Source organism: Muntiacus reevesi, chromosome 13 (assembly GCF_963930625.1).
Source record: "Muntiacus reevesi chromosome 13, mMunRee1.1, whole genome shotgun sequence".
NCBI lineage: Eukaryota > Metazoa > Chordata > Mammalia > Artiodactyla > Cervidae > Muntiacus > Muntiacus reevesi.
In genome coordinates, this window is record NC_089261.1 from 27755678 (window position 1) to 27898159 (window position 142482).

At 48.3% G+C, this 142482-nt stretch overlaps 2 protein-coding genes across 7 annotated transcripts; both read left to right on the top strand.

Annotated features, from left to right (window-relative positions):
• The first annotated feature begins 4267 nt into the window (after positions 1–4267).
• Positions 4268–81861, top strand: SFSWAP (splicing factor SWAP). 6 transcript variants are annotated; one of them, XM_065903939.1, is made up of 19 exons: positions 4268–4607; positions 7137–7306; positions 7890–8021; positions 12072–12157; positions 20083–20308; positions 21213–21325; positions 22217–22352; positions 39464–39704; positions 40672–40803; positions 41390–41483; positions 42224–42395; positions 49012–49242; positions 50348–50538; positions 62327–62592; positions 67189–67344; positions 68541–68666; positions 79636–79791; positions 81239–81311; positions 81589–81857. In XM_065903939.1, exons 1-19 carry the CDS (start codon positions 4390–4392, stop codon positions 81652–81654), a joined length of 2985 nt encoding a protein of 994 aa, XP_065760011.1. In that variant the 5' UTR covers positions 4268–4389; the 3' UTR covers positions 81655–81857. The 6 variants fall into 6 exon arrangements, with proteins under 6 accessions (XP_065760011.1, XP_065760013.1, XP_065760012.1 ...); XM_065903943.1 differs by having other exon boundaries at positions 4595–4607; positions 7137–7259; XM_065903942.1 differs by lacking the exon at positions 4268–4607 and adding an exon at positions 4645–6725 and having other exon boundaries at positions 7137–7259.
• Positions 81862–95611: 13750 nt separating this feature from the next.
• MMP17 (matrix metallopeptidase 17) lies at positions 95612–118593 on the top strand. Its single transcript, XM_065904395.1, has 10 exons — positions 95612–95820; positions 106167–106299; positions 106953–107082; positions 107783–108066; positions 108978–109154; positions 110690–110789; positions 113082–113164; positions 113263–113415; positions 116323–116580; positions 117627–118593. Exons 1-10 carry the CDS (start codon positions 95677–95679, stop codon positions 117938–117940), a joined length of 1776 nt encoding a protein of 591 aa, XP_065760467.1. The 5' UTR covers positions 95612–95676; the 3' UTR covers positions 117941–118593.
• The last annotated feature ends 23889 nt before the right edge of the window (positions 118594–142482 follow it).

Here is a 142482-nt window from a genome sequence, read left to right on the forward strand (position 1 = left end):
TCACCACAGGGAAGGGGGTGCTTGGAGCAGCTGTCCTGGAAAGTCCCCATTGGCCTAAGCCCTCTTTGAGGTCACCATTAACCCTATCATAGAGCCCTTAAACCCCAGGGCTGCGTCACCTCAGGCCAAACAACTACCAGGGACGGAGCACACCACCACCAATCAGCAGATAATTAGATTAAAGCTTTAGTGAGCAAAACCCAGTTTTTCCCATCACCAGTCCCTTCCATCAGAAAGGCTATACCAGCCTCTTAGCCTCCTCCATCAGAGAGCAGACAGAAGCAAGAAGGATCATAATCCCACAGTGGCTAAACATTACAGAAAGTTAATCACAAGGAAAAAGTAGAAACTTATGTCCCAGATGAAGGGACAAGATAAATCCCCAGGAAAATAAAAAGAAAACCTAAATGGAGAGAGGCAATCTTTCAGAAAAAGAATTCAGAATAACAATAGTGATGATCCAGGCTCTTGAGAAAACAATGAAGATGCAAGAAATGTTTACCAAAGACCCACAAGAACTAAAGAACAAGCTAACAGAAATAAATACACTAAAAGGAATCAATAGCATGTATGAACTTCCACTTACTGCATCAGCCCCCAAATTGTATGTAATTATTTTATATTTAGGTTAATCATGTTCCCATTATGGTTTGCAACTATAATCATCTTTATTTTTGTCTGGCTATTGATTGTGAAATTTGATAAACATCTTTTGCTACTGTGATTATGTTAACTATTACCTAATCATGTTGTATGATTGGGCAACAGAAAAATAATAGAATTCTATATCACCAACCTATCATAGTTTAACCTTTAATCACTTCTAAAAATCCAGATGCATATCAGAATTATCTTGGAATTTTTTGAAAAATACAAATGCCCAGGTATTCCTTTTTTTCCTCCAAAGCTCCAGATATGTTTCTAATGAGCAGCCATGTTTAAAAACAAATGGACTCTATGAGGATCTTTTACTTTTACCTAGTTTGTTTCACTTTTTCTACTTCATATTCAGTGCTCCCACTTCATTTAGTTTGTTTTCCAATTTCTCTATCTCTTCTATGCTCTTTCTCATTTTTATCAATTGTAGTAGAAAAGCTTTTGAATACATATATAAATAGTATGTATAATATATATATCTGAGAAAACTTTTGAATTTTTGCCTAACTAAAAAATAAAGCGAACTCTTTACATTAAAAAAAATTTTTTAATAGTACTGGTGAAGAGAGATTAAAAAAAAATAAGAGATGTTTGTTTGTAGTCCAGGTTTTTCTTGTTATTATTTTTTGCTAAGAAATACTTCTCTTCCTGAGGTTCCAAAGCTTCTGAAAATAACAAAAATGGAAGGAATGGGGAAGAAACTCACCTGTGAATGGTTAAATATATGGTATCTTTAGTCTTTAAATAAAAACAAGATTCCCTCACCAACACACACACTACTGTAGTGGCACAACACTATATTTTTTCCATCTTCAAACTAGGTTATCAAAATACCCAGTTGAATGAGACAAGCCTGGGTCATACTGCAGACAAGATGCTTTCATGTTGAGAACATAATAGCAGAGGTGGGCTGGAAGGGCATTCTGACATTCAGTGTATAGCATGAGAAAGCATCCCCGGAAGAAATATCCACTTACAAAATATTCCAACAGAACAGACTTATCTTTACACGTCTGTCTCCCCACCTTGATCATGAGCCTCTCAAAGACAGGGAACAACAACTCTCTTATTTCCAGTGCTGAACACATTCGACCCGGCAAGACAGTTGCCTTGATGGGTAGGAGCACAGGCCCTGGGGGCAGTCAGCCAGGGACTCGTGACCTTGGACAAGTTAACGAACATCTCCAGGTAAGACTGAGATCACAGGACAACTTTGATCAAAGAACAGAATTCAACTGAGCAAACCTTAAAGATCTTACTGGTTTTATTCAATGATTCATGAATCAGGTAGCATGCAAATTAACAGACAAAGAAGTACCAAGAAGTTGTACAAAACAACATTTATAGGGAACTTCCTTGGTGGTCCAGTGGTTAAGACTCCATGCTCCCAATGCAGGGGACCTGGGTTCAATCCCCTGTCAGGGAACTAGATCTCTGCATGCCGCAACTGAAGACCCAGCACAGCCAAATATATATAAAACCTTTCATAGGTAGAAGGGAGCAGTAACAAGAAGTCATACTAGCCCCAAAACAGGTTGGTTATTGCAAGGTTACTCTCCTGGAGGAAGTGGCAGGGGTCTAAAAAGCAAGTGACTAACTAGTGCTGACCAAGTGATTCCTGATTTGCCGATTTAAGATCCCATTTCTAGGAGAGCCAAAACTATAATTAAATTAGGTGTTAGTCTGATGACATGAGGCTTAGCATCATCAACCCCATTTGGGGACTGTTGTCTTATTTCTCATTGGGCCTCATGAGGACCAAATGAGTCCTTACATGTGCTCAGGAGGGCACCTATCTGCCCTCATGACCACTGACGCCCTTTTATAGTGTCACAAAAGGCTTAGCCTGCAGACTGAGCATACAGGCTTCCTTGACCACTGGCTTCACCTCCATTCAACAAATGCAGTTTGGCTGATGGAGGGCAGAAGTCAGTGTAGCTGTCTACTTCTCTGTTTTGAATGGCATCTCCTGTTTTATCTGTATCTTCTTCCTGATTCTAGGTCTCCGCACAACCCTTCCTTCACAACCAAAGAAGGTACCCCACCCCAGCTGTGAGGAAGCAACCAACTCCAGCCTCCAGGGTAGTGGGGGCGCTGGCTATCAGGGTTACCCCACCTACCCGTTTTCAGCTCTTCCTAGACCTTTATTACCAGCTCAGTGTATTAATTTCCCTCTGCAGAACATTTGTTTTCTTAACTGAACCCAGATTATTAACCACTGGACCACCAGGGTGTTCCATTTTAGCCTAATTTTGACTGAATTTTAGGATTGGAATCACAAAGGGACTATTTGCACTTTTCTGTCTTGCTTCCTTTGCTCAAAATTGTTTCCGATTCATCCAGTCTCTTGCTTGTAACTTCAGCTCATTCAGTTTCATTGTATATTCCACTGTGTATATAACTACACTAGAATGTATTTGAGCATTCTGTTGTTGATGGACACTTGGGCTGCTTCCAGTCTGGGACCATTCAAGAAGGATGCTATAAACACTCGTGTCCAGGTCTCCTGCAGCATTCCGGGTACCACATGAGGGTACCCATCGGGGTATCCACGGACAAGCGGAACTGCAGGGTGTAGGTAAATACGTTGAACTTCATCAGAGAGTGACAGTTTCCAAAAGTAGTTGTACCACAAAACTAAACAAATAAGAGACAAAACAAACCAAAGCAAAATCACCCCGCATTCAACTGGCAGGGGTCCACACACGCAGTTCCCACCACTTTCCTCCTACATGGGTCCCAGGACCACAAACTCCTTCAAGGCAAGAGGCTTCGCATCTTACTAAGAACTCTGACAACCGCTGAGGAAACCTTCTGAGGAAAGGCGAGACCAGGGTCATGACCCCCAGGACGGAGAAGAAACCAGGGCTTCAGAAAAGCCACGCGACCTGCTCCCAAGGCACACCCCTGTCAACCTCCCGGGCCCCAGAATCCCAGGCCCAAAATACTCGATGCAACGACCCACGGCCCCCCTGACTCACAAAACACCCGATCCCACGACCCCACGGCCCCCGCCTCCCATGCACTCAACTCCACGGTCCCCGAGCCCTGAGCACCCGACCCCATGGCCCCAGGACACGCACCCCCACGACCCACGCCCCCGAGTATCCGACTCCACGGTGCCTCGGTCCCAGAGCACCCGACCCCAGAACACTCAACCCCACGACCTCACGGCCCCACGGCCCCCAAGAAGCCGACCCGACGGTCCCTGGTCCCAGAGTGCACGGTCCAGGGACGGATGACAGAAAGACCTCTCCCAGGAACCAAGAGCACCCGCCCCACCAAGCCGCGTACGCAGCCCACGAAGCGCCCGCCCTCCTTCCGCCCAGGGCCCGAACGCACCCGGGTGTAGGGAACGCACGATCCGAAGCCGCGCTTTCGCCACTGCTCTGGACTGCCGCTGCAGAAAATCCACACCAAAAACGCGCTTTCCTCTGAAAACGGAAGTTCCTAACGTGGCGGCACCTCCGAATGCGAAAACCTAGAGCCAAATATTTTCTAGAGGCTCAAACGACGAGAGTGGATTAGCTAATCAGTGGAATCTGCTCGCCGGAAGTAGGGCTGCACCTCGCCGGAAGTTGCGCTCCTCCATTTTATTGCCCGCAATGGCGGCAGTGTCTAGGTTGGGGCCGGGATGCGGCGCTCTTGACTGAGCGGGTAGGCCAAGCGGAGGCTTCAGGGACATCGGCCGCGGCGCAGAAGAAAACCAGCCTGGACGCCGGGGACGCTGTCATGTACGGCGCGAGCGGAGGCCGCACCAAAACCGAGAGGAAAAGCGGCGCGAAGGAGGAGACCGGGCCCGGCGGTGCCGGCGGTGGGGGGAACCGAGTGGAGCTGCTGGTCTTCGGCTATGCCTGCAAGCTGTTCCGAGACGATGAGCGGGCCCTGGCCCAGGAACAGGGACAGCACCTCATCCCCTGGATGGGGGACCACAAGATCCTCATCGACAGGTCGGTTCCTCCCCCCACCCGCCGGTCCTCCCCTTCCCTCGCCCGCTTGATTTCGTCTGATGTTGACTTGATGGCCAGGACTGAAAGGGGTTTCTCTGGAGTCATCGGGGATCCGGGGGACACCCCTCCCCTGTCCCCACATCCCCCTGGTTTTGCGGGGGAGGGGATGGTGAAACCTGCCCTAAGGCACTGGCTGGAGCTGCGTGCCGCGTCTGTCGCCGGAGGGATCGTCTCTGCTCCCGCAGCCCCTCACGACCCCTCACTCTTGTCGCTGGGTTGCAGTTGCCACTCCGGGCAGTGGAAGCTGCCCGGGCCCAGGGCCTCTCCTGACCGGCGCTCTGGGGCCCTCCGCGCTCCCACAGCTCCGTGTGGTGGGAGGGCAACCCGAAACGCCGCAAGCTGATGTCGCGATTAGAGACCTCTTGGACCCCAAGAGTTGGCTATGAACCTCTTTTATCCCCAGCGCTCTCAGTGGAGCGCCCGTATTTTGCTGTCATGACATATGATCCACCCCCCTCCCCATTCCTCCCCTTTCCTTTGTTAATCCGATGAGTTTCACAGATTCAGGCTGAAGTTGCCAGTCAGTTGAAGGCCAGTTGACTTTTTGCAGATTCTGGCCTTGCTCTTAGAGGTACTGTTCTTAGGGCTGGTTTCACTGTCTTTTAAAACTGAAGGGTGGAGCTGAGACAGAGATATGTTCTTTTCAAATCAAACATGCTTTTAGGTAGTCACCCTGGAGCGTGTTTGGCCACTTTGGACAGAGGGGTCATGGGATTGAAATTTCTAAAGATGTTTGATTTGAAAAGGATGACCTTACATGATGTACGTTGTTTGCTCCCCTCCCCTCCCATGTTTTCAGTCCCTCTTTCTCCTTGGGATTTTTGTGGGTTTGGTTTTTGCCAGTTTGGCAACTCTGCTTCTGGGGCCCGGACTGAAAAGTAACCGTGACCAACCATTAGACTGTGGAATAGTCTCTCCGAGTGAACGAAGCCCATCGTTTGAGACAATTAAAACTGGATTCTGCAAAGCCCTGGAACCTGACTATAGGGATGACCTCTGAGCTGGCCTGAATGGACACAGTAATGACCAAACGCCTTTTCCATCCCCGACGTTTCCACTTGGAGTTAGATCTAGACAAGAAGAACTCATGAAGGGAGGGTCACCAGCTCAGGTCTGGACCTGAGGGCCCCTGCACTCTGCTCAAGCATGCTGTACCTTTAAACCATGGTTTCTATTGAATGATATCACCTGATTGTCAGGCGGCTTCCTTTTGAGAAGTGTTACTTGTGGCATTGTTAAAGTTTGATAAGCGAGGAAGTCTGAGCTTTTTATACAGTTTTCCATATCATTCTGTACATGATGTGAGTTAGGTCTTCCAAAACCAGTGGGGAGCAAACGCTACACATGTAGATGTGTAATATTTTAAGATAATGATCTACATTTGTAAGTTAAGGAGGTTTACAGCATAGTAAAAATAATTTTTAAATTTAATAATATGCAATAACTTGGCTACCCTGAAATATTTGGCCTTTTTTCCTGTAAATGTCTTTTTTTCCCCTATATTTTCTAGTCCTCATTACAAAAGTCAGCATTGAAAAATTAAGCAGACTTTTGTCTCTCTACATCTGTTTTTGCAACCCTAAATCTGAGTGTCTTAAGTAAAATTCACTAATTCACTCATTATCTGAGAGTTGCACTTTGACAGCATGTTCATTGAACTTTTTGTATTTAAAAGCATAGCAGAAAGTGCTTCCTTAGTCTTCATCTGGCTAACATACCTATGGGTCCACACAAGTGCACATGGATGTGTGTTCATGTATGTTATATCCTGGGGGCATAAAGTTTAGAAGCACATATTTTATGCTGAATCTTCTAATAGTTTTGCTCTGTTTCTAGTGAACCTCCTTAAACTGCACGTATATGTCACTGTTCCTATGTATGTGTGTCTCTCTATCACATAACCCAGCACTTATTTCCTCAGCCAAGTGGCTAGGGGGCGAGCCTAGCCAAGATTTTACCTCCAATGGACGCAAGTTTCTTTGGTGAAGATCTCTCCTGAGAGTTCGGGACTAGCAGAAAGAAGCGAGGAAATTTCGACCGTTTGGTTCTTACGGATAGGTATTTATGTATTCGGTTTGTGTGAATGTAAGCTATGATATTTGACTTTTCAGAAAAAAAAAGTTTTTTCTTTTTTTTTTTTCCTTACAAATGGCATTGAATGGTTAACCAAGCCATAAAGGGTAAGAACTGCCACTGAAGTGGATACCATTTAAGCTATTAAAGGATTGTTTACCTTTAATTATAAGTTTTATCGTATGTTAGAAAGGAATTTAGACTTTGTTAAGATAACTTGAGTTTAAACGTAGGTGAGATATGACTAGCCAAGTTAAATATAATGAGAAGCATTTTTATGTTTGCTTTCATATTTTTATTTCTTTGTTTTAATTGGTAAGTATACATAGAAAACGTCACACACGAACCAACACAAACGTTAATTTCTTCCCATTGACCAGCATGTTCATATTACAGATATGATGGGCGCGGTCACCTGCATGACCTTTCTGAGTACGATGCTGAGTATTCCACATGGAACAGAGATTACCAGCTCTCCGAAGAGGAGGCACGAATAGAGACCCTGTGTGATGAAGAGAGGTATTTAGCCTTGCATACGGACTTGCTTGAGGAGGAGGCAAGGCAAGGTACTGCTCAAGAAAAACTTACTTAAGCAACAAACTTTTTAAAAAATTTTTAAGTATTTAAAAGTTTACTCCCATTCATTTTTTTATACTCACTCTTTCTGATATTATCTTGACAGTACCCAGTGGATTGGAAAAACAGCAGTCTTTGCGTTCTGAGAGGACCTCAGGATAGTTTATATATAGAGCCACAGAGAATTTTCCCAGCTTTTGAGGGCAGACTGGGATTTGAAAAAACAAAAACCAAACTCTTTAACTGTTCTTCTTTAACAGTATCGTATAAATGAAAATTGATGTTCTTGTCTTTGCCATAACAATCTTTAATACAGTTCTTAATCCCCAAGTTTCTCAGCAGGAAGAAATTTTCCACAAAAGACGTGTAATCCGCTGTCTGTGGTAAACATGTACTGGCAAAAGTACATATTGGTAGATGTGAAGTGTGAAATTTTAAAAAACATTTTTACCTCAAAAAGAGGTTGGAAAAAGTGTGTTGTATGCTTTACTGATAGCCACAACTTTAGAAATATATAAAATGTTTCTCAGTAAATTTCTGCTTTTGTTAACATAATTCTCATTTTTGTTCAAGAGGAAGAATACAAGCGGTTGAGTGAAGCGCTGGCGGAGGACGGGAGCTATAATGCAGTGGGATTCACATATGGCAGTGATTACTATGACCCATCCGAACCCACGGAGGAAGAGGAACCTTCCAAACAGAGAGGTGAGGTGAGGGGGCTGCCCGGGTGATGCTGTTGGGCAGGCACTGCATGTAACCATAGAGTCTTCAGAGCACGATTACGGGCACTAAACGGCCACAGTGTCACCGTGAGACAGAGAGGAAACATTGATGTTAGGGTAAAACAAAGCTAAGAAGTAGGAAAGGAACTGTTGTTGGAAGTGGGAATGAATTCAGACTTCAGTTATCTTCCAAGGATCTGGTTGCCTTTTCCTTTCTTTCTTTTGGATTCATGGAGCAGGAAGTTACTCTAGAGTCTGTGTTTCCAGACAGACAGTGAATGTGTTGAAATCCACAGTAACTCATTCTCAGAGCATTGATGGGACAGGCATTAACCACCCTCCTGCTAACCTGCTTCTTCATTGCCACTCCATGAGTGAAATGACAGGTGTCCAGTGGAAGGACACCTGTGGAGCCAGTTATCATCAAACAGAAGAGAACACAGGGTGTCCTGGTTAGTCTCGATAGGCCCTAGGACATAGACTTACCACAGTATTTTACAGTAAGTAATATTTACCTAGAAATAAAGATTCTAAATTTATGCCTTTTTGGATTAACTCTGAATTTTTTAAGTAAACGATAGTGCTACTAAAAAAACTGGACCTGTGCAATTCAGGAATAAACTCCATATTCACTTTGATAAGCCCTGAGAGCACCTTTATATCAGCCCTGCATACTGATGAGTCATGAATTATCAATAATGATAACACACACTTGAAACATTAAGGGTGGATCACTTTGTTGAGGCTATTCTGTTTAAAGAGAAGAACTTCAGAAACCTATTCAAATGTTTGGAGTAATGAACTGGAATCACATCATAGAGAGATGGAATTCTGGAGCTAGCTGAACCTGTGATATGGACTTACTTAATTGTTTTCTCCTCAAGTAACACATCTTCCGGCAAGTATGAAGTAACCATGGCAGTTCATATTAAAATGCCATCTGCCCTGCAGCCCCACTAGGGTTCTCCCAGCTTCTTCACCATGGGGCATGACAGCGAGATGTGGGGCCAGCTCATGCAGACACTCGCCTCGTCGCCCTTGCTTTCGTTCTGCTCGTTACTTTATGGGCGTAAGAGTCACTGTTGCACAGCTCTGCTCTGCAAGCTTCTCAAGTCTTCCCAGATGTCATTTTAATCATATTGAGTCAAAGCTTAGTTAAAGTATTAAACACCTTCTTGCCTTGACTTTTGAATCTGAGCAGACCTCAGAAGTTAGGGTGCGGTGGATGTGTTCTTGCAGGTTTGAAAAGTATACGCTCATTCCTTAATCTAGAATAAGTCATCCATCTTAGGAATCCGGACAGTTCCAACTTTGTTGTTGTCTCTGAGCCTTGTACATTATGTGTGCTTTAACATTTTAGATTGGGGATCAGCAGACTGTGACTGAAGGCCAGTTGGCGCGTTTCTGTGAAGTTATATTGGAACGGCCATGCTCATTTGCCCCGTTCTGTCTGCGCTTTTGCACTTCATGGACAAAGGGGAGTAGTTGAGACAGAGGCCACCTGGCCAAAGAGCCAGAAATACTTACTGTCTGGCTTTTTGCAGAAAGATGTCGCAGACCCCTGTTTTAGGTGTTGGGCACCTGTCTCACTGTAATCGTTGGGCTACCTGATGTCAAATATGGTTAGATTATTGAAAACGCTCCACTATTCTTGCCTGGGAAATCCCATGGGCAGAGGAGCCTGATGGGCTACAGTCCACGGGGTTGCAAAAGATTTGGACACAGCTTAACAACTAAATAACAACAACATTGAATTTTAAGAACTTCAATGTGGCTTAGTTTCTCTTCCAAGTTTTAGTGTCTTTTCTCTTTAATGTAAATTTCTCTGTATTTAAAATCTTGTTTCTGTAACCACATCCTCCAAATTTTGCTTTGTGTGATGATTAATTTCTTTAATGGAAGTTGAGGCCCTGTAAAACTTGCAGCTCAACTTTTAATTTACACTAGTATAAATAAAATGCCACATACACAAATACCATGTAAGCATGCACACACACTCATACTTACTTGGATGTGTACCTATGCATACACACACTTTTGAAATAGAATACAGTTAGGTACCCAGTACCACTAACAACCAGATTGTACTTTACTGCTGCATTATCTTGCAGTCCAAAATTTTAATTTTTGTTTGTTTTTCTGAGTCACCAACATGTCTCAATATTCCCTGATTCCAAAAATGCCATACAGTTGACTGTTGAGCAACACAGGTGTGAACTGGGGAGGTCTGCTTATTCTCGGATTTTTTTCCTCTTTCGATAAAAAGCAGTACTGTGCTGTTGGTCAAATCCACAGAAGTGGAGCCACAGATACAGAGGACCAGCTCTGGGACTTGAGCATCCCCGGATTTTGGTGCCCCTGCAGACACTGAGGGGCGACTGCAGTGTCCTGGTGTTTGACTGCTGTAAATCCTTGTGATATTAACCAGAAGCCTTTGACAGCGCCTCTAGTTCTGTGTAACTTCTCTCTTCCCTCTCTGCAGTTTACTGTTTCCAGCCCAGTTCCATCTTTTATTTTCACAGGTTTTCATCGTTATCACCTATCCCTTTCTTTAACAAGAAAAGATTTAAATTTATTTGAATCTGAGTTAACATTACAATAGTTGGTTTTTATTTTGTGCTACTAAAACCATTTTTTTGTGAAGTATGTATAAGAACAAAGCAAATCTGTAACCAGCTGTTCCAGATAGCCCTTTTGCTCTGAGTTCCTTTATTTTTGAGAACAGCTTAGCACTAAGGAGAGTCTATTTGAACAAAGTTTATAGCACTTTGTCATTTTAGGGAGATATGGTAAAGTTATACTTTTATGTGTTCACACCTTTGACCTCATTCCCAAAGAAATTTGGGGATTTTAAGCTGTTACTTGGCATGTTGCAAACCACTGTTTCTAATACCTATCAGTTCTGCTGTGTCATTTGGTTACTGGAGCTGAACAGAGGGGTTGCTGATTACAGGGAACTTTCATGCCATAGCAAGTCTTCAGTTCTTGGGAGAGAGCCGAGGGTACGTGAGCTTGTGGGACATTGGTGAATACGCTTACTTAATCAGTCTGTGTCTCATCAGACTGCAGCCCCCAGGTCTTTGTGTACTGTGACGCCTATATAAAGTTCCTTCTCAGCTTCACAGAGAATTAAGTTTGAAATTGTTGTCTCTTCAAGAGACTCCATTATGTACAGTGGAGATATTCGTTTTGATGAAGACTTAATGTTTATTTCACGTCATCTTTTTGAAAGAAGAAATAAGTAGATGTTGAAATTCTTTATGTTGAAATTCTAAGAACATTAGCTTTTACAAGTTTTCCAGTTTGTTTTCGTACATTTCACCATATCCTTTTAAATTGTTCCTTAAATTGAGATGTGTATAGGTACCTTAGAATTCAGAAAGTTAGTGTGTAGTGTTTTGTCTGGCTTCCAATAGACAGATATTTGTTAAGTGAACGGTTAAACAAGAAATGAAAATAGACATACATCTGATTATTTGTGAAGAGAGAGGTGGTTTGCTTGGGTGGAAAGGTCTTGGCAGTTATATGCAGGGATTTTTTGGTTCAGTGATGAAAATGGTTGTCTTGTAATTGAGCACCCTCTGCTGTGCCTGGCCCTCTGGGGAACCCACCCAGATAGTTGGAGGGTGGGCTTAGCAGATCAGAGGGGCTGGGAAGGAGGAGAGCTGAAAGTGTGCCGCACGCCTGCTACGTGCAGAGCCTTGGGGTGGAAACGCTCACATGCGTTGTCTCACTGCACCCGCACCATGGCCCTGGAGTCCACGCTGCCACTGTGTCTGTACCAGGAGGAAGCAGACAAGAGCGAGGGAGGCTTGGCCCCATGCTGCACCTCCCCAGCCCCTCTGGGATCTGGTGAGGTGCTTTTGCCCACAGGTAGTACAGTGAACACAGAGTAGAGAGTAGAAGTGTTCCTGGGAGCTGTGATGTATGACAAGACCACGAGGGGCCAGGTGATGCTCGTGCCGCTCTCCCCTCCACTGTTGCCGTCTTCTCAGGTCGTGGTTCTGAAGTTCTGTGTTTTCTTTTTATACAGAAAAAAATGAAGCTGAAAATTTGGAGGAAAACGAGGAGCCTTTCATTGCCCCGTTAGGACTGAACGTGCCGCCAGATGTGGAACTGGTAGGTGTCTTTGTCGTTCACGATGCTATTCACTGTTAGCACTCACCAGGAAGTACTCATGTGAGAGCCTCACCGCAGTCACAGCCGCCTTACAGTTTGTGTGATGCTTTACTATTATTTTTGAGTTAAAGGAGGAAAAATCATCACACACCGCCTGTTTTTCTCTGAAGAAAAAGAGAAACATTACAGAAGAATCACTAGACCAGAGCATCAGGGGCTGGGGGAGCTGGCTCACTCTCAGAGACCATGTGGTTGAATCCCCAGGTTTTACCAGCGCAGAAAAACCTAGTCAGAATTTCTGGTGAGGAGACTGTTAGCCACGTTTAGGTGTAAAAACCCTCTTGCTCAAAGCAGCTTGGCTTCAGTAAAGTTGCTCTGTCCTTTCTTTCTCTAATGTGGTTTTTGTGGGCTCTTAAGATTAGTGTCTTCACCTTGACATTCCCTTGGCACACTTCCGCCTGGTTTTCCTCTCTAGTATGTCAGGACCCTGTGGTATCTCCAGGCGGCCCCTGCACTCAGGAGGAACACCGGGGTGGCGTCCTCTCCACCTTAGTGCTCTGCAGCTGGTTACTGGCGGAGTTGGATTAATCTCACCTCACCTGGCTGTTTCAGCTACACTTGGTTAAGGTTACATTGTAACAGGCCTCATCAAGTGTTTTCCACCTATTACCTCATTTAATGCTAGTGATCCTGTGAAGTAGCTTCCTGTTACTCTCTCTCTTTCACAGATGAAGAGAAGTGAAGTTGGGTCACACACAGCAGGCAGGAACTCTGGCTCACAGTCTTTTAACTGTCGGGCCATAATAAGTTGCTATGATTTGTAGGATCCTTACAAGTTTATGAGGGATGTTTAAAGCATTTTTGTTGCATGTACATACCCAGAAAAGGGCTGTTTGTGCTCACTGTAAAGTGTTTTCTTTGGTGTCTTCCTGCCTTGGATGTGGGTCTTCCAGGTCCTTCTGTGTGTCCTGCTACAGCCTCACTGAATAAACAGCGGACACTGAAAACTCACAGGAGTCTTGTGCATTCTCCTCACGTGTGCATGACACCTCCCATATTTAGTGCAGCATGGATTTGATGGTTCTTCCCCTTTAGTTTCGGTAATATAGAGTTTTGTTATTTTTCTGTTGACCAGTCATGATACAGTGGTATTAAGTGAGTAATAGTTATATAATCACAATAGGGGAAGATATTTTATCAGTTTTCATAATCAATGACCAGACAAAAAGTAAAAGATGATTACAATTGCAAGCCATAATGGGAACATGATTAACTTCACAGTATAAAAAAATTCCATGCAGTTTGGGGGATCAAGCAGAGTGATGTGGTACATATGTATGGAAGTGCATACAAGCACATGTTTTCATCTGTGTCAGTCTCTATCTTTTGGTTGGTGCATTTAATCCATTTACATTTAAGGTAATTATAGATATGTATGATCCTGTTACCATAGTCTTAATTATTTTGGGTTTATCTTCTGTAAGTCTTTTGCTTCTCTTGTGTTTCCTGCCTAAAGAAGTTCCTTTAGTATTTGTTATAAAGCTAGTTTGGTGTTGCTGAATTCTCTTAACTTTTGCTTGTCTGGAAAGCTTTTGAATTTTGGATCAAATCTGTATGAGAGTCTCGCTGGGTATGGAAATCTTGGTTGTAGGTTCTTCCTTTTTATCGCTTTAAATATATCTTGCTACTCCCTTCTGGCTTGTAGAGTTTCTGTTGAGAAATCAGCTGATAAACCTGATGGGAGTTTCCTTGTATGTTATTTGTTGTTTCTCCCTTGCTGCTTTTACTATTTTATCTTTTTTTTCATTTTTGTCAGTTTGATTACTGTGTGTCTCAGTGTGTTCCTCCTTGGATATATCCTGTCTGGGACGCTCTGCTTCCTGGACTTGGTTGATTGTTTCTTTTCCCTTGTTACAGAAGTTTTCAGCTATTTTCTCTTCAAATATTTTCTCAGGTCTTTACTCTCTCTCCTCCTTCTGGGACCCCTATAATGCAAATGTTGGTGCGTTTAATATGTCCCAGAGGTCTCTTAGGCTGTCGTCTTTTTTTTTTTTTTTTCCATTCTTTTTTTTTGTATTCTGTTCTGAGGCAGTGATTTCCACCATTCTGTCTTCCAGATCATTTATCTGTTCTTCTGCCTCAGTTACCTCAGTTATTCTGCTGTTGTTCCTTCTAATGTATTATTCATCTCTGTTAGTTTGTTCTTTAGTTCTTATAGGTCTTTGGTAAACATTTCTTGCATCTTCTCCATTGTTTTCCCAAGATCCTGGATCATCTTCACTACCATTATTCTGAATTCTTTTTCTGGCAGGTTCCTTCTTCACTTCATGTAGTTGTTTTTCTGAGACTTTATGATGTCCCTTCATCTGGGACATAAATTTCTGCTTTTTCATTTTGATTAATTTCTGTAATATGGTTTTTGTTTTAGTCGCTTTGGGACTGTGCCTCTTGCTTATTCTGTCTGCCCTCTGATGGAGGAGGCTAAGAGGCTTGTGCAAGCTTCCTGATGGGAGTGACAGGCATGGGAAAAACTGGGTCTTGGTCTGGTGGCCAGGGCCTTGCTTGTAAAGCTTTAATCCAATTATCTGCTGATGGGTGGGGTTGCACTCCCTCCCTGCTAGTTGTCTGACCTGAGGCAACTCAGCCCTGGGGTCTGCTAGCTCCATGGTGGGCTTAATGGTGACCTCCAAGAGGGCCTACTCCAACGGGGACCCTCCCGACCTGATGCTGCCAGTGCCCTGGTCCAGGCAGTGAGCCCCTGCCAACCCACACCTTCACAGGAGGCCCCCCAACACTAGCAGATAGTTTTGGTTCAGTCTCCTGTGGGGTCACTGCTCCTTTCCTCTGGGTCTTGGTGTGCACAAGATTTTGTGCCCTCCAAGACTGAAGTCTCTGTTCCCCCCAGTCCTGTGGAAGTCCTATAATCAAATCCCACCGGCCTTCAAGGTCAGATTCTCTAGGGATTCTGAGTCCTTTTGTCGGATCCCCAGCCTGGGAAGCCTGACATGGGGTTCAGAACCTTCGCAACAGTGGGAGACCTTCTTTGGTATTATTATTCTCCAGTTTGCGAGTCACCCACTCAGTGGGTGTAGGATTTTATTTTATCGTGATTGTGCCTCTCCTACAGTCTTGCTGCAGCTTCTTCTTTGTCTTTAGATGTGGGGTATCTTTTTGGGGGGTACCAGTGTCCTCCTGTCGATGGTTGTTTAACAGCTAGTTGTTATTTTGGTGCTTTCGCAGGAGATGAGCACATGTCCTTCTGCTCCACCGTCTTGAACTGGAAGTCTGCTCTCTTCTGATGTTATTATAAAATGGTCTCTTGAATAGGAAATTGCTCTCTGTAGAAACCACTTGTGAGTGCTCACTGGGTCTCCAGTGGACAGCTTGCTTTTCCTTTATGGTGACTTCAGTAGTGGATTTTTCATAATTACTGTGAATTGGAGCAGTGATCCGCTGTGAACATTATACACTGTTGTGTCCACGTTAGTGGAGTAGCTCCAGTAGGCAGATGTCTGTGTCATAGATTCCTTCTCGGTTACTAAATGTTGAAACTGCTGGTATGTGTTTATGTGGACACATGCCGCCTAAGTGGGCAGGGGCTTCTCTAGCTCCTGGCTATCGAGGCTGGGGATGGTAAAGAGAGCAGGTGCTTTAGGGGTTCTTCATTTCTAAATTAAGTTTTTGGTTTAAGAACCCAATGGCTGCAGGGGCCCTGGGGGTTTCGTGTGAAGGATTGGGAGCAGTTAAAGAGATCACGGCACCCTGGAGACGTGTGCTGGTGCAGGCTCAAGGCTGGCCACTTGTTTCAGGTCCAGCCCCTAGACTAGACTCAAGCCCCTCAGGTGGCCTCACAGCTGTATTTTAGCTTTTTATACTGACTCTGTGACTATTTGTATGTTTCTTGGGAAATGAGGACCTAGTTTTTGCCAGAATATGTAGCTCAGTGCTTGTCCTGACAGTGTTTTCAGTTACCTGCTCCTTTCCCAGGCTTTCTCACCTCCCAGATTCTGCACACGCCCAGGCCCGTTTGTGATTGTGCTGTCTCGCACTGCAGGGAAGGTAGAGAGCATGTCTCAGCCTGGTCTCTCACCCACCTGAGATGCCACGGGCCTTCTGGGCCTGTCCTGTACCTTCTTGCGTTTCCCTCAAGCCGTGGGGACCAGAAGGGCTGCTGCTCAGCACGCCCATTTGAGTGTATTTCCATGGGAGATGCGCTTTGTCGTTCAGTCACTCAGTCATGTCTGACTCTTGGCGACCCCGTGGGCTACAGCATGCCAGGCTTTCTTGTCCTTCACAGTCTTCCAGAGTTTGCTCAAGCTCGTGTCGTTGAGTCAGTGGTGCCATCCAACCATCTCGCCTTCTGTCATCCTCTTCTCCTCTTGCCTTCAGTCTTTCCCAGCATCAGGGTATTTTCCAATGAGTCGGCTCTTTGCATCAAGTGGCCAAAGTATTGGAGCTTCAGTTTCAGTATCAGTCCTTCCAATGAAATGTGCTTGTTTAACCTGCTTTATGAGCAGAGAGAAAAGGGGGAAGGATTCAGTGCACAGTTCCCATCATGGGCTGGGTTTCTGTCCAGTAGGTTAATAGCAACAGCAGATAAGGAGTGTTCGTTGAGCAGGTGCTATGAGTCAGGCACTGTGCTTGCTCGGCTCTTCAGTTCCCCTGACACCAGTATTTCTATGATGGGGACACAGGCTAGAGCTGTCAAGAGTAGCCGCCCCAGGTCAGCCTGTGGGTCAGGCCTGCACTTGCAGCCCAGAGCCATTGCAGAACTTGGGGTCACGTGGTTACGCTTCATTGAAGGTTGCTCTGATTAGAGCGTTAACTCTCACCATGTGTTCAGCCAGTGTGTGGCCATGGGATGGGGGTGCAAAAAAAATTATTTACCCATGTTCCTGGGGAGTTCGTGTGTTTTCTCAGGAGATTGTGAGGACTGTTCATATATGATGAGCGCTGACTAACCCCTGGTCCGGTATGTGTTGTGCATGTTTGTTCTTCTGGTACTTTGTCTCTTAACCGTTTGTCCCTCTTTCCAGGCAGAATTTAAGTGTATTTGTAAAAACACATATGTCACCATGTTCCTTTCTGGCTTCCAGATTTTGAATCTGGTTTTAGTAGACCTTTCCACCCCTGACAGCCCTGTAGTCCCTGCTGTTACATCCATGGCTTTGTTTTTACAATGCAGTTCATGACTCAATCTGATATTCATTTGGGGCTGTGATCACAGAGGGCTTTCCTGATAGCTCAGTTGGTAAAGAATGCACCTGCAATGCAGGAGACCCCAGTTCAATTCCGGGGTCAGGAAGATCTGCTGGAGAAGGGATAGGCTACCCACTCTAGTATTCTTGGGCTTCCCTTGTGGCTCAGCTGGTAAAGAATTTGCCTACAATGCAGGAGATGTGGGTTTGATCCCTTGGTTGGGGAGATCCCCTGGAGAAGGAAATGGCTACCCACTCCAGTATTTCGGCCTGGGGAATTTGATTATAGAACTTCCACAGGACTGGGGGGAACAGAGACTTCAGTCTTGGAGGGCACAAAATCTTGTGCACACCAAGACCCAGAGGAAAGGAGCAGTGACCCCACAGGAGACTGAACCAAAACTATCTTCTAGTGTTGGGGGGCCTCCTGTGAAGGTGTGGGTTGGCAGGGGCTCACTGCCTGGACCAGGGCACTGGCAGCATCAGGTCGGGAGGGTCCCCATTGGAGTAGGCCCTCTTGGAGGTCACCATTAAGCCCACCATGGAGCTAGCAGACCCCAGGGCTGAGTTGCCTCAGGCCACACAGCTAGCAGGGAGGGAGTGCAACCCCACCCATCAGCAGATAATTGGATTAAAGCTTTACAAGCAAGGCCCTGGCCACCAGACCAAGACCCAGTTTTTCCCATGCCTGTCACTCCCATCAGGAAGCTTACACCAACCTCTTAGCCTCCTCCATTAGAGGGCAGACAGAATAAGCAAGAGGCACAGTCCCAAAGCAACTAAAACAAAAACCATATGACAGAAAGTTAATCAAAATGAAAAAGCAGAAAGTTATGTCCCAGATGAAGGGACATCATAAAACCCCAGAAAAACAACTAAATGAAGTGGAGAGGGGCTGTGTAGTGTCTTACATACGTTTGCTTCTGTCGCAGATCCTGAAAGGATGTTCATGAATGTTCCTAAATGCTTTGTTTCTCTGTACTCATCTTCACTTTGTGAAATTACCCGTCTGTTTTTCTGTACCCACCGTAGCCATAATACTGCCCAACAGGTTGGTGGGTCATGAGAGAACATCTCTACTTGTAGGGGCAGATGGGGTTATATTTTCCCGTAAGGATCATTGTTCTGAAGTAGTCATAAATAATTATCATACATACACTGACTCCAAAATTAATCTTCCTGGTGAGCCAAAGCCACTGAAAACATGCATCAGCATCCAGACTTAAGTGCCCAGTGGGTCTTTAACACAGCCTCTGGTCTATTTTAGGATCAGTAAATAACTTTAATTGTAGACATTTATGTTGTTCAAGAGTGAAGGACGTCGTTAGTTCAGGAGTCACATTTGAGAATTAAGTCATTGGTATTTTGTGAAGGATTCAGGCCTGAAATGACAGTAAGCATCTTGACTGTGTGTTGTTAATGAGAGGTCATTTCCCACTTTATTTGCATGTAGTTTTCTAGTGTTAATCTTTTCATTGATATTAATAAAAGTATTTCAGATGTGTGGCTTCCAGCTTCTGGTCTGAGGGGCTCCATGTGTGGGTAGGAATTGCTCAGCTTGGGATGTGGTAGAGGTAACTTAGCAGCAGGTGCAGGAAAGAGGTGGGGTCTGATTGCTAGTAGTAAACTCACTCTAAGGCAACAAGATGATTCACCCAGTAAACGTGGGTGAAACCCTCCCTGTTCTGGCCAGACCACACCTTGCTGTTCAGTTGCTAAGTCGTGTCCAACTCTTTGCAACCCCGTGAACTGCAGCACTCCAGCCTTCCGTGTCCTGCTCTATCTCCCTGAGTTTGCCCAAACTCATGTCCATTGAGTCAGTGATGCCATCCAACCACCTCATCCTCTGTCGTCCCCTTCTCCTGCCTTCAATCTTTGCCAGCATCAGGGTCTTTTCCAATGAGTTGACTCTTCCCGTTATGTGGCCAGAGTATTGGAGCTTCAGCTTCAGCTTTAGTCCTTCCAGTGAATATTCAGGGTTGATTTCTTTTAGGATTGATTAGTTTTATCTCCTTGCTGTTCAAAGGACTCTCAAGAATCTTCTCTAGTACCACAGTTCAAAGGCATCAATTCTTTGGTGCTCAGCCTTCTTGATGGTCCAGCTCTCACATCCGTACATGACTACTGGAAAAACTGTAGCTTTGACTATATAAACCTTTGTTGGCAAAGTGATGTCTCTGTTTTTTAATATGCTATCTAGATTTGTCATAGCTTTTCATCCAAGGTGCAGGTTTCTTATAATTTTGTGGCTACAATCACCATCTGTAGTGATTGTAGAGCCCAAAGAGAAGTGATTCTTAGATCCTTGAAAAGCTTGTTGAAACATGCCCCCTCTCCTAGAAATATGCATGTGTATGTGCCGAACTTACATACAACTTCCCAGAAGATTCATAACCTCTGAAGCCTGTCATGGAACCATGGTTAAGGGCGCCCAATATATGGAAACATGTTGATTTTTTTTTAACAAAAATCTTCCTCCCGTCAGTTCAATACAAAGCTAGAATGTCCTGCCTCAGCATGGGAGTTTTCTCCTCACAAAATTCAGAAACTGGGTGTCATGGGACAGGGACCAGTGTCACAGTCTGTTCAAACTGGACTCTTCCCATTGAAATGTCTGTAATTTCTTATAGTTGGCAATAAAAATCAGGGTCCTTTCTGTGTTTTGAGTCACGTAGTGAGTGGACAGGAGAACAGACTGGTGACGTGAATGTGTGTGTTTTCTCATAGCCACCAACAGCCAAAATGCACGCCATCATTGAGCGCACAGCCAACTTTGTGTGCAAACAAGGTGCACAGTTCGAGATAATGCTGAAAGCCAAGCAGGCCCGAAACTCTCAATTTGACTTTCTACGCTTCGATCACTACCTCAACCCCTACTACAAATTCATCCAGAAAGCGATGAAAGAAGGACGGTATACGGTACTGGCAGAAAACAAAAGTGAAGAGAAAAAGAGTATGTGAAACTGTTTCTCTCCTGCATTGGTTGGGGTTGGGTGGGGCAGGGGTAAGGGAGGACCCTGGAGAAGTGTAGGGAGGGTCATCCTCATAGATATAAGCTTGAAGTCTGCACTGCAGAACTTCCGGAACGTTTATGAAGTCCTGCTGCCAAGGCCCAAGGATTAAACCTGCTGGTGCTCTGTAGTCTAGTGTGACACTCTTCCTGATAAGTCTGAAAATATATTAGATTCTTAATTAATATTTTTATAGATTGGTGATGTAGAATTAAATATTGATGCCATCAGAGCATAACCATGTTGGTTAGAAATAATTCCCGTTGGGCTGTTGAATGTTCACAGAGAAAGCAGCAGGTTCATGCTTCATGGATGGTTCTAGGGTACACGCCCGGTTAGGGCCTAAGGTTGAGTGTCTAAATTTGGAATTCTTATGACAGACCAATTAAGTATTTTGAATAACATCCTGAGACAGCTGTATATCTGTCTGCCATTGAATTGTTCTTTCAGCTGAAACATGATTTTCAAAATCAGTTGTGTCAGTCTTACTACAGACCTTACCTTCTCCATGTTGGTCTCCTGTAGGTTTCTAAAATACCTGTTGCTGTTATTTTACCTTCATAAATCAGTGAGATTTTTGCCTCTTTTGTAAAAAAAAAAAAGAAGTGAACACTGAGTGGCCCCCGAGCAGTAAATGCCAGAGGGGAGGTGCCCCCGGGCCATGCCTTTCTCACAGCCTGCCTTGCTGTTGAGTGACTTGGGGCAGCGAGGTGAGGAGTGTTTCCCAGAGGGATTGTTTGGACAGATAACCGAGGAATGGCCGCGCGTAGTTCCGCCTCTGTCTGTTCCTACGCTCTCACACAGTATATTTGTACCTTAAAGTCTTGAAATGTGCTTTGCTTTTAGAGTCGGGCGTCAGCTCTGACAATGAAGATGACGACGACGAGGAGGACGGCAGTTACCTGCACCCGTCCCTCTTCGCCTCGAAGAAGTGCAACCGCCTGGAGGAGCTCATGAAGGTGCTGGTCTCCCTAGAGAACACAACTGCTAATTTAACCTTGGGAAGTTGTTAAGCCAGCATGTTTTTGTGTATTAGCTCCATTTCGTTTTAGCATCGTTGAGGTATATTTCACCATTTTGTTTGACTTGGCAGCAAAGGATTTGGTCCCTTTATTTCTCATGTGTCCTGTTTTATATAATCACAAGCAGATTATTTTCATTTTATTATATTCGGGATATATTTTACTATTTGGGATATTTAGAATAAGTGAAATGTTGATTGAGACTTAGAAAATGGGTTTTTCATACAGATTTTATTATGAGAGGATTTCATAGGTTCACAGAGTATATGCTGCTTCAAACCATCTATCATAGGAAACATAATGTATTACCTAAAGACCTAAATTTTTTTTTCATCCTTATCATTAGGAGTTAATCCACACCCTTCATGCTGCCATTTGTGATGTGAGAAAACGGGTCCCTCAGACCTAAGCTTATCTTTTCAGTAGTCATGCAGTGCAGCTGATCAATTGGACTTTAAAAGCTGTTGGTGATTAAAAATGAGAAATTGCTTTGAGGAGGGACACAGTTTGAGATTTTGAGTGAATTTGGAGGCTGACACTTTTCTCAGCAGCAGTCTAGTCCTGATCTCCCGTCCTTACTTTCCCGCATGTCATTAGGAAGAGTGAAGTGATTCGTTTATTCGGTTCCTCTGGATCTGACCAGCTAGAGCGCTCAGCCACAATTACTCAGGACCTCCTTGTGTGCAGGCTTGTTTATGTACATGTGCTGAGATTTTTCTGAAGCATAGATACTATTCTAAAGTTGAGATGAACCTTCTTGCCACAGAAGGATTCTGCCTGACTTGGAATGCAGGAAACGGTGTGACCTGGCATCTTCTCTCTCTGCAGCCTTTGAAGGTGGTGGACCCTGATCACCCCCTTGCAGCGCTGGTCCGTAAAGCCCAGGCCGACAGTCCTGCCCCCACCCCACCCACTGCAGATGGTGCAGCCGTGCAGCCCTCCCAGGTGGAATACACCGCTGACTGTGAGTATTTTGTTGTGCACTTCCCGGCAGAGTGTCAAAAAAATATGAAAGCTGGCAGGCAGGTCTGGTAGAGGTGCCATGAGGAACCTTTATGTTGAACATCCTTAGCCCGTGGCCTCATCCTCTTGCTTGTTGCTTCATATTAGCAAGATGGCTGCCCTTTCACCAGCATCAGCCCTGCATTCCAGGACAGATAATGAGGAAGGGCAAAAGCAGAAAACAGTGTTATGGTCTTCTTATCCTACAGCATAGGCTGGGCAATGGACTTTCATTTGGACACATCGCTGCCCTAAACAAAATCAATTCTGTTAAGAAGAGCAGGGAGACAGACATTGGTGTAGTGTTGTCTGCCATGGTCACTTTGCTGAGACACAGGGCTTAAAACAGTATCTAATATGCACCTTGGAATTGTTTTCAGTTCCTACTTATTCTCTCTGATTGCTACTCTTCTTAATCTTAAGATTACTAACAGAATGCAAATCTTGTGACGTTTTAGTCAAGAAATTATTTGAAAGTATTTAAAGTATTTAACCTTGATCTTACTACCAGGTCTTTTTAAAATTATTTTATTCAGAGGTTAAATATTGAATGAGAGAAGAACCTTTAGCAAAGCCACAGGAATTCTGTTTAGCCTACATCTCGTATCTGATAACAGTGAATCCATCTATAAAGCTTGTCACTATCAGCGATTAGAGGGTCAGCCTGAGGTTAATTCCATTTTAAAATGTATAAAGTGCTTGTTTTGGGAGAATGAAGCTTTTGTTAAAAATGATAACTGTATCCTTTTGCACTTCCTATCTGGCACTGACATGCAATAATGTGTAATTTTGATGTGCTAAATTAACATTTTCAGACTTCAGAAATCAGTCGCTTTAGTGAACTTAATGCGTATGTCCTAATAAAACCTCTTAAAGAACTCAGGTAACATCTTTAATGCTTAAATCAAGTCAAATGAAATTTCTTTAAATATTCAAATCAAAGAGCAGATCTAACCCTGTTTCATCTCAGCTGCTGGTTAGGGTTTGGGCTTGGGGTGTGGTGGACCTGTCATAATAAGCAGAAATGCCTGCAGCATTTTGTAAATCACTCCCCAGGGGCTTTCTGTGTAGCCAGCCCACAGGGTGAATCTGCTGCTGCCTCAGCCCAAGGTGCAAGCCCACTGAGGGGGACGTCTCCAGTTTCCTTTTTCCTTGCTGTCCCTTTTCAGACCCGTCCTTGAATTTCCATAAGTTCAGTATGGTGTCCCTACACCTCCACTAGATTCCTAGAGCTATCAAACTTTCTTACATTGGGAAGGAATAGAAATTCAGGATTAAGTGGCAGTTACCTGGTTTTTCTCACTGCTTATCATTAGTGTACATGCAGTTAAATTGTGACATTGGTAATGGCTCAGTGTGTCTAGAGACCCTGTAGGACTGGGCAGGGGAGTAGCCGAGCGAGAGAAGCTGCTCAGTGACTCAGGATTTCACTGCAAGGTCCTGTGGTCTGATTGTTGACTGTGGTCTGGGCCAAGTAATGGCAGGATGAAAGGTGTGGGTGGTCCCAGGGAGCCCATGACTTCAGCCCCTTCTACCACCCACCAGGGGCCCCAGAGGCCAAGGTGATTCATAGCAGCCTCTTCCCCCTGGGATAATCTCACCCTTGCTCTTTGCAACTTCTGTGAACCAGTTCATAAGTGAGAAGTCTTGGTTCCCTGCCTGACCCATGACCCCAGATGGAGATCCAGTCAGGGGGCACCATTAGTAACTGACTCTTCCCCTCAACAAAATAGTTGTTTTGATGGTCATCATTCTCTGGTGTCTCAGCTGGTAAAGAATCCACCTCCAATGCAGGAGACCTGGGTTCGACCCCTGGGTTGGGAAGATCCCCTGGAGAAGGGAGAGGCTACCCACTTGAGTATTCTGGCCTGGAGAATTCCATGGACTGTATAGTCCATGGTGTCGCAAAGAGTCAGACACAACTGAGTGACTTTCACTTCACTTCATCTCCTTCACACCTGCAAGAGTAACAGACATGAGTAGGAGAGGGCGTTTTAGGGGGTCATGCCTGGACACACCCTGCATCAAGGGCAGCCTCACATCTGCCCAGGCCCACAGAGATGAAGGAGTTGGTACTGACAGATCATGTGGCTGATCAGACATGGCAAAGGTCAGGGACCAACTTCTAGGTATTCCAGAGAAACAAGGAATCTAGCATGTTTGGGTGGAACATCTCAACTCACAGATGTTGGCAGTGAATTCGTATTTTGTAAAAATACAAGGCAGTCCAGCAAAACATACAGCAAGCCAGATGCTACTCACGGGTGCCTGCATCAAACCTCTGTTGTGGATGCGGGAGGGATCACAGGCTGTGGGTCAGAGGGAGGTCGAAGAGCTCCTCTGTGGAGACTGTGCTCAGCAGTAGTCAGCTCTGCCTAGAGGCTGGGGAGCAGGCTCTGAAGCGTCCTTCAGATTTCACACAGATTTAAATGCATTGTTCCAGGAGCGAGACCCGTTTTATTGAAATGAGGAGGACAAAAACCACATTCCTTCCTGGTAGGAAGTGAATGGGCGGTATGCACGACCCCTTGACCACTTCCTGGAACTTGCCTGTGAAGAGGGGTGCAGGGACAGCACGTAGTGAAGGAAACGTTCCCTGAGAGCCCTCCCTCCAGGATCAGCCCCTTGGGTTGCCATGACAACAACCCATCTAGCATCCAAGAGTCTTAGGGTGGGAGAGGTGGCCTGGGTGTTCCCAGGAAGAGCCCTGGGCTAGAATTTGGCTCTGAATCAGAAAAATGCTTAGAAAAAGTAAATACAGATAGCTGTACTTGGGTTCTCAAAGAAGTTGCTTTTTATTTGTAGTTAGATTCTTAACAGCAAGCAAGAATATGAAAAATTTGAAAGAGAGGCACAATAAAGGGCCACATCTGATATGGCCCATAAGATAACCAAGTGACATGTTATAATAGAAGTCCTTGGGAGGTCTGAATAAATTCGTGATTTAAGCAAAGTGTGTGATTAAAACAGGTCTGAAAATGCTGCTTCCACATATACCTGAACGTGTGCCCCTGTTGACTCACTTTTGGCATGAGCCACACCCGTGGTGAGGCGTATTCACCACGGCCAGCCTGGGTTCTGTGAGTTGAGGTGAGGTGAGGTGCACTTCAAGAGCAGAACCCCAGGCTTGCCGTGTCTTCCTTCTGCGCTTTCACAGTTCTTTCTCCCTCCTTGGGTTCCACAGCAGTTTTTTGTTTTTGTATTTTAAGCAATTGGTGTTTTAACCCATCTTTTAAAGGATTCAGTTTCACTTTCACAGAAGCAGCCATTCTCTTTTCCCACCCAGATTTCATCTGTTTGCATAAATGTTAATTAAATACCTACATTTCAGTACATTTAACTGGAAAATGTTTAAAAGTGAAAAACTCTGCTGGTAAAAGCAGAAAGGCTCAGCAGAAAAGTTCAAACGAGGAAGGGCTGGCTCATGAAAAGCATGGTGTCAGGAAAAACTATTCAGAAAAGATCCCATTAAAACCTCGCCTTTTATCTAACAGCAGAATCACTTCCAGGTTTAAGTGCCAGATGTGAGAGTCTCAGGAAAGTAAGTATACTTCAACAGATAAAGAATCATCTATTTAAACCAACAGACATGATATTTAACTAATGGAAAAAAATAAAGCCATTAAGAAAGCAGAAAAAACTAATAATACCCAAACAGCTTTTACAGTCAAGTAGGAAAAAAAAACTTACAGTTCAGTAGAAAAAATGAACTGTAGTATGACTAATTCACAAAGGTAAAAATGACCATACAATTTTTTTTTAAGGTTTACCCTTGCTGCTCACTCCAATGGCATTGTATCTACTGACCTTAGAACCTAACCGCCACGGAAAATAAAATCCAACATTTCTTTTAAATCAGGCTACAGCAAATATATGAAGAATCTGAGACTTCATTATGATAAAAAAGTATCCATTTGCAGGCACATGAAAATACTTTGAAATTATATGTCTTAAGGTAAAATAGACGTTTCTGGGCTATGGAAAACGTTCTTTTGTGTATACCTTTTTAAATTTCTTAGTAATCACAGATTAAATAAAAGAGATGCAAATGACCCTACAATGACATACCATTTTTCAGCTGTCACATAAGCGAAGGACAAAATTGACAGCACTCACTTGTTGCTGGTGAGAGTGTAGACTTGTATCCAGCAGAGTGGAGGGCAAGTGGACAGTGTAGACCAGAACTAAAATGCACCTACCTTTGACCCAGAATTTCTCTTTTATTTCTCCTATATTTCTGCAAATACATGTGTAAAGATTGAGCTACAAGAATGTTCACTGTGGGACTTCCCTTATAGCTCAGTTGGTAAAGAGTCTGCCTGCAATTCAGGAGATCTGGGTTTGATTCCTGGGTCAGGAAGATCCCCTGGAGAAGGAAATGGCAACCCACTCCAGTATTCTTGGCCTGGAGAATCCCATGAACAGAGGCGCCTGGCAGGCTGCAGTCCATGGGGTCACATTGAACACGACTTAGCTACTAAACTGTCAACCACCACCTGGTGGTTCAGTGGCTAGGACTCTGTGCTCCCAATGTAGGGGGCCTGGGTTTGATCCCTGGTTAGGGAACTAGATCCCACATGCTGCAACTAAGATCCAGAGCAACCAAACAACTAAAAAGAAAAAAAAGAATGTTCATTGTAAAAAAGACTTATTTTAGTAGCACAAGGCTGAGCTGCCCTCTGTGTCCTTCGGGGAAGACTAATGGAATAAACATCAGGGCATGCGTGTGCGTTGTGGGCTGCTGGAGTTAGTTAGAGAGGAGCTGGAGGCCCTGCCTGGGGCGCTTGGTGTGGGTGAGGGCAGAAGGCCAGGAATAGGTTTTGGTGTGAGACCATCAGCGTTCAGTTCAGAAGTGGAAAGACAAGTTAGAAACTGGTACTCACGGTGCCCTCAGAAGAGGACGTGGAAGAAGAAAGTGCAGGGCAAGGAGAATGACTCCTTCCCTGGCTATTTGTACTCCTTTAAACCTTCTCAGAAAAAATACAGACTTGGGTGATGCTTATTTTGAAACACTGGTATCCTGAATTAATTCTTTGCAGTTCTGTGATTTAATGACAGGAATGTTTTGTCAGCTATCCCTGTATTCTGTTGAGGCTGAAGCAGTCCCTGTGACAGCTTTTATCCCAAAAAACAGAGGCTGTGGTGCCCACCTGCTGGGGCCCACCTAGGTAGCTGGAGTCTCTAAGTTTTTCTGTCTTTTCATATGACTTGGTGTTTAATAATCACCTTAGAATGTACTCAGTTGTCCCTTGTTATTTACTTTCTGCTGATCAGAGATTTTCCTAGATTTGGCAGTCTAGGAAGAAAACCATCTGTTTTTATTTTAAAAGAATTTTTTCCCAAAGTTCCTTAAATATAGATATATGAAACTTAATCTCTTTCACTTATTAGTCTGACAGTGAACTGTCATTCATGCTGTTAGCTGTTATTATTTGACTGTCTTATGCTGTTTAGCTATAAATCCTTAACAAAGAGCATAATAAATAAAATTAATTATGCAGGAAGCAATAATGCTGAAATACTACCCACTATTATAGCATGTGGTTTTTTTAAATAAAATGCCAACTCAGTTTTTTCAATGTTCTATAAATAGCTTAAGTGAAATTAAACCACATCACATGGCTGCAGTAGATATTTTCTTGTTTCTTTCCAGTTTTTAAAATGTGGTTTTGCTATTGCTTTTAGCATTTTTTTCCCTTCAAAGTCATGACCTTGAAACGCTTTACTTACCTTCCAAACTGTCCTTTAGAAATGGCTTTATTGTAATTCAAGAGAAGTAGAAGGGGAAAGGTAAAAATATTACCCAAGATGCCACCATCCAGAAATAGCCATTTTTAGCATTAGGTGAACATCATTGACAGTGGAAAAGACTGAGGTAATCGTGGGGACAAAGGGGGGAAAAAGAAAGCTCATATCTTTAGGATACAAAGATAATTTTTATGAAAAGATATTTTTAAAAATTTATGTGTAGATAGAAATATTTGTGTTAAAGTGGAAATAAGCTTTATAATTTTACTTGAATTTAGCTGAAGAACCTATAATCAAAATCAAAGTGAAGTAATTCCTGCACTTCAGATAAACGTTTCTTCTAAGAATTCAGTTTTAAAGGTTAGGAGAACATTAGAGAGGTTGGAATTATAGGGTATGTTTTTTTTTCCTTAAGCTGTTTATTTTTTGTCTTAGACATTATTAATCAACTAAGAAACTAGAGAAAATTAAGTCCTCATTAAAATACTTTCCCTTCACCCCTTCCCTAACTCCTCGTTTTTTGTTTTTATTTTTTTAAAGAAATATGTTTAGATTGTGAGAGTTAAAAGTGGTATTTATGTTCAGTTCTGTAACCATAATTCTCTGGTTGATTATTCTGAGTTCTTTGGGTTAGGTTTTTTGTCAGAGCATCTCTGTTTAAGTTCTTTATCTGATTCATTTCTTGGTCATTAGAATTTCATAAACAAGTAGGGTTTTTGCAAGGTTTCTATTTCATACGTACTTTAAAAGTGCCTGCCTTTGAGCCTAGTGTAGAAAGGAAAAATTGTCTGGGTATAAAATTCTTGGGTTGCGTATTCTTTCTCTGAGATCTTTGTAAACTGGAATTTCACATGGTCCTTCCTCTCAGAGAAACCTAGGTTGACTGACTTTTGCCACTGACTAGTTGTGTGGGTTAGTTGTTTGGTTTTCATTAGTTGCTCCTGGGTGCTGTTCTCTGAGATCTCATGTTTGAAAACGTCTGTGTTGCCCTTTGACATAAATAGCAACTTGGCTGAGAATAGTTCACTTACTCACACTTGCTTGGAACTTGGGAGAATTGCTGAGTGTTGCTGTGAAAAGGAAGAGAGTGATCAGCTCCATCTCCCCCCACCCTCACCCCTTAACAGCCTACTTTTTCTAACTGGATATATTAAGAATTCTTTCTTTGTTCTTAAACTTTAATAACTTACAATGAAGTCCTCAGTTTTCCTGGAATTTATTGCATACCCTTTTCAGTCGAAGATTCTGTTCTCATTTCAGGGAAATTATTTTGTACCTCTGAACGTCTTTTAAAAGATGTCAGCTTCCTTATTTTGGATCATCTTTTTCTTCCATGTCTGTCTTTTTCTCTTTTTTGTTTTAATCTCTGTTTCTCTTTGGCATTCAGCATGATCACGTCCACCTCCTGTCCCATCTTCTCCTTACTTTGATTTTTTTCAACTATGACTGTTCTGTTCCTTACAGTTTAAAATGTACCAGCTTGATAGCAGTGGTGTTTGTGTCCTCAGTTTGTTTTCTAAGCTCTTCAGCAAGGTTTGCAAACCTTTCCTGTAAAGGTCCAGATGTAAGTGTTTCTAGTGTGGTGACTGAGCGCTCTCTGAAGCCGCTGCTGGTGGAGTGTGAAAGCTCCACTGACTGTTGGGAACAGAGGTGTGTGACTGGGCCTGATAGAACTTGATTTAGGGACACCGAAATTTGAATTTCATAGAATATTTGCATCATGAAATGTTGTTTTATCGGGTGGTTTTTGGTTTTATTTTTGAACCATTTGAAACTGCAAAGCCATCCTGAGCTCTCCCAGGCTATGCTGAAGCAAACACACAGGCTGGTTCCTGACCCCGCTCAGCATGATCCCTTCCATCTCATTGCTTGCTTTACTTCCTTTCTTTGTGCTCGATTGAATTCCTGTCTCTCCAGATTCGTCTGTGGCCCAAAAACTCAAAAGATTGCTTGGGTTCTGTTTCCTTCCAGACTCAGTTCCTTGCTGTCTACGTTGCATGTTCCTTGCTGGATTCCTATTGCAGGGCCTCTTCCTTGTCACCTTCCCCCTCACCCCTCCCCGCTCATTCTGGCAGCTCTGTCCAGACCTCTAGTTCCAGCACCGGGCACCCCTCCTCTACACCATTCACACCTGCCCTGAGATGCTTTGTCTGCACTCCCAAGTGCAGCTCCTCTGGAGATTCCGTTCTCCGCTCTTGTGGGATCCTAACAGTGCCCTGGAGCAGATGTCCTTCCCCAAGTCACCCCCCACACCCCCACAGCCTTGCCTCACCCTGGGCTCCTGGTCACACACTTGAGCCTCCTGCCTTCTCCACCCAGACTTTCCAGAATCCATTCTTATGTAACTTGTCTCCAGAACCGAAACACAGTATAAAATATTCAGATCATTTTGCTTGAGGGTCACTGATGAAGACTTTAAGTAATGGTTGGAGACAGGGCATCCTGAGAAATAACTTGTATGTGCAAAAAATAGAGCAATTACTTTTCAACACTGGCCTTTAAGTTCCAGAGTCACATGTTCACATGTCTAAAACTGATTCCCTTGAGTGGTTTCCTGGCTTTGCAAGTGAGATATTCTCAGTGTCACTACAGAGGTCTTCAGATTTTCCTCTTCCAGTTTGATGACAGCAGAACAGGTCTTCATTTTTTTTGGGGGGGGGGTTTCCCCTTGAACACTGGGCTGGGAAATTTCCTGGCAGTCCAGTGGTTAAGACTCTATGCTTCCACTGCAGGGGCTGAGGGTTCCATCCCTGGTCAGGGAAGTAAGATCTGCAGTTGACTTTTTTAAAACAAAAATTCCATTTGTGGAGGGGAAAGTGTTTTAGCTTCAGAGTAAATAGAAAATGTTAGGTGTGTGACACTTTCCCAGATGACACACCACAGCCTGCAGACAGAATCCAGCCCACCACCTGTGTGTGCGACCATGAGCTAAGAACAGGCTTTACAGTCAGCTTGGTGATGGGGACACTAGGAACCCCGATTCAGTGGAAGTTTTACCCCATAAAAGGAACTCTATTCTTCCCACTAGTGGACCTGTGCCCCTCCCCCCCCCAAAAAAAACCCTGCACTCAAATATTTTTACCATATTTTGAATTTCAACAATTTAAAAATATGTGGGAATTTGTTTTTGCTCACTGTTAAGTGCCTGTATAGTATCCTCGGTGTTGCTGCTTAATCCATGACCCTAACATAATTACTACCTGTGTTTCTATAGGAAAAATTTACCAACCCTTGGTCTATCCCAAAATTACTTAAGAGACTTTACCTGAATATGAGTATTCTTATTTTATTTACTCTCTTCTTTATTAGTATGATAGCCCTCGTTAAGACTCTAGCATTTACAGTGTGTTGTTGTGGTAGGAAGTGTCTGTGTGTTTCCAGCCCCCACTGCACCTGCCTTCTCACCATCACCCCGTAAGTTGAGTCCATCCAGAGCAGGACTCTCGTCTTGGCCCCCCCCCCATGTCCCTGTTTGAGGGCACTTCGTCATTTAGGCTAGAACATCAGGCGTCACCTCAGTTTTCTCTTCCCGATTCCCACATCTTGCTGCACATCCTTGGGGATCACGCTCAGGGCCCCTCTCGAATCTGACATTCCTCACCACACTTGCTGCTGCCTCTGTGGCCTCGTCATCTGTTGCAGCCCCCATCAGTCTTGCTGAGCCTTCCCGTAGCCTGTGCTTCCTCTGGTCAGCGGAAGCTGCGCTGCCACCTCTCTACTCAAAACCGTCCTCTTGATTTCCCGTGCCATTTAAATTCCGGAAACTCGCCTCCGCTGTCCACCTTGCCCTGCACTGTCACACTCTTCCTGTGCTAAGGGGGTTCTGACCACAAGGCTTTTGCACTGGCTCCTCATTGACCTGAAATGCTCCTGCTCAGAGCTTTCACTGCTCAGGTCAGGTCTTCCCTGGCCTTGCACAGTGTCCTTTCCCCTAGTTCATCCTCTTCTCACATACCCTGTTCTATGTTTCCATAACCCTTGTCAGGACTGGAGCTTACTTTGTTTATTCCTTGGTTTACTTTCGTACTCTGACTTGCCATGCAGAAGTTCCCAGAGGGTAGGATATGTCAGTCGTGGGTACTGCTGGATCCCCAGCTTCAGGTGCCTCTATAATGCAAGGACCTGTGTAGTAAATATTGGCTGGATGGACCGAAGAAAGGGAAGACTAACCAGGAAGTAATACATTGAAGAGAAGAATGAATAATGTTGAACTCTGAACTCTTTGACCTGAGCTCAGACTATGGTAAATAGGATAAATTACTTATCTCTTTGATTAAAAGAATTTCTAAAAGTGTCCCAGTCAAAGTAATACATATATTTTCAAGTCAAATAATAAATGCTCTAACTGTTGCGAGTTTTTGATGATTCTTTCATATCTCTGAATAATGCGTTTATAGCACTGTTATCAGCTCTAGATTTTCTCTGACGTCTTTCTTGCTATGACAAATGATGATTCGGCTCACTTGTGTGCCCCTGTGAAGTCTGCTCTCATACCCTAAATTTTGCTCATGTTACTCGTTTAGTTTTGGTTTTGGCTACTTTGTAACTTTAATATATTTCAACCTCTGTTTCCTAATCAAAATTCAAAAGGGAACAGTACAGAAATAGCTTATTCATGAAGCCTGTGCACCAGTTCGATTCCTCTGCAGAGTTTTGGACCTGTCTCTCTGTCCTGTCTCTGCCAGAGGAGCCCCAGCTATCAGGCGCCAGGACAGTCACCCAGACCACTGCTTTTACCTCCTCGCCTCCAGTTTGCAGAGACGCTGAGTGATGCAGGCTCTTGTCAACGGTCCCGTCTTTCTAAGCGAGTCTTTATACTGCATGCTTCACGCTTGCTGCTGCGGCAACTTCTCTGCGATGCCGGTGGTTGCATTCATGGTCCGCACTGTGGTGACTGACAGCTGTGTTTCTGAGCTGTGTGCCTTGGGTACCAGTCTAGCAGGCCCTGTTCCCAGCCTGCAGCCCGCGGTGTTCCGGTGACTTCCAGGTGTTGCTTTCCTGTGTTAGGGCTGTTTTCTCCTGGTTGGTTTGTTTACTCCTGGATTTTACTGGAGCACGTCCTCCAGTAGTTTGCCAAGAAAGGGTACACAGGAAGACCGATTTTTTTTAATCTTGAATGTCTGAAAATGTCCTGATACTGCTCTCAAACATGATAGGTCATTTGGATGGACCCAGAATTGTGGGTTGAATATTGCCCCTCAGAGTTCAGAAGGTTCCAGACTTCTGTCTCCTAGAAGCCTTTGCCCTGTGTCACTCCAGTTCCTGCTTTTCCACTTGTGATTTATACAGTCATTGAACAAGCTGGCATCGCGGTCAAGTGATGTTGGGGATAGTCATAACAGCGTCTCCTCCATCACAGAGCATCACAGAATGAACAGGAGCCCTGGGGGAGTGAGTGAACAGTGCTGGCGGATGGAGCCAGGGGAGCCCTTGAGCCACGGCTTTCAGGGCCCCGAGGCCTTGACGGCAGGTGCCTCCCAGAAGGGGAGCGTGGCTGGGTGGGCGGGGAGGGCTCTGTCTAGTCGAGGAAAGGGGCCCTGGAGCTTCCGGGGCAGCAGTCAGAGGAGATCTGATTCTGGGGAGTCGGATGTGGGTCTGAGAGACCACGGAAGCCAGGCTGACTCAGTGGGAGGAGGCTTGATTCAGCTGCAGGAAGCAGGAGGTGCCCGTGCGTGGGGACAACCCTGTTCTGGACACAGTCCATCTGTGAGGTTTATGAGATGTCCCAGTGCAAGTGTTGAGTAGGCACTTAATGTACTAGTTCAGCTCAGGGCTGGAGATGGCAGTTCTGGAATCAGCAAGTATAAATAGGATTTAAAGCCATTGAACTTATTAGAAAAGCCTGGGATGTAAGCTGGGGGGCCAGGCGCTGACCTTGAGGGGGCGCAGCTGCTGCTGCCCAGGCCTGCTCAGCTGGTAACACAGTGCTGCTTCTTCACATTCTCATGTGAATAGAGTAGATCGATTTTTTAAGAATATACTCTTTTCTCCAAAGAACTTGGGAAAGCTATTTTCATTCTTAATACAAACACATGTTTATCTTCCAGAATTGACAGCAGGTATTGCTCACCAGGTCTCTAATCTCCAAGAACCCTTCCAGTGCTAACATTCTCTTCTGAGAGTTGGATTTATTTATATGAGATTTAAGATTGCATACAGATATCAGTAAATTAGCTCTCATTTTTCCAAGAAGCCAACTGAATAGAAGGGCTTTGAAGTAATTAGGCAGGTCTGTGTGACCCTGGCTTCCACAGCTGTCTAAGCACACACAGTATCAAGGAGGAAGTACTTAAGGATGTGCCTGGTGCTTTTAAGCAACTTGATTTTTTCCATGCAACTATACCTGCCCTTGCAAAGTGCAAGACCCCCACTGAAATATTTCTCTTGGGTTTATTTGGAGTAGGTGTTCGTGGTACTCAGTGATTTTTATTGAAATCATATCAACATTTAACTTGGGGTAAAACCCAATCCCCTTTTGGAAAAGTCACAGGAAATCCTGAGATCAACAGCAGACCTAGTAAGGAGCTGTCTGTCATGGAAGCTCAGGGGGAAACGGAACCACAGGGGTGCTTTGGGACCCTGCACCTTCCCTCACCCCCCACCCCAGTTCAGTCTGGGACACAGTGGTGAGTTCCCAGGAACCAGACCCCTGTCTGTCCTTTCCTCTGTCTGGTCCAGGCATTGTCAAAACTTAGAAGAATTTCTGAGTTGGGAGCTATACACAAAAACACAAGTGCTCTAGTTGGTGGTCATTTTAAAGGGTCTCAGGGACTTAAAGGGCTGTGAGGCCCCACTGGGCAAGTGCACATCCTCAGCGAGTGCTGTGGCGTGGCGTCAGGTGCCCAACTTCTCATCTTGCAGAGCGTCTCGGCCCAGGGGTCTGTCACATCTGCCCAGACCTCAGTGTCTGTGGTGAAAAGAACAGAAACAAATTTTTCCCTAAAATCTTTTCATCTGTGACATTTCCATGCACAGAGAATCTTGGTGAAACGGCCTCATAATTGACCACAGTGTTGAGTCCTCAGCTGTGGCGTTGCCCCAGCAGGCACCTTGCAGCAAGCAAGTCTGCATTCTCAGCTCACCACGCCTCAGATGTTTCATTGCCATCAGGGTTATTTTTGGATGTACAGGGATTTTCAAATTCCTGTTCACCTTTGCAAGGTATAATTAGAATTTATTGGAAGAGACTCACAGAGTTCTTGTGTAAGAAGTGAGAGGGCGTCCCGAACATGTTGTCCCTAGGCTTCTGATTCCACTGTGTCCTCTGCAAGACTCCCCAGAGTGGATCCTGGGGTGGCCCTAGGGTTTGCAGTCTGAGCCCTCTTTCCAGCATGGGAATCCGCACATGCTGAGCAAGCCCAAGGCTTAAGAGATGCCTTCGGGTTTGGAAGCTTTGATTTTCACACCTGGAGATGGATTCTTTTTTTCTTTGTGAGCTCAGCTATGCATTTTAAATTTCTCCTTTATTTTAGCACATGTTTTTAGATGTTTGTAATGGGTGAGTTCTTGAGTTCATCTGCCATTTCTCTGGCAGGCCTATTTTTAGTCTTTGTTTTAATTTAATATGATGGGTAGCTCAGGTATAGATTGATGGTTAATCTGCATATTCATATCAAAACTTTCAAAGGGATGTTACTCAGTTTTGAAAATAATTTATTCACTTCTATTACATAAAGGATGCATTAAATTATAATTGCATAATATATAGTTAAAACTTAATTACAGACTTTTTTTATTCATATTTGTTTCATTGGTTATGGCTACATTTTTTAAATGTATTTTGACTTGTTTTCAGGTAAGAGGCTAACTCTCTGGAACAGGATGTGGAGTGTCCTTTCCTTGAGGTGTGACATTTTGGACAGCACTTGCTGTCCCCTCTCTCTCCCCAGTATACGCAGGAGTGTGCTCTGTCAGGGGGTGGGGGGCAGGGCACACTCTGGTCCTGCTGATGCTGCCTCATCTCCTCTTCTGTGGTGGTGGCTCTGCCCAAGGGGTGAGAAGGAGGACCCTGGTAGCTTGATTATCTGAAGAGGGTGAAGGGAAACGTAGTTCCACTTTTTCAAGGTTATGGTTTATTTCACGAGGCTTCTCTTCATACTCAGATACCTCCTTTGGTTAGGAAAAGCTTGTATGTGAACCTCCTATCAGCTTGTCCACCCATCAAACTGTGTCCTGAGTGCTGGGCTCAGAGAGCAAACCTTCCTTTCCTCTGTCAACCCCCAGCCCTTTGTGGTCTCATCTCTGCCCACGCCTTCCTTCAGAGGTGTGGTCTGAGTGTCTCTGTGCTGAAGATCATGTAGAGAGCATGTTGAGGCCACACATCTTACTCTGAAAATGTGGAATATTATTGTGAACGTGAATGGTGGTTGGTGTGCAGCATCAAGCCAGAGAGTCACAACCTGGGAATTGAGACATGTGTAATTAACAGAGAGTAAGTCATTAGCACCAGCGGATACACCCGCAGCGCATGTGAACTACGCAGCCGTTCCAGCCGAGGACGGCAGGGCTCTGGTCCGGCTGTTAGGAGAGGGGGGGAGCTGCTGCACTGCCCGGGTCTTCCCTGCGTGGCCCGCAGTGCTGGACACCACGGGCAGTGAATAGCTCTCGCTATTTCTAAATGTTTTTGTCTTAAAGTAAGTTAATTGAAAATCAAAATAAAATTCCTTACTTAGAAAAATCTTTCACCATCCTCTAATGAAGAGGAATTAAATCTCTGTAGTCAGAACCAGTTGCTTATCTATAACAGGATTAGAAATTTAAATGCTTGATTAGATCATTGGGTCTTCTGTGGTTTTGCTGGTTTTGAATTTTTTTCGCTCACCAAAAAAAAAAAAAGAAACTTACAGGAATTTCTATTGTTTTGTTTTTTTTTTTTTTTTACTTTTTGTTTGTAAATAGGCTCTATCCTACAGATACTAGCCTGTGTGGGCAAAATATAGAAGACGTTATAGTACGTCACTGTTTATAATAATAAAGCCCCAAAGTGATCTCAGTGTCCGTTAGGACTTCTTAGGTAAAGTGCAGTGGGTCTCTGTGCTGAGGTGGGGACACGCAGTGGCTACAGAGCAGCACGGCTTTGTAGACAAGATGACTTACTTCCAAGACGAATGTGTTTGTTTATTGTTGAAGTGTAGTTAATTTACAGTGTTGTCTTAGTTTCTGCTGTACATCAAAGTGATTGCTAGTCCATGGGATTGCAAAGAGTCGTACACAACTGAACAACTAAACATACACATACGTGTATATACATGTATGTATATGAGATGTATCAGATTCATTTATTATATCTGTTATATATATGTTCTTTTTCAGATTCAGTTCTATTATAGTTTATTAAAAGATACTGGATAGTTCTCTGTGCTCTACAGTAGGACCTTATTGTTTTATCTATTTTATATATAGCAGTATGTATCTGATAATCCCAGACACCTAATTTATGTCTCCTCCTTCCCTCTTTGGTATTGTTTTCTATGACTATGAGACTGTTTCTCTATTGTAAATAAGTTCATTTGTATCATATTTTGGATTCTGCATGTGAAAGTGAAAGTCACTCAGGCATGTCCGACCCTTTGCGACCCCATGGATTGTGTCCATAGAATTCGCCAGGCCAGAATACTAGAGTGGGTAGCCTTTCCCTTCTCCAGGGGATCTTCCCAACCCAGGGATTAAAGCCAGGTCTCCCACATTGCAGGTGGATTCTTTACCAGCTGAGCCACAAGGGAAGTCCAAGAATACTGGAATGGGTAGCCTATCCCCTCTCCAGAGGGTCTTCCTGACCCAGGAATAGAACTGGGGTCTCCTGCATTGCAGGCAGATTCTTTACCAACTGAGCTATGAGGGAAGCCCATTTACACTCTGCATGTAAATGATATCAAATATATCTGTCTCTCTTTCTGATTTAGTTCACTAAGTAATAATCTCAGATCTGTTCATGTTGCTACAAATGGCGTTATTTCATTTTTGTGTGTGGATGAGTAATATTCTGTTGGGTTTTAAGAATCCACCCACAGTGCAGGAGACACAGATTTGATCCCTGGGTCAGAAAGATCCCCTGGAGGAGTAAATGGCAACCACTCCAGTATTCTTGCCTGGGAAATCTCATGGACAGAGGAGTCTTGGGCAGGCTATAGTCCATGGGGGTCACAGAAGAGTCAGGCACAACTTAACAAACAGTAGTATTCCATTGTACATACGTATCTCATCTTTACCCATCTTCTGTCGATGGACGTTTAGGCTGTTTCCATATCTTGGCTATTGTAAGTAATGCTGCTTTGAACACTGGGGTTCGTGTCTTTTAGAATTAGGGTTTTCTCTGGATGTAAGCCCAGGAGTGAAATTGCTGGATCATAGGGTGGCTCTAGTTTTTTAAGGAATAAGGAATCTCCATGCTGTTCTCCATAGTGGCAGCACCAATTTACACTCCCACCAACAGTGTAGGAGGATTCCCTGTTCTCATACACTCTGCATCATTTGTTATTTGTAGACTTTTTCATCATGGCCATTCTGACTAGTAAGAGCTGATACCTTGTATTTTTAATGCATTGCCCTAATAATTAGCAGTGTTGACCATCTTTTTTGTGTGCTTATTGGCCATTGTGTGTCTTCCTTAGAGAAATGTCTATTTGGGTCTTTTCCCCATTTTTTGATTGGTGGGTTGTTTTCTTGTTATTGAGGTATATGAACTGTTTGTATATTTTGGAAATTAAGCCCTTGTTGGTCACATCATCTGCAAATACTTTCTCTCATCCTGTGAGTTGTCTTTTCATTTCATTTATAGTTTCCCTTGTTGTGTAAAAGCTTATTAAGTTTTATTGGGTCGCATTTGTTTGTTTTTGCTTTTGTGTCTATTGCCTTGGGAGACCTAAGAAAACGATTTATGCCAAGACAAATTTTTAAAAGAGGAAAGTAAAGAGTGTAAAGAGTGGAGAGTTGGTGTCAAACAGGGAAGCCAGTGGAAAGGTTTAGTCTTCAAGACGGTCACTTCAGAAGACACACCGGGAGGGGAGCCAGTGTACTGGACGGGGGAGTTTGTCCTAATCTGCCGTTCTGCAGTTTGTGTAGGCAGTGGGCTTCTCTGAATGTCCCTGTGCATGTTCAGATTCCATCGTTCCTGGGTGTGTATCTGGACGTTGTCCAGTTTTTCCAACTTGTGTTGTCCCCTGGGCACCCTTTCTTATATCAGAAAAATAAAGAAAATACATGGTTGACATTGGACAGAAGGGACACTGCATTTGAGCAAGTGTCCCTTTCCCCCTGCATTGTGTATTGCAGCCAACTGGCCCATCATTTGCCACTCTCATGCCGTCAAAATGTGTCTCTTTACAGCAACGGTGGCAGCCATGTACTACAGCTACTACATGCTGCCAGATGGCACCTACTGCCTGGCACCTCCCCCTCCAGGGGTTGACGTTGCCACTTACTACAGCACCCTGCCTGCCGGGGTGGCCGTGTCCAGCTCCACCGGAGTGACTGCCACTGCCCCACCCCCTCCAGGGACCACGCCACCTCCCCCACCAACGACGGCGGAGACGAGCAGTGGGGTGACCTCCACCACCATCACCACAAGGTATGCTGTCCTGCTGACCACCTGGAGCATGTGTGTTCTTGGTTTAGGCTTCTTTACAATGTGGGTCACACAGAGGGTCTCTGCTATCTGAGTATTTATTATCCAAGTCCCCACGTTGCAGGGTTGATCATGACATAGGCACTTACAGCAGTGAGATTTAACCAACTGAGAAAATTCCTTCCCTGTTAGCATCCCACACCCCTCCCCTGAGCCCCGGCATCTGTTCTTTCCCGTGTGTCACCATCTCAGGTGGACAGTACCGGGCATAGTCAGTATGGAGTCCAGTTATTTGCCAAAAACCCGGATTTCATAAAGTTGATGCACGAGAATCTCTCCCACACTGTTGGGACCTGGCCATCAGCCCAGCAAACCGTTGACTCACAGAGCTAGCACAGGAGGGACTAAACCCCCAGCCCTTGTCAGGGGTTGTGTGGAGGGGACTCTTGAGTATCTCAGTTGAGCAGGCACTTTGTAAGAGACTCTGGAACGTGCTAAAAAGATGCACAGGAAACCTGACAGAACATCTGGGTATTTTTGTAGAAATGACCCACTTTCTGAACGTGCTAAGAAAGTCAAAGATGAAACTATGGGTGATGAATTATGCTAGCCAGCATTTTTAAGATAAAAAAATCCACACTTGGTTTATTCTTGGTTACTTCTGGGAATTAGCAATTGGAAGGAAATGGGAGGAGATGATTCTGTTTTCATGACCTTAAGTGTCACTTTGAGTAAAACCCCTATTTTCACAATCAGCAATGATATTTCTGTTCCTATTTCAAGTGGATTGACTTTGATTAGTTTTCTGGAGTCCCAGTCATCTCAGATAAGAGCTTCCCTGTCTCTGTGTAACTTACCTGTTGGTGGGAACTGAGACAGTGCAAGTCCTCCAGCCACTGTGCTGGCTGGCCCGACCAGTGATCTGGGGGAGGGCCTAGTGCTGTGGGTGTGACCCTGTTCTCCTTTGCAGTGCACTTGCTCCCGTGGCCACCATCATCCCCCCGCCCCCCGACATCCAGCCTGTGATTGACAAGTTGGCAGAGTACGTGGCCAGGAACGGCCTTAAGTTTGAGACCAGCGTCAGGGCCAAGAATGATCAACGGTGAGTGAAGGAGTTTGGGTAGGTGGATGGTATTTGAGGTTTAGTTTAGCTTCTTTTTTTAACCTAGCTACATAATTCTTTATATATATTATATATATATATATATATATATTTAATCCTGTGTTTAGATAAGTACATCTTGTTCAGTTACTTTGAGTTGGGGTGGTGGTCTTTTTTATTGTTGCAATTTTTTATTTATTCAGTTTGTTTTGCTTCTTTTTTAAAAAATATTGGACCTGCCTAAAATAAAAGGCTGGAATTCATGCTTTTCAAGAATCTGCTATGGAAGTTAGACCCACACTTCACCTTGTGTTTTTAATCAAATAATGTTCCATGCTCAGATTGTAACGTAAAAACAGGAGGCTGTGGTTGCAGCATGATCTGTGTGACCTTGGGTGAGCGCTCTGACCTCCTCTGCCCCAGTCTCCTGGGTCTAAAGTGTGTGGGGGGTGTTGTGGCTGCCACAAGGGGTTGTTGAGATCCTGGGGGTCAGTCACTGTGAAGTCAGAACAGGTGTGGTTGGTCAGAGCTGTGGTGTTGCAGTGAGCATGTCTTATTGAATGCCTCATCTCTTCTCTGTTCCTAGGTTTGAGTTCCTGCAGCCGTGGCACCAGTATAATGCCTATTACGAGTTTAAGAAGCAGTTCTTCCTCCAGAAAGAAGGGGGCGAGAATGCACAGGTATGTGTGGGAAGAACAGTCTGATTCTCAAGATGTGTGCTAATAAGGCTTGTACATTTTACACTTGCTTTTAGGTGTAATGGATGTCTTGCATTTACTGACTTACCTTTCTTCCCTCTCTCTGTTTTATACCTGTTAAAACCTTTGATCACATTCACAATTCACTGATGATCATTTGTCCAGTCAGGGTTGCTGCCCACCATTGTCTTAGAGGGCTGCCTGCTAGCAGCTCCCCTCACAACTTCCCTCCCTGCAAACGGCCCCACACTTGATTCCTAGGTACCTGTTGGAAGCATTTCTTACTGTCCTTATAATCCTTTCTTCTGCCTCTCCTCTCCTTATTTACATGGACACCCTGATGTTTTTTAAAACCTGTTTTGGTAGAGAACATGTCACTGGATTCCCTCAGGTTTTTATCTCTGACTGCTCAAACTGAAGAAAATGGACTTAGGTGCCAGGCATAATTTGGTGTTCTAAATGTGTTCTCAGTGATCCATTTCCACAGAAGTAGTGGGCATTTGTTCCCAAAACGGTGTTAGAGGGGAAATAGCTTCCACTCCTTTCAGTCTGTTCTGTCAGAAAATAGTAAATCTGAGTTAGAAAGTATGCTCCTTAGTGTTACTTGGGCAGTAACATAGCAGTGCTGTCCTCCCATGAAATATACATACACTGTATCTGTTTCCTAACAAATCCAGTGTCATTTCCCGTGAGGAATTCAGAGTCATGTTTAACCTCTGCAGGCTGTGTCAGCACCAGAAGAGACTCCTGCAGAGTCTGCTCCTGAAAAGCCGAGTGACGTTGGGGAAGATAGTGTGTCTGAAGATGCAGCCGACGCGGGGGGAAAAGGTGTCTCCTCAGGGAAGAAAGAGGCATCGTCCAGCAGAGCCGTCCCAGACGGGAAGCTTGTGAAAGGTATGCTGCCCTCGCTACTGAGAGTTCCATTCTTGATCTTGTACCTTGTAGGTGTCACTTTAAATTAGCAAGGAAGCGCTAGACCACTTATGGTCAGCTGCCTTCAACCATAGGACAGGAGGGAATGGCTGCCCCTTTTAAGTTGCTATAATGAAACTTGCTTATATGGGTTAGCCAACAAGTTTGTTCAGGTTTTTCTGTACTATCTTACAGAAAAACCTGAACAAGGTTTTTGGCCAATCCAATACTTTCTTGATTTTGAATTTGGGGTCATTTAGATACAAACTCATCTTAGGTATACATTTGTTTTAACAGACTATTCTCATGTTAGGGTTAATGGAAGTGTTTAGAATTTTTCAAATAATGTTTTGTACCCCCTTGGACTTGTGAAACTACATGCAGACTATTGTGCCAATGGAATTAGTTTTCTTTATATGTTAAGGCAGGTCCCTTGAGGGTCTCTACCAGGCAATATTCCTTTTACTCCATTCCAGTTTCCCTTTATGTTGTTGGGAGGAGTTTTTCATCTACCGGGACAGACATACAGAAAGAAGAAAAGTTGACACAGGCACATTAGCAGAGAACCCTTTGTGATAGAACATGTGAAGAAGCAGTGAATTCCACCAAGTGGGAACAAGAAAGGGCATGCAGAGGGAAAGGGACTCCCAGAAATAGAGGCTCACCCCTAGGCATGGGTGGTGCCATCTGAGATGCGTGGCAGGTTCAGAGATGGGAAGCGGTCCAAGTGACTCGGGTGTCAAGTGGGGCATACCCACCAAGGTAGCCTCAGCCACTTCATGGGGGTCTGCCCTCCTGGTGGGCCCTGGGGCTCCCATCAGGGGCAGAACACCTTACATCTTAGATCGGAGGAGTCTCTTTGCCCCGTGTGGTGAGCGTGTGAAGCAGAGAAGCCACATGGGTGGTTTAGAGGAGCTGATGGCCTCAAGTGCAGGAGGGGTGCTGCAGCGAGTGCTCGGGTGAGAGGAAGGCAGAGGGGGTGCAGGGTGGGACAGGATGGGCCAGGATCACAGCAGGGCCTTTTCTGTGCACAGAGATGCCTTTTCTGATAGATGGTGATCAGGACTAACCAAAATGACCCAAGTGAATAACTAGGAAACCCGTGATTTAGGAGAGCAGGAAAGCGTCTGTAAGCCTCTCAATACAGGAAGTTCCCTGAGCATACCTGTTTCTTCTCTCACCCCTCCCAGCTGTCTTCAGACTCTCTTTGGAATAGCCAGAGGAATGTAGCAAGTAGAGAGTAAAAACCGTTACTAGTAAAGCAGTTATCCTTGGATTAAAAATTTAAAAGGGAGGGTGGGATTGGTTACTGCTCCAAAAGCTGGGGGAACATGCTTAAGAAAGGCAAGCCAGCCCACCTGGACTTTAGTTCATAGGGACAAGCCAGACATTTTGGAGTCAGTGGCAGTGACCCCCAGGAGAACCCACTGTCAACCAAAGAAGGGAGCAGGCCACAAAGATCAGAACACCAGGATCATCTGAGCACAGCCGGGCCCTGTCAGGGTTTGATCCGGTGCAGTTGGTCAGCCCCTCAGCCAAGGTTACTGCCCACCATGGGGCACCCTCCCCTCTCCTGTGAGTGCCCGGTAATTCAGCAGGTGAAACCATGCTTATCTCCTCGCACTCTCTGAGCCTGAGACGCCTGAGAGCTGCGGGTGTCTGACAGAACCCGCCCTGCCCGAGGCAGGCCACTGCACCGGCACAGAGGCAAGGGCTCAGAAGGGCGTGCTTCTGAGCCCTCGGAAGCAGTTACTAAGTTATGGGAGAATTCGTTTACTCTCTGATTTCTATTCTCACGGAATTAAAAGGTGCTGTAAAGCTAGTGTAACTGATAATCCAACACCTGGAAAAGATTGCCAGTTTTTAAAATATAATAAAGCACTCAGAATCAGATTGGATGAGAAAACAAGTTCAGAATTTTCCTCAGATTTCCACGGAAAAGAATAAAAATGGAAGAAAAGCCATCTAGATAGGAAAATAGGTTGTCCTCCACAAGGGGGAAAAAGCAGGCTGGCACATTAGACATGTATCTATAGCATTAAATGCCAGGGAATTCAGGTGTATCAGATTCTGAATGCAAAGTATTCTAAATGCTGGAGCAGAGTTTACAGATGTGGCAATGCCCTGAAATAGTCAAAGAAAGTGAAAACAGGACTATTACCAAAAAATTATCAAATGCAGTGAAAACTTAAAAACCTATAACTTCTTATGCTTGTGTTGATAAAGAAAAAATAAAAACAAACCAAGCATTCAACTCAGGAACCTAGGAAGAAACTAAAAAATGCATGTAAGGAAAGCAGAAAAGGAAAATCACTAAAGAAGGCAGAAATCAGTGAGGAAATAATAAAAGACCAGTAAAACTTTTCATCATTGTGCAAGTTTAATACAGTGTAGAGAAGAAAGCAAATGCACAACATAATGAAAAAAAAAAAAAGGAAAAAACTTGTTTTTAAGTACACAGAAACAATATGTATAACTAAATTTGAAAATTTTGAAAATAAATGGTAAAATTGTCTAAAAAAAGTATGAAGTGGTAAAATGATCTCCACAGAGGCAGTCAAATAGATCTGTAGGCCTAAAAGAATTTAGAAAACATTGGTCAATGAAATACCTCTAAAAGCAGGCAGGCCAGGACAAAGTCATGGTCAAGGTAATTTGTGATTTAAGCTCCTCCAGAGCCCAAAGATCAAAAGCTCTCGAGCCCCAGTACCTTAGCGCCACAAAGCCTAGCAATGTGCAGGCCAGGAGCCCTGGGTAGCCCAGGTTTTAGCTTCTCAGATGGAAGCAGATTCAGAAGGGCAATAAGAGCAAGTGTGGGCAGGTGGGGTTCCTTGCAGAAGTCCCAGTGTGGTACCCCACCAGAAAACCTCCCAGTACAGCCAGTCTTACCACCAGACAGGTGCTGGAACAACACCCACATTTCCCAAGATGCTTATGAGACAGCTTCCCTAGTATGACAATAATTGATGTTGGAAAAACAGGCTTTCCATTTGAAAAAAAATTGGACTGTTACACCCCACCTGACAATAATAATAATGATTCCAAAGTGTTTAAATGCAGAAACTAAAACCATAAAGGGAGAAGAAAATTAGATAGTTCTTTCCTAGTCTTAGAGTTGGAAAGGACTGCCTAAGAATTAAAGCCATAAATGATAAAGATTAATAGGTCTGACGGGAGCTGGGCCCGCATAGAGTTGAAAGACAAATGTCAGGACAGCAGTGATTGCTAATAATAACAGAAGATAAAAGGTCAAGATCCTTGCTATAGGAAGAGCTCTTGTGAATCAATAAGAAAAGTCACTGCAGTAGAGAAACAAAGGGCATGAAAAGATAGTTCACAAAAGAAAAACAGGTGGTATGTGAACAGATTTTTAAAATATATCTTCACTGACAAGAGACTGTTCTTTGCTTCGACTTTGGTAAGTTAGAAAGTAATAGAGAGGGTGTGGGCGGCTGGGCCCTCTCACACCGTCCGTGGAGTGTTGTTGGTAAGGCCTCTCTAAAGGAGGGAGCCTGACGGTGGAGACCCACCTCTAAACACAGACGCCCTCCCGCTCCTGGAAACGGCTGGTTCCCCAGGCTGTCTCGGCCAGGTGTTCATCACAAGGCTCGTGAGCTTTCAAAAATAAAAAATTGGGAACAGCTGTGGGAGACTGAAATAAACTGGCATGTCCATACCGAGAATATGACTGCCATTTATTAAAATGATGTATGTTGACATGGAAAGATGTCTACACTTCTTATATGGAAAGGCATCTCTTGTTAAGTGTAACTAATAAGTGGGCTAAAAACTGTAAAGCGTGGTCCCATTTTCCTGTATTTGTGCACATGCACATGTTTGTGCCTCGGAACCATCCACTGATAATATTCAGATCATTTCTTTCCCATATCCGAATTGCAGTTGGTCTTTCATTTTGTTCACCTGTGTTTTTACAATTTCCCACTGTGAATTTATTTTACCATAGAAGTTAAAAGTTATTAATGACCTTAAGAAAGGAAGCATATCTGATGTGGAAGGCAGAGGGCCGGACACCGTGGGTTCACTCTCAAGTTTCCTGAGAGTTGGTGCAGACCTGGGCCACATTAGTGCTGCAGTCCTTGCCTGTTCCAGGCTCCAGGTGAACAGACCACACACACAGTACAAACTGTGAAGAGGGGCCTGAAGGAGAAGAGGCCAGCAGGCCCTATCTGAGGAGAGGCTTCATTTGAGAAGAACCGAGGAAGAAAGCCAGGCGTGGAAAAGAGGGCGACAGCTCCAGGCAGAGGAGAGGGCTGGCCCAGAGCATGGTGGGAGAGGTGGCCAGGAGCCTGGGCTTCATCCTAACACAACAGGAAACTGAAGGCTGTAAGAAGTGCTCTTCACATGTTGTGATGTGACTGGCAAATAAGCTTCCATGTAGAAGCAGTAGTTGTATAATTGAATAATTCTGCAAAGGAAGTAGTTCCTAATCGCCTGCTTTCAGGCTGAGCTACATTGGGAAAGTTACTTCACCTTTTTAACCTCAGTTTCCTTATGATGGGGAGGCCTGATCATTTCTGTCTCTTCATGGGGTCGCACATGTGAAGTAAGGTGAGGCGTGTAGACTGCCTTTAGTCAGTTCTCTTATTTTAAGTCACTTTATATGCATGTTGTTGGCATGCATTAACCTGTGTTCCAGAAGTTTTCCTTTTAATGTATTTGTCGGTTGAATTTATTTTAGTTTGGAGGCCTGAAGATAGGGAGTAATTGTTTTAAAGTTGTTTTGTGATATAGTACTTTAGCCCCAAGTTAACATGAGTAATTTTAACATTTAACTGAGCTTTTCTTTTATATTGACATGTTTCTTTGACTCTGATTTATTAAAGAGACCTAGAGGTAATACAGGGTTAATGTTATGATACTTTTCTCTTATGAAAAAATTTCAAACAAGTACAAAAACAGAGCCTGGTGAAATAGTCACCACACACACATGCAGCCCTGAGCGTCCAGCTCCCATGACCAGCACTGACTGATTTTATCTATAGACTCAGTCCAGCCCACCCCCAGGATATTCTGCAGCAGATCCCAACATCATGGCATTTTATCCATCGGCGTGAGTGCATGTATCTCCAAAAGATAAGGGCTAGTCTTAACATAACCGCAGTAAAATGATTAATATTGACTCTCCCAACAAAGTGTATTTTTCCTCCCGTGTTCTTTGTCTGGGGGGTTATTAGGAAGGTGCATCACCCTGCACAGTTCAAGTGCATAGCGTTGCATAATCAACACAGACTGATTTTGCCCCCTTTGACTCTGACTTAGCACTTTGTGTGTGCGTTAGTCGCTCAGTCGTGTCTGACTCTTTGCCATCCCATGGACTGTAGCCCTCCAGGCTCCTCTGTCCATGGGATTCTCCAGGCAAGAATACTGGAGTGGGTAGCCATTCCCTTCTCCAGAGGATCTTCCTGACCTGGGGGTCAAACCCAGGTCTCCTGCGTTGCAGGCAGATTCTTTACCATCTGAGCCATCAGGGAAGCCCACTTTACCAACATTGAACATCTTGGGGTGTGCTTTGTAGCTTGAGGTGATGATTGACGAGAGATGATTATATTTCAGTGATCGGGTTATTTGCCTGCTTCAAGTCACACACGGATTTGGAACCATAAAATGCTGAAAGTGGGGATGCCTTGGGGGTCAGCTGAGTGAGCTCACCCTCACAACCCCAGCCACTTCAGACAGAACCTGCCTTTGTTAACCCAGATCCACTTCCTCCTTAGAGTTAGCTCCTTTGTGCTGCACTTAAAATAGCCCTTCATTGTGGTTTACTTGAATAGCTTTCACCAGTAATAACACATGGTTTTTAAAATAAAGTATCTTATTACAACCAATTAGGTGTTGTTAGGAGCCATTTACCATAGTGTCTGAGGAAGAAGGGACCCAGTGAGTGAGTATTAAGTGGATGGGGGGAAGGGGAAGAAGATTGTTTCCTTTTGGGCCTTTGTATTTCTCTTAAATTAAAAATTCCAAATATTCTAGGAGAGAAAAAATTGAACCACCTAAATTTTTGTTACCCTAGGTTTAAAATTGTCTTACAGGTTCAGAGAATAGTTTGACATAATGCCTGGCACAAAGTAGGCACCCAGTCATATGTTTGCTGAATAAAGGAATAGATTATCTTGCTTTTGTAAAAAAAAAAAAAAGAAAAAGAAAAAGTTTATTTTATATAGTTATGATTTTTTTTAGAAGTAACTTTTAATAGTGGAGTCGCATCATATGCTTACTTACGGAAACTCAGCTATGTGCTGAGCCCAGAAAAAGAAGGAAAACATCCCCCAAAATTGACCATTTGGCCCTGCGATGACCCCAGCTGGCACGCAGTCTGTGCGTCCTGACGTGGCCCAAGTTGGAGCCAGTGCTTTAGTGCCCTGCATCTGGCCTGGGGTGTGTGACATCCTTCTAAAGGCCCTCTGACATCATGGGCACTAGCTACTGCCCCGGACCCTCCCTCTGCGTAAGATGTGGCTCCACTCGAGACGTTGCTCCCACCAACTGATGCTCATGTGAATGGTGGGGCCGAGATTTTTGCTCTGTGCTTTCAGTTACTTTAAAATGTATTACCATTTTCACCTTTTCTCAATAGCTTCATTTGCTCCAATAAGCTTTGCAATCAAGGCCAAAGAAAATGATCTACTTCCCCTGGAAAAAAATCGTGTTAAGCTAGATGATGACAGTGATGATGATGAAGAAAGCAAAGAAGGCCAAGAAAGTTCTAGTAGTGCTACAAACACTAACCCGGCAGTTGCCCCACCCTGTGTAGTTGTTGAGGAGAAGCGGCCTCAACTTACCCAGGAGGAGCTAGAAGCAAAGCAAGGTTTGTCAAATGTTTTAAACTTCTTAAAAGAAAAGTATGTACATACAAGATTAACCTACTAAGCCAAAAATACGGGACTGCCGACTTTAGAGTCTCCAGCCTTTGGAATCGGAACCACTGGGGAGCTGTGTGTTGTTTTTGTTCAGCTGAGAAGCTCTCAGTCAAGTGAGGAGCACTGCTGTTCATTAAGTTCAGATGCAGTGCCCTCGGCGATTTGTTTTCCGAGGAGGAGCTGAGAGTGGCCGAAAGTGCTTTAATGGCAGCCCTGGGGCAAATGCTCAGCCCGTGTTCCCAGCTCGGGTTAATGTTCTGAGCCAGCAGGTGCCCTTCTGTGAGGCCTCTCCCTACAGAACCATCGAACCCTTGAAGGGGCCGGGGCCCCTGCTGGTTTTCAGACTGCGGCTCATCTTCATGGGTCACAGTGTGGCCGCCACTCGCCTCTGACGCATGACCAGCAGTGTTGTGGGGAATGTCTTGTCGGGTTCTACCCTTCTTTCAAAATTAGTGCTGTTCTTCTCTAACTAAAGTCGTTAACAGTCCTTAACTGGTTTCGTGAATTGCTTTTTCTGTGTATACACAGACAGATCACACAGCATTGGTAAAACGTAACTCTTTAACCACAGGAGGCCCTGGAACTTGCGATGTGCTGTAGTTCCTCTCCCCGGCACACATGTGTTCATGCCTGTGTCTCTAAATCTGCATTTACTGCGGGTGAACTCAACAGTGTGTCAGTTCATTTGGCATAAAACACTTTTCACAGAGTGTTCATTGCCTGGTATGACTGTTTGGGCACTTGCATCTGAGAACCATTCCAAGAGTCTCATCATTCCAGGTTTCACTGCTATGGAACTCCATCAGCTTTCTGACTTTGAGTTTGAAAGTAAATTTATGGAAAGTACTAATAATAGGCATTATAAACTAATTCTCTCAGAAATCTGTTTGCCTGGTTTGTTGACCTTTCCTGAAATCAGTATCATGTTCATGTTTTAGAGTAACTGCATTGTATGTATCTCATGACTGTGCTACTGCCTATGTAAATTAAGACAGCAAGGTATTTATAAAATACCGCTTGCTCTAAACATCTTTTTTCTGTTTATTCCTTAAGCAAAGCAAAAATTGGAGGATCGACTGGCAGCTGCTGCCAGGGAAAAGCTGGCCCAAGCGTCTAAGGAATCGAAGGAGAAACAGCTCCAAGCAGAACGTAAAAGAAAAGCTGCTTTATTTTTACAGACCTTAAAAAATCCTCTGCCAGAAGCAGAAGTCGGGAAAGTTGAAGAGAGTCCTTTCAGCGTAGAGGTGAGTTTAAAAGGGGTCCACATCAGTGCTCTGAGCCAAACACCATTGCCAGAAGTACCTGTGTGTGAACCCAGCCTCTCAGCTCTCGAGCTGCACGAAGGCTGTGGGCCGCCCCTGTGCCTCTCCCCGGTGGGATGGAGCGCTTGTCCAGACAGACCGTGGGGGGGCCATGGAGTTCAGTTCCAGATCTGGCAGCAAAGTGAGTCATGCGCATTTCTTGGTTTCCCCGTGTGTGTAACAGTTACGTTACACTATACCGTAGTCTCTAAAGTGAGCAAGCACATATGCCTGAAAGGTAAATACATACCTTAATTTAAAAATCCTTTGATGCCCAAAAATGCCAGCCATCATCTGAGCCTTTAGCAAGTCGTAACCTTTTTGCAGTATTAACATCGCTGATCACAGATCAAATAATGAAAAAGGTTTGAAATAATGCGAGAATTACCAGACTGTGACACAGATGTGAAGTAAGCAGATGCTGTTGGGAAGATGGCCCAATAGACTTGCTCGACACAGAGGTGCCACAAACCTGCAGTTTGTAAAAAGAAAAAAAAACTCAGTATCTGTGAATTCCAACAATTTGGGAAAAAACAAACCATAGTATCTGTGAAAATGAAGTCTGCCTGTACTGTATAGCTGGGGTCAGCAAGAGTCTGATGAAAACTCCCAGAATGCACGCGCGCGCACACACGCGCACACACACACACACACACACACACACACACACACACACCACGTTCCAGGTGCAGTGTCAGAGTTCAGGCCTCTGGGCCCAGGTTGGGAGCCTGGGCTTTGTGGCGACCTCGCAGGAGCAACAGAAGAGCTTCGCCTCTGAGGCACCCACCTCAGGCCTGGACAGACCCGCCAGAGCACTGATACTCCTGCCATCACAGCAGCCCTTGAGCTCACACTTAGGGTTAGAGTCTTACTCAGGGATCTAGGTTACTATCAGCACTTCAATTAAAAGAAAAGTGACTAAAAAATAATAAAAGAAAAAAAAGAAAAAAAAAAAGAAAAGTGAGATAAGATATGGTCACTGTCATCTTCTCTTAAGATGAGTTGTGAGATCAGAGCCTCACAACTCTTTCCTAAGCTGTAGGACCAGAACTTAGCCCCTGGCCCATTTCCTCCCTTCAGAAGGCTGTGGAGGGGGGCTTGGACTGCTCAGAGCAGGGTTTGTGCAACCCTGCCAGGTGTCTCCGAAATGTCTTTTGCAGCTGTCTTTCCCCTGTAATGTAGAATGGGTCCTGTGCGCCTTTTACTTTAATTATGTTGACATTTCTAAGAGTCTAGGGCCATTATTCACAACTGATTTTTGCTGCATGTAGCTGCAGGTTTATTTGGTTCTCCATGGAAAGCAGCATTTTTCAGCATTGTATTGAAGGTCAAATCAGCTTTGTCACCTCAGGAATCAGTCTGAAATTCAAATCTGGCAGGAGGCCTCAAAAATAATAGCTGGATCAGACTGAGGAGCAGCGAGGGCCAGCTTACATGGCAGCTTCAGATTCGTCCATTCCCCCCTTGGGGAGGGCCTTGCTGCTGCCAGCCGGGCCAAAAACAGGCATGCTCAGGAAGGCACCCTCGGTCATGGCACAGCTTTGGGAGGACCTCTGGACCAGTGCAGGGGTGAAACCGGCAGCGACTGAGACTGCTTTAGATGTAAAAGGAGGAAGAGGCGGGATATGGAGCAGCTCCACTTTTATGGTTGCTGCTGTAAAATTTTTTCATATAACACCAGGGCAGGGAACTTAGGAAGCCAGGGAACTGCCTCCACGGGAGGGGTGTGAGTGGCTATTTTCATTTTCCTTATTGTTTGGAAGTCACTTGGGCAGTGAATAAAGGACTTAATTAAAAGTTATCCACATACATAGATACTTTCACCAATTATTCTACATGAGTACATCTGTATTTTCTAATAAAATTGTGTCTAAATGCAAAGTCAATCACAGCCAGAGTCATTCATCGTTAATTCAGTTTTTCTGTCTGCTGTGCTGCCGGTATTGTCACAGGTACCAGAATCGCTTCCTTATAAACACAGAATAGCCTGAGACTTAGGTTTTTATCCTCTTTGTCTTTTTTGTGGTTTCTCCCCACTGTGTTCTTTTCAAGCCTGTGTTTTAAATCTGTAATACCTTGGAAATGAGTGCTTACGCTTCATGTTTAAATCATTGGGTCGATCTTCCTGGACATCTAGTGGGAAAGACTACTGCTACTAAACTATTTCAACAAAAATGTTAACAGTACTTGCAGGTGGTGATAGATATCTCTAATGACTTTGAAACAAAATACCTGAATTAAATTGGCAGCTATCATAAATGAGATTCACATTTGAAAATATTTTCAGTCTAAAGCAGCTTCTGGAGACAGATGGCCCTGACTCTGTTGTCCGTTTCCTGTGCACTTGACACGCATGCTGACGTGTCCGACCCCACTACTCAGGTGTATCATCTTAGTGTCCAGGGGACTTGGAGCTCGGGGGTGTCAGCCCAGTGGGAATAGACGCACCCCAGCTCCGTTCTGAGCAGACTCACATAGGGCCGAATGGGGTCGCTCAAAACCTGGCACCTTGCAGCTTATCTGCCTGAGGCACTTTCTGTTTTTACTTTGCTTTGTATAAAAGCAGTACATACATGTGGTTTATAAGTTCAAATGCTCAAGAGAGGTGTAAAATGAAGAGTAAGTCTTTTACTGTTTTAACCCTTTTTAAGGATACAGTTCAGTGGTACCAAGTACATTTATGTTGTTATGCAACCATCGCCACCATCTCTCTTGAAAACATTTTCATCTCCCCAAACCAAAAGTGTCCCCATTAAACACCAACTCCCCACTCCCCTTCCCCAGCCTTTGGCACCCACCATCCTACTTATCTACATATAGATTTTTTTAAATATTATTATTTGGTTGCATCAGGTATTAGCTACAGCATTCAGGATCTTCAGTCTTAGTTTTGACCCACAGGATCTTTAGTTGTGGCATGCAAACTCTTAGTTGTGGCATGTGGGATCTAGTTCCCCAACCAGGGATCGAACCCAGGTCCCCTGCATTGGGAGCATGGAGTCTTAGCCACTGGACCACCAGGGAAGTAAGTCCTGTATGTATAGACTATTACAAGGACTGTGCCCTATGCATTCTTCTGGTGTCTTGATTTTTTTCACTGACTCCAGAGACCCTACTATACCAATGTCAGAGTGATGCTTGGTGTGTGATAAACACTTGGTCGCTGTTCCCTGGGTGCGTGACCATCAGGCCTTTGGCACATGAGCCCTTACCTCAAGCTCATCTGCGTGCGCTGTGCACTGTTCACCCCTCCTGCCCTCAGAAGCGTGAACCCTGCTCAGGGTTTTAGTGACTGACGGCTCCTGTGACTTGTGCACTCACTGAGGTTGAGTGTGCCCACAGAGTACATCCCTGACCGTGGAATTGTTTATTACATTTCCGATTTTTAATTTACCATTGAATTAGGCCCTACAACGATTATGGCAGTTCTGGGTGGGGCGGGGGATGTTTTTGTTTTGTTTGTCTCCCTTGTGTATGAATATAACTTTGTTGCCTCCCTGCCAGCATCGGTTATCATCCACCTTAATTCTTGGTCTGATAGGTGGGAAAATACGTTATCTGTTTGGTTTAACTACATATTTTAATTATAGGCGACATTGAGTAACTTTTTTCACAGGTTTCACGGCCTTTCTGTCCTGCTGAGAACACCCTCCATGGCCTCTGCTTTTCTCCTGGCTGGCTGGCTGGCTGTCTGCTGTTTCTGTGTTAGCTCTGTGTCATCAGCATTACCAACAGTTTCTTTTTGTCTTTTAATCTGCCCCACTGGGAATTTATTTCACTTTGAGGAGCATATAGCTAGGCACAACACAAGCCACTAAGTCACACGTCTTTTCCCACTAGTGTAAAGGGCTCCCTTTATTGTATACTAAATTCCCACTTGGATTTGCTCTATTTTTACATTCTTATCTGTTCAGTTCCATTGGTCTGTTTGTTAGGAGAGGTGATTTTATGTTTAGGTATAACTTTTAAGGATGTCTTGAAATGTATTTATTGATGTGGACAGATACTAGTATGTTAAATTTTTAAACATTATATAAAATATATAAAAACCTGTTCATAAGTAGTACTTAGAAATCTGTGTATATACCATCCCATTGTGTGTGTGTGTACATGCACACGTGCACTGTTAATTCAAAATGAAGAGAAATCAGAAGTTTTGAATCAAGTCCCTGTTGAATCATCGCATCATTTACATGGTGACAACAGACTTCGGTACATTGTTTAGATGCAGTAACTTTTTTCAGGTTAATGATCCTGCCAGGTTTAAGGTCCAGCAAGAGTTTGAAAAGAAAAGGGGAACAAAAATGAACCCATGTTTGCTGAACCTCTGTGATAATTCAGGGAGCTTTGGGGTATGAATTAGAAACCTGTTTCTCATGACCAGTAGCTTTTATGTGGTTGGCATCTACATGTAAACATTTCTACCACGTCGGCCCTGTAAGGTGCAGAGTAGCTCTGAGTGTGTGGATGAGGGACCCGGGCCCCCAGGACAGCAGAGGTGGCACCAGGACTGTGAGGAACCTGGATCATTTGGAGAGGTGACAGAGCAGTGAGGAGGCCCACAGACTCCCCTGTGGGGAGGCCGGTAAAGCCCGTGCAGGCAGTGATAATGCCTGCAGCCCTGCATCGAAGGGTCTGTGGAGGAGGCGCAGAACAAGTCAGTGACACAGGCAGGTCTGGGAGAGGCTGGACCGCTGGCTGCAGCACGCGTGGGACACGGACGGGCTAGAGCAGTGTTTCCACGGGCAGAATATGTATGAAGCAGCATTGGTAAGGCTGGCTGCAGCACTCCCAAGCAAACACAGCTGATGAGAGGGGAGGAGAGGGTGCCAACAGAGTGGAAAACGCAGAGTCATCTGGAAAGAGGCCTCAGCAGTCAGACCTGGGCCATTGCCCTGCCTGGGAGGGTTGCAGGGGCATGCCGAGCATGGGTAGAAATTTGCAAATACAGTTCTGGAGGATGCATTTCAAAGTCTGATTTCAAACGTTACCTTGAGTCTTTTGTATAATTATCCCATTTCCTAGTTAGTGTAGTGTTATCCTTCAGAAATAAGATTTTATTTTAAAATGTGTGTTAGTCTGCTTTTGAGGGATTTGTTTTCCCACAGCAGGAAATAGTAGTTGCTAGTTTGTATGCTAACTTGTTGGCAAATACTTTGTTGTGATCAAAGACAGATTAATATTTTTCAGTGTTACCAACAAAAGGGATGTCAGTTTTTAAATACTCATATGAGTAACTGATCTTTCTAAAGTTCCTTTTGATTTTGCATGCTCACGGCTCAGATTACCCTATGCTCTCCGCCCATGATGATTTGTGGCTTGGTCATTCTTGCTGGAATATTAACATTTCATCCCTGAGAGGTCGCTTTGCTTGTTTGGCACTGGTTGCCATGTGGTTCTGTTGCTGTGTCACCTGTGGGCATCGCAGGCAGCTTCTCACAGGTCACTGTGTGCAGGGCCTTAGCCAGACACCTTCAGAAACTAGATACAGGACATGCGGGGCTGCAAGGAAGGTCTTGACTCAGCAGTGGCTTAGTTTCTCAGGTTATTCATATAATTTATAGTATAAATTAATGGGTCATTTGACTCCTCAGGATATACACTATACAGTATGGTAGCTGCTAACCACATGTGGCAATTTCAGTTTTGTTTCTGTTAAAGTTATTAGTTTTTTTTTAATGTAGACCATTTTTAAAGTCTTTATTGAATTTGTTACAATATTGCTTCTGTTTAATGTTTTGATTGTTTTGGCCAGGAGGCATGTGGGAGAGACCAGGGATCAAGCCTGCACCCCCTGCGTTGGAAGGCAAAGTCTTAACCACTGGACCACCAGGGGAGTCCCTGGCAATTTCAGTTAAACTTAATTTGAGTTGTGAGGGTAGCACAGCTCACAGGATGTCACAAGGCATCTCAAGGATGCATCCTCAGGCCCAGCATCCCCTGGCTGGCCACACTGTCCCCTGGCTGGTCACACGTGCCAACTCTGTATTGTGAGCTGTCATGTCAGTGTGCATTAAAAATAATAATAATCAAAACTGATAAATTTCTGTGTAGCCATTTTAATACTGAATATGGAAGAAAAACATTTTCGGCATATTATTCTTTATTATTTCAAGAAAGACAAAAAATACAACTGAAATGCCAAAAAAAATAAATGTGTACGGTGTATAGAGAAGGTGCTGCAGCAGATCAGATGTGTTACAAGTGGTTTTTGAAGTTCAGTGCTAGAGATTTCTCACTAGACAAGGCTCCATAGTTGGGTAGACCAGCTGATAGCATTCAAATCGAGACATTAATTAAGAGCAATCAGTGTTATACCACCTGGGAGATAGCTGACATACTCAAAATATTCAAATCAGACACTGAGGATTATTTGCACCAGCTTGGCTGGGTTAATCACTGTGATGTCTGGGCTCCATGTAAGTTAAGCAAGAAAACCTTCTTGACCATACATCCACATGCAATTCTTTACTGAAATGTAATGAAATGGTCCATTTTTAAAACAAATTGTGACAGGCGATGAAAGTAGGTACGATAATGTGGAACAGAAGAGATCATGAGGCAGGCCAAATGCACCAAAGGCCAGTCTTCAAAGAAAGTGATATTGTGTATATGATAGTATTGAAAGGGAGTCTTTCATTATGAGCTCCTTCCGGAAAACCAGACGGATTAATTCCAACAAGTACTGCTTCAAAATAGACAAACTAAAAGCACTCAACAAGAAACGTCTGGAAATAGTCAACAGAAAGCAAATAATCTTCCATTGGGGTAACACAAGATCGCACATTTCTTTAATGATCAGGCAAAAACTGCCTGGTTGAGGAGGCAGCTGTTTCCTTGGCTGGGAAGTTCTGATCCATCTGCTGTGTTCACCAGACATTGCACCTTCAGATGTCCATGTATTTCAGTCTTTACAAAGTTCTCTTAGTGGAAAAAATTTCAGTTTCCTGAAAGACTGTAAAAGGCACCTGGCTCAAAAAGATTAAAAGTGTTGGACAGATGGAGTGATTGGGAAGATTCAATTCAAAGATTCAAAAGTTGGAAAGATTACAAAAGTGAGAGAAGTCACTGAGTCATGTCTGACTCTTTGCGACCCTATGGGCTGTAGCCCACCAGGCTCGTCCTCCATCCATGGGATTTTCCAGGCAAGAATACTGGAGTGGGTTGCCATTTTTCTCTCCAGGAGTCATCCTGACCCAGGGATCAAAATCAGGCCTCCCATATTGCAGGCAGACTCTTTACCCTCTGAGTCACCAGGGAATCCCTGGAATTACAAAACTGCCTGGAAAACAGCAGAAGGTAGTAGAACAGAATGATGAGTATGTTGTTCAATGCAGTTCTTGGGGATAATGAAAAATGTGTCTTTTGTTTTTACTTAAAAACCAAAGGAGCTTTTTGGTCAACCCAGTAGTTCCATGGCTTGTGTCATAAATATCCATGAACTACTTGCTCTGTGTTGCTGGAGTGTGTGCCCACCCCCAGCTGTGCACACAGGTGCAGTTGGAGAAGCCAGAACACACCCCTGTCCTGTCGTGTGCCACGTGCTAGGATGCTCCCCAACACAAGGCGACGGAAGCCCACCTCCCGAGCAGCCATGGGGGCCCTGGGAGACCAGGTCCTCCTGCTTATGTTTGGGTAGAGCACCTGCATCTCTGCAAGTCTCTTAAACTCTGCATTTTTACTTACATTCTGGGCATAGGTACCACTGCGGGCTAAACTGGGCTCCTCCCTTGGCTTCTGGTAACCCTGCATGAGAGGTGTGACCTGAGTCTCTTTCCTCCAGGTGTGATCACAAGAGCCACTGCCCTGGGCTGTAGGATGTGTCATGAAGTTTCTGGGTTTCAGAAGCACTAGCATGTTGCAGAGAGCGTACATCTCCAGACGGCTGAGACATGCTGGCGCACACAGCCTGCCCCTGGAGTCACAATTGTGGGGGCTACCACTGGGCGTGTAGGATTGGTTATCCTTTTTTGTTATTATTCTCAAGTCTAACTGCTGGGTTTTTAACGTCCTCTGTATATTTTTAAGCTGAAAAAACAGTGAGGTCGTCATAATGCATCATCTTAATTCTGCCCAGCCAAGCGTTACCCCCACCCCCACACTCAAGTTGCTGATTTTTACTTTAATGGTGAAGGGTAATCGATCATTTTATTAGAATAAATATATCTTATGACTTAATTGCGAGTTATATTTTTAATATATTGATTTACTTATTCCCTCACCTCAAAATGAAATAAACTATAACCACAGTGGTAAAATAAGTGTTACTAATGATGGGCATCAGGACAAAGGCACCAGAAGCAGTAATGAAGTTCAGAGATACAAATCATCAGGCTGGCAGTACCGTATAAATAGGAATTCATCTAATGAGCTGCACTCACCCTTCCTGCTGGCCTGGCATGGCTGCCTGCAGCGCCTCGTCCCCCTGGTTCCTGTCCTTTGCAGACATCCTTGGGGGGACATATTTTCCCCTTCTCCCCCTCTTAGTGCAGCACTCATTATCACTCATCAGTGCCGTTCTGTTCCCCGTGCAGGAGAGGGAGAAAGCCATCCTGTGTTTCTCTTCATTCAGCCATCCACTTAGATAAGACACAGAGTCTCAGTTCTCCTAAAACTGGCTCTCTGGTTCCCAGGGAAATTGCCCACAGTAGCCCTGACTGCCCTGTGGTCCCTGGGCCCTGACCTTCAGCATTCCTAGAGACCTCGCGTGTGCTCGCCTGGAAATTCTTAGTGGTGACTTTTACACCCAATTCCGTCTCACTTTTTCATGTGTGTGTGTGTGCACGCGCATGTGCGCGCTCAGTCGTGTCTGACTGTGGTCCCATCGACTGTAGCCCACCAGGCTCCTCTGCCCATGGGATTCTCCAGGCAAGAATCCTGGAGTAGGTTTCCATTTCCTCCTCCAGGGTATCTTCCCAACCCAGAGATCCAACTTGCATCTCTTGCATCTGCTGCATTGTAGTTGGATGCTTTATCACTAGTGCCACTTGAGAAGCCCTACATATATTCCTAATTTAGAGTCCATAGTTATTGGGGTTTTTTTAATGCACTAAAAGCTGGTTTTCCAGCCTGGCAACACCCATCTACAAGCCAGTGGATGCAGGGGTGAGGGGAGCAGCATTTCCCTTCCTCCAACCTCTAAAGTTAGAAAACTCACTACATTTTATTAGTCTTAATTTATTGTGTCATTTTGTATGTGTGTTTAGAGAGTGCCAGAGTGGGAATTAGGTGTTCTTAGATATAAAGTTTTGTATCTACATGTTAGAATTGTTTAACAACAACCAATTATTTTAAAATTTAACCTGAAAAAATAGTATTGCAGGACTTCATGGCGGTCCAGTGGTTAAGAATCCTGGATTCCACTGCAGGGGGCACAGGTTTGATCCCCGGTTGAGGAACTAAGATCCTTGAAGACATGCCAAGTGACACACACACAAAAAAAATAAGGAAGAAAAATATTGCTGCACTAAAATAATTTGAAGTGAGAAAGACATTTTTGATAAGAACTGTCTCATGATGAAATGGGTTCCCTGGAGACAGTTTAAGCAGAACCTTAAAAATGCCCTGGGCAGCATTGCCATGATGGAGAAGAGTGAAGGCCCAACAGGAACACCAGGTGGCCGTGTGCCCTTCCACAGGGGCCTGGTTACTATGGGTATTTCGGTGGGAATATACTGCTTTGGGAGCTGGGCATATTGTTCTTGAGCGATTCTCAGCCCCGCTGCCTCTCAGCTCACAGTAAATGAAAGATGTAAAGACAGTGTGTTGTGAGTGTAAATGACAGGAGGCTGACAGGAAGGCAGAGCCCTGTTCTCTGGGCATACCCCTAACAGAGGGGCAACATCTTTGTCTGGTAGCTGCCCCACAAGACCACCATCACGGTTCCTCTCAAATCAGGGGAAGAAGCATAACTTCAGAAGAATCATTTGCACAAAGTGTTGTTTTGCCTCGTCCAGTTGGCCTTGTCCAAATGGACCCAAGGAGAGGGGAGGCCAGGCCTGCTGGAGCCCAACACCCGCCAACAGCCAGCACCCATTCAGGGCTGCAGCCCCTGCCTGGGATTTTTTTTTTCATGAGCCTTAACAGCTTGAAAGTTCTGAGGCACAGAATGATAAATTCCAGGTTTTTCGGTATATCTCTGTGTATGGTGTTTATTGGCTGTAGTTAAAATTCACGTAAACTGGATCAAGGAAATGACCTTTCTCAGGATGAGGGGAAGGGACTGAGGGTGGGTGGCTGCAACTGCAAATATAAAATGTGGTGGTTTGGGGGTGTTTTTTGTGGTTTTCTTGTGTGTGGCTTTTTTGGTTTTGTATTTTTGTAAATTCATTTTTTTTATCTTACAGTGTGACATGGACAATGTTAATGTCAATAAAATAGGACTACCACATCATTTTTAAAGTTGAGTAGTAATTCCCTACCTGGTTGGACCATAGTAAACAAGTCCTAGAAATGGGACTGCTCTGGATGCATACTGCTGGTGTCTTGACATGAAAGTTCAGTAGGCAGCAGCCCTAAGTTCTGTGCACTCTCTGTGTATCTGTCTTACTTGGATAAAGAGGTCTGAAGAATGATGACCCACTAAGTGAAACTCCTTGCTGTGTTGACACATGTGGAGTAAGGCTGGCTTGCGTTGATGGGATTGTCTTGTCTGTGGTTCCCATTAGTGGCTTTATTTTTTTTCTTTCAGTTTTACTGAGGTATAATTGTGTCAGCTGAAAAAAGGTGCACATCAAGTTTTATTTGGGACAAAACTGAGGATAACAGCTCGGGAGACAGCTTCTCAGACCTCTGAGGAACTGCTCCTGAGAGGTGGGGGGCAGGGTCTGTATATACATGAGTTTGGTTAAGGCAGTATGTGCAGTGAAGCACACATTTTGGCAGAAATGGCTGCTTGTCATGAGGAGATGTCTCCGTTAGCACTGTTGGTGCTTTTCTAGGCATGAGGAGATACAAGAATAGCTCTTAGAATCTTCTCCTGTAAAGGTCTAGCTATCTGAAGGTACGTTCTGCCAGTTCTTCTCAGAGCACAGAGGGCCTTTTTCCTGATCTCTGCCCTGAACTTCTTTCAGGGTGTGTCAAAGGTCAGCAACTGCAGTGACCAGCGACTTCATCCTTGTAGCACCAGATGGTGAGGGACCGTTTTCCAGTTAACAGCTGACATGTAGCACCGTGTGTTCAAGGTGCATGGCATGATCTGACTTACATATATAATACACAGTAATCGTCACAGTAAGTTAACATCCACAACCTCATACAAAGAAAGACATGAGTATTCCTAGTGACGAATAATTTTTTTTTTTTTTAATAAAAGAGGAACCTCTTTTGACTCACGCAGAGCAGAGATCCAAACCTGGTGCTAGCAGTTTGAAGAACCTCCTTTTTTAAAGTGGAAAGTGACAATTGTTTAGGAAAGAGCAGGCGGGGCTCTTTTCCTAACACAGCCCTCCATGTGCCGCGTTTCTTTTCTCAGATCCAGCCTCCAGAGCCTGGCAGGCTGGGGACGGGACCCTGCACAGGAAGGCTCGGCCATGAGAGGTAGGCATTCGTGCTCTTGGCCTCTGAGGAGCCATCATTCTCCCAGAGATGCCGGGGGTAGATTTAGAGCCACAGACGGAGGCATGGGCTGCTCTAACAGATGAGAGAGCGCCAAAGTCGGAATCTTATAAACACACATTTTGAAGCAGCATATCTTCCTTGCTGAAATCCGGACGTGTGCTTCTGTTTCCAGGAGGCTGGTTCCGTGCCCTGTCCTCTACTGGCTGGAGGCAGACCTCTGCCAACTTTAGACGTGAAGCCTCCAGAAGGGCGCTCGAGCCGAAGCAAAGACCCGCCGAGAGAAGAAGAGAGAGAGAGGAAAAAGAAAAAGCACAAAAAACGGTCTCGAACAAGATCGCGGTCTCCCAAGTACCATTCTTCGTCCAAGTCCAGGTCTAGGTCCCACTCAAAAGCAAAGCATTGTCTTCCCAGTGCCTACCGGACGGCGCGGCGCTCGAGGTGAGTGTGCAGGGCGGCCGCGCGGCCGGGCGTGGGGTGCGGGGCGGATCCCGCTGCTCCTGCTCACCAGCAGGGGGCGCGGAGCTCCCCTCCCCCGGCTCGCTGCAAGCGCAGACCCACACACCTGCGTGCCTTTACGCAGAGATGCGTCCTGCAATCTCATATCTTTTCAAATATTTTTTAACCTGACTTTCCAAAATTCATCAACTACTGCCAGGTTTTTCTCAAAAGAGATGTATTTAAATTTTTAACAGGTCTTGGAAGCAAGCCTAGCGTATTTGCTGAAAATGTGTGGAAAATTCACAGGGTTGGGGGTGTTTTGTTTGGTGAATGAGTCGACTTTCCCAGGCTAATTCCTTTAGAATGTGTATCTGCCAAAACAAGAGACATGTGCACTGTGGCTGTGTTCAGCTTCACTGGCACAGCACCTGCAAGTGCCCGTGAAGGAGGAAACACAGCGGCACAGATCTGTTTTCTCAATTAATCTTCTCCAACCTCCCACTAACAGTCACTGTTCAACCAAAAGCCACCTTCTAGGAGCCAGCTTTTGAGGAAGCAGCTTAAGGTTTTATGCAACAGAAATAATAAACACGAAAACCTGTAAGGATCACAAAATTTAGTGCTCAGTGAAGCAGGTACTTCTCTGATTTTTAAAGCATCTGACTTGCAGGAGGTTCAGAAAAGCAAGTTTCTAGTTTAAAAACTTACCTCATGCCTTCTGATTTCTTATTGAATGTCAGTTGGACTTAGTTTCTCTAGTACAGCACTTGTACTAATCTACTTCTTCTACAATTGATGTTTTCTTTCCTTTCCATGGGAAAAATGCAGATGGCCCTATACTTTTTATTTTTTATGTTTTAAAAAACAGTACTTGTATGCACATTAGCTTTTCTTGAATATACCCTAAAACAACATGCTTCCCAATTTTTACCTAGACCAGATCTTCAAGGCTTGATAAGTATTTGCTCTTGTCTGCAATGAAATTAGGTTTACCTCCATAATAAATAAATTTGATCTTCGGCTCTGCATTTTTGCTAGTTCTTTAGAAGGTCTGTCCCTTGTCTCTCCCTCTCTCTCACACACACACACATTGTTGTTCAATTAAATGAACAACTTTGCTGACATATTTCCAATTTTTGAAAGTCCCGAGGAACTTGTATGTATATATCAAAACTACGATTTCTTATTTGAGAAAATTTCTTATGTTATAGTGGGAGTAAATAAATAGGCCTGTACAAGCCCCATGAATAATAACCATACCCAGTAAAATCCTTCCTAGATTTCATTTATTTCAGAGCTCAAAGAGAAGAAAGTATAATCTACTCCTAAATCCGGTTCTGAGGGCCTGATAATGCTCAGGGCTCCTTAGATCACTTCTTATGTAAGAAATAAGTTGGTTTTCATGGTTCATGCTTGGTACAAACAGTAGGTGCAGGTGTCTAATTCTTATGTGAACCCATCTGGTCAGACATAATGGCCACAGACTTTTCCCCAGGTTGGTCTGTTCAGAACTAGAAGTGTTCATGAAACACTTGGAATTTCACCTTTCTAGGATTTCTGTGGTTTTTATTGACTATCAATAGTAGAGTAAGTCATTATGTATATCATGTTAGTATTTTTTTTTTAAATAGCTTTTATTTTAGAATAGACTTACATATTTTATGTACAAGTGTATTTTATATTGTTTTCATATATTCAGTGCTGACAAGTGCAAGAAGCAAAATCCTAATCCTTAGTGTATATTTTCAGTTAAAGAAGAATTAAGATTAAAAAATTGTTAATATGAGTTCTGTGATGGCAGGCTGACAATTTTACCTTAATTTAAACAACAGAGTATTTTATGTGTAAAGAGAGCTGAGTATTTTCATAATTCTCAAACTTTTAAAAAATTCTCAGTAATATCTATGGAGAAGGAAATGGCAACCCAGTCTAGTATTCTTGCCTGGAGAATTCCATTGACAAAAGAGCCTGACAGGCTATAGTCCATGGGGTCCCAAAGAGTCCGACATAACTAAGCAACTAAGACACACACACACACAGTAGTAGCTATGTGATACTTTTAGTTAATTTTAGTTAAATCAGATGACTTAAGTTCACTAAATAAGTCAGATCTTGAGTGTTTGATTTTACAGCTTAAAGTATCAAGGCAAAGTGCAACTTTATTATAAATTGTTTTTTTAAGACAAAACCTTCAAAGTATTTGTCCAGGAAGTTTTGCCTTGAAAGCTTGTATGTGACAGCGATGCTCCTTGAAATCAGACCACCTCTGAGCTCAGGGCGCTGAAGTGGGTTGCAGGTCTGGCTGGATGTATGGAGGAGACCAGCTGTCCTGTGGTTGGTCTCTGGGTCCCAGGGACATAAGTCAGGAAGTTACCTTCACCAGGTAGGATCCTGCCTCAGCTCTTATGTCTGAGAAGAGTGAGTTTTATTTGATAAAACTATCTTTTTCTAAGCTGGTTATAGACCTGCTTTCTTAATCCAAGCTCACATTAATAATTTCTAGGGACCCAACTGAATTTTGAATGCAGCACTTATGAAATGAGAGAGGTTGGTGTTCTTGGTAATATGAATTGTTTGAAATGTAAAAGAAAAAAATTAAATTTTAACCAAAATATTGAAGTTGCTAATGATAATGATAAATAATCTTAATTATTTCTTTAACTGTCTTTTCAGATAGAATAACCCATTACAGACATAATGTCTACATAGGATATATCAGACTTGTTTCTTGGGCCTGACACAATTTAATCGATTGTTTTAAAAAGACTACTGCCAGCTTCAAGTAAAATGACTTTTGTTAATATTTCTTCTTGGGGTAGGATGCTACAGTTGAAATATATTTTCTTTTGTATATTAAATTACTAAAATCCTATGTAAAATGTAGAAATTTAAGATTAAAAAGCTTTACTATCATAAGTAATTTTTATGTTAATATATTAATGCTTGTGTGGTTGAAGTCCCATTTATCAAATATGTCAAAATTATTGGTGACTCTGGCTCTCCAAAGGTTGAATTAGTCATAGAAAAATCTTTAGTTTTGGAAATCAGTCTGTTGCTTCTCAGAAAGCACAATGATTACCGCAAGGCAGTATTTAGTGTCTTTTAAATCAACATTGATTAAAGTATAAGACTTCTTTCTCTGTTGTTTTCTGCTTTTATATCGCATTAGGTTTTATATCTTAATGGGATAAAGATGTACTCATGCAATTTACTGCCTAAAATTAAAATCCAGTTTTAACAGTTTAGGTATTTTAAAACTAAACTCAATGAGACTGAAGCTTGAAATTCAGTTTATTTGTAAAGCTTTTAATAAGATCGCCTGTGGTGTCATTTCATTGGTTAGTTTGTGTCTAAGGGGGTTTCTAGGTAGAACTCTGCACCCCCACGTTTTGGGGTGCTCTCTGTGGAGGATAATGGGCCCTTGTGTCACTTCCTGAAGTAAAGTTCCCTCGGGGCTTTTCACTCAAGGAGAGGCTGGAGGTTAATGTGGCTTTTATAACAGTTATATTTAATGTTCAAAAAGAACTCAGGTGGGCAAAATTGGGGTCATATTTCAGTTTGAAATTTGTAATTCCTTACTTCTTCCCGCTGATAAACTACATACCTAGTCAGTGAGTGAGAGGTTTATCTCCTGATCCTGATCTTTAAAGGAACGTGGGGCACTGATGTTCCCACGAGGAGACAGCTCACGTGCTGGTTTCCCAGACAGAGCCACAGCCATTGATAATAGTGTTGGGGAGAAAAGCTGTGGGAGACACTGGCCCCTCGGGAGAGGAGGAGGGATTTGTGAGTGAGGTTGGATCCACAGTTCAAAAGTGAAAAGGACTAAAACCTGGGATCTTCTTGGTTGTTCAAGCCAGTTGGTACCAGATCCTTGCTGCCAGGGTACCAGTGACACTTGTTCGGTTCCACGAGGACCTGTGAGTAGTCAAGTAACAGGAGTGAAGAAGTGGGTCACAGAAGTGGTTAAACGCTGGTAGAAGAAGCTATTTATAAATATCTCATCATTCAGACAAAAGATTTCCTTATGCTTTTATTCGACAGCAAACCATTATGATTATTTAAGAAAAAAATATCCAAGTTGCATCATGCTTGAAGTTTTTTGAATTCAAACTATTTCGTCTCCATAAGGCCTCTGGTCACGTTATACAGATGATTTACGTAAAGAATGGAATTCCTGTTTCTTGCACTGTGTCGTGGTAACAATATTAAGAGCCTACTTAATAGAATAAAAGCATTAGAGCTTCTTTAATCATAATAAAACCCAAGTATTATCTGGCATAGCTCACGGCCCTTAATTCTGAGTTGGGCTTTTTTCCCAGATGACTTGAAATCTACTGGTAACAGCCACTTCACTTTAAAGAAATCTAATACTCATAGCCACTGCTAAATGGTATTGTATTTCAAAGTTACAAATTTGCAGACATTAAAAACTAATCCATTGTCCTGATTATTGAGTTTATTGTAGAATTCTGCGTCTGAGCGTTCCATAGGTGCTATAGTTTTGATTAAGCAGAGCCCTTTTTTCAGGGTTCTAGTACTGCCCAGCTCAGCACATTTTATTCTGAATGTGAAGTATGTACCTCCATATCACAGACCCACAGCCTCCCCAGGGACGCTGAGCGCGGAGACTTGTCAGAGCAGCTCGGCAGTGGCAGCAGCAGCAGAGCGGGACAGTTATCAGGCAGCTTCGACCACGAGCAGATTTGACTCCTGGAGCTCTTTTGAGGGGAAACCTGGTAAAATGTCAAGGTGTCTGACTGACCTCACCTTTGTAATCTCTTACTTAAATCTTAGGAAAGGTCTGGAAAATCAAAACCGTTGTATAAGCTGAGAAGCAGTTGTGTGGGAGGAGCCCCAGAGTCCAGGGGAGTTGATCCCAGAGCAGGTTCATTCTGTGGTTGTGGTGTTTTTTCAGGAATGACTCAGGGTTTTCTCCATGACACAGAGGGTGGAATGTGATTACAGGCTGATCTTTGCAACAACCATGTGTGTTGTTTGGGAGGTTTGGTTGTAACTGGAATGATTCAGTGTAGAATTTTTTTAGATGACAAAAATCAAAACATCTCCTCTTTACATTGGTTTTGACTGTGTTGTCATAGAAACAGAACAGAAATAAATTGTTTTGGGGTTGTTGTTTTTTTCTCTTTTTTTTCGCTCAGATATCTGGTTATTTCAGATTTCCCAAAAGAGTCCTAAACCCATTATTAAAGGTCTCTTCTTAAGGACCTGACCCCACAGGTGAGGGTCTGGAGTTGGAATTCTGTGTGCTGGTGTCTGTGGGACACTGCATGAATAGAATAGTCCTTTTTCAGGCACAGGAAAGGGAAGAGTAAAACATTAGAAATCTCAGAAACTAATGATTTAGCTGAAATTTTCACAGGAATGGCATGGTCTGAATTGGATTGAAGGTTTAGGCTTCCTGCCAGCGGGCTTACAGCCCGTTCTTCATGCTAAGCGCCCATAAGATGAATGCATACAAGAGAAATTTCCAAGTCACCTTCTAACTTTATTCTGTTTAGTTTCTTCCTCTTGCCAGTATTCAGAGCAAGTAGAAAAACTCACTAGCATCTCAGTGTCTTTCCTTCCCTAATTTTGATAGAAATATCAGTGAGCTGAACATTTTTAGGGCAAAGGCAAGAGGGAGGAAAAGCAGCAGCAGGCCCCGTCCACCAAGACACGCAGGGAGACGCCCGCTCAGGGAGCTGGCCGCTGCTGGCCAACAGCGCGTGGCTGCAGCCTCAGCTTGAGTTGTGCCCGGTTAGAAGCTTAACACTGGCATGACAGGCGCTCTGCCTCTGAGCCTGGATCCCGTTCTGGGTCAGCAGAGTAGGGAGGCTGGGGGCGGGCCTCAGAGGACAGGTCAGGGCTGGCCGCCACCTCAGTGGTGGAGGTGCTCCCCTGCTGCCACACACAGAGGACTGAAACGCCTGCCTTCCTCTGCCCAGGTCCCGGTCCCGGTCCCCTCGGAGACGAGCGCACTCCCCCGAGAGACGGCGGGAGGACAGGAGCGTCCCCACCGCCTACCGGATGAGCAACAGCCCTGGAGTCAGCAGGAAGCGGACCCGGTCCAGGTAGGTGACCAAGCTTTCGCGGACATGGGACCTGCCCTGGGAGGTGGGGCTTCCGCATCCCCAGCACAGAGCTGTCGGGAACCAGGGGAGCAGCTACTTTGGCTGATCCTGAGCCGTCCTGGCAGCGTTTCCACTGCTCTGGAGCTCTCACAGGCAGAGGGGAACTTGCTGTGCTAGAGCCAGGGACCGTCTGTCTTTGCAGTGGGTCGTGGGGCCTCCATTTTCCCCATGTCTAGCTGCCCCTCTGGACCCCCCACACACAGCACCTCATCCTCTACCTGTAGAGAAGGGAAAGGATGGTAGGGATGAGTGACAAGGAAAATCAGAAGTTGAAGTCTCAAGTGGGTCCCTGCTGCTCAGGTGGCCAGGCCCCAGCTTCGGCTCCCAGGAGTGAGCCTGAGAGCAGGGATAGGGTCCGTCCTCTGACCCCTTGACCACTAGGACACACCTGTCTGTTGAGGAGGGTGAGGGCGCCAGGTTCCCACATCACGGCCACCCCTGGCCTGGGCCTCTAACACTCAGCAAGCCAGGGCCTCCACTCACACTCCCAGGGAGAGAGCTCCAGGGCTGACCTCTGCCACCAGAGGCCCCGGCACCGCCACTGACTTGAGAAGACCCAGAACCCAAGCCAGGAGCAGGGCCGGTGGCTGGTGGACCAGTGGGCATTTCCCTCAGCTGAGCGTTGCCATCTGGAGGCCATCCCGTCCAGTGTGGGTGATGCCACCTGAGTCACTTGGCTTCTGTATTTCCATTTGCCCCAGAAGTGAGGCTTGTTGTTTGTGCCCTGGCTCTGGAGTTAAGCAGGTCCCAGCTATTGTAGGTGGACAGGAGTGTTGCTGTCCTGGTGACTGAGGCATCCAGAAACAGGCAGGATGCCATTGTTGCCCATCATAGTCTCAGATTTCATGAGGCTGTGCTGCTCAGTGTGTGTGTGTGCAGGACGTCCAGAGTTCCAGAACCTTCTGGAGCCTTCCAGAGGACAGATCTGAATTTCAGATGTCTGCCGTTCTTGGGCAAATGAATCCAGTCATCACCCAAACCTGCCTCAGAGAGGCCCCTCCATCAGCACTGCCCTTAACAGGAAGAGTTCTAAAAGGCATTGCCAGCCAAATAATGTTCCTGCAGTCTGACTAGTTATGTGATTGTTTCATTAAATGATAAAATGTCATCTCATTTTCTTAAAACAGAAAAATCAGAAAGGAGCTGTGAAGCTAATATATTTCAGCAAAGGCTTCATGTACAGACTTATACTGTCTGTTTATAAATTTCATTTTGTGCCTTAGAAATCCGTCACTAAGCATACGTGACTGTTCCAGGATAACATGATGAAAAGTGAAGTCCATTTTAAAAATTATTCCTTATGCAAGTAATTGACATTTGAAATTTATCATCACCCTTGGTATATGTAAAGGGCATGGTCTAAAATTAATTCCTTGTAGCCGAAAATCTCTCCTAACAGAAGAGTTCTTGCTTTACCCTCAAATTAGCCCTTGCATTAAAAGAGCTATCACTTGAGACTATGGTAATTATATTAGGATTCATCAGAGCTTGTGTTATCATTTTAACTTTAAGTCAGACAAAAGAAGTTAAGATTCAACCCACTGCAGGGCCCAGCTGCCCTGCCCTGGTGGATGGGATTAAGCCTGTGACTGACTCTGAGGGGTTGTGGGCAGTGGTGGATTCAGGGGGAACCCAGAAGAGTTGAACATGTGCATGATTACTGGTCGATTTCATGGTGGTGATTATAAACTCAGTTATCTCTCAGTTCACTTCAGTCACTCAGTCATGTCTGACTCGTTGCAACCCCATGAACTGTAGCACATAGGGCTTCCCTGTCCATCACCAACTCCTGGACCTTGCTAAAATTCATGTCCATGGAGTCAGTGATGCGATCCAACCATCTCATCCTCTGTCGTCCCCTTCTTCTGTCTTCAGTCTTTCCCAGCATCAGGGTCTTTTCCAATGAGTCAGTTCTTTGCATCAGGTGGCCAAAGTATTGGAGCTTCAGCATCAATCTTTCCAGTGAATATTCAGGACTGATCTCCTTTAGGATGGACTGGTTGGATCTCCTTGCAGTCCAAGGGACTCTCAAGAGTCTTCTCCAACACCACAGTTCAAAAGCATCAATTTTTCAGCACTCCGCTTTCTTTATAGTCCAACTCTCACACCCATACATGACCACTGGAAAAACCATAGCTTTGACTAGACAGACCTTTGTCAGCAAAGTAATGTCTCTGCTTTTTAATGCGCTGTCTATGTTGGTCAGCACCTCATGGCAAATAGATGGGGAAACAAAGGAAACAGTGGCAGACTCTTTTCTTGGGCTCCAGAATCACTGCAGATGGTGACTGCAGCCATGAAATTAAAAGACACTTGCTCCTTAGAAGAAAAGCTATGACAAGCCTAGAGTTGTCTCTAGGTCCAGAATATGTTTTTTTAGCGGACAAGTTGTATCAACCCAACAGTCAGGCTGTTCCCTCTGTCCTACTCAGACTAGCTGCTGGGGCGGCGATGGAGATCTCTGCTTCAGCACAACAGCAGGTAACTGATTGTGCACCAAGTCAGGGTGACTAATCCCATCAGGTCCCCCAACTGAGGGGAAAGTGTCTCCTCAGAGACACTTGAAGGATCATTCCTACAAGCTGATCATTGAATGCTTCTTTCGCTGACTTCTTTTTTTGGAAAAATTTTAACTTACTAGAAAGTTTTGAATTTACTTAGAAATAGTACAGTGAACATCCATCTGCATGTAGCTTGTAGCTCGATTCACTGTTAACATTTTTCCCACATTTGCTTTCCTCTCTCTTCCTCTCCCTCCTTCCCACCTTTCTGTGTGTGTATTTCATGACTTACACAAGTCCAGGCCAGTCCAGGGCATTGAAGACTCCACACTCTGGGCTTGTCTTACTTTGTCTTCTTGGCTGTGGTGCTGTTAAGTATCTGAGGCAAGAATACTGTGCACTATATAAATGATGCCGTGTAACTTCCCATGGTGTCACACAGATGCTCAAGTGCCCCTTTGTCCCGTTACCAGTGGCTCTGAGTTTGATCACTTGGTTAAGGTTGCACTTGCTTTGTATCTTTTTCTCTTTGAACTGGCAGGTAATCTGTGGGTGGCACTGTACAGTGTGAATGTCTGTTGCCAGCAGCTTTCTCCTCATTTCTTCTCTAGACACCCCACCTTTGTTTATTATCACTGTGGATTTTGGGTTTGGGGAATTTGTTTTATATTGGTTGTATGATAATCCCTTGTCGTTATATTCCATTTGATGGTGACATTGTCTCACATTTGGCCCCACTGTTCCTTGAGCACTTTGTCACTTTTGGCCCAAGATACTCTAGATTTAGCTGGTGCTTCCCCTATCTCGGACCTGGGGTCAGTCATTTCTCCTAGGAATCATGGTTCCTTTTAGTGAGTGTTTAGAAATCTAAATCTGGACAGAGTGAGTATTTTTTATGAAGTAAAATTCATGAAAATGTTTAGCCAAATCATATTACCATATACTCCAACAGGAAGTCCCAGTTACTTTATGACAGTAAATAGTTAGTGATTGACTGGGGAAGGGGTGGTTAGCATTGAATTCCTACAGCTCAGCACTGCACTGAGCATATCAGTGAATGTTTATCAAGTGAGTGAACAGGAATATACTGCTATTCTATGGTTCTTACATCATACTTGAAGTGTTATTAATTCATTGTAGACTATGACTGTCAAAGGTTGCATATTCCCTAGAGCAACCAATTAAGAAAGGCTAAAAATCTAATAGAGACTGTTAAAGAGAACATTAAAAATGCTTTATTAATGCAAAAGAAAGCAGAAAAGTGGGGAGGGGAAGGGAAAAGAACAAATAGACAACTAGAAGGCAAAAGGGATTGTTAACACCATCTGTACAAATGATTACATTAAATATAAGTAGACTAAAAGCTCTAGTTAAAAGGCAGAAATTTAGACTACATTTAAGTGCAAAACCTAATACTAAGCTGCTTATAAGAGACACTTTAAATGCACAAATACTTTGATATCTAAAAGACTGAAAAAAGATACACCATACAGGGCTAATAAGAAAGGTGATATGGCTGTTTTAATAGGAGAACACATAGACTTGAAGCAATGGTGCTAGAAATAAAGAAGGCCTTTTCAAAATGATGAAGGGATCAGTTCTTCATGAGCACATAATGTTTTAAATGTGAGCATTGAATAAAAGCTTTAAAATACTTGAAACAGAAACTGAAAGAGTTAAGGGGAAAAAAGGCAGGCAGTATAACAGTACAGATGCAGCAAATGTAAACAGCACCATTAACCAGCTAAATACTATGCCCTGCACTGAAGCGTGTGCGCTCTCATGACGTGTGTGTGGGTCAGTCACCAAGCTAGACCGTTCTCTGTACCACTGAATTAGTGCCAGCACATTCAGATAACAAGAGGTTCAGATAACACAGTGTGTGTCTTCCTACCACATGACTAAGTGTGCGTGCATGCTAAGGTGCTCAGTCATGTCCGACTCTGTGCAACCCCACGGACTACAGCCCGCCAGGCTCCTCTGTCTGTGGGATTCTCCAGCCAAGAATACTGGATTGGGTTTCCATGTCCTCCTTCAGGGGATCTTCCCAGCCCAGGGATCGAACCTGAGTCTCTTTATGTCCCTGCGTTGGCAGGCAGGTTCCTTACTACTAGCACCACCTAGGAGGGCCAACTCTTAAGTATAAAAATCTGTTAAAGGATATCGGGAAAGATCCCAAATATTTGAAAATTAACATATTTGAAAATTACCCATAGGTCAAAAAGAAATCACAAGAGAAAGCAGAAAATAGTTTGAAATGAATAATAATGAAAATGTAACACTCAAGTCTGTGGGGTGCAATTGTGCTCAGAAAGAAGTTACTAGCTTTAAGTGTTTATATTAAAAAAAAGAGCAAAGTCTAAAAACTGTGATCTAATCTTCTATCTTAAGCTAGAAAAAAGAAGATCAAATTAAACCAAAAGGAAGTAGAAGCAAGGAAATAGTAAAAGTAAGATCAGAAATCAACAAAACAGAACAGAAAACAGACTCACACAGGAAAATAGTAAAACCAAATGATGGTTCTTTGAAAATGGTTTTTTTGATTGGTTAATGTGTTTTTAGATTGATCAAGAATGAAAGACCCAATAGATATTAAAAGAATAAGGAAATAAATACCTTGCCAATAAACTTAACAATTTCGGTGAAATGGACAAATTTCCTTGAAAGAAACAAACTGCAAACAGACAACAGAAGAAGTGGAAAGTCTGAATAGCCTCATGTCTGCTAAAGGAATTTAATTTATAATTTAAAACTTTCCACAAAGCTCAGGCCCAGATGACTTTTATCAGTAGAGTCTAACAAACACTCAAGAAAGAGGAGAACACCAGTTTTGTAGACACTTCAAAGGAAATAGAAGAGAGAACACTTCATGAGACCACCCTGAAGCAGATGGGCAGATGTGTGCACATCTGTGTGGTATGGAATGTGTTTTGTCAGGGGGTGTAGATGTAGTCATGAACTAATATTCTCAGGAAAGTTAAGTGCAAAAATTCTTAACAAAATGTTAGCTGATTTTAGTGTAGCAGTTTACTAGAAGGATAACACTAATACATCAGGACAAATGGAATTTGCCTCAGAAGTGCAGAGTTCTTTAACATTCAAAAACCAGTCGTCGTAATTCACATTGTTGACAAAATAAATGAAGAAAATCATATAATATCTCAATAGATGCAGAAAAAAGTATTTGACACAATTGATCACCCATTCATTAAAAAGAAAAATGGGGGGGGGGGGATATTTTTGGCAAAAGCAGGAATAGAAAGAAATCTTTTCCATCCAATTTTATTTTTTGCTGCACCCAGCAGCTTTCGGGAACCTTGTTCCCTTACCAGGGATTGAACCCTGGCCCTCGGCAGTGAAAAGGTGGTGTCCTAACCACTGGGCCACCAGGGAATTCCTGAAGGGCATCTTTGAGAAACCTGCAGCTAACATCACACGTCCTAGTGCCTTCCCCTGAGATTAGAGACAAGGCCAGGGTGTCTGCTGTGTGATAGAAGCCACGACAGTGAGGCAAGAAAAAGAAACAGAAGGCACACAGATTGCAGAGGAAAACGTAAAGCTGTGTCTTCTTACATAGCTATGTAAAATCTTAAGGAACCTCTTATTTCTGTATGCTAGCATGAAACAATTTAAAAATGAAGTTAAAAGCAATACCATCCATAACAGTATCAGAAAAGCAAACTACTTATGGATTAATGTAAGGAAATGTGTAAAATCTCTTTACAATGAAAACCATAAACCATCTCAGAGAAAATGTTTAGGAAACTTAAAGAAATGGAGAGAAAGTCCATATTCATGGATTGGAAGGCTCGGTATCAGTCAGACGCTCTTCTCCACAAATTGATCTGTAGATCCAATACAGTCCCGATCAAAACTCTCATGGGCTTCTTGTAGGTGTTGGCAAACTGACTAGCAGTCTGAAAAACCTTGAGGACTTCCCTGGTGGTCCAGTGGTTGAGAATCCTGCTGCCATTGCCAGAGTCACGGGTTCAATCCCTGGTCCAGGAAGATCCCACGTGCCACAGAGCCACTAACCGCACGAGCCACAACTGCTGAAGCTCACGCCCTGGAGCCCGTGCTCCGCAACAAGAGAAGCCACAGCCTGCTCCTCAACTAGAGAGCAGCCCCTTCGCCGCATGTAGGGAAAAGCCGCATGTAGCAACAAAGACCCAGCGCAGCCAAAAACAAAAAGGAAATTAAAAAAAAAAAGAAAAAAACTTTGAAAGCTAAATTGGAAGAGTTTTACTACTAATTCAAGACTTACTAGAAAGCTTCATCAATCAGACAGTATGTACTGTACACCTTTAAGAGGTAAAGAGCCAAAACATTACAATGAGGAAAGTCTTTTCAACAAAATTTGCTTGAATAACTGGATATCAAAATGGAAGAACAGTGACCTGTACCCCATATACCAAGTTTAACTGAAGATGTATCACAGACCTAAATGTGAAAACTGAAACCATTCTTTTTTTTTTTTTTAAGAAAAAAAGAATACGTTTAATGAAGTGACAGAGAATCTTGAGGATATAGAAAATTCCACCATAAGAGGAAAAGGTTATAAATTTGACTTCATTGAAATTAAAAATTTCATTCAAAAGGCACAGTTAAGAAACTGCATTGACAGGCCCCAGATGGGGAGAAATATTTGCAGTGTGTATCTTTGACAAAGGCCTGTGTCAATACCAAAAAGACAACCCCATAGAAAAGGGGCAGACTGCTGGAAAAGATGTTTCATGACAGAACATACTTAAGGTCCTCGTCTCCATCAGTCTGGAAGGACATTGTTGTTGAGCTGTCAAGGAGAAAAACTACCATGGCTTCCAGTTCTCTGATGAGCGCTTGGATGCACAGCCTTCTGGTCAAGCATCTGCGACTTCATATTGCTGGAGCATTTACTGTGTGCCTGGGAGTTGAGTTTTTCTCTTAAGTGTGCTGTGGGTGAATTAGGAAAGAAGGCATACGCAGTTTCCTACACAAATTGTGATTCCGTAAAAGATCTGGAGGAGATGAGGAAGGCTGGTGTCTTTCAGAGTGCAAAGTGGTTTTGGAATGTAAAAGAATTTCTTTGGGTTGAGTTCTGTGGTAGTTTGTCACTTAACCTGTGTTCCTAAAGTATGAACTATGAATATCTGGGCTAAAGAATAGTTTTTCTTGATAAATAAACAACTAATAAATACTGTGCATGAGAAAAAGAATATATTTAAATAGCCAGTGAAGATAGCATATGAAAAGATGCTTAGCTTCATTAGTCATCTGTTAGGGAAATGCAGATTAAAACCACAATGCGGTACTCTTTACACTGACAGGAATAGCCGGAAATAAGCAAACCCGGTATTACGTAATAAGTGTCGATAAGCGTGTGAGCAGCCGTAATCCTGGGATTCAACCAACTCTTGGAAAGCAGTTTCTGCCTCCTGCGGGTTGCAGAAGCATTTTCCCTGCAAAAAGTTGTTGAGATGCTTGAAGAAGTGATAAATATTTGGCAAGAGGTCAGGTGAATACGGCGAATGAGTCAAAACTTCGTAGCCTAATTTGTTCAACTTTTGAAGCGTTGGTTACACAATGTGTGGTTGGGTGTAGTGCGGATGAATTGGGCCCATTCTGTTGACCAATGCAGGTGTTGCAATTTTCAGTGCGTCTCATTAATTTGCTGAGCATCCTTCTCAGATGTAATGATTTTCACCAGGATTCAAAAAGCTGTAGTGGATCAGACGAGCAGCAGACCACTAAACAGTGACTATGACCTTTTTTTGGTGCAGGTTTGGCTTTGAAAAGTGCTTTGGAGATTCTTCTTGGTCCAGCCACTGAGCTGGTTGTCGCCACTTGTATAAAATCCACTTTTTGTGGCATGTCACAATCTGATCGAGAAATGGTTCATTGTTGTGTACAATAAGGGAAGATGACACTTCAAAAGGACAATGCTTTTGACTTGCAGTCAGCTCATGAGGCACCCACTTATCAAGCTTTTTCACCTTTCCAATTTGTTTCAAATGCCAGAAAACTGTAGAATGGTCGACGCTGAATCCGTTGGCAACTTCTTGGGTAGTTGTAAGAGGGTCAGCTTCAGTGATCCTCTCAGTTGGTCGTTGCCAGCTTCCGATGGCCGCCCACTACACTCCTTATCTTCAAGGCTCCCATCTCCTTTGCAAAACTTCTTGAACCACCACTGCACTGTCCTTTTGTTAGCAGTTCCTGGGCTAAATGCATTGTTAATGTTGTGAGTTTTCTCTGATGCTTTATGACCCATTTGAACTCTAATAAGAAAATCACTTGAATTTGCTGTTTATCTCACATCATTTCTAAAATAAATATAAACAGCAAGTAATAAATCATTAGCAAAAAAAAAAACCATAAAGCAAGAAATGTGTGTTAAAATGATGTATATAACAAAACTGCATTTATTTAAAATGTATTCCAGTGTCAAACAGCAAAGTTCAGCATTGCGAAACCGCCATTACTTTTGCACCAACCTAATATGTGCTAGAAATCAGAGCAGTGGGTCCTGTGAGGGAGGGGAAGGGGGTGCAGATGGCAGATCATCAGTGGAAGAACCTTCTGGATGATGGAATGCCCCTGATCGTGAGAGGTTTCTGGGTTTCACCATGTGTGCAACTTGCCAGAATCAACAAACAGCACTTCAGACCTTTGCATTTTGCTGGATGCAAAGCACACCTCAATTTAAAATAATACTATTAATAATTAGATTACTTAATTCCTTAAGCAAACACTTGGAAAGTTTTGTTATGAGATCAAGTTGTAGTGATTTACAGGTCAGGATTGCTAACCTACCTTTATTTCATATCGGCAGCCACAGGAGCTTAGTTAGATTTGGGGTTGAAGTCACTTCTTTTTTTTTCCCCTGCTTCCTTTGAAATCCTAGGCATGTGTTTACAGACAAAAATTCACAAAACCTCTGCAGTATAGGAAGTAGGCCTGTGGTATTATGCACTTTCCACCTCTGTGCGTCCACCCCAGGAACAGCCTCTTCTTTCTCGACCACTTCTCTTCATCCAGGCCTGCACAGAGGCCACCTGCCCACAGCCTAGCTCGCTGGGAGACACTTCCCGCAGCTGACGTCGCCAGGCTGTCACCACCCGGGGCCAGGCCCTGGTGCTGTGGTTGAGGCAGAGCCAGAAAGCTGTGCCCTCCGAGACGGGAGATCAGCTTGCCTCTCTGGCTCAGCCATCTGCTGTGCCAGGGGCCCCCCGGAGCCTAACCGGGGCCTGGACCCGAGCACGAGCCCCCTCAAGTGCCCGGGGTGGCCCTGCCCGGACCCCGCACTCTGCCACCAAGGCAGATGGGGCACCAGGGAAATGCCCTGCTGAGTGACAGGTCGGGTGGCAGGTGAAATGGTGAGAGGACGTGAGGACAGACCCTGGGATGGCTGCAGGTTGGGGAGAGGCTGCAGGCTGCCTGAGTCCTGAGAAGCCGAAAGGAGTCTGAGCTATGCAGGCGGTGACCGGGGGTGTCCGTATTTAGAGCAATAAATATTTGCACGGGTCACTACAGCACTGGGAGCCTGTCATCCACCCTCCAGCTGGCACCTTGCACAGTTTGAGCATCAGGCTCATGAAATTCACGGTGACCTATGTCTGCAAAGAATCTCCTAGAAATGCTCAGTCACAGCAAGAGGGCAGGCTGCGGAGGCCCTGTGCTGTGTGCGGGGTGGGCTTCTCAAGGCCTGGCAACAGGTGGTCTTTCAGGAGAAGCCCAGAGGAGGGGCTCAGCGCCCGTCTGCACTTCCACGCTTTCACCATCGACACATGTTCCCTCTTTCTTGAGGTGTTTTAGGGGCATGGGAAGGAGGGTCACAGGGCAGGATGTAGCACAAGACCTTCGGGAAGCTCAGGGATCGTCTCCTCTGGGCAGGGGAAGGGTCTGGAAAGGGGAGACGGAGCTGGGGGCGCATTTCTGACGTGGAATTGCAGGCCTTGGTGACTCGGAGCATGTGGGCCACGGTCAGCGAGACTGGCTGTAGGGACCAGCGGAGCGCAGGCCGCCCCGGGGGGCTGTCCGCCTCCGGCCAGAAGGACACACTGAGCTTTCGTGCTCGCAGTGCTTGCTTTTAATGATTTTCCATTTCTGGCTGGAGATTCCCATTAAGTCAGCATAAATGAACCGGAGGCATAAGCAGCACTCAGTTGCTTATCTTGGGTGTTTAAACGCAGATAAAGTGCTGAGCATGTTGTAAACCCACAGGCATCTGACTTGAGGACTTGTGTCTCAAAGGTGGTCTACATTTCACTTCTTACATGGCTTTTATATTGTTACACCCATCCCTGTTTCAAGTTAAAGGTACATAGAGTTAATGTGTATAGAAGGGGGAAGTTGCTGAATTCTCCTGGAATACACCTAGCACTCCTTCAGAGCCATCGCTGTGCCTTTGTCTAACACCACTTTCCTTCCAGGAGCCCCCACGAGAAGAAGAAGAAGAGACGCTCACGGTCACGGACCAAGTCCAAGGCCGGATCTCAGCCAGCCTCCCCGAGCAAGCAGCCCACGCGCCGCCACTCGGCCAGCATCTCTCCTGTGGAGAGCCGGGGCTCCAGCCAGGAGCGCTCCAGGTAGCTCCTCCCTGACCCCCCCTGACCTCTGGGCCACGCAGGGGAGCTGAGAGGGGCGGGCGCGCTGGCAAACCCCCAGACCCCTGCTCCCACACCCTCGTGTGTCACTCAGGCTCAGAGTGAGCTGAAGGTGGACACAGAGGTCAGAGAACCTAGGCCGCCTCCTGCACCCCGCACCCTGGGCTGCCCCCCACCCCCGCCGTGAGGCGGAGGGAACCTGGGAGCAGGTGTGGGGCCGCTGCCTCCCCTCCCAGACCTGGGCGCCAAGTCCTGGGGAAGCACCTGCCTCAGGTGTAATGTGGCAGCAGCTGTTCCCTGATGATGGTGCCTTTGTCCTCACACAGGCCGTGTGGGGTGGGAGTCGCCCCCTCTTCGGAGCCCCATGTGACCACGGGAAGGGAGCAGGCACAGGAGTGCACGGTTGATGAGCCCCAGAACCCCTGTCAACCCACTGCTCACTCTAAGCCGGAGCAGACGGGGTGAAGCTTCCTGAGCACAAGGGCTGCAGGGCCATGGGCGTCCACACTGACCATCACGGTCTCCCCATGCCCACGAGGTGGCTCCCCAAGGACTAGCTGCCCTGGTTGTTTGGAGGTATCTGCCAGACAGTACCATTTCATAAAGCCGCCCCCACCCATCCACCCAGAGGGGTGCTGGGGTCATGTTCCCTCCGGCTTGTAGACCCACTGTTTCCATGAGTGTGAATTTTGGCCCATCTCCCCCAAAACTGGCGGGTGAGTGGCAGAAACCATAGCTCACTTGGGGTGAATCAAAAACTAAACTGTGGCTTCTTCAAAGGTGAAACTGAGTACAGACTCCATCATCACTCGTGTGTCACATCCATGCCCCCAAAAGTCCAGAACATGGCCCGGGGGCGCCCACTCAAGTTATGGTCAGGTTCTGGGAATGCATGCCAGCTCTCTGTGCTGTCCCCTTCTCTTCATCTTTTTTTAAATGTGTCTTACATGATGTTTACATGAAAATATCTTTTGAGTTAGATTCAGTTCAGTCCAATCACTCAGTCGTGTCTGCCTCTTTGCAACCCTATGAATCACAGCATGCCAGGCCTCCCTGTCCATCACCGACTCCCGGAGTTTACTCAAACTCATGTCCATTGAGTCGGTGATGCCATCCAGCCATCTCATCCTCTGTCGTCCCCTTCTCCTCCTGCCCCCAATCCCTCCCAGGATCAGGGTCTTTTCCAATGAGTCAACTCTTCGCATGAGGTGGCCAAAGCATTGGAGTTTCAGCTTCAGCATCAGTCCTTCCAGTGAACACCCCAGACTGATCTCCTAGATTACATTTTATGAAATATTTCAAATTTCTGTTACATAAAATAGACAAGTAAAATACATCCATTTATAAGGTTGCTTTATTTTTTAAAAATACTGGAAACAAATTGGCTTCAAGTATTTTTAAGCCCCTGATTTCTCTCTCTTTGCATTAGGGGAGTTTCTCAGGAAAAGGACGGTCAGATCTCCTCAGCCATCGTTTCTTCTGTGCAGAGCAAAATCACTCAGGTAAGGTGGGAGCTGGTCTCTCTTCGCTCCCATCTTTTTGTGAAGGGACTAGCCTTCACTTCCTTCTCCTCTCGTGGGTGCTGACGGGGTCCTGGGCTTCTTGTCGGGAAGTCGCGGGGTGGCTGAGCCCTGAGCTTCCCTCTCTGGGCAGCCCTGTCTCCTCCTTCCCAGGGTGGGCCTGTGTGGTCGACTCCTGGGCCCTGAGCGCATTCATGACCCCTAGCACGTCGCCCCCAGCCTCCTCTGTCTTCACCTCACCTCATCTCTCCTCACACAGGACCTCATGGCCAAAGTAAGAGCGATGCTAGCAGCTTCCAAAAACATGCAGACCAGCGCCTCCTGAGACACGGGCCTTGGGCAAGCAGAGAGCCCCGACCTGCACAGACCTTCCCCCCCCACCCCCCCGGGGCTCCTGGACAGTTGGCGGGTTTTGTAAATTAATTTTTGATGACATTTTCAGTTTAAGATTTTTGACCAGCAGTCTCTTACCTGTATATTTGTAAATAATATCATGTTTCTGTGAAAATGTATTATCAAATAAAATGGGAGGAAAACACCTTTTTTAGCTAGTAACTGTGGGCAGTTTCTTCCTTGTCTGGCTTGTGAGTTTGTTTTTTACTGTTTGTCGTCTGTCACTGGCCTCTAACACTTGTCATGTGGGCGTCAGGGGACGTGGGGATGGCTGTTGGTTTTGCCAGTCTGACAGCAACACCCCTCCCCAGGCGTACAACCACCACACCTCCCACCCCTGGCTCCTGCGCCCCCACCTGTGGTCAGAGGTCAGCACGCCCCTCACCGGGCGCCGGGCCACTGCCGTCTCCGCTCCCCACAGAGCAGGGGAGGCGAGCCGCCTGGAGGCCCCTCCACCAGGCGGGGCATCGCTGTATGGGGTGGGTTCCTGTCTTTAGCACCTGTGTCCTCCATGTTCACTCAGATGGATGGTGCTGAAGCTGTCCTTTCACTGAACCCTGCTCGCTTGGCCCCCTGGCGACCCCCAGCATTAGAACAGCCGCCCATTTTCGCCCCGCTGCAGGCTTCGGCCACAACCATGAGAGGGCAGCTTGCTTGTGTCACGTGGGCCTTTCTCTGCGGAGGACCCGAGCCCCCGGGCAGTGCGCAGACGCCTGTGTCTCATTTAAAGCACCAGCAGTGAGGGCCTGCCGTCTCTTGTCCATGGTTTGAAGTTCTTCCTCCCAGTAAGAAGGTTCTGCACTGTGCCAAAGTCAGAATTCATCCTGGTTCTGCCAATTTTCCAGAACCAGAAAATGGATCCTTTAGATGTTCCTTCTCAGAAAGCAGACACCTTCCCAGGGGTCTTGCTGAGGACGGTCAGGAAGATAACGACACACCCCTGGGAACCAACTGTCCAAGGTCGGGCTGGAGGAGGACGGGGCTGGGCCGCCGAGCCCGGGGTGCGTGCAGAGCTGAGGGCGAGGACCCACTCCCCGTCCGGCTGTGGTCCTGCTGCCGGGTGGACGCGTATGACGTCAGGGCCTCGCACACCTGTCCCTGCACACGGCGGTGGCCACTGCATGCGGAGTTCTGTACTTTGTCCTACGGGCTTGCCTATGAGACAGTGCCCTGTCAGCAGTTAAGGCCCCAGCCCGGTCACCACCATCCAACAAGACACAAGCCTGGTGCACGGACCCAGTGCTTGCATGTCGGGGGCATCCTCTTTTTTTCCTGCTGTCTGAACAGTCCCCGGGTGACAGCCACACTGGACATCCTGGAACAGACGTCACCTGCGCACACAGATACCACGGACTCTGCAGTGGAAGTCCCAGGGTACGTATCCTTTTGATTTTGATACGAATAACTGTCCTCCAGAAAGTGCTGTTTGCCAGCCAAACATGAGTATCTTTTCAGCATCCTCATCAAAGCAGTGTGACTCACACGTTATCTTGGCTGAATCAGAGAGATGAAAAGTTCTCACATTTTCATTTCGTTTCTTTAATTATGAGCAAGATTGAGCAACTTCCCCTGTATTTATAAATCCCTTTGTATTTTCTCCTCTGCAAACCAGCCCTGTGCTTTGGCTCTTTATTACTATTGAGTTGCTTATTGCACAGTAAGCACCCCTTTCTGTATTATTTACTTTGCAAGTAATTTTCTCCCAATTTGTCACGTCTCTTTTAACTTAAAGGTTTTTTTGAGCCTGCAAAAATTGCTTTTTTTTTAAACATAGTCCTTCATTTTCCTCATGACGTCTTGGGTTCTGTGTCCTTAGACCTGTGGGCACCAACCGTGACTTCCATTCTCTCTGCTATCTGTACGCCTCTGTTGCTTGGTGCAGGGTCACTGTTTAGCTGTTCCACTGTTAAGGAACTGGGAGCATGAGCCAGACAAAGATTCTTGGCAGGAAAAGGATGACTTGGACCAGTGCCAGCAGGACACCCACCGACCGAGCACCTTGGGGTGGGGAGTCCGCCATGGGCCCGCATCCTCCTCTGATGTCCAGAGTCGTCCATGACGGCGGCAGCGGGAAAGCACTTGGCAGAGGATGCTGCGGCTGGGGCTGGGGCTTCGTCCAGGCGTCTGTCAGGCCCTGTCTAACACGCTGGACCCTTCTGTTTGCAACCAAGTGCTCTGGGGTGATGGCACGCAGCCTCGTTTAGAGGCCCCGGGAACATGGCAGGTGACATCGAGCTGTCAGGAGAGTGGCGTGGTACAGTGAGGAAATACGGTCTTTACACAGACGTCCCCCAGACGACACCTGTCGTGGACTCTGTGTCTGGGGTCCGCGAGACTGGCAACCACCATCACCGAAGTGGGAATGGGAGGAGAGGCCCCCGGTCCAGTGCGGGTCTGGGCAGCAGCCTCCCCATCCCCTTGGTGAACAGCACGCTCTCGCATTCTACAACTGAAAATGCCAGGGTGTCAAGCCAAGAAAACTTTTCTCTCCTTATCATGCATGTGCAGTAATGGATCCGGATCATCTCTAAGGATCTTAACATGCAGTAACATTGCTCAAAACACATTCCCACCTGTTGTCAGTAACGCTTTGTCTTAACATCCCTACAGCCCCGAGGTGGGTGTGGCTCAGCCCGCCACCCCCAGCCAGACCATTCCACTCCCCTGACCTAGTGAGAGCTCAGGGCCCAGCCGCTCTGCCACATTCCCAGAAAGAGACAAGCCTGCTGGGGAAGGCGCTTCATCCAGGACAAGACTGCAATGGCAGAAAGCATGGAGGTGGGGGTGGGGGAGGGGGCCAAGGGGAAGCAGGGTGGGGGGGGGGCGGCAGGGAGGCCAGGCTGCTGCCAAGAAGAGGCTGGAAACTCAACCCAACAGCCAAACATCCCAATCCAGCAGGCGGTTTTCAGCAGAGTTTGCGGTTTCATTTGTGTTGAATTAAGTGATCATTCATATGGTTAAATGTGAATGATCCTCGTGCTTCCTTCCAAATTGCTCTTTACAACCACAGGGAAATAGGAAACTCTGGTCTCCTTGGGCTTCCCTGGGGGCTCAGCTGTAAAGAATCCGACCGCAATGTGGAGACCCGGGTTGGATCCCTGGTCGGGAAGATCCCCTGGAGAAGGTAATAACTACCCACTCCGGTACTCTTGCCTGGAGAGTCCCATGGACAGAGGAGCCTGGTGGGCTCCAGTCCATGGGGTCGCAGAGTCAGACGACCTAGTGATATCTTTCTTTCTTGGTTCAGTGATGGTGACAGGGCAGCACAGCACAGGCGGTGTTAACAACAGAGGGAAGTTAGTACGCGGGCCATCGGCACTTCTGTATGATCTTCAGTTTTTCTATCCATGTAAACTGTTCCACATTTTAAAGTTTTATTTGTTTGGGTTTTTTGTTTGTTTGAGCTGCACCGCACAGCATGAAGCATCTTAGTTCCCCAACCAGGGATCAAACCCATGCCGCCTGCAATGAAGCAGAGAATCCGAACCACTGGACCAGCAGGGAATACCCAAGGTTTATTTAAAAGAAAAGAAGAAAAAAAGAAACTCAAACCCCAAAACTCTGCCTTCTAAAGCTGGGACTAGGAATGCCTGCGTTTTGAAAGCATGTGAGCTTGAAGGATGAGTGCACATGAGTTGAACCTACTCACGGGGACTCATTGGGAACCCTGGGCCCTGAAGTCCAGCAGGGAGAAGACAGGGCATCACTCAGGAGGAGTGGCCTCAGTCACAGTGACACTGTCTGCAGAATGCCTGGAGGGCATCACCTCCCACTGCCAAGGCTGCCACTGTCTCCCACTGCTGAGGCTGCCACCGAACACAGGCGCCCCGGAACAGGGCTCCAGAGCTAATCTTCCACAACATCGTGTAAACTGACAGGAGATTATTCCTTCCACCACAGAGCACTGGAACCAGGGGACTGAACACCAACAAAGAAATATTTGTTGACTTCAATAAAGTCAAGGCTCAGAGATGCATTGCCTGTTCTCATTATTTGTCAGACTTGTTCAGAATGAGCGTGCGTGCGTGTGCTAAGTCCATTCATCCGGGGTGAGGACAAGGAAGCCCCTGATGGTGACAGGCAGCATCAACCCTTCCCGAGTGGGGAAGGTGGCCCTGGCTCCAACTTAGGGAACAGCAGGAAGGCAGGGGAGGCACAGAGGACCGCTAGCAGCTGTGTCAGGGTCCTGGGTCTACTCAAACCACCATTTTGCTGTTGTTGTTGTTTAGTCACGAAGTCGTGTCTGACTCTCTGCGACCCCATCTATGGACTGTAGTCCACCAAGCTCCTCTGTCCATGGGATTCTTCAGGCAAGAATACTGCAGTGGGTTGCCATTCCCTTCTTCAGGGGATCTTCCCAACCCAGGAACTGAACCCACACCTCCTCCTTGGCCGGCAGATTCTTTAGCACTGAGCCACCATTAACAAGGGCCTGCAAACACAGGAGTTTGTCCTCTTGGATCTGGAGGCCAGAAGTCTGAGTCCTGAGTGTTTCAGGGTTGGTTCCTCCAGGGGCTCTGATGGTGAGCCAGCCACTGCTCCTCTCGCTCCCGGTGTTGCCGGCATCCTCGAGTCCTTGGCTTGTGGCCACATCATCACTCCTATCTCTGCCTCCTCCTCTCCGTGCGTTGCCCCCCTTCTCACCTCCTCTGAGGATTCCCATCACTGCCTCCTCCTCTCCATGCGTTGCCCCCCTTCTCACCTCCTCTGAGGATCCCCATCACTGCCTCCTCCTCTCCGTGCGTTGCCGCCCTTCTCACCTCCTCTGAGGATCCCCATCACTGCCTCCTCCTCTCCATGCGTTGCCGTCCTTCTCACCTCCTCTGAGGATCTCCATCACTGGGTTCGGGCACCAGATAGCTCAGTGTACTGGAAGGACTAATGCTGAAGCTGAAACTCCAATACTTTGGCCACCTGATGCGAAGAGCTGTCTCATTTGAAAAGACCCTGATGCTGGGAAAGATTGAGGGCAGGAGGAGAAGGGGACAACAGAGATGAGATGGTTGGATGGCATCACCGACTCAATGGACATGGGTTTGGGTGGACTCCGGGAGTTGGTGATGGACAGGGAGGCCTGGTGTGCTGTGGTTCATGGGATCACAAAGAGTCGGATACGACTGAGCGACTGAACTGAACTGAACTGAGCTCAGTGGTAAAGAATCTGCCTGCCAACGCAGGAGACACAGGAGACATGAATTCAATCTTTGGGTCAGGAAAATCCTCTGGAGAAGCGAATGGCAATCCACTCCAGTATTCTTGCCTGGAGAATCCCATGGACAGAGGAGCCTGGCGGGCTACAGTCCACAGGGTCACTAAGAGTCAGACATGACTAAGCGCGCACACACGCTGCATGCTGGATAATCCAGGATGGTCATCTCCAGAGCCTTAACTTTGATTCCATCTGTAACAACCACTCTTCAAATAAGCTTACATTCTCAGGTTCTGGGTGGATATGGATTTGGGGGGACACCACTTACCCTGACGCGCAGCCTTGGAAGGAAACGCCAAACACTATGGAAGAGCAGGCTTTAGCTCTGAGGAACTCAGGGCTGAGTCAAGAGCAGACCCTCCCCCTTTCAGCTGCACTCCCAGAGGGCTAGGCTTCTCCGTAAACTATTTAAGAAGAAGCATCCTTTTTTCTGTTTTGCATATAGGGTCATCGTTACCATCTTTCTAAATTCCGTATATATAAACACAGAAGTACAGAACAGACTTTTGAACTCTGTGGGAGAAGGTGAGGGTGGGATGTTTCAAAAGAACAGCATGTATATTATCTATGGTGAATCAGATCACTAGCCCAGGTGGGATGCATGAGACGAGTGCTCGGGCCTGGTGCACTGGGAGGACCCAGAGGAGTCCGGTGGAGAGGGAGGTGGGAGGGGGGATCGGGATGGGGAATACGTGTAACTCAATGGCTGATTCATGTCAATGTATGACAAAACCCACTGAAATGTTGTGAAGTAATTGGCCTCCAACTAATAAAATAAAATTAAAAAAAAAATAAAAAAAAAAAAACAAAAACAAAAAAAAAAAAAAAAAAAAAAAAAGAAGAAGCATCCTTCCTCCCTCTTCCTTCCCCTTCCCCTCCCTGGAAAAGGTCAAAGCCCCCCAGACAGAGCACAGACCTGACAGTACCTCCAACGCCTCACCAACCTGCTTTACTTATGTTGTTCCTTTTTTAAAAAAAAAAAAAAAAATTTTTTTTTTTTCTGGCTGTGCCACGCAGGATCTTAGTTTCCCATCCAGGGATCAAACCCACACCCCCTGCAGTGGAAGGGCAGAGTCTTAACCACAGGACCACCAGGGAGGTCCTTATCTCTTTAATGCCTGTTTAATAGAGATGCACGGTGAAGAGCTGGATTTTGCTAAGTCTACAAAGCTCATCCAATAAGTCGGAAATCTACGGCACGTGACAGAGCAGTCTGTCATCGCGTGCTTGGCGGCAGTTTCCCTTCTGAGCGCTCTCTGGAATCATGGCACCACTCAGATTCAGTGATGCAGAGTAACTTGGCTTTTTGTCAGCTTTACAAAGTGCCGGCTGCTTTGATCAGCCATTCACTGCGCGGCCGCGGCCGGGGGCAAGAAGAGCGGCGGCCACACAGCACAGATGGGGAGGGCGGGTCAAACCTGCCAGCCCTCCACTTGGGGGGCCTGGAGCAGAGCCCCTAACCCTTCGTCCCCGCATTTCCTTCTCTTCTTTTAAGTGGTGACTCACACCACAGCATTTACCGCTTTAAAGCTGAGTGACTTTTAAGTACATCCGAAGCGCTATGCAACCATCAACCACCATCTGATTCCAGAATGTCCCCATCACCCCAAAATAAACCACCTACTCATTACCAGCCGCCCCCTTCCCTTCCCCCAGCCCTGGTTATCTCTGGTTCCTGCCTCTCTAGACTTCATGGTTCTGGACATTTCCTATAATCATACACTCTGTGGCCTTTTCTTTCTGTTTTCCCTGCTTACATAGTGTTTTCCTGGCTCCTCCATGCTGCGGCCTGCATCACAACTTCATAGCTTTTGGGGGGGTTGAATAATATCCCATTGGGTGGAACCACCACATTTGTTTATCCGTCCATCATCATTCGATGGATATTTAGGCAGCTTCCACTTTTGGGCCATTATGAATAATGCTGGGATGGACACTCGTGTGCAAGTTTTTGTGTGGACACTGGTTTTCAGCTTAGGTTCTTTTTAAATTGGGCGTAGCTATGGCACCCCTGGGAAGGGTGGCCGGAAGAATTCATTGAGTTGGGTCTGTATGCTCTTAAATTAGCGCCAGGAGCATAGTGACCGGATGACAAGCCTGGAAGGGGTGCAGGAACATGTATTGTCTGGCCTGTTTCCTTCCAACACTTAGTTCTGGCACCTGCACTCCACTGGACCCACGTGGTTGGGGTGGGGCTGCCAGGCCAACCCTCCGCCCAAGACCCAGGCCAGCCAATCAGCACTCGCCTCTACTTGGCCCAGTGATGGGCTCAGAGGAGGTGACAAGTCCCAAGTGAGACAATCCAGGAGCTTCCCTGAAACGTTAGGAAAGGCCTCCTCTTCTGGGCAAGGGTGGGGGGGCATGAGAGGTCAGCCTTGTGAGAGTCTGTGTCCAGAGCCACTGGAACCAGCCATGCCTGAAACCAGCTCTCTGATTGTCCCTGGGCTTCAGCTCAGCTTCTCTGAGGAGCCTGAAACTGCTCCTCTCTCACACAGGCCAACGGGGCCGAGGGGCTAGACTTGGCTCTGACGGAAGAGGAGGGGGAGCTGAGGCTCAGCCTGAGGGCCTCCAAGCACGTCCAACAGACAATCCCAGCAGCCAGAATGTCTTCTCTTCAAATACCAAGAGGTGAACACAAGTCTTCTGAACCAGAACTGATCTCTCTTATAATTCCTTCCCTGCAGACTGTGGTCCTCTCGGGCGAGAGAGGGGCTGGGGTGCTCCTGGGGGCACAACCTGGACAGGCTGGGCAGAGGGTCCAGCTCTAGGTCCAAGAGTTGCCCTTGGGAGGTCGATCGGGGTGGGGCCCAGGGACCCCAGCAGCCCTGCACCCCGACCCCCACAGCCACGCTGCCTGCCCAACACCCTGCACGCTCGGTCCCCGCCCCGACGACCTCTCGCCTTTGACTATTGTCTGCTCACCCTCCATCTGGGACCAGCTGCAGGCAGAATTGTGTTCCTCCAAAATGCAGACACTGTGGTCCTAACCCCAGCACCTCAATATGTGACTATTGAGAGTCAGGGTCTTAGAGGTAATTAAGCTAACGTGAGGCCATTGACTGGGGCTCATCCCATAGGACTGGTATCCTTACGGGAAGAGATGAGGACTCAGACACACACAGGGAGGACCATGTGGGGACACGGCCAGCTACACACCAAGGAGCGAGGCCTCAGACAGAACCAGCCCTGCAGCACCTCCATCTTGAACTTCCAGCCTCCATGAGAAAATAAATGTCTGTGATGCTTGTTACAGCGTCTCTAACGAGCTAATACAGCATCTACATGCCAGCAAAACACCCCAAATGCGGCAGCACTAAACACCTCTCACCCATCCTGTCTCCCAGGGGTGCTCCTCAGAGTCTTCCCACAGCCACCCCCAGACTATGCAAAAGCTTCTCCACCCACAAGCTGGCTCCTGAGCCGGGAAGACAAAGACCCAGCTGCAACATCTGGGGCTTCCCATTTATCTCTCTATCCTCACCTTCTCCCTCTCCCTCTCTCCACCCCATCGAGATTGTGACTTGGAGTGAGTGTGTGGGGGTCTAAGGAAGCCCATGGCCTTTTTTAAGGCAGCCGCGGAAATCTCCACATGAGTCCTTCAGGCTCACCTATTGATGGAGGAGGACATGAGGCTCACCCAGGTTCGAGGGGGAGGGGTGTGGTCCCCTTGGGAAGTTTTAAACCACCCCTCCTCTCTCGGCCCTTCAGCCCCACGCCTGGACCTCTGATGCACAGCGGCTGCCCCAGGGCCTTTGCACGGGCTGGCCTCCCACCAGACTGCTCTTCCCTCAGGCCTCTGAGAAGTTGACACCCCATTTAATGTTGCCTTCCCTCCTGACTCCGCCAACCCCACCCATCTCACCACCTGATAAAGATGCACAGAGGTTTCCTGTGGCTGAGTATCTGTGACCACAAACCTAGTGTTGCAAAGCAAGATACATTTATTCTCTCTCACAGTCTGGAGGCTGGAGGGTCTGGAGACAGTTTTGTCGAGATGAAAGCAAGGTGTGAGCAGGCTGGCTCCTTCCATCTCACAGAGAGGCTCTGCCCTCACCGTGTCCAGCCTCTAAAGGCACCTGCGTCCCCTTGGCTCCAGGCTGCATCATTCCAACCACTGCTTCCATCACCACATGGACTTGTCCCCTGACTCTGAGCCTCCCACCTCCCTCTTTTTCATTTTGAATATTTATTTATTTGGCTGCACCAGAGCTTAGATGCAGCACATAGGATCCAGTTCCCTGACTAGGGATGGAACCCAGGCCCCCTGCATTGGGAGACTGGAGTCTTAGCCACCGGACCACCAGGGAAATCCCCAGCCTCCTTCTAATAAGGACCCACTGTGAGCACCCCCATCTCAAGTTCTGTAACCTAATCACATCTACGAGGCCCCCTTTGTCACATAAGGGAACATCCATGGGTTCCAGGGATGAGGCCTGGGTGTCTCTGGGAGCCACTGTTCCACTCTGCACCCTTGTTTCATTCACACCACACCCCCGCCCTGGCCCCTTGGGTGTCAGCCCCACAGGCAGGGAGTCAGGCATGTGGGCCGGGCCCCATCGCTCTGCTAGAGTGAAGGTCTCAGGCCTGGTCTAAGGGCCCCCACCTCCCCTTGGGGCCCAGCTCAGAGAAGGGATGTCCTTGAGCAAGTCGACACTTCATATCCAACATACACATTTACCCAGCTCTTCCCGCTGACCTTCAGTTACACAAGCAATCTAGGAACAGCTGCTCCTGGTAAGAATGTAAAACTGTGCCGAGACGCTGAAGGGACCAGGACACCCCCTCTGTGTCCTGGTACCCAATGGTCCATGCCCCGTCCCCTGAGCAGACCCAGTAACTTGGAGGAAGATCCCCCCCAAGAACCTGGCCGGGCAGCTGGATTAGGAAGGGCAGGAGGCATGAGGACCAGTGTCTGTGGACAGTGTAGGTCATATCCAAGGGCCAGAAGCATCTCCCCACAATTAGTCATGAGCTCAGAGTTACCGGGGATGGACATCCTGAAGCCTGAAGCCCTTAGGACCAAGAGCCGCAGTGCAGGCGGCAGGAGGGAGCGTCACACCTGGACGCTGGGCTCCCAGGGATGCAGGTGGAGCTTGGGTCGTCCCCTTGCCTGAGGTCATCACCCTTTACTTTCACACACTTCCTCCAGATTTTTTCCTCTGCTTTTACACATGTGCACACACACAGCCCAGGAAAACTGTAGCCCACATCCTTCCAGCTTAGCCAGCCCGGCCTGCAGAGAGAAACTAATAGCTAAAACCACAGCCCCAATGCTGTCTCAGTGGAGGATGTGGGTCGTGTGTCCATCCATGAAACAAGCAGATGGCCAGGGGGATGGAATTCAGCAACTGACCCAACCTGGGCTGGAGTGGGGTCAACATCACTAAACCCCCTGGGCTGACAGATTCAGAGGGGGATTTTTCTAAGGGAGGTGCTGAAGTCAGAGAAAAGAAGAATGGACAGCCGCCAAGGATGGATCAAGGAGCTTGGAAGATATAATGTGTGTTTGCATAAGGTACAACTGGTAAACGTAAATATACAGTTGTTTTGGGAAGGTTTACCACTCCCTGCTTTTTTAAAAATCATTGCTGTTGTTATTCAGTAGCTAAGTCAGGTATGACAATTTGTGACCTGTGGACTGCAGCACACCAGGCTTTCCTGTCCTTCACTATCTCCAGGAGCTTGCTCAAACTCATGTCCATTGAGTCAGTGATGCAATCCAACATCTCATCCTCTGTCGTCCCCTTCTCCTCCTGTCCTCAATCTTTCCCAGCCATCAGGGTGTTTTACAATGAGTCAGCTCTTTGCATCAGGCGGCCAAAGTATTGAAGCTTCAGCTTCAGCAGCAGTCCTTCCAATGAATATTCAGGGTTGATTTCCTTTAGGATTGACTAGTTGATCTCCTTGCAGTCCAAGAGACTCACAAGAGTCTTCTCCAACACCACAGTTCAAAGGCAGCAATTCTTCAGTGCTCAGCCTTCTTTATGGTCCCACTCTCACATCCATACATGACTACCGGAAAAACCATTATCATAATTTGTTTTTTTTACTCAACAACATATCAAGTTGGTACACCTGGATCTAGTCCATTCTTCCTCATTCAGTGCAATGCTCCATCTCTGGGGTATGTTCCAGTGTGGTCAGCCCAGGGAAGCCACCACCTTACACAGCACCTGTGGGGCTTACAAAAGGCGCCCATTTCTGCAGTGAGACATAGCCCCACTCCTGCCCTCACCTGCATCCTTGACCACAGCCAGCCAGCATCACCACACACATTTAGGTGATTTCTGATTTTTTTCTTTTTTTATAATACATCCTGCATCAGCCTTCTTGTACAAAGATGGGAGTGTTTTTCTAGGGCAGAAACCAAGAATGCTGGGCCATAGAAAATGTACTTTTTAAATTTTAATAGCTGCTCCCTGATGGCCTCCCAGCGAGGCTGCACCAGCTGGCACCCCTTCCAGGAGCACCGAAGTCCCACCTTCCCTCCTTGGCACATGAGGATAGAAGACTTTCTTAACATTTCCCATCTGATGGGTGAAAGTGGCCTCTCACCACTGCTTGGATTCAGGCCACATTCAAATGCCAGAATTCACTGGCAGGCTTGAAGAGAAAGCAGCAGCCGTGGTGAGCCACGCAGCCCCACTATGAAGTGACACGCCCCCCCGACGTGTCCTGCACCATTCCCCAGCCACCAGCTGGACCTATCTGGGGAGAACCATGTCTGCCTGCAGGCTCTGCTTATGCTTGTGACCCTAAGCCACTGCCGCAAGCCCTCGCTCTTCGCCATTCTCAGTGTCTCCTAGAGCCCTTCAGTTAGTGTTCCTCTCAAAGTTCTCAAATGCAGGAAGGACTCTGTTAAATCATGGGGTTGACTGCTCTAGCATCTCTTTGGCGCCCCTTGATCCAGCCCTTCCTGATACCCACCCTCCTCTACTCTGATATCAGCATCTCAAGCTTCCTTTTAGATGGCAATTTCCCCTTCCTCTCCACCACCAGGGCAGGCGGTTCTGCCCACTTCCATCCCCTGACCACACGGTTGGTTCAGGGATGGGCACATGGCCCACAGCATCCAATGAGAGATGGCCCCGGAACTGTGGCTTGAGAGTCAGTCTGCTGGGTTTGCTAAACTGCCTTTGCTGCCGTTTGGAGAAATGTTGCCTGAGGACGAAGCCAACACAGAGATGGGGAAAGAAACCATATTCTGATCACGTCTTTGTGCAACTTGATCCAGCCCTGCCTGACATCAATGTGCTCCAAAATGCCCCAGTTTATTGAGCCTATAAATTTCCTTTCCCTGACTAGAGCCAGTCTGAGCTAGGTTTTTGCCACTAGCACTTGAGCAAAATTGGGGGGTATGCCTGTGAATGGTCAGGGAAGGGTCCTTGCTGAACCCTATCTCACCAGATGAATATAATGGTCTTCTGAGCAGGTGCAGAGTCTCCATGCTCCAGAACAGGTCACTGAGGCTCTGAGAGTAAGGGTGGGGGTTGGGGGGGGGGGAGTAGGATAAGCAAGACCTCCCCAGAGGGGAGCTCTGCCCTGAAACCCAGACCACACTTGAGTGGAGGGCCACCGCTCCCCTCAGACTGGGGGACGTGGGTTCCGAAGTGCCTGGGCCTCTAGAATGGGACCACAATCGACAGCAGGAGCTGAGTGGGGCTGGTGTGTGGGAGGGGAGAGGTTGTAGGAACTGTAACTGAGGTGTAGGAATATTTGCATTGGAACCTCAGTCCCTGCATGCCCTGGGGATCCTTTGATCCTTCAGCTCTGTGACCTCCCACAAGTTAGTTTATTCCTCTGAGACCTCAGTTTCCTCATTTGAAAAATGGAATAATGGTTTCTGTCTCGAAAGATGTGAGAAGTAAACGGGTATATACGGTAGGCGCTTAACTAGCGCAGGGCACACACTAACCTCCCAACGGACGCCAGCTATTAACATTGCCCTCCCCACATCCACAATAAGCACAGACCCCTGGTCCTCGCTGACCCCCAGTAGCGCCCAGACCCCACCGGAGTCGTTCCCACCGCCCCAGCGTCTCTTATTCTCTTATCCCAGCCCCTCCCAAGCTCCCCCCGCCCCAGCCTCACCGCAGCCCGGCTCCGCCCCCTCGCCCATCCCCGGACCCCCTCCCGGCGCCCACCCCTAAGCCGACCCCTCCCACTCTTGCACCTCGCCCCTCACCCGACCCCCACCGCTCACGCCCACCCAGCCCCCACCTCCTTTCTACCACGGTGCAAAGGCTCCCCCAAGCGTCCGCCGGGTGCGCTGCGGCTGCCGCTCCGGGTCCCCACCAGTGACCGCGAATCCGTGCTCAGCTCGAGGTCTGCGTTCGCGCGGTCTGAAGGGAGAGGAGGGGTCCGTCCCCCGGGGGGCGGCCCCGAGCTCCGAACTCTGTGCTCCCGCCCGCAGGCCTCCGCCTCCCCCGGGGCCGTCCGGGGACACTCGAGAAGTGCCTTCCTTCAGGCCGCCGCAGCCAAGGTCCCCGTGTGGATTCGCCGGGCGGGGGCGTGTTGGAATCTGAGCATCCTCTGGGGGGCGCGGGACTCTGGCGGGAGCGGGAAGCGGCTCCTTTAAGGAGGGGCGGGGCGAGCGCCGCCGGCGGTCATTAGCATATATTAGCATGTCCCGCCCCGCCGCTGGGAGGTGGCGCTGGGCTCAGTCGGGCCGGGAGCCGGGCGCGGGCGCGGGGCGCACGGGTGCAGGGAGACTGCCACCTCTGCGCCGCCCGCCCTTTGAGCGCGATGCGGCGCCGCGCCGCCCGGGGACCCGGCCCGCCGTTCCCCCGGGCCGGGGTCCCGCCGCTGCCGCTGCTGCTGCTCGCGCTGACCGCCCGTGGGGGCTGCGCCGCGCCCGCGCCCCGCGCGGAGGACCTCAGCCTGGGAGTGGTGAGTGTGCGGCCGGGAGGCGGGCTCCCGCGGGCCGGGGAGACACCATCGGGGCGCCTCGACGCCTGCGGGAACCCGGACGCCCTGGACCCATTTACTGGGCGGGAAAGCTGAGGCCGGGTCGTAGGCTGAGTGTCTGACGCGCGCCCACCCGGATCTGGGAGAGGCGCGCTGGGTCCCTCCTTGGCTGCGTGCGCTGGGAGCCCGCCGCAGTCACAGGAACCCGCGGAGGTTGGCGGCTTACCTGGCCGGAGCCCTGTCCCCGACTACGTGCAGCCCCAAAGAGGCCCCTGAGGCGGATGGGACAGCAGTCGCAGCCGCCCAGAGCTGGGCGTCCCGCGAGCGTTCCCAGTGGGAGTGGCGGGGGTGGGAGGTGCGCACCCACAACAGAGAAAAGGACGGAGCTGCGGAGTGTGGGCGCCCCGGAAAGCTGGTGGTTTCGAGTTTGCTCAGTTGAGGATGTTGAGGAACAAGGGAACCGACCCCCCAACCCTCCACTAGGCATGGATCTTGGCCCAATTAACTGTTCCCTTCCACCCCCAGGACGGCCAGCCTTGCCTTGCCACCCTTGTCCCCGTCCTGAACCTGATGAGGTGCCCCCCCCAACTCCATTCGCAGGCTCGGATGTAGCCCCACCACCTTATCTTGCGCTTCCCCTCGCCCGGTATCAGCTGTGTCCCCCTGGCTTGGAAACCGTACAGAGGGGCTGCGCGGTGGCCCCTTCCCGCGTCCCCTCCCCCGTTCAGACCGCCAGGCTTGGAGCCTCCTCCTTGGGACTTGGAAGATTTAGATCACACTTTATAGGTCTCCACCCCCGGGCCCGGGGAGGCTGGGCGTGGGCACATGGGGGCCGATGGATTAAGCAGATTCCTTCTGAGGCTTCCGCCCTGCAGTTGCCCTCACTTGGGCTCCCTGCCTCCGCACCTGGCCCTCGGCAGTCTCCTAGAAGGGTGCTGGCAGGGCTCCTCTCCCAGGCTATTAGCATTCTCGAGCTTCAGGTGGATTTCAGGCCAGTGCAAGCATTTAGGGGGCATCCACAGCCCCGAGGTTGGCAGGACTTGGCCACAGGCTCTGGGTGAGGAACAGTATCTGGCCACCCCTGCCCAACTGCCCCAGCCCCTCTGCAGCCATCTGGGGGGGAGGGTACAGCCACAGTCCGTGCTGTTGCACTCGAGGGACCCCCAGAGCCGCTTCCTCCCAGCCGAACTGCTCTGAAATTCGGGTGCCTTTACCTGCCTCTGGGGCTTGGGGTGTCCTGAATCCCCTCTTGGGGTGCAGGCTCTGAGGGCATCAAATCTCTAGGTCTGGGCTGGGTGGCAGTAGAACCAGGCTCTCACCTTCCAGCTTTGAGGGTTACTGGGGATCAGGCCCCCACCATCAGGACATGGAGCTCCTGGCCCAGTCAAGTTCATTTATCAGACGCAGTGCTATTGTGAAGTTTCTCGATGCCCACCCAGAGGGAGTGGGTCAGGTACATTCCTCCTGGTTTGCACCTCCATGCCTCCTCCTCTCTCTGCTCCTCTGGCTTCCCAGGCACCAGGGGTTCCCCCGGCCCCACACCCTGTGGGAGGCACTAGGCCGGGGATGTGGCCCCTCAGTCTGGAGCCCCAGAGACTGCAGGGCCTTGGCATCCAACCCAGCTGGTAAAAAGCAGAGGTTGCTGCCCCTGCCGGGAGAGACCCCCACCAGGAGAAGACCAGGTCTCTTCCAGGCTGGTGTGGGAGAAACCTTCCCCCAATTTGCGGGCAGAGGGCGGTCTCTGGTGGTCTTCCGGGGAATGACACCTCAGTGCATCAGACCCAGAGGTGCAGGAAGACCAGCAGGGATTTGCAAGGAGGAGGGGGGAACTCCTTTCTATCCACCCTCTGCAGACCGCCCCCGGGGGCCCACTGACTCTGGATATTCAGGTCTAGGGCTGCCAGTGAGGAGAAGGGCCCCTTTGTAAGTGTGACCCAGCTTCTGCCAGACAGAGCCGTGCCCAGCGGGTCTCTCAAGCGCTGGCTGCCCCCGGGAGGGGCTCCCTGGCCCAGCCGCCGCCGGAGCATCAGAGGAAAACAAAGCACCGGATTGAGGCCCGCTGCGCCGGCCCAACAGCAGGCTTTCAGGCCGCGGTGGAGCGGGACAAAAGAGCCCCATGCCCTCCTGGGGTTGTCGGCTGAGCCTGAGCCGCAAGTCCTTCTGGGCCCGTTTTCATTATTTTATTTCTGAGTAAGTAACATCCACGGCAAAATATTCAGGCCATACAGAAGGGTCTGCAGGGGCGATCGTCTCCCTCATTTCCTAAGGATTCTTCCCCAGAGGTTGTCTGGGCACATAAAAGGGCATGGGGCCTCGGCCCCTTATTTCTATGGATGACAACCTGCTGTCCACTACTGCGTGTCCTGCTGTTTTCACTTCCCAGTCTGTCTTGGGGAACGGTCGGTGTTGGAACGTCTTTATCTGCCTGGTTCTTTCTGTCCACCCATCGCATTTCACTGCATGGATGTGACTGACATCCGCTAGCCAGACCCCGGCCCGGACGTACAGGCTGTTCCTAATATTTCACCGTAGTCAGGAGCGGCCGGAACGCCCAGTTACTGCGGTGTGAGTATGTGAGGGGCTCAGTCCTGCAGGAGCCTGGAGACAGGCATGCATGGGACATGTCACGAGTTGACAGATTTGCCAACCAGTCCTCTAAAGTTTGGACTTACCTGATGGGTCAGTGGTAAAGAATCTGGCTGCCAATGCAGGAGACGCAGTTTTGATCCCTGGATTGTGAAGATCCCCCAAAGAAGGAAATGACAACCCACTCCAGTATCCTTGCCTGGGAAATCTCATGGACAGAGGAGGAGCCTGGCGGGCTACAGTCCATGGGATTGCAGAGTCAGACATGCCTTAGCAACTGAGCACACACCTCTAAAGTTTGTTCTCAGGTTTCTATCACAGCAACAAAATCTGTGAGCTCTTGTGCCTCATACCACGCATGTCAGCAATTCTTTTGGTTCTCTGACTATGGTCTGTGGCTGAGAACGTGTGAGGGTAGCCGGGAATCAGCAGGGCCCTCCCTAAGTGGCCCAGGGGGCTGGGCAGGGGCTGGGACACCTGTGAGCACCTGTCCCCCTGCAGGGGTGGGGAGGGGGTGACGGGGGCAGCCATCACCCTGGCCTCAGCCAGTGGCCTCTGGGTCCCTGTTTCTCAGTGCCAGCACCCAGGCAAGCCTGTGGGCGCTTGATGTGCTCAGAATCTGCATCAGACCTGGTCTGGAGCCAGGAATATTCCTCTCGGTGCAGTCAGGGAATCCAACCAAGGTGACAGGGGCAGTCTCCCTGAGCTGTACGGGGAAGAGCCTCAGCTCCCAGGTCTCCTGCCCACCCCTCCAGAGCTTGAATTTAAATGTGAAGGTCTTAGGACCCAGCTGGTAGCTGGTCCCCTCCCCGGCCCACCCCCCCCCCCATTCCCACCCTGCAGGCATGTTGTCAACAAGTGAGTTCATTTCCCGGACACTCATTGCCCTGGGTATCTGGATGACTGAGAAGTCTTTGTGGCACTTTCGTAGGGGCCCATGTGGTATGGGCACGACCACGCTGGACGCCTGTGGTCTGAGCCCTGGGAGTGTGGACTCTGACTAAGCAGGCCGGTGACCAGCCTGGCCGCTGAGGAAATGTCATTGCTCTTTCAAGAGCTCTGGAACCAGCCTCTGGGCGAGGGTCCCAGGCTGCTGCCTACCATTCTCAGGGAGTGGGGTTTGTGCTGGGCCTCCGTCTCCTTATCTGTAAAATGGGGCCATGGGAACAGAACAGTTGGGATATTAGCTGACTGATGCCCCTGAATCACTCACAACAGCGTCTTGTGGGAAGTAAGCTGCCTTCACACGCTGCGGGGGGAGTGTGGAAACAGGGGGACAGCTGGCGAGCAGTTAGGGGCTCACCAGGGTGCTCGCTGATGCAGTGCCTTCCTGAGGGTTTCCGAGGGTGCTCCGAGCACACCACGTGGTTTTTGCCTCTTGGTTAACGGTGGCTCAGAGCTTCCAGTGAGACACTCCGGGTGCAGTCTGTGCCGTGCACATGAAGGGTGACAGATGCATCTGTCACACGCTAGCTCACAGCCCTCTGGGTCCCTTCCAGACACCATCCTGCTCTCAGGAGGGAAGGACAGTGGTCTGGGCAGGATACCAATGCCACTTCCCCTCCTCACCTGGCCCACTCGTCAATTCCTCCACCCTCTCTTCTCTCTGTACCTAGTCCCACCAGTGCTTTCTGTTCCCTGAACTTCTCACACTGGTTCCAGGCATGGGGCCTTTGCACTGCCTGTTCCCACTGCCATGAATTTTCATCTTGGCTCATCACCTAGCCAGCTCCTCCTCATTTTTCAGGACTCTGCCCAATGCAACCCCGCCAATCACCCATTTAAGGAGTCCCTCCACACTGTCTCACTTCTATTAGCACAGGGTTCCTGGGAATAGGCCCTGAAGCTAGAGAGCCTGGGCTTCCATCCCACCTCTGTCCTGTGCTGTGTGACTGTGAGCAAGTGTCCTGACCTCTCTGCCCCTCAGTTTCCTCATCTGTAAAATGGGCATAATAGCCCCTACCTATATGATCATTGCATCAGTTCTTTATTGAGCACCTGCTGTGTGCCAAATGTGAATTGAACCGCATGGACCGCACACCCCTGTCCTCACGGTTTTCCCCTAGTGCTGCTGTGAACATAACTCAATAATCATTGGTCATTAGGATCACTTACCATAGTTACCACCCATGACACTTGTTTTTCACATGTTTAGTATTGGTCTTTCCTACAAGACTGTCCCTCCTGGGTGGACGGCAGGGTGGGGTCTCCCCAGGTCTTTGCTGTCCCGCCAGCACCTGGCACAGGGAGCCCTCGATGAGGGTGTCCAATGGATGGATGGACTGTCCGAGGGGGGTCTGGGAGCACCCCTCTGGGGAAGATGGTGGGATGAGGAATCATACCAACCACAAGCAGCCTCCGGAGGAATTCCCACCCTGCTGGGGGGCCCCCAGGTCCTTTCTCTCTGGATCTTTATTGGCTGGACATCCAAGGGGGTCACACACAGACTCAAGCCAGGGCCACACTGTGTGACCACGGGCCATTTCTGCAGCTGCTCCTGGGGGTGGGAGGTGACACCACCCTTGTCGGCGCTGGCAGATGAGTGAAGGTCAGAGGTGGCAGCACTCTGCGGGTGCTGAAGGGTCTGTTATTATTTGGGTCTGGGGGCGGGTGCTCTAAAGCTGCTGCCCGCCCACCTCCATTGTCCTGATGCTGTGGCGGTGTCTGCACTGCCCTGGCCTCCGTTTCCTCATCAGTGCCCTGGGACCAACGACACCCCCTCTGCATACCCCCATGAGGCCGGCGGAGTCCAGTTAGTGACGGAGCACGAAGTGGGGGGCGGACAGTTCAGCCGTGTGTCCCCACGTTCCCCACTGGCCCCAGGCCCCTCACACCCCATCAGATAAGTGTCCTGGGGTCAGCTCGCTTCACTCCCGCCCTGGTCCCTCTGCCGGCACGCAGGGTGAACCTTCTGTGCCTCCATTTCCCAGCCTGAAAATGGGGCAACAGTGGCCAGGCCAGGGCTGGGGGGAGGACCTACGGAGGCACTGCACACAGTAAGCGCCTCTTGTTTTCTGGCACCGTCCACACGCATTACAGCAAGGCCTTCCTCATCCTGCAGTCCAGCCATCCGTGGCGGGTTGGTTTACCAAGTCCCCTGGGAGCCAACGCTAGGGCCGTGGGTTGAAGGCTGACCCGCAGGGTGGAGGGACTGCTCAGGACATAAACACGAGGCCTCTTTGTGGGGGCGATGGCCCACTTGCCTGTGACTCTGATGAGGTCAGGAGGGAGTCTTGTGGTGTGTGCGTTAAACATCGTTAGCGCTGTGAACAGACGCATGTTGTGTCAACCAGTGATAAACAATACAGAGAAAAATAAAACCAAGCAGGCGGGGGCTGGGCGGGTGGGAAAGCCATGGGAAGGATGGTAGGTGGCTTCATCTGGTTTGCGGGAGGAGCCAACACCCCACCCCTCATCTGGTTTGCGGGAGGAGCCAACACCCCACCCCCTGCCAGTGCCTTGGGTAGAGCACCCACATCTCTGGGCCTCAGTTTCCCCATCTGCAGTAATGGCTCAGCTCACGGGGGTCTTGGCAGGGAGGAGGAAGAGAGCACATCCTTGGCTGTTAGGGATCACCCATGAGGAGGCAGCCCCTGCAAGTTTGGGGCTCCCCCTCCCCCCCTCCTCTAGGCCTTCTGGAAAGTTCACCCTCCGCCCACACACTCTGGTTGCCCTGGAGACACGGTCGCCGTGGTGACGGGAGGAGGACCAGTGGGTGAGCACAGGAAGGGGCCGGCCCCAGGCGACCCACGGGCTCTGTAGGTACTAGGGGGCGAGGGGCGGGACTGGAGACAGCTGGGTGGACAGGGGGTCTGGGCCCCCACCCCAGGGGCTGACGTTCCATGGGTACTACTGTGGAAGCGGGCAGGAAGAGGGGCTGCAGTGGCTCCGAGGGGAGCCCTAGGCAGGGCACTTGGCAGCCTTTGCCCTGTGCAGGGACCTCAGCTCTGAGGTTGAGTTCTCAGCCTGGTTCCCCTCTGATGTTCCAGCCTGTACCAACTACCAGGGGAAAAAAAATTAAACCCCAGCCATTCGGGAATTTTTGTCTCCCCTGAATCGGGATGAGCTGGCAAGTCAAGAGGGAGAGAGACAAAGAAAGGAGTTTTTAGACACCCCTCCCTCCCTGGGCTCCAGGGCTGTTCCTTTCCAGCAGCGATGGGGGCTTCTTGGGTGGACACGTGTTTCCACTGAACAGGGGAGAACAGGATGGCTCAGGGCTGAGCTGGGGTCCCCATGGGCTCTTCAGGACCAGCAGCCCCTCCCAAACCCACCAGAGATTTGTCCTGTTGTCACACATCTCCTGAGAATGTCGCCCCCAATGCCCCCCACCCCCTCCAATGGCCCTCACCGCCCACCAACCCCCTTGAGCTGAGGGTTGTTCCCAGCCCCCATTCCTAGCCTAGGAATCAGTGCAGAAGCCCACCAGCTCTGTGGGGGGCCAAGGAGAGGAGGTGAGATGAGGGTGTGAAGGGAGGGGACTGGCTTTGTGATGGGGGAGTGGCTGCACTGGGGGCAGGTGAGACAGCTGAGCCCAAGCCTGTGGGGAGGGGGAGGGGAGGGTGGGGGCCCTCCCTCCCGCCAGCCCCCCAGATCCCATCAGCATGCTCTGATGCTCTTGCAGCCAGCAGGAACTGCAAGCGGCAGTGCTCCAGAGCCTGGGCAGGTACCAGCAGCTGTTGACTATGGCCAGAGCAGTGCCTGGCCCAGGGCAGCACATGCCCCAGTCCTGCCCTCGGTCTGCAAGTGGACACAGAGCCTGGCCACTCGGACCTGCAGCTAAAATCTCCTGCTTTGCAATGTTCGCAAACATTTCCAAGCCACCTGAAGTACTCTTGAGGCCTGAAGTCCAAAAATGTGCGTGGCCTCCCAGCAAGGCTCACAGGACCAGAAGAAGCCACTCCTTTGTAACCCCCGTGGAGCCCTGGGAGGGCTGGGAGCAGCAGGGGGCTGCTTGGGTCAGACACCCAGCTGTTATCCCAACCTATTGCGTGACAGCTAGGAGGTGTGTGGTCCTCCAAGGGTGTCTCAGCCCCAGCCCGCCCAAAGCAACTGGCCGGGGTGGGGAAAGGCTCTCACCTGAGTAGATCATTACCTGGTAGGAGAAATGGGGACAGCATCCTCACCTAGCATCATGTACCATCAGAGGAAACTCTGGAGGACTTCCTGGAGGAGACAGCATCACGGTGCTGAACAGCCCCCAGCTCTTTAGCTCAGGCCTGCAGTGTTAACAAAGAGCTGCAAAATGTGTGTGTGTTTTCTGACTTTCAAAAGGAAAATGGCAGAATCAAGATTTTTAAATCTTTAAAATTGTCCCCCAAAATGTGTAGCGACAAATACACATCTGTCTTTTTAAATAATTTTTATTGGAGTATACTTGATTTGGGCTTCCCAGGTGGTACTAGTGGTAAAGAACCTGCCTGCCAATACAGGAGATGTAAGAGAGGCATGTTCGATCCCTGGGTCGGGAAGATCTCCTCAAGGAGGGCATGGCAACCCACTCCAGTATTCTTGCCTAGAGAACCCATAGACGGAGGAGCCTGGCGGGCTAGAGCCCATAGGGTCGCAGAGTTGGACACAGCTGAAATGACTTAGCTTGCACACATGCCCATAGTTGATTTACACTGTTGTGTTAGTTGCTGCTATATAGATAGCTCTGTGAATAAAGATACACATCTGTAACATGAAATGCTCTCTTGGGCGTTTCCGGGACCCAGTGATTAGCCATGAGACTCGCTCGGTAAATCTTGTTGATAACTGACAGGATGCATTTTTAAACAATTTTATTTATTTATTTATTTTTGGCTGTGCTAGGTCTTCATTGCTGTGTGAGCTTTCCTCTAGGAGCGTTGAGTGGGGGCTCCTCTCTGGTTGCTGTGTGTGGGCTTCTCATTGCGGTGCCATCGCTTTAGAGCTGGGGCTCTGGGGTGCCCGGGCTTCGGTAGTTGTCCCATGTGAGCTCAGTAGTTGTGGCGCACAGGCTTTGTTGCTCCACAGCATGTGGGATCCTCCCAGATCAGGGATCAAACCCGAGTCCCCTGCATTGGCAGACGGACTCTTTACCACTGAGCTACCAGGAAAAGCCCCCAGGTTGCATTTTAGTGTGTTTGAAGTGATATGAAGGGAGGTCCTCCTAAAAGAAGGATGCTCAGGGATGCGGAGGTGCTAGCACCGCAGAGGGCAGAGCCCTGAGTGGAGATTGAGCCTTTCCACCTATTTATCTGAGCATAGGATGACACTCGGGTGTGTCCACTGGCTGCTGTTCCCTGTCCTGCCTGACAGCCTAATAGGGGCTCCCAGACCTGAGAGGGGCCTCCCATGTCCCGCAGTTGGGCACATTCTGGGAGGCCTCCTTTCAGAAGTTGGGGAGGAGGTCAAGGAACAGAGAGAACCCCAGCAAGGACTCAGTGTTTCCTGGAAAGCAGGGGTGGGGAGTTGGGGGGTGGGATCTGGCTGGTTCTCTGCAGGTGTATGCAAATTATATGCAAATCATTGAGGACTCTCCTGGTCAGTTGAGGCTCTTGGGCATCCCTGGAGGTGGGGGCCATAAATCCCCAGGGCGAGGAGTCCATAGGCAGGAGCTATTATACTCACCAGCCTCCTGGGGGCCCTGTAGGTGGTGTAAATGAATAGAGCAGAAAAATAAAAAGTAGACCTGCAAGTCAGTACCTCTCTTGAAACCTGGTCTGGAAGGGAGTGGAGCTCAGAGAATTGCCACAATCCTGCCTTCCAGCCACCCACGGGTCTTCCCCAGACTGGCTGGTGAGCCTGCCCCCTGGCGCTGCGTCCACGTGGCTGAGTGCTTTTCATGGGATTGTCACCCAGCTCGGGAAGTGGGCGCCTGGACCATTTGCCTTTGAAGAAACAGCAGCCCCCCAGGGGGTCCCCATGGATGGCATCGGTGCCTCCCTGTCCCCCCAGATGGTAAAGGTGACTGGGCCAGGGAAGGGGGCTCTGTGTGTGCCCGTGGCATAAAGGGTCGTCCTCATTCCTGCTTCCTGCCTGGCTCAGGGGTTCCCCCCGGGGCACTTTGCAGAGACCTGTCCCCTGACAACCAGCGCCACACGTGCTTTACATGGAGGGTGCCTGTGTCAGGGGCTGACCTGAGGGTTTCCATGTTCTAACTCATTACATCCTCACTTCCACAGGTGAAGAAACGGCCTAGAGAGAGCACTGACTTGCCTCAGTTGCACAGTGAGGACAGGGCTTGCTGGATTTGAACCCAGGCAGCCTGGTTTCAGAGTCTGGGCTCTTAACTCCTGGGCATGTGCAGCACATGACCAGATTCTTAAAACCGGTTTCTGAGCCCATTGCCCTTCTCAGCGTGGGTTTCAGAGCTTGGGTCCTGGACTGCTGCTTCACTGCCAGCTCAAGGCCTGAATTTGGCACTCATGATGTTAAATAACCTTTTAAAAATTTCAATTTTGTAAGTGTCCCTTGGGCATTTTGCTGTCGCAGGAGGAGGGAGGTGGGGCAGGCTGCCATGAACAGTTGTACAGGTTGTACACTGCTGAAACCCATCCCATCTAAGGGACATCAAGTTTATCAAGACACTTCTGCAGCCTCCTGTAAAGAAATTTAAGGAAGGAGCGAGAGACACCCTGTGGGCTAGTGGGCAAGGGCTGGAGTGTGGAGCTGAGCTGGGAAAGGCCTGCCCCTTACAGCAGTGGGAGCCCCAGGCCATGGCTCTTCTGTGGGGCTGAATCCCCACCTCCAACACCCCTCACTCTGCTCTCTGCCTGCAGGAATGGCTGAGCAGGTTCGGCTACCTGCCCCCAGCGGACCCCGAAACGGGACAGCTGCAGACCCCAGAGGAGCTGTCCAAGGCCATCGTGGCCATGCAGCGGTTCGGAGGCCTGGAGGCCACTGGCGTCCTAGGTCAGTCCTTGAGGTGCAGTGGGAGATGGGTGCCAACCTGGTTTCTCCCAAGTACCCCTGCAGCCTGCCTTGCTGTTCTGGGACAGGGGGGAGGATTCTTGCTGCCTGGGGGCCCTCCATCATCGCTCTCCCCTCCCCATCGCCGTCTCTAGTGTGGGCACGGCAGTGGGTGAGTGTGCCAGCTATTCCCAGACCCCATTTCCATACTTAGAGCAGGGATCTCAAACTCCATGCCATGGGCCAGGCCAGGCAGACCAGGTGTGGGAGTGAGTTCTGGCCACCCAGGCCCCTGTTAAGTCTTGCCCCATCAGGGGTGGGGGGCAGTCCTGTGCTGTTGAAACTCCCTGCTTTCCAAGGGAAACCAGAAATCTGGGGTGTTTATGCAATGCCCCACTCTTTACATTTTGACAACATATTCCAATTTTGTAAAGATTCTCGGCAGGGCTGGCCGATCGAAACATGTCTGTCCCCTGACAGTGGGGCCTGACAGAGCTGCAGACCCAGGCCTCGTCCCCCCAGACCTGGTGCGGGGAGCCAAGGGGACCAGACGGGGGCTTGGAGCCTGCTCTCAGGGAGCTGCTGGGAATGCCCAGTTGGGGGTGAGTGTGCACAGGACCGAACTCCTGACCTCTGCCTGCCCGCCCGCCCCGCAGATGAGGCCACCCTGGCGCTGATGAAAACCCCTCGATGTTCCCTCCCTGACCTCCCGGCTGCGGCCCCGGCTCGAAGGAGACGCCAGGCTCCAGCCCTGACCAAGTGGAACAAGAGGAACCTGTCGTGGAGGTGGGCAGGGCTTTCCTGGGGTCTGGGTGTCACGAGGGCAACCAAAATGAAGACCCACAAACCAAGGCTGAAGAGACAGGATTTTGTCTTCTTGCTTCTAGAAGTCAGACGCCCAAGATCCAGGGGTCGCAGGGTGGTCCCTTGGAGGCTGTGAGGGAGAGTCCAGCCTGGCCTCTATCCAGATGCTGCAGGCAGCTCTGGGTCCATGGCTCCGATCCCTGCTTCCGTCTCCACACGGCCTCCTTTCATGTCTGTGTCCCCTTCTGTCCCTTATAAGGACCCTCACTAGATACAGAAAGTGACAGTGTTAGTCACTCAATCATGTCCAACTCTTTGCAACCCCACGGACTGTAGCCCACCAGGCCCCTCTGTCCATGAAATTCTCCAGGCAAGAATACTGGAGAGGGTTGCCATGCCCTTCTCCAGGAGTTCTTCCTAATCCAGGGATTGAACCCGGATCTCGCATATTGCAGGCAGATTCTTTACCGTCTGAGCCACCGGGCCGCCCTAATCTGGGATGACCTCATCTCCATCCTTGCCCAGTGACATCTGCAAATCCCATTTCCAAATCAGGTGCCCGGTGCCCCACACGAGGCAGAATGTTCCCGGGAGTGCACTGTAGCCTGGTCGGGGGTGCTGGGCCTGTCCACACGGCCTAATCCTGGGTTCTGACCCCGGGCTCTGACCCCGCCCACCCCAGGGTCCGCACGTTCCCACGGGACTCGCCTTTGGGCCGCGACACAGTGCGGGCGCTCATGCACTACGCGCTCAAAGTCTGGAGCGACATCACGCCCCTGAACTTCCACGAGGTGGCCGGCAGCGCCGCCGACATCCAGATCGACTTCTCCACGGCCGACCACAACGACCGCTACCCTTTCGACGGCCCGGGCGGCACGGTGGCCCACGCCTTCTTCCCGGGCGACCACCACACCGCAGGGGACACACACTTCGACGACGACGAGGCTTGGACGTTCCGCTCCTCAGGTGTGTCCGGGGCAGCCCTGCGTCACACACCCTGACCCCCGATTGACCCATGATGGTGTAGGGAGTCACACCAGCGCCCCGGTACTAGAAACCGCCATGGCCTCCCCCTGAGCCAGCCCCCCGCCCTGAGCCCAAAGCTGTGGGCACCTGTCCAACTCAGGAGGACAACGCTGCAGTCCTTGTCCAGGCTGATCTCACCAGCCATCTCTGGCACGAGCAGCCCGCCTGGCCAGCCCTGGCTGGGATGTGACTCTGTGAGTTCAGCTTGTCCTCATCCTGGTCTCCACTTCCAAGAGAGAGTGGGAACTTGCAAGGTCTCTGCAGGCCTGGGCACATCACCACTTCTGCTAAGTCCCACTGGCCAAAGAAGTTGCAGGCCCCCAGGTTTGAGGCTGGAGGAGGATCAGAGCCTAGGAGCACAAGGCATGACTATAGACAGGGGAGTGGTCTATATTGAGAGGGTGGTCTCTATATCAGACTGAGCCCATCCCAGCTGGAGGAACCAGCAGGGGTCCCATAGAACCTGTAGGTTCTGTGCCATGGTGGGACCTGGGGAATCTGTTCAACTCTGCGGGGCTCAGGGAGCTTATAGTGACCCCTATAACTTGGCTCCTGGTGGCCTACAAAGCCTGAAGTATTTACCATGTAGCATTTACAGTTTGCCAGCCTTACTGTGAGTGGCACACATGGGGTGGAGAGACCGAGAGACCCCAGGGCCTGAGATGCCCCTGAAGATCCTGTCGGGCCTCCTAAGAGCCTGAGTGACTCCACAGAACCCCTCTGTCCAGGACTGGGGCCTCCTCCACAACCATCCTGGCGGGCCCATCACATCCCACCCCACAGGTCCAGTCCTGGTGGCCCAGCAGGAGCTGGCAGCCCCTCCCCCAACTCACCGGCTCCTGTGTCCCCAGATGCCCACGGCATGGACCTGTTCGCGGTGGCTGTCCACGAGTTTGGCCATGCCATCGGGCTGAGCCACGTGGCAGCCACACGCTCCATCATGCAGCCGTACTACCAGGGCCCGGTGGGTGACCCGCTGCGCTATGGGCTCCCCTACGAGGACAGGGTGCGCGTCTGGCAACTGTACGGTGAGTCCACCCCCCGAGAGCCAGCACGGGTCACTGGGGGATGGGGACAGCATGCTGGGGACCCCCAGAGCCCTGAACCCCACGGAGGAGAACTGGTTGTATTTTGTTCGCTGTGTGCCCAGGACCTGCACACGCTGGCTGCCCCTCAGTGTGTGTGGAATGAATACACAGGTGATTTCTGTCACCAGGGGCTTTTCACAGAGCTTGTCTCAGACAAGCAAGATCCCATGTTCAACCCCCAGGAGGTTTCAGGTTGTGACAGCTGACATTGATGGTGACCCAGGGCCCGTGCAAAGCGCTTACGTGTACTAAGTCATCCAGTCTTTACAAGCTGTGAAGTCCATACTGCACCCCTACTTAGAGATGGGAGGGCTAAGCCAGGACCAGCCCAGAGCCAGGGGTCACATCAGGAAATGTGGCAGAAGGAAGCCTGTCCTGGGAGCTGACAGGAGCCTGGGGGTGGGGCAGTGATGGACCCTCCCCCATATACCTCCCCATCTCCACACTGGTCTCCCTCACCCCCACCCTGGTCTGTCCCCCACCCACAGCAGCCAAAGCAATTCCCTTAAAGCCTGGGACGGAGCCTCTCATTTGGGTTGGGGGGAGGTCATCCTCGCTTTATGCCCCATTGCAGCCCCTCCCCTCCACGCAGGCCCCTCCCCTGCTTCACTGTTGCCTTTGACATCTGTGGACTTTTTTCCTTGAATTTATTTATTTTTTAATTGCAGGATAATTGCTTTACAATACTGGTTTCATTTCTGCCGCACATCAACATGAATTAGCCACAGGTGTACCTGTCCCTCTCTCTTGAACCTCCCTCCCTAAATGTAGTAAAATTTACCATTTTTACCACTTCAGAGCAAACTATTTAGTGACATTTGGCACATTAACAGTGTCGTTCAAGCATCATTTCTATCTGCTTCTAGAACTTCTTCATCCCCCCACCCCGCCTCTCACTCCTGCCTCCCCCATTAGCAGTCACTGCCCAGCCCCTGGCAAACACTCATCTCCTTTCTGTCTCCATGGATTTGCCTCTCTGGACAGTTCAGATAAATGGAATCCTGCAGTGTGTGGCCTTTTGTGTCTGGCTGCTTTCACTTAGCATGTGTTTTCAAGGGTCATCCCCGTCATAGCATGCATCAGTAATTCCCTCCTTTTTACGGCTGAATAACTTTATTTATCCATTCTTCCGGTGATGGACATTTGGGTTGTTCCCACCTTTTGGCCGTGATGAATCATGTTGCTATGCACATTCATGTGCAGCTTTTTGTTTGAATACTTGTTTTCTGAAACACTTGTTTAAGTCATCAAGGCACCCATGCCTTCTGCTCATGCATCTCGATGCTCAGGCTTGGGTGGGGGTATGGGCGTCTCCCCTGTCCTGCTCACCACCACAGTCCAGCTCCTGACTCAGTGCAGGCACAGTGCCTGCCCACCCGGTGGCCTCGATTCCATCCTGGCAGCTCCAGAAAGGGTGGTGGGGTCTACAGGGAGGCGGGCATGCCAGGTTCAATGCAGCCTCCTGGTCTCCACAGGTGTGCGGGAGTCGGTGTCCCCCACGGCCCAGCCGGACACCCCAGAGCCTGAGGAGCCACCCCTCCTGCCGGAGCCCCCTGACAATCAGTCCAGCACCCCGTAAGCTGTGGGCCCCTGTCTCCACTCTGCAGCCAGCACCACTCCCAGCAGTGGCTTAGAGTCCTGAGCTCCAGGTCATCTGGGCCTCCTGAGCCCTGAAAAATGGTTTCTTTTCTTATGGACAGAAGTGGAGGTGTTGCAGAAAGGGGGACCCCTTCCAGGGCCCAAAAGTGGGCTTGTGTCTAAGAACTGGAAATGAACTGTCTGTGGAGACACACGTGCTGACAGAGCAACAGACTTTATTGGGAAGGGACGCCCAGGCAAAAAGCAGAAGGGTCAGGGAAACCAGGAGGACTGCTCTGCCATGTAGCTCCCAGTCTTGGATTTTATGGTCACGGGGTTAGTTTCCAGGTTGTCTTTGGCCAATCATTCTGACTCAGAGTCCTTTCTGGTGGTGCACGCATTGCTCAGCTGTGATGGAGGCCAGTGAGAAGGATCTTGGGAGGTGTTAGGACACATGCTGTCACCTTCTGACCTTTCCCAAACTCTTCTGGTTGGTGGTGGCTCATTAGTTCCGTGTTCCTTACCAGGACGTCCTGTCATAAACTAACTCACACAAATGGTTACTGTGGTGCCTGGCCAGGGTGGCTGATTTCAGGCAGTGTGCTTCCCCTAACAGAAGGGACAACTAACCACCCAGCCCAGAACTGTACAGAGGCATTCCTTTCAAACCTACAATTTCCTCTCCCCCTTTGTCACAGTCATCTATGGCTGTGTAACAAACAGCCCTGCCTTGTGACATCAGACCACCACCGTGTCGGTAGGCTCATGGATTCTGTGGGTCAGGAATTTGGACAGGGCACAGGGGGATGGTCAGCTCCACAGTGTTGGGAACATCTACTGGGGACTAGAATCCTCTGGGGGCATCGTGACTCAGGTCTGGTGCCTGGGCTGGGCTGACTCAGCTGGGCACTCCTCTGCGGCCTGTGCTGGAGCCTGGACTCCTAGAGTCAGTGTCCCAAGGGAACGTCTGGAGGGTTGGCAGTGCCAGAGGCCAGGCGACAGCTGCCTGTCTTTTAAGGCTCAGTCTTGGATTCGTCTGTAGTAAAAGCAGCAGCCGGGGCCCACCTATGCTCACCACCCCAACCCCCCTACCCCTGGTGGAACATGTGCCACAGAATCTGCAGGAGGCCATCCTCGTCCACCCCCCACCTCTGCCCTCCCAGCTTCCCTGCCCCTTTCACGCTCACACAAAACAAACACAAACAGAAATCTATGTATTTAGGCTTCCGTGGTTCAGTTTGGTTTTGAGGTTTGGCTTTCCAAGAGTGGAATGTTTTTATGCTTTTCCACTCAGCTGTTCGTGGTGAATTTCCACTGAAGTCAACAGCTGTTGCTTTATCTTGTGTTGTTATTGTTCTTTATTGCACTTACTTATTGAATAAGTAACACTTGTCAATGTACACGGCTCCAGAGGCACAGAAAAAGCACCTGCGGTGAAAAGTTAGTCCTCACCGCTGATGGACCAGCCCACTCCCCAGGGCACGTAATTGTTGATGTTTGTGTCCTCCCAGAGAGATTCTACACGAGTATAAGAAAGTTAAGCATGTAGACATACATGTGTGAGCCCAGTGGGACGCTTGTGCGCTAGTATGCACCACACCTCTGGCCCCAGGATCCGTGGAGGCCTCTGTGTCTGTGAAAACACCTGGTTCTCTGAGCTTGAGCTGCACGATGGTGCGCATGTGCCTCTTTTATTTTTTATTTTATTTATTTATTTTCTTGGCCACACCACATGGTGTGTGGGATCTTAGTTCCCCAACCGTGGATTGAACCCGGAGCCCCTGCAGTTAGGAAACTCGGATTCCTAACCACTGGGCCGCCAGGGAAGTCCCCTATACTGCCCTGTTTTTTAAGTTCTGGATCGGAGGGCATTTAAGTTCCTAATCTTTGGTCCTCACAAATGATGCTGCTGTGAATGCTGTCGGTGGGTAGAGCTGCAGACTCAGAATTGGGGGACCCAACAAGTAAGCTCAGCATTTCCGTAGAAAGCGCCCAGCTGGCTTCTCGATGCTTCACTGGCAGCATTGAAGGCGCCTGCTCGTGCTCCCTGACACTTGCTTGCTCAGTGATCCATCTTCGCCAACCTGAAGGGCCAGAATAAGACTCGTTTCCACCCACTTTTCTGTCTTGACTAAACTGCTGCGGTCAGTGAGCCTGCAGGCGGTGATGCAGGATGAGGGGGTCCTTGGAGGAGGCTTATCCTGGTGGCCTTGGGCCACCTAGCTCCCCAGGGCGGCTCAGCTCAGAGTGGGGCTGCCTCCCTGTCCTGCCCTCTCTCTCTGCCCCCAGGCCCAGGAAGGATATGCCCCACAGATGCAGCGCCCACTTCGATGCGGTGGCCCAGATCCGCGGCGAGGCCTTCTTCTTCAAAGGTAACCCCCGCGGGGTCCAGCGGCCGGCAGACAGAAAAGCGGGTCCCACCCTGGGCCCCAGACTGGCCACCTGCAGCCCCACCCCCTGTGTCCCCCAGGCAAGTACTTCTGGCGGCTGACGCGGGACCGCCACCTGGTATCGCTGCAGCCGGCACAGGTGCACCGTTTCTGGCGGGGCCTGCCGCTGCACCTGGACAGCGTGGACGCCGTGTACGAGCGCACCAGTGACCACAAGATCGTCTTCTTCAAAGGTGGGCGGGCCCCTACCCGGGTGCCTGCCAGGCATCGCTGACCGGGGGACCACAGCCCTCACTCCCCAGGACCCCCAAGCTTGCCTCCACCCAGGAACACTGGTCCTGTGCTTTGCTCTGTGGATCTAGAGCTCCGGGCAGAGAGCAGCTCATTCATTTGTGCACTCAGCCAATTTGTATTTATTGAGCACCTGCTGTGTGCCCCGCACTGAGGTGGGCACTGCAGGCACGCGGTGGGCAAAACACGGATATATCCCTGCCGTTGTTCTGGGGAGGGGGGGACACAGTAAGCTCCCACAAGTAATGAGGAAGTTAATTGCAGATAGACCCGAGGGAACAGCATTCCAGGTAGAGGGAACTGCCAGTGCAAAAGCCCTGAGGCAGGAACAGTCTTGCTGATTGAAAGACCTTAGAAGAGAGTGGTGAGGCTGGAGCAGAGTGAAGGATGAAGATTCAGGGGAGGCGATGCAGGTCAGGTTGACACCCGGGGGGCTGTGGGTGTCAGGCTGGATTTATTCTAAGCGCAGAGAGGAAGCTGAGGACCTCCCTGGCCCAGGCCCAGCTCCCCAGTCTCAGTCCAGGGTGACAGGTCCACTGGAGGAGGGGCGGCACTTCACCCTCCAACAGCCCCTCTCCTGGGCTGGGCTGGGGAGGCACAGTTTCTGTTCCTGGGGAGCATGCTGTCTTTGGGGGGAGAAGGCAGGGTGTCCGCCTGCAGCAGGAGACTAAGCCCTGCCGATTCTGTGGGCATTTGGGGCTCTGAGCCTTCCTCCATCTCATATGCATGGCTGTGCGCACATACAGAAGTGTGTTGGGAAATCTGTAGCTCCCCAGAGTGAAGCTATACTGCTGCCCTGATCAAGCCTCTTCAGCCTGGCCTCCCTTGAATGGGGCCCGAGTTCACCTGCTTCACACCCACCCTGGCACCACCACCACCACCAACAGTAGAATCACTGTCTCCCAACCTGGATGCCTAAGGCGAGCTACAGTCATGGTGGTGGGACCTGCCTGGCATCTTCTAAATAATTTGGATTATTTCTCAGCGTTTATGACTCAGGAGATCCCCATGAGAAACCATAGCTCTGCCCTGAAATGTAAGGCAGTGTGGGCACTTGGGGCCTGTGCCTTTGCCTGGCAGACTCAGCTGCAGCAGGTCAAGCTGCCCTGTCCATGTCACCCACTTGGAGGAAAATCTCACAGCCCTTTTCGTTGTTTGTATGGGGCCCTTTCTGCAGCTGTGCCATCCTTTCCTTCAGTGGTTTTCAGTCTCTGACAGAGGATTTTTTAAAAATTATTATGGTTTTTAAAAAAACACACAATGCAAAATTTACTATCTTAATCACTTTTAAATGTACAGTTCAGGAGCATTAAATATATTCACCCTGTATTCAGCCATCACCACCATCCATCTCTACAGCTTCTTCATCTTGCAAAGCTAGCTGAAACTCTGTCCCCTGTAAACACTACCTCCCCATCCCCCTCTCCCAGCCCCTGGCACCCACCACCTCACTTTCTGTTTCCATGGATTTGATCACTCTAGGGACCTCACACAGTGGAACCCTACAGGATTTGTCCTTCTGTGATCAGCTCATTTCACTGAGTATAAGGTCCTCCAAGGTTCATCCATGTTGTAGCATGTGTCAGAAACACCCTTCTTTTTTTTTAAGGCTGAGTAAAATTACATTACCCTGGAGGAGGAAATGGCAACTCACTCCAGTATTCTTGCCTGGGAAGTCCCATGGACAGAGGAGCCTGGTGGGCTCCAGTCCATGGGGTCGCAGAGTCAGACAGGACTGAGAATGTACACAACACAATGAATGTTCCATTGTATGGATGGACCACATTTTGTTCATCATCTGTTGATGGACACTTGGGTTGCTCTCTTAGCTATTGTGAATAACCATGAGTGTACAGACAGCTCTTGGAGAACCTGCTTTCAGTTCTTTTGTGTATATTCCCAGGGGTGAGGTTACTGGATCCTATACTAATTCCATGTTTAATTCTTTGAGGAACTGCCAGACTTTTCCACAGCAGCTGCACCATTTTACATTCCCACCAGCAGTGCCCGATTTCCCCACATCCTCAGCTACACTTGTTATTTTCTGGGTGTGGGGGGAGGTTGATAATGGCCATGCTAGTGAGTGTAAGGCGGTATCTCGTCATGTTTTGACATGCATGTCCCTGGTGATTAGTGATGTCAGAAACACATCTTCTCCTGTGCTTACTGACCATTTGATTATCTTTAGAGAACTGTCTATTCCAGGCCTTTATCCAGCCAAGGATTTTTTTTTTATGTTTTGCTTTATTTTTCCCAATTGTTTTCTAAATAACTGGGCTAATTTTTGCTAAACCTGAGTGCGGGTAGGGGGACATGACAACACCTGCTCAAAAAACTTATTTCTCACATTCCCACCCTTCTGTGGCAGAATAGCTAGGGATGTTTCTAGAGCTCAAAGCTCAGGATATACTCAATAAGCATCTTAATCACACCATTTTTGGAAAGTTGTACAAACAGATTTGAAGTTCTTGGTGATTTCTCTGCTTCTGTGTAGTCTGACAAGGCTGCACCCAACCAGGTCCAGTTGGGCCTTGACCCAGCGCCATTCCTGCCCGTGAGCATATTCACCCACCTCACCGCAGAACTGACTGAACAGGCCCCGCAGACCAAAATGACTTCTCCGGGTGGGGTGGGGGTCTTGCCCCCACCTGTGATGTGGCCGCCTTATCAGACCCCACGTCCTCTGGCTGCTGCAGGTGTGGGACCCAGCCCGGCTCACAGCGGTGCTCAGTGAATCTCAGGGGCGCGCGCACATCGGGGTGACAGCCCGCGGGAGAAGCAAGGGCTGGGGCCCCCGCCTGGCGGGCTGGGCGAGCCCCGGCCCACGGCTCTTTCTCTCGCCCCCCCAGGAGACAGATACTGGGTGTTTAAGGACAATAACGTAGAGGAAGGATACCCGCGGCCTGTGTCGGACTTCGGCCTCCCGTCGGGCGGCGTCGATGCCGCCTTCTCCTGGGCCCACAATGACAAGACTTATTTCTTTAAGGACCAGCTGTACTGGCGCTACGATGAACACACACGGCGCATGGACCCTGGCCACCCCGCCCAGAGCCCCCCGTGGAGGGGCGTCCCCAGCACGCTCGACGACGCCATGCGCTGGTCCGACGGTGAGCCGGGCAAGGGCGAATCCCTGGCGGCCTCAGCCTCCCCACTTGGGGAGTGGGGATCCGGGGGCACAGGGGGCGCCTGCCCCGCCTCTTTGACCACAGACCTCCCCAGGACCCCCTTGGCCTACTCCTCTGGCGCTTGTTCACCTCTCCCCTCATCCCTTCCTTGCCCCCGTCACCCTTCCAGCTGTAGCATCTTTACCTCTTGTTGCCACACAGGCGCGCGCAAGCGCGCAGGCACACACCCCAAGGCCTTTGCACCTTCGGTGCTTCCTCCTGGAACCCTATGCCCAGCATACCCACGCGGCTCCTCCCGCACCCGCTTCAGTCCTTCTCGCAAACGTCCTTTCAGCGCCCCCTGCCTGCAGTGAGAAGTACACCACCTTCCTACTAGGGCAATTCAGTCGCTCAGTCGTGTCCGACTCTTTGCGACCCCCATGGACTGCAGAACGCCAGACCTCCCTGTCCATCGCCAACTCTCGGAGTTTACTCAAATTCATGTCCATTGAGTCGGTGATGCCATCCAACCACCTCATCCTCTGTCGTCCCTTCTCCTCCGGCCTTCAATCTTTTCCCAGCATCAGGGTCTTTTCAATGAGGTCTTTTCTTCGCGTCTGGTGGCCAAAGTATTGGAGTTTCAGCTTCAGCATCAGTCCTACAAGGGCATCTTGTGTTCTAGTTTCAAAGCAATGTCCCCAGCATCTAGAAGAGTCTGGCACATACTAGGCTCTCAGTAAATATCCAGTGGAGGCGGGGGGGGTGGGGGGTGGGGGGGGAGGGAGGGGACGACCAACAAACCAGAGTTATTTCATACATGCTCCTGCCTCCAGGCGGCTCCGCTAGCTTTCCCAGGCCCCTTAAAGCTCTGAATGCCCACAGATGAGCTAGCCGGGGCCTGAGAACAAGACTCTGACTCAACTAAGACATTTTGCATCTTCTCTGCTGGCCCCGCCGCTCTCCCCTTCCCGGTCCTCCTGCTGTCTAGCCTGAATCCCGCGCGCTGCAGCTGCCGGCGGAGCTCAAGTGCCCGCTCTCTTCTCCCCTAGGTGCCGCCTACTTCTTCCGCGGCAAGGAGTACTGGAAGGTGATGGACGGCGAGCTGGAGGTGGCGCCCGGGTACCCGCAGTCCACCGCCCGGGACTGGCTGGTCTGCAGAGACCTACCCGCCGACCCCGAGGGCACGGACGGAGAGGCCGGGGCCCACGCGCGGCCGGGACAGCGCGACCATAGCCGCTCGGAGGACGCCTACGAGGTCTGCTCCTGCACTTCCCTCGCCGCCCCTGCCCCGCGGGCCGCGGGCCCACTGCTGGCCGCGCTGCTGAGCTTCCTGTGGACAGCGGCCCAGGCCCTGAGGCTGTGACATTCGGTGCTGGCCTTCTGGCCAGGGCCCGGAGCTGCGAAGTGCAAGGACTGGTGCTCGCCCCTCCAGCGCCCTAGGCAAGCGTGGAAGCAGAGCGGACCCCGCCTCGCGGGTGGGGACGGGCGCCCCCTATTCCCGGGCCGAGGCCACCGGGTGCAGCCTCCCTAGCTCTTGCAGAGGCCAGCAGAGGGCGCTGCTCCTCGGGCGGCGGATGCGGAGTAGCGCTCTCCTGGCCTTGACTGCGGGCTGTGAGCTGGGAAGACTTCGTCACCGCCCTGATGGGGGCCAGAGCCGTCTTTTCAGCCTGTGAGTGAGGGCATCTCACGGAGATTAACAGAAGATTAACATCTCATGGAGACTGACAGGAATGGGCAGGGGTGGGAGCGTTACATCAGGCCTCAGGGCCCTCAGTTCCGCAGGCCCTGGAAAGGGCAGCTCGGGGGTCCCACGGGCACCCCCTCCCCATCACCGGACCGCACTGCTGCCCCTGGTGCTTCCGCCCACCCGTGGGGCTTCCGCCCACCCGTGGGGCTTCCTCTCCTGGTCCCTGTGGGCCTGCTGGTTGCCTTGATGAGGGCAGCCTCCCCACACACAGGCGCGCCCCCAAGCTGGGGCCGTGGTGGTCTTGTGACGCATTTCAAACAAACATGACCTCTTCCTGCTTCGTAACGGCTCAGACTTGGCTCCCTGATGCGCCTAGGCGGGTGGAGAGCGGGCAGCCTCTGGGCCTGGAAGGACTCTTGCAGCACTGACCCCAGACCACCAGCACTCTGGAGTGGGGGGGGGGGGGAGGGGCCTCCAGGAATGCCTATGTAGTGGTCACCAACACCTTCCTGCCCAGCACCTCCTTGACTCCTCCAGGACCATCCCAGGTGGTTACACCCATTTCACAGATGGACAAGTTGAGGCCCGGTTCAGGGAAACGCACCTCCTGCCAGCAGGCTGGGTCAGGTCTCAGAACCTGAGGTTCTGGCACGTTGGCCCAGCCCTCCCTGATGGATTTAGTGCCTACTTGCATGTGCAAGTAAGTACTGCTCTCAGTATGAGACGTGCAGAACGAGACAGGTTCTTGGGCGAGGCACCTGGGATGCCATATGCCACCCCGTGTACCCCAGGGCATGGCCCAACAGGAAGTGTGGGTAGGTGGCTTGGCTGGCCAGTCCAGGGACTCTGCTCCATCCCATTGCTCCTCTGCCGCCTGGCTCCATATCCAGGATGGCAGCCATGAGTCCCACCCAGAGAGGCCGAGAGTGCGAGCTGTACCCTTCGCCCTGCAGAGGACCTTTCCCTGAAGCCCTGGCTGCCTGCCTGCTCTCACTGGCAGGGAGTGGCTTTTCCTGGGGGTGCATAGCTGTGGGAACAGGATGTTCTTTGCCCATCCCTGCAGCAGCCATAGATGCCCCAGGGTAGGGCACTTGGCCTGAGAACCTCTGGTCTAGAAGAATCACTAACATCTCTTGCCTGGGACTGGGGAGAGGCAAGCACCTTTGGCAAAAATGGGGTTGGTCAGTAAGAGGATAAGTAGGTGGGGGTGAGCATCAGGCCGAAAGATGGCATGAAGAGACCCTGCAGGGACTGCTTTAGAGCAGGGATCTCCAGGCCGGGTGCCCAGTTGGAAGCATCAGCATCACCTGGAACCAGCAGAAATGCAGATTCTCTGGCCCGCCTTTCCCTGCTGATCAGAAAGCTGGGGGCAGGACTGGCCGTGTGTTACCCTCCCCCCATTCTCTAAGTGTGAGGCACAGGCAAGTTTATGAACTGCTGCTTTCCAGCGGGCTCCAGAAAGGCCTCCCAGAGCAGGGGGATGAGCAGAAACCAAGGAAGGAGGGAGGAGGGGGAGTTGGTTGTGCTGAGATGAGAGAGCAGAGCCCAGAGTCCTGCCAGCGTGTGGGGGAAGGGTAGGTGCACACATCTGGGGGTGAGATAGGCATGCTCCAACAGAAGACACTCCATCCTTTGGCCAGATATTTTCCAGAGGAGTGGGAGCCCAGGAGGGCAGGGGCAGTCTTTGTTGGGGGCTTGCAGGCTGCTGTAAGGCGTTGGGATCCACTCCCCATGTCACGGGGAGTTGCCAACCTCAGCTCTAGGGAGAGGCAGAAATGTTCCAATTTTCAGAAGGGAGCACAGACTCTTGCAGCTACTCGGCTCCTCCCCTACCTGCTGCCCAGGTAGCAGAGGTAGGCTCAGGGCCATCCCAGGACACCTGGGCAGGCATGATGCCACAGGCAGGCAGGCAGGCAGTCTCCAGGCCTGGCCCTATGTTCACTGAGCCAAGCCAGGCCACATCCCACATCCATCTGTCAACCATCTGGTCTCTGGACCCGGAAGGGCTCTTTGCCTGTCAGACCAGACCAGATGAACTAAAGATCCCTTGCGGGTGGAACAGGCTGTCTTTGCTCAGCAAGGGCACCTCTCCCCAAATGGTCCCACTCCATTACATTCTCCAGCAGCCTGTTAGGGGAGCCAGTCCTAGGCTATTGTGCAGTTGGGGAAACGGCCCAAATAGGGTCCCCAGGTCCCCTGGGCACACAGTCCATGGGTCAGAGCCAGCTGTGGACCAGGTCTGCAAGAAACCAGATTCTTTCTTGGTGGGTGATGGTTTTACTCTCGTGTTAAAGCCAAAGATCATTTTATAAAACTTACCCTGTAACTCTGTCTCACATGAAGTATATAGCAGACACATGAGTTGTGCATCTCTGTTTCAGTCCTAAGGGACAAATTCATAGGAGAAGTAGGAGCAGCAGGAGCTGCTTCCACCAGGAGCTGAAAACCAGGAGCCCAGGCATCAAACAAACCCACGGAAATACTTGGCTTGATCCTATCTTTTTATAAACATCCATATTTTAAAAATTTTGAAATTGTCTCATGTTTACAAAGAAGATGCAGGTAGAGTACCAGACTTTTTCCTTTTTCTTTTTTTTTTTTTAACTTAAATTATTTGGGAGCATACCAACAACCTCAGACACTTTTCTGTGTATTTCCTGCCAGCCAGGACTTTCAAGTCTCTGTAAAATCAGGAAATAACAGGACACATCTGACCCTACTCGGTCTCTGCATTCGTTTCCACAACATCCTTTACTGACAGGACCCAACCCAGCATCACACTCAGCTGTCCTGAGGTTTTATTCTCTCTGAGGCTTGGTTTTCCTTTGAACTCCATGACCTTGGCCCCTGTGAAGGTCACAGGTTGGTTGTCCTGTAGACTGCCCCCAATGCCAGCAGCCTCAAGTGTCCCCATGGTTCAATTCCAACTCTGCATCTCTGGTGGGAATGTCACAGAATGATATTATAAGTGCTGAGTCGCTTCAGTTGTGTCCAACTCTTGGTGACCCCATGGACTATAGCCCGCCAGGTTCCTCTGTCCATGGGCTTCTCCAGGCAAGAACACTGGAGTGAGCTGCCATTTCCTTCTCCAGGGGATCTTCCCAACCCAGGGATCGAACCCATGTTTCTTATGTCTCCTGCATTGGCAGGTCTGTTCTTTTGCCACCAATGCCACCTGAGAAGCCCCGAATGATACTATGCTCACAGAAAATTTTCAGTTTTAGGTAAGTCACTATTTAAACACCTGGTGCTTTCAAGTAAAATTCTGAATTTTCAGTCAAGTATTGACTTTGACCCCACACTGTGCTGGCTTTACTTAAAGGAGCTGTGGACCCCCCTGGGGGAGTCTGCTGCTATGGTGACAGATCCAAAGAAATCCCTCAGAGGGAAGTCAATGAGGGCATTGACCTTAGGAGAGCTCAGCCGTGGAGCCCCAGGTGCTGGCTGACCTCAGCATGACTGGGTCTTGTGAGCAAACACTCATATCCCCATGTGCGTGAGTGTCAAGTTGACAACACACATCTACACAGGTGACCCTGGGGGCCAGAACATCTCCACTCTAGCTCCCGCTTCACAAGTGGGGAAGCAGCGCTGGTCTCAGCTCGGGCTGTCATCACAAAAGCCACAGTGGGGGCTCAAACAACAGCTTCTTATTTCTCACAGTCCTGGAGAATGGACGTCCAAGATCTGGGTGATGGCTAACTTGCTTCCTGGTGAGAGCCTGCTTTCCGGCTTGCAGGTGGCGCCTTCTCACTGTGTGTTCACATGGCAGAGAGCGAGTCTGGTCTCTTCTTCTTTTAAAATGTATTTTTATTTATTTTATATCTTGGCTGCGCTGGGTCTTCATTGTCACACTCAGGTTTTCTCTAGTTGCAGTGAGCGGGCGCTCCTCTTTGATGTGGTGCGCGGGGGCTTCTCATTGCGGTGGCATCTTTTGTTGTGGAGAACAGGCTCTAAGGCACAGGCTCAGTAGTTGTGGCACATGGGTTTTGTTGCTCCGCAGCATGAGGGATCTTCCCAGACCAGGGATCAAACCCACGTCCCCTTGCATTGGGAGATAGAGTCTTAGCCACTGGACCACTAAGGAAGTCCCTTCTCATCTTCGTATGGGGAGACTAATTCCATCCTGAGGGCCCCACCCTCATGACCTCATCTCAATTTATCACCTCCCATAATTCTCATTCTGTCACGTCAGGGACTAGAGCTTCCACATACGATCTTTGGGGGGACACCAACACTCAATCCGTAACCCACAGGTAGAGGAAGCCACAGCACTGTGGCTGTCCACCAGATAGGACCGAGGCCAGACCCAGATTCCAGCCACACCTTATCCCCATAGGAGCAAATTGTGAGGGATGAGGGGGTTCCAGGTGACTCCCTCCAAAGGATAATCATGATGATACAGTTACTGGTACTGTTCTGCACTTCACAAACACATGGGAGGGAATGTGCTCAAGTCCATTTTCCAGATGAGGAAACTGAGGCTCAGAGAAACACAGTGACTTGCTGAAGCTCAGCCACTTAGTGGGTAGATGGTCTTGCTTTGGGGGTCCTGCTCCCAAAGTGTGGCTCTCCTTGTGTGGGGACGGGGTGTGATTATGGGATGGCAGCATGGATGCTCCTTGCTGGAATCCCGTGAGCAACTTTTCCTCCAGGGCTCTGGGGACTAACCAGCTCCCAGCTGGAGTCGTCCCAGCTCCCAGGCGTCCCCGGGGCCTGCCACCCCAGCTGGACATTGGGGCCCTGCTGGTTCTGCAGCCGCAGCCCTCTCTGAGTCAGCAAAGGGCGACAGGACCCCAGGGGGTCCAAAGAAATGAGAGGACCCCGAAGCAAGTGGACCCCAGCACAGCCGCCCGCTCCCCTGCCTCCCCAAGGAGCTGCAGCAGCCACACCCATCTGCTCTCTCCTGTTTCTGGGTTCTCACCTGGACTTGCAGCCGGGTGGTGGCCAGGGCCGCGTCCTCCTCCCCCGTGAGGCTGGTTGGCTGTCGCTGGAGAACCCGTGTGGCCTGGGTTTCTTTGCTCTGTGGCTGGTGCCAAGGGCGAGAGTCCCCAGATGGGCAAAAGTCACAGGTCACTTCTTCCGTCTCAAGCCTGCTGGCCGCAAGGGAAGGGAACAGACCCCTCCTCTCAATGGGTAATGAGAGTGGGTCCATAGTCCGAGGAACTATGTGAGGTTGAAGGACTTCTTTTGCCCATCTTAGAAAGCCCAACTGGCCACCCTACTCCACATGGGAAAACCAGGGGTCCAAGCACCCCAAAACTGTTCCTCCATGGGTGGACAGCAGGCCACTCCCACTGCTCAGGAAGAGATCCTGCTCTTACCTCCCGCCCAGCTCGCCAGCTCTTCTGACCCCCTTGCAAGCCACCATCCCCGGTGCCTCCTGACTGCTCCCTCTTCTCCCCACCAGACAGCCACATGACCCATGAAAAGCTTCATCATTCCAGGTCCCTCTGGTCTCAAAGCCCTCATGTGGGCCCCATGGCTTTGTGGGTGGGGTAAAAACCCAGTCCTTACTATGGCCTAGAACTGCCCCCCCCCCCCACCCTACCCCTCTTCCTCTGTCCTTTGTCTCCCATCCCCTGTTCCCTTCACTCCAGCCACGCTGACCCAGACCCTCCCAGACCATAGCTCCTGTCCCAGGACAGACTCGGGTCCCCAGGCCTGTCTACAGTGTCACCTTCAAAGTGGTGCCTCTCTGACCACCCCCCTGAAATTGCAAACAGCCCTCCTTCCCCACAAACACACCCAGACCCTTTCCCACCTTCATTTTCTCCTTACTACCACCTGACCTATTATTTAGTCAATTTCTAGACTCAGCTTGCATTTTGTTAACTGTCTTGCCTCTCCACTAGAGTATAAAGATTTGGCCTATTTTGTTCAATGCCCTGGTCCGGGGTTACTAAATGTTTGTTGAGCGAATACACAGACAGGGGACATGCCACAGGTGGATTTGGGCCCCTCGCTGGTGTCTTGTCTGGGCCTTCTTTTTCCTGCAGAGTCTTGTCTAGAGTCTGGAAGGGACTCTGGAGTTCCCTCTTCCTCCTGGTCCAGGAAGCGGCCTTTGGGAGAGCAGTTGCTCAGGTTGGATGAAAACCAGGACTGTCCTGTACAGACCTGGCCCCTAGTTCTAGGCCAGACCAAGGGTGCAGCGCCTAAACTCCCTGGAACTTAAACAAGCTCCATGCCCAGGTCTCCCTCAATCAGGTCTTCATCCTGGGGTCCATGGTGTTGGTCTCTTTTTTTTTGGCCTTGCTGCAAGGCTTGTGACATTCTAGTTCCCGGACCAGGGATCAAACCTGCACCCCCTGCCCTGGCAGGGAAAGCTTGGAGTTCCAACCCCTGGAGTGCCAGGGAATTCCCAGTCCATGGTGTTTGAATCTCTCCCCATCCAGTGTTAGTTTCAGAGGGGAGAGGTAAGCATCTTACGATCAACTATTGGGAGACCCAGAGGTGGCGCAGCAGAGACCGCCGAGCTGACTGCAGAGAGCAACACACGGACCTCGAATGAGCCCAGGGTGAAGACAGTACATGCTCAGCAGACAGAGGCCGCCCAGAGGCCTCAAGATCTCCTGTCCGTTTGTTTAGTGATGATCCAAGAGACACGAACAAGCGATTCCTGAACAGTACAGCTTGTCGTGGAGACACAGGGGCACTGAGCTAGAAGTATTGACTGAACCCACACAGGGCACGGGTGGCCCCTGAGAGGATGGCACCATGGCCTTTACTCTCAGACCTATTTCACAATCGGGTCCAGGAGTCAACAGGTTAGGGTTGTATAAGACGTGTGCTCTGCGTGGGGCAGGAGTCCAGGGGGAAAAGTGAGTAAATAGAAGGAAAATGGGTGGTGACCGAGTGTGGCGAACCAGGGGTGGGAGTTCCAGAAAGAGCAAAGCCTCCAGGGGTCTCTGCGGAGCAGCCAGGGCTGAGAGCTATCTGGGGACTGTCCAGGGGGTCGTGGAATGTGAGCTCCAGGAGCCCACCCTGCTCACAATCATGGCCAGGGGAGGTGGCCGCTGGCCAGGGTTGCATCACCCCAGCGATGCCCCGGGAGCCTTGTGCCACAGCTGCCTGGAGCCTAATGCAATCCTCTGCCATTGGGCAGCCTGCCTGCCCTGCCAGCCTGGACTCTGCCCTTCGCGGGGCCCAGCCCCCACTGCAGTCTCCAACTGCCCCCTTCTTCCAGTATCCATCTAGAAGCCCTTGGGGTTATGGCCCTGTGGCACCAAGCAAGTCACTTCTGGTCTCTGAACCTTTCTTTCCCACCTCCCGAGCAGCCCTGGGTTTTGAGGAGCCATGTGGGGGCTGCTGGGGACGTGAGTTCCCTAGCCAGGCCTCTGTTTAGATTTGCTCTTCTCCTCCTTGATGGTGGGACTCCTACTAGCTACTCAACTGCTTCATCTGTGAATTGGGGATAAATGTACCGGCCTGGTGGGCTGGTACCACACCTGGAGGGGATGAACCAGCCGGGCCACAGGTGCAGTACCAGAGTATGCTAGTGTGATGACTGAAATTCACTGAGTCGTCAGTGAACAGTTTTTCACGTGAAATTAGGGATGTGTCTTAAAATTGATGAGGGGTCAAAGTATAGCCCACTGCATTTTGCTTTTCCTTGTTGTTCAGTCACTCTGTCCTGTCTGACTCTTTGTGACCCCACAGACTGCAGCATACCAGGCTTCCCTGTCCTTCACCATCTCCCGGAGTCTGCTCAGATGCACGTCCATTGAGTCGATGATACCATCCAACCATCTCGTCCGCTGTCTCCCCTTTCTCCTCCTGCCCTCAATCTTTCCCAGCATCAGGGTCTTTTCCAATGAGTCAGCTCTTTGCATCAGGTGGCCAAAGTATTGGAGCTTCAATAGAAAGAGTAACAGCTGCTCTTTCTAGCAGCTTATAAATAAACCAGGGTCTTTTCCACCAATGACATTTAGATGTGATGAAACACAGAAGTGTTACTAAGCACAGCTGCGCAGGGCGTGACAAAATCCACAGAGGGGAAGTTGGGGAAGGGCTCTGTGAACCAGGAGTGATGTTAACAGTGCCTGGGCTCGGGGTCCCCAGAGAAGATCTGGGCACCACAGCCCCTAGACCCTTGATCCCTTTCCGGGAGTCTAAGAGACTCCAAGACGCCCACAGACTATCTTGATCTCTCAATCCAGAGGCAGAAGAGATGGGTGAACAGGTCAGTGCCACTGTCAATAAAAGGAGGGTCATGAGCAGTAATGATTACAGTGGCTGGGGTCAAGGTGGGGATGGGGCACTTTTAGACCAGGTGGTCCCGGAGGGCCTCTCGGAGTAGGTGACATTTGAATGAAACCTGCATGACAGGAGGGCATGGGGGAGCGTTCCCGGCAGAGTGAACAGCCTCAGGTCTCAGGCTGGAGCCTGGAGGAAACAGAAAGGGACCGATAGTGGGGCTGCCCTCATCACGTTATCGGTGGCAGGACAAAAAGGAGACGAGAGGGCGGCTCTGGGCATTTGGGAGGCGGGGTGGCAGGTGCCTGGGAGGGGTCAGAGGGTGGCCAGCAGAGATGTACCTTATATTTGATCCAGTGCACCCCTTACCATCACCATGGGAGGGACTGTGCAGACCAAAAGTGTCCCCAGACCAGGCGGCCCTCCAGCTAGAAACAGGCAGCTGGGCATTGGGGACAGTGCTGGAGGGAACCCGAGGGTCTTCTTTCCGAGCCCAAGCCCCTCCCCTCAGGAGGAGATGCTGAGACAGCAGCCACACCCCAGCTCACACCTCGGGTTACGGCTCCCTCCCCACGGAAACTGACATGTAGATTTGACTTCCCTTTTCATGTATTCATGCTTTGTTTCAGCTCATACCTTTTTCAACAATTGTGTGATTAAATACACATGACACAAAATTGATCATTGGTGATACTGAGTACACTCCCAGAGCTGTGTGGCAAACCCCCAACCGGTTCCCAAATATTTTTCTCATCTAAAGGGAAGCCCCATGCCCACAAGCAGTCACCCCCCGGCCCCGTGCCACCCCCCAGCGAACACAAATCTACTTTAAGTCTCTGTGCATTTGCTTATTTGGGGAAACTCTTCTGGAAGGAAATCATACAATAGTTGCTATTTTCTTTAAAATATATATATATTTGTTTATCTATGTATCTGGCCTGTGGGATCTTTAATTGTGGCCTGTGGAATCTAGTTCCCTGACCAGGGTTTGAACCTCAGCCCCTTGCATAGGGAGTGTGGAGTCTTAGCCCCTGGGCCACCAGGGAAGTCTCGAGTCTGGCTTCTTTAACATAACGTGGTTTCAAGGTTCATTCGCATTGTAGCGTGAATCAGAGCTTCATTCATTTTTACGGTTGAATCATATTCTCTTGTACGGCTGGGCCACACTGATTTATTCATTCCTCTGTGGACACTGGGGCTGGTGATTGTGGGTTACACTGCTGTGAACGTGGGTGTATGTTTCTGCTGAGCTCTGGTTTTAGTTCTCCAGGGGATAGACGCAGGAGTAGAAGCACCGGCTTTACAGGGGAACCCAAGTGGGCTTCTGTGAGCATGACAGGGGTGCATGTGGTGGCTACGCTGACTCACCCAGCCCAAGCCAGGCTTGGAAGAGCAAAGCTCCTCAGCCTCCCACACACCCCTCCACCCAGCCGTGACCCAGCAGCTGTGCCCGGGGAGCCGGTGCTGACTGGGCCTAGCATCAGGGCTGGAGCCGAGGAGTTCCCACCCACCGGCCCACTGGACAGTCCGCAGCTCAAAACTGATAGGGACAAAGTAGATGATTAAATAGTTAATCCCACCAGGGGATTATAAGTGGAAAAACATGGGAGACCCCTGTACGTTAATGATTGCTGAAGAGAGCAGGTTTGCTTAAATGCAAAACCAAGCAGGCTTGCTTAGCAACAAAGCCTTGCCACAGAAGCACGAGACGTGTCCCCAAACAGTAAAACAATGGTGGCATGAGCCCCACATCCTGCCCAGTGAACTCTGCAGGTTAATGATCCCTAGGACATGTTGTCTGCACACATGAGAAACAATTTGTGCGCCTAACTTGAAATGTAGGGACAAGAAAACTCCCCTGCCCAACCTGGAGGAGAAACTGATGATGAAAGCCTGATGTCTTCTCAAGAAAGACAAAGGTGGTCTTCTCCCCCTCCCCGTTTTTCCTTTGATTATAGCCCAGTAAATTCTCACCCGCCCACTTGTAAGCCCCACAAGCATCCTATTCTAGTGCCTATATCCTTAGGCACTCAGTCCTGTCCGACTCTTTGCAACCCCATGGACTGTTGCCCACCAGGCTCCTCTGTCCATGGGGATTCTCCAGGCAAGAACACTGGAATGGGTTGTCATGCCCTCCTCCAGGGGATCTTCCCATCCCAGGAATTGAACCAGGGTCTCCTGCACTGCAAGCAGATTTTTTTACCAGCTGAGCTACCAGGGAAGCCCCATCCTATTTTAGTAAATCACTTCGCCTCTTGCTGAATTCTCTCTGTGCTGAGATATACAGGATTGTGGTACTGGGGCATTTCCCTCACCCGGAAATGCCACCCAAATGATTTCAAAAGCATAAGTGCTTGTAACACCTTTACTCGGGTTTGTGCAATACTGGGCAGCCTCCACGTCCTGCAGAGGCTCTGCTGCACCCCTGAGGGCATCTGGGTTTGAGACCTAGGAACCTGCCTTGATCCAGGGAGGGGTAGGGTCTCCTGAAAAGGCCCTCCAGGAAGGTCCCTTTCCAGGTGAGACCAGGGATGCCCAGGTGTGGGCTCTGCAGGGATGCCCAGGTGTGGGCTAAGCTGGATCTATTGCTGCTAAAACCTTGGCTCTCTGTGCACCTTACTTTGCCAGGCAAAGGGGGGACACAGTAGGCAAGCGCTTCAAGAACCAAGCCCGTCTCCATACTGAGTAGGGAGAGCTTATATAGTTAGGCAGGGGTATGTGATAAGGATCAAGGCAGTAACAGTCTTAGTTCCTTCTTCTGCAAAGTTTCAAAAGGAGAGTATGCTGTGTGCTCAGCTGTTTCCATCGTGTCCATCTCTTTGCAACCCCATGGAGCCCACCAGGCTCCTCTGTCCATGGGATTCTCCAGGCAAGAATATTGGAATGGGCTGCCATTTCCTTCTCCAGGGGATCTTCCCAGTCCTCATTCCCTGCGACTCCTGCATTGCAGGCTGATTGTTTATCTACTGAGCCATCTGGGAAGCTCAAAAGGGTGGGTTGCTGACATGATTAGGGTGTGTGTGTGTGTGTTGGGGGGGGGGGGGAGGTGGGCGAGGAGTGTGGTGTCTTAGCTGATCTCTATCCTAATCTTGATGAGCCTCTCTGGTCGCTTCGATCTGGCCTCAGGTGGTTTCATTGCTGCTTCTCCCTTTGATTAGTCTTTGTCCTGCCCTTTGAAACTGACAGGAAGTATTGAGGCTGGAGTCTTATCCCCCATACCTACAAGGAATGAGGGATAAAAAGGCTTCCATACCCAGGAACCCTGCAAGGCCCTGCTGGGCATCACTATCTCCTTGGCGGGGGTCACCTACTGTGGCTAGGGTGTGAGGGGTGTGAGAGCACAGAACAGAGGGGACCCCTGTAGGGACACTGAGGTAATTACCCCACAAAAGCCGTGTATTAGGCAAATTGATCTGGAACCAGTACCAAAGTTTGGCCACCTGATGCAAAGAGCATCTTTTTCACTGGAAAAGACCCTGATACTGGGAAAGATTGAGGGCAAGAGGAGAAGGAGGCGACAAAGGATAAGATGGTTGGATAGCATCACCAGCTCAATGGACATGAGTTTGAGGACAGGGAAGCCTGGGGTGCTGCAGTTCATGGGGTCACAGAGAGTCAGACATGACTTAGTGACTGAAGAACAGCCAGAATTTATCACTTACCAGCATGGGAAGTAGCAGGAGATAAGAGAGTGCCCTTCTTGAAGGGTTTGGAGAATGTGGTTTAAGTATGTGGGAAAAAGGAGAACAGATGTCTGTTTTGTTTCAGGTGATCCCAAAACATTTTGCCCCCATCAGTTTGTAGACAAAGAATGTCACCTGCCTTTTCAGTAAACAAAGGATACTGTGGCCATAAAGCCATGAGCCACTGCAGCTGACCCTGTGGTACACCCTGAGGGGAATTCAAGATGCGGAAAAACAGGATACTGGCCCTAAGTAGTTAAAATGTATATTCAAGAATGAGTGAGAGAGAAGAGGGGGAAAAAAGACATAACACAGGAATGATTTCAATCAGCGGGGACTCTTGTATCTTACCATGCAAAGAAAGGCACTAAACTCATTAATCTGAGGACTTTGCTGGTGGAGTAGTTGATAAGAATCCTCCTGCCAATGCAGAGGACAGGGGTTCGATCCCTGGTCTGGCAAGATTCCACATGTCTCAGAGCTACTAAGTCTGCGTGTGACAACTACTGAGCCTGCACTCTAGGGCCTGTGTGATGCAACTCCTGAAGCCTGCATATGCTAGAGCCTGTGCAACGCAACAAGAGAAGCCTCCACAGTGAGAAGCGTGTGCTCCACAATGAAGCCAAGATAGATCTCAAAGTAAATGCATATGGACAAAGCAAGGCTCGTTATCACCTGGCTTTGTCCTCTGACTTTTGACCCCAAGGAGCCTTTATGTTCATGTGCAGCATCTCCCTTGCCCCAGAATGGGAAACATATGACCTCTTGATGCTTTACTCACACAAGGTTTAGCCCCTGTCTGTTCCTGCCCCGACTATTATCTTAAGGGGTCCACATGAGACAAAACCTGGCTAGTTACCATTTCTGTTTACTTCCATTTCAGAGAGCAAACAGGAGGCTGGTTGTAAATGTCTAACCAGGAGCCCATCTATCTACTGCCTGAAGAAATGTAAACAGGAGGCCTGTTGTAAATGCCTGGCCTGGGGCCCATCCATCTCCTGCCTCAGTCTCAGAAAATGTTGGCTGCCTGCCTGCATTCAGCTGACACTCATCCCCGACTTCGTTCACCGCAGAGCTATTTGTGGAGCACTATGGGCTTCCCTGGTGGCTCAGACCGTAAAGCGTCTGCCCGAAATGCGGGAGACCTGGGTTCGATCCCTGGGTCAGGAAGATCCCTGGAAAAGGAAATGGCAACCCACTCCAGTATCCTTGCCTGGAGAATCCCATGGACGGAGGAGCCTGGTAGGCTACAGTCCACAGGGTCACAAAGAGTCGGACACGACTGAGCGACTTCACCTCACTTCACCCTTACTCCCTTCCATGAGCTGTTCCAGGCACAAGGGATGGCAGATAACCTGAGCCCCAAGGGCGGATCCTCCTCCACCCTGGCCCAGCCTGCTGGTGCATGAACAGTCACTTCAAAAAAGAGGCTGGAAGGAGTTGCAATTTGAGGCAGCAAAGAGCTATTCTTTGATTAATTTTTTATTTTATTTATTTTTGGCTGCCCTGGGTTTAGTTGCTTTGCGAGGGCTTTCCCTAGTTGCAGTGAGTGGGGGCTACTCTTTCTTGCCATGCATAGACTTATTGCCGTGGCTTCTCTTGTTGCAGAGCACAGGCTCTAGAGCGTGCAGACTCAGTGGTTGTGGCTCCCAGGCTCTGCCCTGGCTCAGTAGTTGTGGGAGCTCGTGGCATGTGGGATCTTCCTGGACCAGGAATCGAACCTATGTCCCCTGCCCTGGAAAGTGGATTCTTATCCACTGTGTCACTAGGGAAGTCCAAGAAATGCTCTTTGAAATGGACACTGTCTGGTACCAAGTGCTGTCGTGGGCCAGTGTTGAGGGACGGAGGATGCGCGGTCAGGGGGCTCTGGTGGGTGTGTGGTAGTGGTTTAGTCGCTGAGTCGTTTCCGACTCTTGCGATCATGAGCCCATGAACTGTAGCCTACCAGGCGCTTCTGTTCAGGGGATTTTCCAGGCGAGAATACTGGAATGGGTTGCCATTTCCTTCTCCAAACCCTTTCCTTCTCTGCAACCATTTCGGAACATAAATTGGCATGATTTTGTAAAGTGGAACCTTAGCATACTTAGTTGCTCTGCAATTCCACCCCTCGATATGGCCCCAGAGAAACTCGGGCAGTGGACATGAAGGAGAATGTTTGTGGCACCGGTTCCAAATAACAAAAATCTGGAAACAACCCACATGTCCATCATCAGGAAGAATCCTGGTTCTGGGCTAGATCTTACAGGGAGGTGTTAGGCAGCAGTGAGGACAATGAGATGCTACTGCTGCTGCTGAGTCGCTTCAGTCGTGTCCGACTCTGTGCGACCCCATTGACGGCAGCCCACCAGGCTCCTCCCTCCCTGGAATTTCCCAGGCAAGAACACTGGAGTGGGTTGCCATTTCCTTCTCCAATGCATGAAAGTGAAAAGTGAAAGTGAAGTTGCTAATGAGATGCTGCTGTAGGATAATTCGGAATGGATCTCAGCAACACAATGAGAAGAGCAAGGTGCAAAAGACTACAAGTGCTACTGTTAAAGATGATTAAGAAAGGAAAAACTAGGATTCAGAGCTATAAAAGTGAAGAGGTGTTAAAGAGTTTGCTTAAGGAGGGCCCCAGGCAGACATTAGAAATTTCAAAAGAAAAGAGAGACTTCCCTGGTGGTCCAGTGATTAGGACTATGCTTCTGCTACAAGGTCGCAGGTTCGATCCCTGATTAGGGAACTAATAGCCTGCATGCCTGACTGTAAGGTCAAAAAAAAGGAGAAAAAGATAACTTTATACATAAGGAATATTGAAAATACATATGTAAAAGGAGGAAAATCTGTGTTTTTCCCTGGGGTGGAAGGAAGATAAGCTCTGTGGATATGAAAGAATTTGCATGTCTCTCAGTTACTGACAACTTGCAAAGTGTTGTAAAACAGCTCAGAAACAAATGGAAGCCCTGAAGCAGCACTGTGTGTCCCTGATCCTTGGAATATTTTTCCATTCCTACACTTTCAGCCTGCATTTGTCCTTAAATCTAAACAGAGCAGCTTATAGAAGGCAGCACATAGTTGAGTCTGGGTTTTTTAATCCATTCAACCATTCAATGACTTTCCTTTTAGGGAGTTTAATCCATTTGCATTTATGAATTTACATTTACATTTATGTAATTATAATCCAATTACACAAAGTAATTACTAATAGGGAAGGATTTGCCCTTGCCATTTTGTTCATGCTCTTGCCATTTCCCTTCATCTTTCTTTTCTTTTAAATTTATTTATTCTTTGGCTATGGTGTGTCTTCCTTCCTGCATGTAGGTTTTCTCTAGTTGCAGCAAGTGACTAGAGTTGGGCTACTCCCTAGTTCCGATGCACAGGCTTCTCATTGCGATGGCTTCTTTTGCTCCCGAGCACCGGCTCTGGGGCGTGGGCTCCAGTAGCCATGGCTCCCAAGGTCTAGCGCACAGATTCAGTATTTGTGATGCACGGGCCTAGTTGCTCCCCAGCATGTGGGATCTTCCCGGACTGTTCCAGGAAAGGGAAACCTCTTCCAGGGCCTGAGAATGAGCTTTTATCTAACACTCTGAAATGAATTAACCAAAGAGACACCCGAGCTGACAAAGCAAGAGAGTTTATTGGGAAGTGGCACCCAGGTGGAGAGCAGCAGGTTAAGCGAACCCAGGAGGACCGCTCTGCCACGTGGCTCTCAGTTTTGGGTTTTATGGTGATGGGATTAGTTTTTGGGTTGTCTTTGGCTGATCTCTGTGACTCAGGGTCCTTCCTGGTGGCGCACACATTACTCATGATAGATGCCAGTGAGAAGGATTCTGGGAGGTGGTTGGACGTGTGGCGTTTCCTTTTGACCTTTCCCAAACCCTTCTGGTTGGTGGTCGCTTATTAGTTCCGTGTTACTTACGAGGACCTTCTGTTTTAAAACAGCTCACGCCAGTGGTTACTCTGGTGCCTGGCCAGGGTAGGCGGTTTCCGTCAGTGCTTCCCTAAGAGGACCAGGAGTGGGACCAGTGTCCCCTGCATCGTAAGGCGGATTCTTAACCTCTGGACCACCAGGGAAGCACCATCTTATGATCTTTTTCCTTTTGCCGGCTTCCTTGGGTTTGCTGATTTTTTTTTAATATTGATATGCTTTGGTCGCTTTCTCCTCTTTTGTGTAACTCCATAGGTAATTTTTTGTGTGTGGTTACTTTGGGATATACATACACTATCTTAGTTATAAAACCCAGCTTTAAGCTGATAACTGATGTTCAGTTGCATACAAAAGCCCTAAGTTACCTTCCCGCCCTACACACATACTTTTTTTTTAACTGAAGTATAGTTGATTGAATTAGACTGTATTATATTGTATTAGATTCAGGTGTACAACAACAATTCAATGTCTTTATAGATTGTACTCTATTTAAAGTTATTAGAAAGCATTATTTTCCTTGTGCTTTATAATAGATGCCTGTAGCATCTTCATTTTATTTATAGCAGTTTGTACTTCTCAATCCCCTATCCCAATCTTGCCCCTCCGCCTCTCTCTCCTTACTGGTAACCACTAGTTTATTCTCTGTATCTGTGAGTCTATATCTGTTTTGTTATGTTCATAGGCGTGCTTTACTTTTTAAGATTCCAGATATAAATTACAACATAGAGTATCTGTCTTTATTTCACTAAGCATAATACCCTCCAGGTCCATTCATGTGTTGCAAATAGCAAAATTTCATTCTTTTTTATGGCTGAGTAATATTGCATTGTATATATGTACACTACATCTTCTTTATCCACTTATCTATTGATTAGCATTTAGGTTTCTTCTATATCTTGGCTATTGTAAATAATGATGCTATGAACATTGGGGTGAATGTATCTTTTCAATTTTGTATTTATGATTTCTTTGGCTCTACACCCAGGAGTAAAACTGCTGGACTATATGGTAGTTTTATTTTTAGGTGGGTTTTTTTTGGATTTTTTTGTTTTTGGTTTTTAAGGAACCACCATAATGTTTTTGTTAGTGACTGCACCAATTTACATTCCCACCACACATAAACACACACATCTTATGGTATTACTGTCACAATTTACGTCTATTCATATTGTGTATTTTAGCATGCTTATTAGTTATAGTTACTGTTTAATACTTTTGTCTTAAAGCTGTTATACTAGAATTAAAAGTGATTTACCACCACCATTGCAGTGATATGCTACATTTGTCTATATATTTACCTTCACCAACAAATTTCATACTTTCTTATGGTACTGTGTTGTGTTTTTATAAACACAGTCAGTTTTATAAAACTTGAGAACAAACAAAACTGAAAAAAAGAACCCACCAACCAATGTAGGAGACAGCAGAAATGTGGGTTCAATCCCCGGGTCGGGAAGATCTCCTAGAGAAGGGCATGGCAACCCACTCCAGTATTTTAGCCTGGAGAATCCCATGGACAGAGGAGCCTGGCGGGCTCACATGGGGTCACAAAGAGTCAGACACGACTGAGGTGACTTAACACGGTACATGCTAAGAAGAATACTGAAGTGGGTTGCCATGCCCTCCTCCAGGGGATCTTTCCGACCCAGGGATCGAACCCATGTCCCTTATGTCTCCTGCATTGGCAGGCAGGTTCTTTACCACTAGCGCTGGGAAGCACGTACAGATACATGAATATATATATACAGGTACATACATATGTACATTATATATATAACACACACATATATAATATGTGTTAAGATTATTTTGTAAAAACAAGGGAAGGATGAAATTTCATGGGTGAATCTTATGGACATAACTCTCCCTGAAAGAAGCCAGACACAGAGACTGAGGTCTGCATCATCCATTTTTATCAAATTCAAAAACAGGCAGCATTGCTCTGTGGTGAAAGAGCCCAAGACAGTGGTTCACTGTCAGAGGTGATGGAGGCCACCTGAGAATTTTCTGGGGCTGGGAAAGCACCGCATCTTGAGCTGGGCAGTGGTCACATAAGTGAAAACAATTGTAAAAATTAATCACCGTATCCTCCAGATTAATGCACTGACTGTGTTGGTCAAACCCGAGTATCCTGCATTGCAGGCAGATTCTTTACTGATTGAGCCACCAGGGAAGCCATTGTTAAGTTACGTCTCAATTAAAATTAAAGCAAAAAGAGGATCACAGTGGATAAGAGTCTGACTGCCAGTGCAAGAGACATGCATTCGATACCTGGTCTGGGAAGATTCCACAGGCCAAGGAGCAAGGAAGCCCATGCACCACAACTTCTGAGCCCACACTGTAGGGTCATCAAGCCGCGACTATCAAGCCCGTGCCCGGCAACTACTGAAGCTTCTAGAGCTTCTAGAGTCTGTGCTCCACAACACGAGGAGCCACAACAATGATAAATCTGTGCAACACAACAAAGAATAGCCCCCGCTCACCACAACTAGAGAAACATGTGCACAGCAACAAAGACCCAGAGCAACCAAAAATAAAGAAAAATAAAATTATTTTTAAAATTTTAAGCAAAGGAATAATAAACCCAGGTACTGATAACTTCCGGCTGAGGGATGGAGCAGACAGGATGGGAAGGAACACAGACAGAAATGGAAATTATTGGAAATGTCACCCCTCTTAGCTTAGTGGGGGGTTCAGGGTTGTTTGTTGTCTGATTATGTCGTCCATGTGTGCTACACATGTTATTTTCTATGTTGCTGTTTTTCAGTTGCTAAGTCTTGTTTCACTCTTTGCAAACCCCTGGGCTGTATCATGACAGGTTCCTCTGTCCTCCACTATCTCCTGGGGTTTGCTCAAATCCATGTTGAGTCAGTGATGCTGTGTAACCATCTCACCTTCTGCTGCCCCCTTCTCCTTTTGCCATCAATCTTTCCCAGCATCAGGGTCTTTTCCAGTGAGTCGGCTCTTCGCATCAGGTGACCAAAATACTGGAGCCTCAGCTTCGGCATCAGTCCTTTCAATGAATATTCAGGGTTTATTTCCTTGAGGATTGACTGGTTTGATCTCCTTGCTGCCCAAGGAACTCTCAAGTCTTCTCCAGCACCACAATTTGAAAACATCAGTTCTTCAGCACTCAGCCTTCTTTTATGCATACATGACTACAGGAAAAACCATACGTTTGACGATACGGACCTTTGCTGGCAAAGTGATATCTCTGCTTTTTAATATGCTGCTTAGGTTTGTCATGGCTTTCCTTCCAAGGAGTTAAGTGTCTTTTAATTTCATGGCTGTAATCACCATCTGCAGTGATTTTGGAGGCCCAAGAGAATAAAATTTGTCACTGCTTCCACTTTCCCCCTATTTGCAATGAAGTGATGGGACCAGATGCCATGATCTTAGTTTTTTTTAATATTGTTTCAAGCCAGCTTTTCCACTCTCCTCTTTCACCCTCCTCAAGAGACTCTTTAGTTCCTCTTTACCCTGTGCCATTAGACTGGTATCATCTGCATATCTGAGGTTGTTGATATTTCTCCCAACAACCTTGATTCCACCTTGTGATTCATCCAGCCCAGTATTTTGCATAATGTACTCTGCATATAAGTTAAATAAGCAGAGTGACAATATACAGCCTTGTTGTACTCTTTTGAACAATTTTGAACTACTCAATTATTGTATGTCCAGCTCCAACTGCTGTTTCTTGACCTGCATACAGCAATCTCAGGAAACAGGTAAGGTGGTCTAGTATTCCCATCTCTTAAAGAATTTTCCACAGTTTGTTGTGGACGTTTTTCTGGAGTTCCCCTACTTTCTCCATAATCCACTGAGTGTCGACGATTTGATCTCTGGTTTCTCTGCCTCTTTGAAACCCAGTTTATACATCTGGAAGTTCTTAGTTCACATACTGCTAAAGCCTAGCTTGAAGGATTTTGAGCATAACCTTGCTCGCATGTGAAATGAGCTCAATGGTAGTTTGAACATTCTTTGGCATTGCCCTTCTTTGGGATTGGAATGAAAACTGACCTTTCTCAGTTCTGTGGCCACTGCTGACTTTTCCAACTTTGTTGGCATATTGACTGCAGAGCTTTAACAGCATCATCTTTTAGGATTTGAAATAGCTCAGCTGGAATTCCATCACATCCACTAGTTTTGTTTGTAGTAACGCTTCCTAAGGCTGACTTGACTCCACACTCCAGGATGTCGGCTCTAGGTGAGTGACCACACCATCGTGGTTATCTGGGACTTTAAGACCTCTCTTGTATAGTTCTTCTGTGTATTCTTGCCACCTCTTCTCAATCTTTTCTGCTTCAGTTAAGTCCTTACCATGTCTCTCCTTTAACGTGCCCATGGTTGCATGAAATATTCCCTTGATATCTCAGATTTTCTTGAGGGGATCTCTAGTCTTTTCCCATTTTGTTATTTTCCTCTATTTCTTTGCATTGTTCACCACCAGACACATTCACAACTAAGCATCATTTCTGCTTTCCCCCAGCCACTTCTTCTTTCTGGAACTATAGTAATTGCCCTCTGCTCTTCCCTAGTAGAATATTGGACACCTTCTGATCGGGATGGAGGGTGGGGAGGGGCTCATCTTCTGGCACCATATCTTTTTGCTTTTTTATACTGTCCATGGGGTTCTCTAGACAAGAATACTGAAGTGGGTTCCCATTTCCTTCTCCAGTGGACCACATTTTGTCAGAACTCTTTGCTATGATCCATCCATCTTGGATGGCCTTGCACGGCAGGGCTCATATCTTCATTGAGCTACACAAGCCCCTTCTCCAGGACAAGACTATGTTCCATGGACGGGATTTTGTGTGTAATTGAATGTCAATAAACATTTTCAAAATAGATAGGAATGAATGTCCAATAAGTACTTTTTTATATCTCTTACGCAGAATTTATTTTCTGTTTGTCATGAAAAATGTCAAGCTTAGAAAATAGTTCATTGAGCAGTCACACAGCACCTAAATTTAATCATTGTTAGCGTTTTGCCATATTGCTTTGCTTATTTTTGTCCTTGCTGAAGTAATTTTACGTAAAATAGACCTTGTTTCATTTCTACTGCATTTTGCAAAAATGTAGACTTGCGTTTTTTTTTGGACCAATTAAGGTGGTAAGTGAATTACATTACTTGGAAAACATAATTTGCTTTATCAGGAGACTTCATTGTCTTAATGCAAAAAAGTTTCAAGTGCGATGATTTCAGGCAAGACCGGAAGTAGTGAAGGAGATAAGTTTTTGACATTTGTTCAATAAATATTTCCTGAGTACCTGGTAAAAGCAAGATACTGTGTATTAGGTGCTGTGAAAGAAATCCAACTGCATGAGACCTGATCCTTGCTTTCACAATTTGGAAAGTGAAATGAAATATTTATGCAGGTATCCCCCAATTTTTAAAAATAAAGTAACATCATGACACATTATCCTAACTGCTTTGTATACCTCTCTTTCAGAATCAAGATATTTTTATATGTAATTACATGTCAATTAAAAAAAAAAAGGTCATTTTCCTACAAGACAGCAATAGCAGTGTCATACTTTCCAAAACTGACAATAACGCCCTAATGTCATTTCACATGTGACCGTATTCAAAGTTGTTCCCTTGGCCCCCCAAATGTCTTTACAGTGGATTCGTTCAATCACGCCTAGTCCAGAGCCATGGTTACATTTGTAAATCTCCTTTAATCTACAGCACACATTTATTTTCCCATGCTCTTTAACTTGATGAACAGCTAGGATTGATTGTCCCAAGACAAGTTTATTTATTTTTTTAAGTTTAATTTTATTTAGCATTGGAGTATAGTTGATTTACAATGTCGTGTTAATTCCAGGTGTAACCTATATGGTTACTATAGAATCCTGAGTAAAGTTCCCTGTGCTGTATAATAGGTCCTTGTTGGTTATCTATTTTACACATTGTACTGTATATATGTTAATCTCAAACTCCTAACTTATCCTCACCCCCCACTTTTCCCCTTTGGTAACCATAAAGGTGTTTTTGAAGTCTGTGAATCTGTTTCTGTTTTATAAATAAGTTCGTTTGTGTCATTTTTTAGATTCCACATATGTGAGGTCATAGGATATTTGTCCAAGACAAGAATTTTACTTTTTTTTTAACTTAAAAAAAAAGTATTTATTTATTTGGCAGGCTGGGTCTTAGTCGCAGCATCCAGGATCTTTAGTTGTGGGATGCCGTCTCCCTGACCAGGGACTGAACCCAGGTCCCTTGCATTGGTCTCCCTGACCAGGGACTGAACCCAGGTCCCTTGCATTGGTCTCCCTGACCAGGGACTGAACCCAGGTCCCTTGCACTGGTCTCCCTGACCAGGGACTGAACCCAGGTCCCTTGCATTGCGAGCATGGAGTCTTAGCCACTGGACCACCCCAGAAGTCCCCTAAGACCAGTACTTTAGGCAAAGTAGACCAGAGAGAAGTGATGGAGGTGGGGTGAGGGGGTGTGGCTTTGCTTTAAGTGGCCAGGGATGCCCTTAGAGGAGGAGACACCTGGGCTGAGCCAAGAGCCAGCCACGCAGATTTCTAGGGGGAGGGTGTGCCCCGCAAGGGTGAGGCACAGTCTCAGCATGTTTGGGGAGGAATGTGGAGGCCGGAGAGGGAGGGCCAGTGGGCAGGAGGAAGTGCTAGAAGTGCAGTCAGAGGAGCTGGGGAGCTGGATCATGAGGAGCTGAACAAGCCAGCGGACAAGGCTGGCGCAGACATTCCAGTTGGATGACCTCCCATATCTATGAATCATCTGCTGGGCATGAGCTGCGTGCTGGGCACGACACATGCACATCCTCACGACAGCCCAGTGAATCCCTGACTATCAGGGTTTGCTAGACTCTGCGGCAGGGACAGACAGCTCCACAAAGCTCTGAGACTTGAAGCACACAGGTTTATTTCTTGCTTCTGCTATGTGGTCCTCCATCGCAGGGTTGGCTAGGGGCTCCGGAACAAACATTTGACTGTCTGACATCGACATACGGGGGGCGAGCTCAGGAGGGGCCATTAGGAGCTCCCTTCTGGAAGCTTCTACGGATAACTCATGGGCCAGAACCCATAGCATGGCTGTAACCATGAGAAGGGCAGAAAGTTTGTGCCCAGGAGCTGGGAAGCTGGAGACATCCTCATAGCGTTGTGGCCCCATTGTACAGATGAGAAAGCTAGTTTAAAAAAGATAAAAGTGCGTTGCCCAAGGCCTCACACCTGGTAATGGGAAAGGCAGGGAGAGTTGACCTGGACTTTGGCTCTGATGGCAGAGGCCACAGCAGGAGGATGTGCCGGGTGTGGTGGGTGTGGCTGCTCTTCCCTGCCCTGACACAGGGCACAAGCGTGCTGTCCATCTGCCTCAGAAGGCTGGAATCTGCCTCCAGACAGATTCCAGACTTGCTTCCTACCCTGAAGACTCCCCAGGTTCCCAGGGGGCCACACAGCTGATGGTGGGGGCTGGGACCAGGAGCTGCTGGCCTTCTCTGCCCGGGCCTCCCCCACCTGCGTTTTCTCCCCCGAGAGGGGTGTCCTGCATACTCTGTGCCCCACATCCAGACCAGGCTCTGGACCCTGGAAATTGTGGCACCCAGACTTCTGATTTCTTCCAAGTTTGGTCAAGCAGAGTCCCTTAGTCCCTCCTCCTTCACAGCTGTGAGCTCTGTGACCACCTCTCCATCCACCCACCCAGCTCCAGCAGCCCCTGAAGGCCTATGAAGTCCCAGCTCCTCACAGCTCTGGAACTGGGCTTCATTAACGTCCAGTGAAGCTCTCCAGAATGGAATCCTGTTTCCCACCAGGATACTGACTGATGGGGGTGGTAAGGATTATGGTCACTTCATCAGGAAGGTCTGGAGGTGAGGCACGGACCTCACACATGACTGCTCACACAACAACTTCCACTGAGTGCTTCCCGAGGGCCAGGTACCAACTGGGGTTCTGGAAAACCCCTTCCATCATGGAACTCATGTTCCAGTGAAGGCAACAGACAATAGACACCATCAAACAAGGTTCGTTAGATGATGCTAGGTTTCCTGGAGGAAAACAGAACAGTGAAGGGGGATTGAGTGTGTGGGAAGGGTCACAAGTCTAATTGGGAGGTCAGGACCCGAGGGAAGGGGTGCTGGGGGAGATCTGGGGAAGACAGTTCCCTCCCAGCAGAGTAAACAGCAAGTGCAAAGGCCCTGGGGCAGAAGTGATGTCCTATGTGTTCAGGAGGAGCATGGAGGCTGGATGGGGAGGCCAAGGTGTTCAGCCTGGAGCGTGAGGATCTGGGCTCCTGTTTGTAGTTACCTGGGAGTCCTTGGAGAGGAGGTGCACATTCCGACATGGGATTTCCCAGAACTGTGAGCCTGCAGAAGTGAGAAGAAACTGCAGTGGGAACCAGCTAGAGGCTGGGGATGTGACCCAGGAGGGAGATGCTGGTGGCAGAAACCACCGCCTCCCAC

What these genes read in the sequence shown, in the direction of transcription:
- SFSWAP (XM_065903939.1), top strand. Translation starts at nt 4,390, where the DNA reads ATGTACGGCGCGAGCGGAGGCCGCACCAAAACCGAGAGGAAAAGCGGC. An exon ending in TCCACCACCATCACCACAAG is followed by an intron (nt 39,705 to 40,671) that starts GTATGCTGTCCT and finishes TCTCCTTTGCAG; the next exon opens with TGCACTTGCTCCCGTGGCCA. An exon ending in AAACCTGGTAAAATGTCAAG is followed by an intron (nt 67,345 to 68,540) that starts GTGTCTGACTGA and finishes TCCTCTGCCCAG; the next exon opens with GTCCCGGTCCCGGTCCCCTC.
- MMP17 (XM_065904395.1), top strand. Translation starts at nt 95,677, where the DNA reads ATGCGGCGCCGCGCCGCCCGGGGACCCGGCCCGCCGTTCCCCCGGGCC. An exon ending in AGGACCTCAGCCTGGGAGTG is followed by an intron (nt 95,821 to 106,166) that starts GTGAGTGTGCGG and finishes CTCTGCCTGCAG; the next exon opens with GAATGGCTGAGCAGGTTCGG. An exon ending in GGAGGCCACTGGCGTCCTAG is followed by an intron (nt 106,300 to 106,952) that starts GTCAGTCCTTGA and finishes CCCGCCCCGCAG; the next exon opens with ATGAGGCCACCCTGGCGCTG.